Source organism: Coregonus lavaretus (assembly GCF_964263955.1).
Source record: "Coregonus lavaretus genome assembly, chromosome: 13".
Taxonomy (NCBI): Eukaryota; Metazoa; Chordata; class Actinopteri; order Salmoniformes; family Salmonidae; genus Coregonus; species Coregonus lavaretus.
This window is the reverse complement of record NC_140000.1, coordinates 6,122,402-6,266,580: the sequence shown is the minus strand read 5'-3', so window position 1 is coordinate 6,266,580 and position 144,179 is coordinate 6,122,402. Positions and strand designations below refer to the sequence as shown.

Below are 144,179 nucleotides of genomic sequence, written 5' to 3'. Positions count from 1 at the left end.
CTTCCTCAACAATGTTGTCAATACTACTGCATGATGGTGATGGTCATGACAATAGTGACAAGCTGTCAAGCCAAACTGTCAAGCCTTGTTCACTGCCTGAAAGAACAGTGGAGGGAAAAAGTATTTAGTCAGCCACCAATTGTGCAAGTTCTCCCACTTAAAAAGATGAGAGAGGCCTGTAATTTTCATCATAGGTACACGTCAACTATGACAGACAAATTGAGAATAAAAAAATCCAGAAAATCACTTTGTAATATTTCTTATGAATTTATTTGCAAATTATGGTGGAAAATAAGTATTTGGTCACCTACAAACAAGCAAGATTTCTGGCTCTCACAGACCTGTAACTTCTTCTTTAAGAGGCTCCTCTGTCCTCCACTCGTTACCTGTATTAATGGCACCTGTTTGAACTTGTTATCAGTATAAAAGACACCTGTCCACAACCTCAAACAGTCACACTCCAAACTCCACTATGGCCAAGACCAAAGAGCTGTCAAAGGACACCAGAAACTAAATTGTAGACCTGCACCAGGCTGGGAAGACTGAATCTGCAATAGGTAAGCAGCTTGGTTTGAAGAAATCAACTGTGGGAGCAATTATTAGGAAATGGAAGACATACAAGACCACTGATAATCTCCCTCGATCTGGGGCTCCACGCAAGATCTCACCCCGTGGGGTCAAAATGATCACATGAACGGTGAGCAAAAATCCCAGAACCACATGGGGGGACCTAGTGAATGACCTGCAGAGAGCTGGGACCAAAGTAACAAAGCCTACCATCAGTAACACACTACGCCGCCAGGGACTCAAATCCTGCAGTGCCAGACGTGTCCCCCTGCTTAAGCCAGTACATGTCCAGGCCCGTCTGAAGTTTGCTAGAGTGCATTTGGATGATCCAGAAGAGGATTGGGAGAATGTCATATGGTCAGATGAAACCAAAATATAACTTTTTGGTAAAAACTCAACTCGTCGTGTTTGGAGGACAAAGAATGCTGAATTGCATCCAAAGAACACCATACCTACTGTGAAGCATGGGGGTGGAAACATCATGCTTTGGGGCTGTTTTTCTGCAAAGGGACCAGGACGACTGATCCGTGTAAAGGAAAGAATGAATGGGGCCATGTATCGTGAGATTTTGAGTGAAAACCTCCTTCCATCAGCAAGGGCATTGAAGATGAAACGTGGCTGGGTCTTTCAGCATGACAATGATCCCAAACACACCGCCCGGGCAACGAAGGAGTGGCTTCGTAAGAAGCATTTCAAGGTCCTGGAGTGGCCTAGCCAGTCTCCAGATCTCAACCCCATAGAAAATCTTTGGAGGGAGTTGAAAGTCCGTGTTGCCCAGCGACAGCCCCAAAACATCACTGCTCTAGAGGAGATCTGCATGGAGGAATGGGCCAAAATACCAGCAACAGTGTGTGAAAACCTTGTGAAGACTTACAGAAAATGTTTGACCTGTGTCATTGCCAACAAAGGGTATACAACAAAGTATTGAGAAACTTTTGTTATTGACAAAATACTTATTTTCCACCATAATTTGCAAATAAATTCATTAAAAATCCTACAATGTGATTTTCTGGATTTTTTTCCTCATTTTGTCTGTCATAGTTGACGTGTACCTATGATGAAAATTACAGGCCTCTCTCATCTTTTTAAGTGGGAGAACTTGCACAATTGGTGGCTGACTAAATACTTTTTTTCCCCACTGTCTGTGAAAGAATGATAGGTGAATGGTGAATGAATAAAAGAAAGCCTGAATATCAGCTCATGCCATCTGAAGCTTCAGTGGAAATGTTCTGCGGTCCTGCAGAGCTTTTTCATAACGATTATTATGATTCCACCATGATATGGGGCACATCTAGTCAGCTTTCACATTTGTTGAGAAACGGGACACTGTAAATAGAAGAGACACTTAATTAGAATGGAGCTGACTTAGCATAGCTGACTTAGCATAGTTGACTTAGCATAGTTGACTTAGCATAGCTGACTTAGCATAGTTGACTTAGCATAGCTGACTTAGCATAGCTGACTTAGCGAAAGGGGAAACATAGTAAGTTGTACAACTGAATGCGTTCAACTGAAATGTGTCTTCCGCATTTAACCCAACCCCTCTGAATCAAAGACAAGCGGGCGGCTGACTTAATCGACATCGGCGAGCAGTTGTTGTTAGGGGTTAACTGCCTTGCTCAAGGGTAGAAAAGCAGATTTTTACCTTGTTCGGCTGGTTGATTATCTGTCATTCCTCAAGACAATTTGAGCTACATGCATACCCAAGAGGTTTCCAACACATCTTTATTATTCAGAATCCTATTTGGCATACAGGAAGGAGCCTGCCCAGTGGGCACACGTCATTTCAATGTGGAGAATTGGGTAATATTTGGTAGATATGTTGATCAATGAGATTCCAACCTACAGTATTTTCACCCACTCAAAAAGACAGCCAAAAGTTTGTTGAATTCTCAATGTGTTATCACTGCGCTTTCAACCATTTAAAACCACACCAAAGTTAAATTGGAATATAATGTCAGATATTGTGTTTATTTATACAACAGTTTGATTTGATTTAATTCTTTAACTTTTATTTTTGGTTGAGGTGGAGACGTGAATCCAACATATTTACTATGAACTAGTAGATTTAATTTGAAATCCACCGAAGCTTGAAACCCTAGGCCTATATGTATTGTCTATTTTTAGTTGAATCCTGGGCTGAATTTAAACATAGCTATTGATGACTTCCCAAATGCTATATAGGGCTAAATAGCATCATTTCTTACCATAATGACATAATCCTGTGGTAAAAGGTCACCCTCAAAACAACAGTTTACATTGATTACTTTTTAATAAAATGTTGATTACAAAAAAATGTAAAAAGTTGCTGCTCTTCAAGTGTGTTTCCACATCCTTTCCACTTCACAATACGTTGACAAATTACGCAGACAAAACGTTGATTCAACCAGTTTCTACCCAGTGGGTTGGGGCTCTATTTAATCCGTATCGCGGAACTTTCCGTATTCCGGAAACTGCTTTAAAAGTAGATGCTGCATATGTCGTCTCAATCAAAAATGAACTTAATATTTCTATTACGCAATCTGTAACACTTCAACAAATAGAGCCCAAGTACTGCTTTATGATATCTAATGACTGCCATTTTGCTGTCAGTGCTCTGATTTCAGCAGGATTTGTTCTCCTCGAGAGGAAATCCCTCCGGCATTGATTAGCATATCTTGTGAAGAACATGAAGGTAGTAAACCTCGTGGGTAAACGTCCAGGCAAAATATTTGTTTTAAAGGAAAACGACGCACACTGCTGTTCATGCTCCCAAGGGATTTCATTGTTATGTTTCAACCCATGTACCAGGAAGAAATGCAGGAATTCAGCCAATTATCTCGTAGTCTCTGAGGAGAAGGATAAGCAGGGTTTTGACTATATGGTAAGAGCTTTTGTCAGATTTGACTTTTTGAAGCAGGTTAGTAGAATTTACAGAGTAGAATTTACAGAGCAGGTTAGGATAATTAATGTAGCAGGTTAGGAGAATTAGGTTAAAATTAGGAAAAGGTTTAGGCTTAGGGTTAGCTAAAATGCAAAACATTTGACAAAAACGGTATCCTTTCTGACCGATAAGCAGTGGACGGACATTGTGTGCATTTGGCCATGTTTATACAGCGGGAAATCTTGGTAATTTTAATGAGACATGAGTCTTCAAGTTTATAGGCTCCATTAGTGGATGAGATTAGGGGCAAAACTGTGACAGGAAGAGAGATGGCGTTTAAACCTAGAGTACTGTACAAAGCCATTATTTGGGATTTTCCAAATGCAATCGTGCCAAAGACAGATCTTGGAAAGCAACTGTATGTGAGCGATGTAGCATTTAGTGACTTAAAAACATCCGTATCAGTTGATACCAAGGAGCAGTTGTGATATTCCTTCAGGCTCCTATACCCACTATGTGATGTGAGGTCACATTAAATCAATACCAGGAACTTGGTTCCCTAGTAGAAGAAAACAGAAGTCCTCCTTCACTTCCAGAGTGTTCATGTGAATGTTGTACCTATTGACCTAGTCTATGTCCAAGGTGCAGAAAACCTGGCAACAAGGGTGCTGACTTATCAAGAATTATACCTGGGTTATTGATCCCTGTCCCAATCAATAGTTGATTTGAATCACATAATTTAATCCACCTCCCCTTGTCCCTTCGGTCTTTAGCTGGGCTTGGGGCGAGTTGCTCTGTGGCAGGGATTATTAATAGCACTCGGTGGACTCACTAAATACTGATTCCTGGACGCTTGGTCTTTTCCCACCAGGGTAGCTGTTTAAACCGTGTTGTCTGTATCGATCGTGTCGGGCTAAAGGGGTTGTTATTATTGACCCTGTGAGTGGCGGTCTCTGTATATATGTCTCTTTGTGTGTGTGTTTGTGTGGTGGCTGAACAGGGGGTCTTCATAGCCCCCTAAGGGACGACGTGATGGGAGCTGAGTGTTTGCTTGGTCCAGCTGTGTGGTGGCAAATGATTGTTTCTGACGTCTCGGTTGTGACATCGTGAGAGGTGAGCTGAAAGGCATAGTGGCGAGGTGTATGTGTGTGTGTGTGTGTGTGTGTGTGTGTGTGTGTGTGTGTGTGTGTGTGTCTGAGCAACTTCCCGAACAACACATAAAATGAGATGTATGAGGTGTTTGTGCTTCTTTGGGGGCATCAAGGACTAACAGCCTCACTGCGCATGGTCTGATCTTGTTATTGTGAACCGGTCCCAAGACGTCTTGGTGTATTAAAATGTAATCTCCATTTTAGTATTGACCAGACAGACACAGCTGTCACTGTCTAAGAGGCCATAAAGATTAACAGGTTCTCTGCAGCTCATTGTCAGCCCGGCTATGGGAGGAAAAAGGTTTAGGACAGGTGCTCTGCCCTGATAAAAACATTGACAGAGACTTCCCTGGCGGTAAGGATTTCTCCAAAGAGATAAAGCCTCTCTGACAGGTAAGATTAATGTTGTTGAGCACAGAGGATTGGGGTATTTTATTATTTTGTCTACGAGTTCTACTAATGGATATGATGTGTTATGAGACAGCCCTACATGGCATCAGTATTAATGAAAGCCCACAGTACTGCTAGGGTTGTATCATTGCTAGTAGGTTGATGTAGCTTTTGAATTAATGCAGCATCACAGACACACAATTGTAAGTTGGCAAATGAGGAATCAATCATGAATACTGACTTTATGTCATTTTACTGCATTCACCCTGCTTATCGACACATATCAGGCTGCATAGTAGGGAAAGGACCATGAATTTATCTAAGTACGTATACTCTAATCTAAATGTGTGCATTGGTTAAAGACTCTATGCAATGGCTTTGGGAGTATTGAACAACCATCACCCCAATGCACCGAACACAGTTCTACCTGGAACCAAAAATGGTTATCCTATGGCGATAGGGTTCTTCGACTTTGAGAACCCTTTTTTCTAAGAGTACATTACCACTACCATCCCATACATTGATAGTGATTTAATGTCAACTACTGGCTGTGCTGTAGAATGACAGTAAGGTAGTCTAATCATTACACCGTCCTGCTGCCATGGTTAGAGCTCAGGTGTGGGTAAGCCTGGATGTTTTCCATGAGAGGACAATAATGATCTGTCAGCACGCCATCTCTCCCTTCCCCTCCTCATCTCCAAGGTTAAATTATGGAGCCAGGCCACGGCCATTACACCTGTCACCTCTCATTTAGAGCAGAGCCAGAGGTTGGAGGATAGGGATTTGTGTGGCTCTAGTCTCAGGGGGACATCAACACTTCCACCCCTAGGGGACAGCTGGAAGTCACACAGGATGGTCGTCTTCTAACGGGAAGACCAATTAGGTATTGAGTAAAGCAAATAAATTGGAGTTAGCATTGTAAAGTCTGTAAATTGGAGTTAGCATTGTTTTTAGCTGTTAGCATTGTGTTGGGGTCAGCAGCGCTGATGCTAATCAGCCTTTAGTTTAGTGTTATCAGCAGATGTTAGCGTTGGGCCGGTGTCCATGCTGATTAGCTTCAGCGATACAGATTGAATAGATCTCTAAGACCCCAATTCAATCGATTAAAGGAAACTGCACCGCGGGTTCACTACAGAATGTTGATCAAAGCCACTGTTGTGAATTCCTGATGTAGATAAATAGTCCGGAAATGTGTGCATTTGTTCACCCAAGCCATCCACTATGGCACAAGAACCAACCAATTATTGGCTTGAACAGTACCTGCTTCCCTGTACCTGCTGATTTCTACCCTGCTCTGGTCCATGAAGACAAATGGATCAGCATATCCCTCACAGTCAGGGCCAAAGGTATCCTTGGAATTAGGCCATCAATAACTGTAGAGCAGGGAAGATCTATGATGGACGGAGGCAGTTTAGTGGTGGAAGCTGTCGACGTATTGAGAATGAGGTCCCCAATGTAACAATAGACAGCAGAACTAGCACCATTACTCACTGTGAGACTGAGTCATTAGACTGAGTCGTTAGACTGAGTCATTAGGAAAGGGGGATACCTAGTCAGTTGTACAACTGAATGCATTCAACTGAAATGTGTCTTCCGCATTTACCCAACCCCTCTGAATCAGAGAGGTGCGGAGGGCTGCCTTAATCGACATCCACGTCATCAGCGCTCGGGGAACAGTGGGTTAACTGCCATGCTCAGGGGTAGAATGACAGATTTTTACGTTGTCAGCTCGGCGATTCAATCCAGCAACCTTTCGATTCCTACCTGCCAGGCTACCTGCCGCCCCTAAGTCATTAGACTGAATCATTAGATTGAGTCATTAGACTGAGTCATTAGACTGAGACATTAGACTGAGTCATTAGACTGAGATATTAGACTGAGTCATTAGACTGAGACATTAGACTGAGACATTGGACTGAGTCATTAGACTGGGTCATTAGACTGGGTCATTAGACTGAGACATTAGACTGAGACATTAGACTGAGACATTAGACTGAGTCATTAGACTGAGACATTAGACTGAGACATTAGACTGAGTCATTAGACTGAGACATTAGACTGAGTCATTAGACTGAGTCATTAGACTGAGTCATTGCCACACTCTGTGGTTCTTCACTTCCCTAGCTACCTGTCTCTGGTTCCTCACTTCCCTAGCTACCTGTCTCTGGTTCCTCACTTCCCTAGCTAACTGTCTCTGGTTCTTCACTTCCCTGGCTACCTGTCTCTGGTTCCTCACTTCCCTAGCTACCTGTCTCTGGTTCCTCACTTCCCTAGCTAACTGTCTCTGGTTCTTCACTTCGCTAGCTACCTGTCTCTGGTTCCTCACTTCCCTAGCTACCTGTCTGGTTCCTCACTTCCCTAGCTACCTGTCTCTGGTTCTTCACTTCCCTAGCTACCTGTCTCTGGTTCTTCACTTCCCTAGCTACCTGTCTGGTTCCTCACTTCCCTAGCTAACTGTCTCTGGTTCTTCACTTCCCTAGCTACCTGTCTCTGGTTCCTCACTTCCCTAGCTACCTGTCTCTGGTTCCTCACTTCCCTAGCTAACTGTCTCTGGTTCTTCACTTCGCTAGCTACCTGTCTCTGGTTCCTCACTTCCCTAGCTACCTGTCTGGTTCCTCACTTCCCTAGCTACCTGTCTCTGGTTCTTCACTTCCCTAGCTACCCGTCTCTGGTTCCTCACTTCCCTAGCTACCTGTCTCTGGTTCTTCACTTCCCTAGCTACCTGTCTCTGGTTCCTCACCTCCCTAGCTACCTGTCTCTGGTTCCTCACTTCCCTAGCTACCCGTCTCTGGTTCCTCACTTCCCTAGCTACCTGTCTCTGGTGTGCAATTCCTCTTACCACAACTATGTCTGAAGAGTAAGGACTTACTCTTTTGTTTAAAATGATTGACATTTTCATTGATGGCTAATGGACATCATCAGCCATCACCACTTCCTCCATCCGTACAGGTACTAAATGTAATGTTTATTATCTAGGGTTATTTATGTTGTAGCAACACCAAATAGCACCCAACTGTTTTAAAGCATCGTTACAGCAAATGCACAGCAGAGATGACGCCTCCTCCTGTACAGTGTCTTCCGACCAAAACACTGACCATGGTTCTGAAGAGAAATTAGCTGTCCAAGGTGCTGAAAAGAGCTTTCCCCTAGAGAGCTCCTCTGCCCTCTAAAGCCTGTTGAGTCCTGCTTTGTGTAGGTACACTGAAGAACATCACATGGAGAGGACACTTTAGAGGCTTGTGTTGATCCTGGTTCAGGGCTGAGGTCACTCACTTCTCATGGTCACACAAAGGAGAGACATTTTAGTAGACACTCTTATCCAGAGCGACTTACAAGAGCAATTCGAGTTAAGTGCCTTGCTCAAGGGCACAGACAGATTTTTCACCTAGTAACCTTTTGGTTACTGGCCCAAACCTCTTAACCGCTAGGCTACCTGGCACCCAGAGACACCCTATCGGTTGATGACCCTCCAAATCACCCAGCCTTTTGCTCCCTTGTGGGAAGGTCTAAACTACTAACAATCCTTCCTCTTGTAACATCAAAGGCATCTTGGTGAATGGAGAACCTCTGGACAATCAGTGTGCCATTCAAGGAATTCCTCACTTCAAGGTTCTAAAAGGTTAGCGATAATGATACACGTTTGCTGCACAAAACGTATTAAGTAGAACTAGAGTAGAGCTATTTTTCTCAGCCAAGAAAAGACAATGCTGACTCCTGCTTCTGCCTCCCTTGTCACATTACTTACAGGTCAGTTTCCTTGTCTGCTTCTCTGTGTGATTGTTTGCATCGCTTACAGTGAGTCACTAGATTCCTTTTCAACGCAACCAGCTGGTGTATTGTTTTTTCCTGTCTTCTTGGTTCTGCAGCCGTCAGCTCTGGGCCCTGGCCCCACAGGATAAAACCCTCATTAGATAGGGTACAGAGTGCATGATGGATTTCCATAAGCTCGGCTCCAGGATGTTAATGCCCAAAGGTTGGTGAGACAAAAACTCACCGCTACAGCAAAACACCTCTGCCGTAACTGTGGGATTACAGAACTATGACTGATGGTGCGTTCCCATCTAGACATACCTCCAAATCAGGGTGTTGCCAGGGTTTTATGTTCATGTGATCTCTAGTGTTATGGTGTTTCTATCAGGAGTCTGACACTAAAGACAGAACTATGACTGATGGTGCGTTCCCATCTAGACGTACCTCCACATCAGGGTGTTGCCAAGGTTTCATGTTCATGTGATCTCTAGTGTTATGGTGTTTCTATCAGGAGTGTGACACTAAAGACTCGTGGTGAGCAGAATCAACAACCTCTGCATCATTCAAGGCTGTTGCTTTTTGAGAAGGTGTTCAAGTTCACTGTCAGCCATTGTTATGTAAATGACAGCTGAAAAGTACCCAGGGCCTTGCCTTGGCTCCAAGTTTTAGCAGGTCCGCCGTAGCCATGGCCCAGTGAGACACGGCTGCCGGTCCGCGTAGACGTTAACAGAGAAGGTTGAGCCTTTTGGGTAAAACACCAGGTTAAATCGTCAATGGAAATGCGCCAAGAGTGAGCGATTTATGAGCTGATACCACCCAGCAATATACAGCTCTGGAGGCTTTGATTAAATGATACTGCTTCATAATGACTTTCAGAGATCAATAACAGGAGGAGGAGGAGATTAGGAATGTGTATTGTTTTCTTCTGTTGATCTGATATTATTCTGGAGGATCAGCAGAATCTATTTATCTCAGTGGTCTGGTACTGTGTGTCTTTCACTAATCTATACTAACATACCTCGACTCGTATCAGGCATCTGGCAGGGATTTCATCATAATTTAATTAATACCATAAGACTTCATTTTATCTGTTGCAAGCATGACGCCAGTTGGTGGTGGTATGTGAGCGCATGTTTTTATGAGACACACACTGCTCAAAAAAATAAAGGGAACACTTAAACAACACAATGTAACTCCAAGTCAATCACACTTCTGTGAAATCAAACTGTCCACTTACGAAGGAACACTGATTGACAATAAATTCCACATGCTGTTGTGCAAATGGAATAGACAACAGGTGGAAATTATAGGCAATTAGTAAGACACCCCCAATAAAGGAGTGGTTCTGCAGGTGGTGACCACAGACCACTTCTCATTTCCTATGCTTCCTGGCTGATGTTTTGGTCACTTTTGAATGCTGGCGGTGCTTTCACTCTAGTGGTAGCATGAGACGGAGTCTACAACCCACACAAGTGGCTCAGGTAGTGCAGCTCATCCAGGATGGCACATCAATGCGAGCTGTGGCAAGAAGGTTTGCTGTGTCTGTCAGCGTAGTGTCCAGAGCATGGAGGCGCTACCAGGAGACAGGCCAGTACATCAGGAGACGTGGAGGAGGCCGTAGGAGGGCAACAACCCAGCAGCAGGACCGCTACCTCCGCCTTTGTGCAAGGAGGAGCAGGAGGAGCACTGCCAGAGCCCTGCAAAATGACCTCCAGCAGGCCACAAATGTGCATGTGTCTGCTCAAACGGTCAGAAACAGACTCCATGAGGGTGGTATGTTGGCCCGACGTCCACAGGTGGGGGTTGTGCTTACAGCCCAACACCGTGCAGGACGTTTGGCATTTGCCAGAGAACACCAAGATTGGCAAATTCGCCACTGGCGCCCTGTACTCTTCACAGATGAAAGCAGGTTCACACTGAGCACATGTGACAGACGTGACAGAGTCTGGAGACGCCGTGGAGAACGTTCTGCTGCCTGCAACATCCTCCAGCATGACCGGTTTGGCGGTGGGTCAGTCATGGTGTGGGGTGGCATTTCTTTGGGGGGCCGCACAGCCCTCCATGTGCTCGCCAGAGGTAGCCTGACTGCCATTAGGTACCGAGATGAGATCCTCAGACCCCTTGTGAGACCATATGCTGGTGCGGTTGGCCCTGGGTTCCTCCTAATGCAAGACAATGCTAGACCTCATGTGGCTGGAGTGTGTCAGCAGTTCCTGCAAGAGGAAGGCATTGATGCTATGGACTGGCCCAACCGTTCCCCAGACCTGAATCCAATTGAGCACATCTGGGACATCATGTCTCGCTCCATCCACCAACGCCACGTTGCACCACAGACTGTCCAGGAGTTGGCGGATGCTTTAGTCCAGGTCTGGGAGGAGATCCCTCAGGAGACCATCCGCCACCTCATCAGGAGCATGCCCAGGCGTTGTAGGGAGGTCATACAGGTACGTGGAGGCCACACACACTACTGAGCCTCATTTTGACTTGTTTTAAGGACATTACATCAAAGTTGGATCAGCCTGTAGTGTGGTTTTCCACTTTAATTTTGAGGGTGACTCCAAATCCAGACCACCTTTTTGGGTGATTTTGTTGTCAGCACATTCAACTATGTAAAGAAAAAAGTATTTAATAAGATTATTTCATTCATTCAGATCTAGGATATGTTATTTTAGTGTTCCCTTTATTTTTTTGAGCAGTGTATGTTCAAAATAGTCTCTGCAGCAGTGAAAAAAGGTACCCAGTTGTCATACTTGAGTAAAAGTAAAGATATCATAGTAGAAAATTACTCAAATAAAAGTGAAAGTCACCCAACAAAATACTACTTGAGTAAAAGTCTGCAAGTATTTGATTTTAAATATACTTAAGTATCAAAAGTAAAAGTAAATGCTATAAATAATTTCAAATTCCTTATATAAAGCAAACCAGACAGCATGATTGTCTTGTTTATTATTTTATTTACGGGGCACACTCCAGCCAGGGGTGTCATGTAAAAATCTTCCCAGCGTGAAATAGTTCCCAATCGTTCTGATCGTGTTCTGATTGTGACGTCATGCTGTAAAATTTCTCCCAGCGTGAAAATGTTCCCACTTCAATAATTTCACTCGCATCTCTTTATGTGGATGGCGGAGCTCGTGCAGCTGTTTCTGACGTCACAACACAATCAAAACGATTGGGAACAATTTCACGCTGGGAAGATTTTTACATGACAAGGAGCTCAACTCCAACACTCAGACATAATTTACAAATGCAGTATTTGTGTTTAGTTAGTCCGCCAAATCAGCGGCAGTAGTGATGACCGTGCTTTCTCTTGATAAGTGCGTTAACATTTTCCTGTCCTGCTAAGCATACGAAATGTAACAAGTACTTTTGGGTGTCAGGGAAAATGTATCTGAGCAAAAAGTACATTATTTTCTTTAGGAATGTAGTGGAGTAAAAGTAAAAGTTATCATAAATATAAATATGATGTAAAGTACAGATACCCCCAAAAAACTACTTAAGTAGTACTTCAAAGTATTTTTACTTAGTTACTTTACACTACTGAATCTATGTAGAACCACAACATATTACTGTTGACTCGCACACAGCATTTTCCAGTTTAATATCTGTTTCCAGTATAACTGTTTAATATCAACGCAGCACATTAACTGCAAATCATTCTAATTAACCAGAGGCCAAGGTCTCTGGAGACACAGTCTGTGTGAGGTGAATTTACTTTAATCAATGCACGTGTCACATGAGTTTCAGGACACCATGTCTCAACATCTGAGCTAACCTTCTTCGTAGATAAGGTTAAGTGCATTAGAATAGATTAATATGATAAATAAGTGTCTTCTTCCTCTGGGGACAAATCACTTCCTGTTTCGTTCCGGGCTGAGACTCCTGCTGAGCCGCTGAGCAGAGCCCTATCGTCTATTGGCCTCCGTGATCCTCCTGACACCAGCTGAAGGAAACAGGATTTGGCTGGTGGTGGTTCATCTGTGCATTTCTACTCCGACATCCAGTGTGGTCTGACCAGTTTCTCACAGCAGGAAAATAATCCTGCAGCAAAAGGAAATGTGAATTATTTCATAATTAGGGCTTGGTAAATTTTTTGTTAGGGCAAATAAAGTCTGAAATGTTACAGTGGAAATTACCAACTTTAAAATCCTTTTTAAACTTCAAATACACTACAAGTTCGCATTTCCTGCTGTGTAGGAACACTCCTAGAACAACAGGGAGATCAAATTAAGATCCCACATCTGTAAATACAGTGGGGGAAAAAAGTATTTAGTCAGCCACCAATTGTGCAAGTTCTCCCACTTAAAAAGATGAGAGAGGCCTGTAATTTTCATTATAGGTACATGTCAACTATGACAGACAAATTGAGGAAAAAAAATCCAGAAAATCACATTGTAGGATTTTTAATGAATTTATTTGCAAATTATGGTGGAAAATAAGTATTTGGTCACCTACAAACAAGCAAGATTTCTGGCTCTCACAGACCTGTAACTTCTTCTTTAAGAGGCTCCTCTGTCCTCCACTCGTTACCTGTATTAATGGCACCTGTTTGAACTTCTTATCAGTATAAAAGACACCTGTCCACAACCTCAAACAGTCATACTCCAAACTCCACTATGGCCAAGACCAAAGAGCTGTCAAAGGACACCAGAAACAAAATTGTAGACCTGCACCAGGCTGGGAAGACTGAATCTGCAATAGGTAAGCAGCTTGGTTTGAAGAAATCAACTGTGGGAGCAATTATTAGGAAATGGATGACATACAAGACCACTGATAATCTCCCTCGATCTGGGGCTCCACGCAAGATCTCACCCCGTGGGGTCAAAATGATCACAAGAACGGTGAGCAAAAATCCCAGAACCACACGGGGGGACCTAGTGAATGACCTGCAGAGAGCTGGGACCAAAGTAACAAAGCCTACCATCAGTAACACACTACGCCGCCAGGGACTCAAATCCTGCAGTGCCAGACGTGTCCCCCTGCTTAAGCCAGTACACGTCCTGGATTTTTTTTTCTCATTTTGTCTGTCATAGTTGACGTGTACCTATGATGAAAATTACAGGCCTCTCTCATCTTTTTAAGTGGGAGAACATGCACAATTGGTGGCTGACTAAATACTTTTTTCCCCCACTGTATATGAATCCTATGGGTATGACATTACTGACGTTACTGTATAAATATGGATGCAGATTTAAATGTTTCAAAAGTGACTGCACAAAAATGAAAACCCCTGTTGATTCAGTAATGAGTCGCTACAGTACCGACTACAGAAATAGCTGTCATTAGGCTAAAGTGAGCTACTGCAAGGTCGTTATGCCAAGACAATAAACACAGCTGACCTTTCCAGTGTTTAACTGACTGGATGTTTTCCTGACGCTGGAATAAGTTCATATTACTCTCTCTCTCTCTTTCTCTCTCTCTCTCTGTCTCTCTCTCCCCCTTCTCACTCTCTCCCTCCTCTCTCTTTCTCTCTCACCCCCCCCCCCTTCTCTCTCTCTCTGTGTTTCTCTCTCTCTCATCATGTGCCTATACTGTATTTCTCCCTGACTCTCTGGATTCAACATGACATGTATTCCTCTAAGCTCTAAGCCCACACAATTGACTGATCAGTTCTATATCTTTCATATGCTGTTTGAGTAGTAGTTGTTATAACAATTAATAATGACCCATAAATGAAATACAAATGCATGAGTATTGAGCGTAAGTATTCGCCTAGGCCAAATATTGTCCACCGTTTTTCATAACCAAATTCCTTCACGGTGAAAATCATTGGAAATGAAAAACAAATGATAATTGTGTCACCCAATGCAGAGCCACACATTTGGACGCACACGCACACACACACACACACACACACACACACACACACACACACACACACACACAGTCTTGTGCAGCTAACCTTGTGGGGACATACAATTCAGTCCAATTCAAAATCCTATTTTCCCTAACCCCTAACCCTAACCCGTACCCTAACCCTAACCTGAACCCTAACCCTAACCTTTGTTCCTACATGCCTTTGATAAACACGTCCACACACACACACACACACACAAACACACACACACAAAATCCAGGGCAATTTGTCACTTACATTGACAAAACTCTAATAATTGAGGATATCCTCTGTATGGCAGGAAAGCTGGTTCCTCTAGGGAGGTGTCCTGATATCTCCAGTGCTATATTTAGGGCCTGGGGCAAATGTTATTTGGGGAGGATGACAACCTCTTCAGTCCTCTCGCCCTCCCTCCTCTCTTCTCCTTCTCTCTTTCCCTCTCTATCTCCACAGAGTCCTCACCTTTCTAATAACCCTAATTTATCAGATTTAAGGATAGAACAATTTAAATCATGGTGGCAAAATTGCACTAATAGTATATTTAGACCCAAATACACACAAACAAACACTAATGAAAGATATGGTAGTTGATCAAGTTTAATGTTACATACAGTGGGGGAAAAAAGTATTTAGTCAGCCACCAATTGTGCATGTTCTCCCACTTAAAAAGATGAGAGAGGCCTGTAATTTTCATCATAGGTACACGTCAACTATGACAGACAAAATGAGAAAAATTTTTCCAGAAAATCACATTGTAGGATTTTTAATGAATTTATTTGCAAATTATGGTGGAAAATAAGTATTTAGTCAATAACAAAAGTTTCTCAATACTTTGTTATATACCCTTTGTTGGCAATGACACAGGTCAAACGTTTTCTGTAAGTCTTCACAAGGTTTTCACACACTGTTGCTGGTATTTTGGCCCATTCCTCCATGCAGATCTCCTCTAGAGCAGTGATGTTTTGGGGCTGTCGCTGGGCAACACGGACTTTCAACTCCCTCCAAAGATTTTCTATGGGGTTGAGATCTGGAGACTGGCTAGGCCACTCCAGGACCTTGAAATGCTTCTTACGAAGCCACTCCTTCGTTGCCCGGGCGGTGTGTTTGGGATCATTGTCATGCTGAAAGACCCAGCCACGTTTCATCTTCAATGCCCTTGCTGATGGAAGGAGGTTTTCACTCATAATCTCACGATACATGGCCCCATTCATTCTTTCCTTTACACGGATCAGTCGTCCTGGTCCCTTTGCAGAAAAACAGCCCCAAAGCATGATATTTCCACCCCCATGCTTCACAGTAGGTATGGTGTTCTTTGGATGCAACTCAGCATTCTTTGTCCTCCAAACACGACGAGTTTAGTTTTTACCAAAAAGTTATATTTTGGTTTCATCTGACCATATGACATTCTCCCAATCCTCTTCTGGATCATCCAAATGCACTCTAGCAAACTTCAGACGGGCCTGGACATGTACTGGCTTAAGCAGGGGGACACGTCTGGCACTGCAGGATTTGAGTCCCTGGCGGCGTAGTGTGTTACTGATGGTAGGCTTTGTTACTTTGGTCCCAGCTCTCTGCAGGTCATTCACTAGGTCCCCCCGTGTGGTTCTGGGATTTTTGCTCACCGTTCTTGTGATCATTTTGACCCCACGGGGTGAGATCTTGCGTGGAGCCCCAGATCGAGGGAGATTATCGGTGGTCTTGTATGTCTTCCATTTCCTAATAATTGCTCCCACAGTTGATTTCTTCAAACCAAGCTGCTTACCTATTGCAGATTCAGTCTTCCCAGCCTGGTGCAGGTCTACAATTTTGTTTCTGGTGTCCTTTGACAGCTCTTTGGTCTTGGCCATAGTGGAATTTGGAGTGTGACTGTTTGAGGTTGTGGACAGGTGTCTTTTATACTGATAACAAGTTCAAACAGGTGCCATTAATACAGGTAACGAGTGGAGGACAGAGGAGCCTCTTAAAGAAGAAGTTACAGGTCTGTGAGAGCCAGAAATCTTGCTTGTTTGTAGGTGACCAAATACTTATTTTCCACCATAATTTCCTCAATTTGTCTGTCATAGTTGACGTGTACCTATGATGAAAATTACAGGCCTCTCTCATCTTTTTAAGTGGGAGAACTTGCATAATTGGTGGCTGACTAAATACTTTTTTCCCCCACTGTAATAAGACATAAATGAGGGTACTCTTCGGTCTTAATATTGAAATTTCTCAACCCCAAGCTGTAGGCCTGTTTTCAGGAACTATTACTGAAATGTTAAATTACTTTTTTTGGTATTGCACACAAAACTTCTCCTGCAAAAGAGAGTCTCTTGACAAATAGAAGAACAGTGGGATATTGTATGAATAATCTACTACCATGAGTAACACAAAAACCTCTTTACGAGGTTACCTTGTGGTAAAAAGACACAATTATGCCTCACAAAACTTTAAAATAGCCCCCATCCATCAATAAATGAGGTTTTTGTGTTAAGGGCGATGGGTAAGTATGAGACAAATTTGCATCCATAAATTGGGGCATTTACTTTTATTAATTGGATATTTTCTTGTGCATCTTATGTAACAACCTGACATTCATTGCAGTAAATTTCATTCAACAATAAGTTTGGTTTTGAGGCTAATGATATAAAATACAACTTTTTTTTATTATATTTTGGTGCTAATGTTTTAAATGCCAGTGATTGCACATTCACAGCCAAAGGCTGGCAGGATGCAGAGTAACATGTTGTTGTCACGGATTCTGCCGAGGCTGCCCCTCCTCCTTGCTCGGGCAGGCTTTGGCGTTCGTCGTCACCGGAATACTAGCTGCTGCCGATCTATGATCTATGTTTCTATGTTGCACCTGTTGTCTATTGTCACACACCTGTTGCCCATTATAGTAATCACGCCTTCCCTATTTAACCCAGTGGCTCCCAATGTGTTTTGAGCGTGGTTGTTTTCATTTCGTGTGTCGTTTGTGAGCGGGTTAGTTCCTCCCTGTGTGGAGAGATTTCTGTATTGTATTCTTTACTCATTTCTCAGTAAAGTACGTTTCTTCGAGTTCTTCGTGTCCTGCGCCTGACTTCGACCCACCGCATTACACTGACACTCATGACAATTGTAGAACCGCCCCCCCCCCACACCCAGGTGTGCTGTGTGGGTTCAGGTAAAGAGAGGGGACCCTCAGCTCCTCATTGGCTGATGATGAAATTCAGACACATTAATACCAGTCGCTTTACTTTGGTGTCCAACGCCTCCAGCCAGCTGGTGCCCTCTCCCCTGGGTTAGAGTTGACCCCTTTCTGCTGAAAATACCCAATTCACTGGAGCAATTTCCCCGATCTTTCAGAAATCTCCCTCCTATGGTTCACTCCTATGGGTACCAAGTTATTTGAAATCCATGATTTATTGAATATAGACAATACTCTTATAAAAGAGAACACTATTGTTTCATTTTGTTTTGATAAATGATTGAGTTGATTTTACTGACTAAAGGGGTCCTAATCAATCAAAACCACTAACCAGGGTTTCAAGGAAAATACAAAACAACAGCTTCATCCCACTACAGAATACATTTTGGATTCATGTTCGTAACAAAACAATGTTTACAGTTTAAAGGAAAAAACTAATAAATGTCTAAGCATGCTTGATGCCATGACAAGCTTTGTTTTGCATTATTCCAGAAACTCCTGGTTAGTACTTTGATTGAATTGGGCCTCAAGTGACATAGACTTGGATCTCTTGAGCTCTTCCTGATTTGCAGCCTCAGTTTGACGGTGAGCACTCAGCTTCAAAAGTGGGTCAACGTGTATAAGTGTGTCCGTTGGAGTGGAACTGTCGCTACCTCTCTCCACCGCCCAAATATCAATTAATTTATCTCCCTACAGCCATGCACACAGCAGCTCACACAGCAGAGAATACTAATGCCATCCAGAGAGAGAGAGAGAGAGAGAGAGAGAGAGAGAGAGAGAGAGAGAGAGAGAGAGAGAGAGAGAGAGAGAGAGAGAGAGAGAGAGAGAGAGAGAGAGGAGAGAGAGAGAGAGAGAGAGAGAGAGAGAGAGAGAGAGAGAGAGAGAGAGAGAGAGAGAGAGAGACGAGAGAGAGAGAGAGAGAGAGAGAGAGAGAAGAAAGGGGGAGAGAGCGAAAGTGAGAGGAACAAGAGATGGGGGATAAGGTGAGACATTAAGTGAAATAATGTGTTTGCGTGTGTGGGTCGAGAGGGGAGGGATTTCACAAATAGAAATATAATGTTTATTATTTGCAGTTTGACGTTGATGGAGCTGTTATTGCCTCAACAATAGGAAGCCAGAGGCTGGTCATTGTTCATTAAACTCATAGGCTTCTTTACACCCCATTTCATCTCAATGCATTCAGGAATACCTTCTGCTGAATGGAAAGTGGACAGAATGAAGAATGAAACTCATCCTAACTTTAAAGGCTGGAAGTGGAGAGGACAATGTTAGAGGATGAACAAGTAAGAGAGACCCACACAGATGGTGTGAGAGAGAGGAAGGCATACACACACACACACACACACACACACACACACACAGAGAATAACACACACAGAATAACACACACATACAGTAACACACAATAAAACACACAAACACACACACAATAAAACACACAAACACACACACTCAGCTCCCAGACTTCTGTGTGAAGAGGTACAATCTCACACACGTCTCCCAGACGACTGCATGGGGAGGCCTAATCAGGCTTTATTCTTCAGAGAGCTGTGGGTGTCTACCCCCCTGAACCTCGCCATTCCTCCCATCATCCACCCGGCTGTCTGGGATCCTCACACAACCCCACTGTTCCTCTCCTCCCCTACCTGTCATCCCGTCAATTCCAGTCAGTTGAATTGGACATGGAGGTTCTCCATTACTGTTTGAAATGAATTTTATATTAAAGTCACCAAAGGCCGTGCAGCTAGCATACAGTTTTGAACAGTTCAAAAGTAATGGGATTGAAGATATGTTTGGAAAAGAAAAAGAAAAACAATGGAGGGAACCTTTCTGGATGAATACCATCTGTAAGTACTGCAAAGCGTTGATTAAAGTTTCATAGAGACGTATCCGCTATCCACTCACAGTCTGTATTATTATAACTGTCATTGTCATTGAGGAAATGAATGATGAATAGCTAGGTCATATGTGTTTTAATTCAATCTCGCTCTCTCTCTCCCCTGTAGTGGTAATATGGGTCCTTCAAGGGGCTGCCATCTTTACCTCTCATATTAAAGCCATTCATATCACCTCCACGGCCTCACTCCTAATAAAAGGCTTGATTTAATCACAGCACCGGCTCATCACTGTCACACACATTACAAATTGGCATGGGAGGAGATAGGTTTTTGCAATTTTATAACAAAATCCCCCAAGATACCGCCAATCAGCGTTACATCTTGCTCTTCCCCCAATCACGATCCAAATCCCCCGAGATACCTCCAATCAGTATTACATCTCGCTCTTCCCCCAATCACAATCCAAATCCCCCGAGATACCTCCAATCAGCATTACATCTTGCTCTTCCCCCAATCGCCATCCCAAATCCCCCAAGATACCTCCAATCAGCGTTACATCTTGCCCTTCCCCCAATCACCATCCCAAATCCCCCAAGATACCTCCAATCAGCGTTACATCTCGCTCTTCCCCCAATCGCCATCCCAAATCCCCCAAGATACCTCCAATCAGCGTTACATCCTGCCCTTCCCCCAATCACCATCCCAAATCCCCCAAGATACCTCCAATCAGCGTTACATCTCGCTCTTCCCCCAATCACCATCCCAAATCCCCCAAGATACCTCCAATCAGCGTTACATCTCGCTCTTCCCCCAATCACCATCCCAAATCCCCCAAGATACCTCCAATCAGCATTACAGCCTGCTCTTCGTCCAATCACCATCCCAAATCCCCCAAGATACCTCAAATCAGCATTACATCCTGATCTTCCTCCAATCACCATCCCAAATCCCCCAAGATACCTCCAATTAGCATTACATCCTGCACTTCCTCTATGTGGGTTGATTACTTTTCCCTGTTGATGTTCCACCTCGGATAACGCATTTTCTGTCAAAATGAAACAGGCTGTAAGAACCAATCACATGATATATTGCCTTTTCTTAATTATGAGTCTGAAATATTGTTAAATCACTGTAAGATGTGAGGATCTGATTGAGGTGTTGGTGAGATGTTTGTTGGTCGTTCATCATCGCACGTCAGTTAATCTGTTCAGCCTACAACAAACACATTTCATGTCATGTTTTCTAGTTTGTCGTGAAGATTGAAGCTGAGAGGCATATCTGGAGTTTGATCTCCCACCTCCCCCCCGTGATGCCGTGCCTTCCTCAGATTCGAGCCAGGAGTTTACTGTACAACAGAGATAAAAGAGAATCCACACTGGCAGGCAGGAAGAAGCTTCTTCTTTCTTTTCACTGGATCTCTGTTTTTCCTGCAGCGTCTGCAGTGCTAGTAGCTAGGCTGTGGCTTGAGGACGTCTTGTATATTTCATGTCTTCAAAAGTTAAAATCAAAGGCTGGTGCTCAAACTCCAGATTTTCATAAATGCTTTATTGTCAAGCAAAAGGCTTTATGTAGTACAGCGAAATCTAAAAGAATGTTAGAGGGCCAGGCAATGACTGTCTTCAGACGTCATTTACTTTTAATGGGCAATATTCATAAATTATGTGCAGCTCCTTGGAGAGCTAAGAGATTATGCTAACAGTATTAATATTGATGTTGGAGAGGGGAGGCCCGTACAGAAATCAGGCCAGTCTTCAGCCCAGGGGCAAGAGTAGCTATGCACATCCAGCTTAATCAATACCACCTGTTATTGAAGCCCTTATTCTATAGGTGTCTGAAATGGGAATTAAATAAGTTGAGGAAGAACAATAACTCTCTCCCTAGTTGTCATCAAACAGTCAATAGTCTCTAATGAGTTTGCAGAGTTACAGTAATCACATTTCTGAAAAAAAATTCTACAATTACAGAGTTACGAAGCATAATTAATGGTTATAATGCCATGTTTATGACGTGTAATGTATGTTTTATGAACATACAGACAGGTAACATAAATAATTTCCCTATTTATACATTTGTTAAGATATTTTTTGGTATCCATGTCTTGGAGCAGATTTTTACTAAACCACACAATGAAAACATCAGCTTGATAATCAAGAGTAATATGGTATGTTACTCTGGGATCTCCTGAGAGTTTCCTGGTTCACATGAAAGAGCAAACCCAAGCAGTGTGGAGATGAAAGTTTGGAATGTACACACACACACACACACACACACACACACACACACACACACACACACACACACACACACACACACACACACACACACACACACACACACACACACACACACACGTTTGGAATGTACACACACACACAAAAATCTATACACTAATATTCAATATTGATTTAATTTAAAGTGCTGGGAGAGCTAACAATGTAATTAGTTACCCAGCTTCCCATAATCCACTCTTCAGTTAAAGGAAAGATAATTGCTTGTTCTTCTAGATGGAAATGACAGGAAGAACAAAAAGAAGAAGTAAATGTCTGTCATCTCTGTTGACCTACTAGGTCACCGACCCTGGTCTATTATGAAGTAAATGTCTGTCATCTCTGTTGACCTACTAGGTCACCAACCCTGGTCTATCATGAAGTAAATGTCTGTCATCTCTGTTGACCTACTAGGTCACCAACCCTGGTCTATCATGAAGTAAATGTCTGTCATCTCTGTTGACCTACTAGGTCACCAACCCTGGTCTATCATGAAGTAAATGTCTGTCATCTCTGTTGACCTACTAGGTCACCGACCCTGGTCTATTATGAAGTAAATGTCTGTCATCTCTGTTGATCTACTAGGTCACCAACCCTGGTCTATCATGAAGTAAATGTCTGTCATCTCTGTTGACCTACTAGGTCACCAACCCTGGTCTATCATGAAGTAAATGTCTGTCATCTCTGTTGACCTACTAGGTCACCAACCCTGGTTTATCATGAAGTAAATGTCTGTCATCTCTGTTGACCTACTAGGTCACCGACCCTGGTCTATCATGAAGTAAATGTCTGTCATCTCTGTTGACCTACTAGGTCACCAACCCTGGTCTATTATGAAGTAAATGTCTGTCATCTCTGTTGACCTACTACGTCACCAACCCTGGTCTATCATGAAGTAAATGTCTGTCATCTCTGTTGACCTACTAGGTCACCAACCCTGGTCTATCATGAAGTAAATGTCTGTCATCTCTGTTGACATACTAGGTCACCAACCCTGGTCTATTATGAAGTAAATGTCTGTCATCTCTGTTGACCTACTAGGTCACCAACCTTGGTCTATTAATCAAATCAAATCAAATTTTATTGGCCACATGCGCCGAATACAACAGGTGCAGACATTACAGTGAAATGCTTACTTACAGCCCTTAACCAACAGTGCATTTATTTTTAACAAAAAAGTAAGTGTTGAGAAAGAAAGAGCAAAAGTAAAATAAAATAACAGTAGGGAGGGTATATATACAGGGGGGTACCGGTGCAGAGTCAATGTGCGGGGGCACCGGCTAGTTGAGGTAGTTGAAGTAATATGTACATGTGGGTAGAGTTAAAGTGACTATGCATAAATAATTAACAGAGTAGCAGCAGCGTAAAAGGATGGGGTGGGGGGGCAGTGCAAATAGTCCGGGTAGCCATGATTAGCTGTTCAGGAGTCTTATGGCTTGGGGGTAGAAGCTGTTGAGAAGTCTTTTGGACCTAGACTTGGCACTCCGGTACCGCTTGCCGTGCGGTAGCAGAGAGAACAGTCTATGACTAGGGTGGCTGGAGTCTTTGACAATTTTGAGGGCCTTCCTCTGACACCGCCTGGTATAGAGGTCCTGGATGGCAGGAAGCTTGGCCCCAGTGATGTACTGGGCCGTACGCACTACCCTCTGTAGTGCCTTGCGGTCGGAGGCCAAGCAGTTGCCATACCAGGCGACCAGGGTTGGTGACCTAGTAGGTCAACAGAGATGACAGACATGAAGTAAATGTCTGTCATCTCTGTTGACCTACTAGGTCACCAACCCTGGTCTATCATGAAGTAAATGTCTGTCATCTCTGTTAACCTACTAGGTCACCAACCCTGGTCTATTATGAAGTAAATGTCTGTCATCTCTGTTGACCTACTAGGTCACCAACCCTGGTCTATTATGAAGTAAATGTCTGTCATCTCTGTTGACCTACTAGGTCACCGACCCTGGTCTATTATGAAGTAAATGTCTGTCATCTCTGTTGATCTACTAGGTCACCAACCCTGGTCTATCATGAAGTAAATGTCTATCATCTCTGTTGACCTACTAGGTCACCAACCCTGGTCTATCATGAAGTAAATGTCTGTCATCTCTGTTGACCTACTAGGTCACCAACCCTGGTCTATCATGAAGTAAATGTCTATCATCTCTGTTGACCTACTAGGTCACCAACCCTGGTTTATCACGAAGTAAATGTCTGTCATCTCTGTTGACCTACTAGGTCACCGACCCTGGTCTATTATGAAGTAAATGTCTGTCATCTCTGTTGACCTACTAGGTCACCAACCCTGGTCTATCATGAAGTAAATGTCTGTCATCTCTGTTGACCTACTAGGTCACCAACCCTGGTCTATCATGAAGTAAATGTCTGTCATCTCTGTTGACCTACTAGGTCACCAACCCTGGTCTATCATGAAGTAAATGTCTGTCATCTCTGTTGACCTACTAGGTCACCGACCCTGGTCTATTATGAAGTAAATGTCTGTCATCTCTGTTGATCTACTAGGTCACCAACCCTGGTCTATCATGAAGTAAATGTCTGTCATCTCTGTTGACCTACTAGGTCACCAACCCTGGTCTATCATGAAGTAAATGTCTGTCATCTCTGTTGACCTACTAGGTCACCAACCCTGGTTTATCATGAAGTAAATGTCTGTCATCTCTGTTGACCTACTAGGTCACCAACCTTGGTCTATTAATCAAATCAAATCAAATTTTATTGGCCACATGCGCCGAATACAACAGGTGCAGACATTACAGTGAAATGCTTACTTACAGCCCTTAACCAACAGTGCATTTATTTTTAACAAAAAAGTAAGTGTTGAGAAAGAAAGAGCAAAAGTAAAATAAAATAACAGTAGGGAGGGTATATATACAGGGGGGTACCGGTGCAGAGTCAATGTGCGGGGGCACCGGCTAGTTGAGGTAGTTGAAGTAATATGTACATGTGGGTAGAGTTAAAGTGACTATGCATAAATAATTAACAGAGTAGCAGCAGCGTAAAAGGATGGGGTGGGGGGGCAGTGCAAATAGTCCGGGTAGCCATGATTAGCTGTTCAGGAGTCTTATGGCTTGGGGGTAGAAGCTGTTGAGAAGTCTTTTGGACCTAGACTTGGCACTCCGGTACCGCTTGCCGTGCGGTAGCAGAGAGAACAGTCTATGACTAGGGTGGCTGGAGTCTTTGACAATTTTGAGGGCCTTCCTCTGACACCGCCTGGTATAGAGGTCCTGGATGGCAGGAAGCTTGGCCCCAGTGATGTACTGGGCCGTACGCACTACCCTCTGTAGTGCCTTGCGGTCGGAGGCCAAGCAGTTGCCATACCAGGCGACCAGGGTTGGTGACCTAGTAGGTCAACAGAGATGACAGACATGAAGTAAATGTCTGTCATCTCTGTTGACCTACTAGGTCACCAACCCTGGTCTATCATGAAGTAAATGTCTGTCATCTCTGTTAACCTACTAGGTCACCAACCCTGGTCTATTATGAAGTAAATGTCTGTCATCTCTGTTGACCTACTAGGTCACCAACCCTGGTCTATTATGAAGTAAATGTCTGTCATCTCTGTTGACCTACTAGGTCACCGACCCTGGTCTATTATGAAGTAAATGTCTGTCATCTCTGTTGATCTACTAGGTCACCAACCCTGGTCTATCATGAAGTAAATGTCTATCATCTCTGTTGACCTACTAGGTCACCAACCCTGGTCTATCATGAAGTAAATGTCTGTCATCTCTGTTGACCTACTAGGTCACCAACCCTGGTCTATCATGAAGTAAATGTCTATCATCTCTGTTGACCTACTAGGTCACCAACCCTGGTTTATCACGAAGTAAATGTCTGTCATCTCTGTTGACCTACTAGGTCACTGACCCTGGTCTATCATGAAGTAAATGTCTGTCATCTCTGTTGACCTACTAGGTCACCAACCCTGGTCTATTATGAAGTAAATGTCTGTCATCTCTGTTGACCTACTAGGTCACCAACCCTGGTCTATCATGAAGTAAATGTCTGTCATCTCTGTTGACCTACTAGGTCACCAACCCTGGTCCAGGAGACCAACAAGATGTGCTCTTTCTGAAAGGCTTGGATAGGCAACATGATCGCAGGTTGGTGAGTGTCAGACATATCTTTCACCCAGCTCCCTCTCTGGCTCCCTGGAGCTGCTCCTCGTAGTACAGTAGTTGGTCCACTTCAAAGCCATCGCTGGGCCTCTCCACCAGGCTGTTGAGGGCCTGTCTGATGCTCCCCTCACCCTCCTGCCTCTCCCTGGCTCCCTTCAGGTAGTCATACACCCTCTGGAAGACGGTCAGACCCAGCCGACGGGACACTGACCTGTGACAGACACAGGGAGAGAGACTGGGTGTCAACTCTGTCAACCAATCACACTCATCAGCCTGACATTTTGACAGTTTAAATGTTGTCCTGGCTCCCATAACGTGCTCTCTGTGTAGAGTGATTTGATGTGATTGACAGGAGGCAGGAAATTACATTGAACTTTTGTGATATATCATGCTCAACATTTGCATGGTGTGCACTGCAGGCAACCTCAAGCAAATCTTAAATAGAACCAGGATGATTGTTGCTAAAGCAGGTGAACAGAGGTATCCAGCCAGAATAACAGCACTTAGCATTTACATTTGAGTCATTTAGCAGACACTCTTATCCAGAACGGCTTAAAGTAGTGAGTGCATACATTTTTCGTACTGGTCTCCCGTGGGATTTATCCACAACCCTGGCATTGCAAGCTCCATGCTCTATCAACTGAGCCATACGAGACCCCAAATAGACCACTCTTGTACCCCTTAGCAACAAGAGTGGTCTATTTGTTCCTGTATGCTCTCACATAATGCATCATGGATGATGTGAGAGATAGAGTATTACTATACCTGTCTGTCAAATAGAATGTAAAAAAACATATTTCATGACATGTAGACATACAGTGTCACTAGCCAGTGCTAAGCTACCTAAACTCCCAGAGTGTGTGTGTTCTGTCTTCAGTGGATGCTCCGTTGCCATGGAGCTGGCAGCAGGAAACGAGCAGGTGCATTGGGGTGGGCCTCGTGAATTTGACGGAGGCCTGTGGGCCCAAGAAACTCCACGTATCATACACCAAAGTCCACATCTTCCACTAGGAGACAACACAACTCCAGCAGTCCAATCAATCAGGCACATAATCAACAGTTTCTAATGCCCAGAGCACATGGTACTCCATTGTCACGGGACAAATGTCAAGTCTCTATTGAGAGATCTGTTGAGATTCACTGCATTGTTTTCTGGAGATGTCACAGCCAGAGAAAACGGACATTTAGAAAATACTTATTTATCCGATCCTTCCTGTCTTCCCTGGACGCCTTTTACCAGATACTATTTCTGGAGTTATTATTGTGACATAAAAGATTAATGTCTACTTTTGGTTTGTCCAGTCATCTGATAATGGTCCTATCAGGTCTATAAAGCTGGTGAAAGCTCTCTCCCAGAGAAATTAACCATTAGGATCTCAGATTGGACTTTATGGATGTTCTGGGGCTGTCTGGGAGAGAGGAAGGCCCTGCAGTGTAATTCATTTTCAGCTAAAAGTACCATGACATTTGGGGCTATATGGTCTTTTTGTCTATAGTGATCTTGGAGATGACCCTGGGACCTCAGACAAAGCTTCAGACCAACAAAAACGTGTTTGGTTGGCCATAGTTGTATGTTCAGCGTTTTCTGTCCATAGTTCAGTTGTGTGTTCATAGTTGTGTGTTCATTATTTATTATTTTAACAGGGAGTCCCATTGAGACCAAGGTCTCTTTCACAAGGGAGCCTGCATCTTACAATTATACACAATTTATACAACAGAAAATACACCAGAAAAATATACCAAAAAATACAAAATAAACTGCTTTACAAAGTCCAAGAGAATTAAAAAAATACAAAACACACTAAAGACAAACAATCACATTCCTCAGCAGAGAGGTCCTTAATCAGCACTCTGACCTGCCGGAATGACACCAGTACATCCCATTGTAAGGAACTCTGAAGATTGTTCTTAATACATGGGGTGCGAAGAAACTAAAAGCTGCTTTTCTTAAGTCTGTAGCAACAGATGAATTTCCAGAGTTAGCCATCCCTCATAACATTATAAGTGTCCTCAGAAGCCTGAAGTTAAGTTTAGCAATACATGTGTAATTAGGCTTTGTCTTTTTCTTAGAGTAGAATATTCTGGCATAGTAAATGCTGTCTCATTATTCTAATTCCATCCTAATTCATCTCTGGCTTGAGACTTCCTATGGAAAGGATAGCGTGAGAAGAAGATAGAAACAGCTAGGATTGTGAGAGGGTTGATAGTCCTCTCTGAAGTATTGTTGCAGCGGCACAAGGGTCCCTAGTGTTAGAGACACTTTGTTAGAGAGTGTTAGAGTCTCACTCTCTCCCTCTCTCTCCCTCTCTCTCCCTCTATCCCTCTCTCTCTCTCTCTCTCCCTCTCTCCCTCTCTCCCTCTCTCTCCCTCTATCCCTCTCTCCCTCCCTCCCTCTCTCTCCCTCTATCCCTCTCTCCCTCCCTCCCTCTCTCTCCCTCTATCCCTCTCTCCCTCCCTCCCTCTCTCAACATAAGTGGCTTGTATAGACTGAACTGGGCCTCTCTTTATATGATTTTTGGGGCAGGCATTCTGAGACTCGGCAGTGAGCAGGTGGACTAATTCCAAATCCGCCTCCAGTCAAGACGAAGTGAGTGTCACCCTCTGGACGGTAGCTATCCCTATGAGGCAGAACTTTCCCACTGTTAGACTGACGATAGGAGATGGGCCATGCGTATTGCGTACACACTAACCCCCTGCATGAGTTGTCATACCAACAATGTATCTGATTGTTTACGATTGATGGAACTGTATAATTCTGTGTTCATTAACTGTGTTAATACTAATTGTAATTATTTTGCACTATGGCCTATTTATTGCCTTACCTCCATAACTTGCTACATTTGAACACACTGTATATATATTTTCTGTTGTATTTTTGACTTTATGTTTTGTTTTACCCCATATGTAACTCTGTGTTGTTGTTTTTATCGCACTGCTTTGCTTTATCCTGGCCAGGGGTCAGAAGGTGTGCTGTGAAGGTGTGGTGCAGGAATCTTAGTCCAATCGACTTTAGTGAACCAAAACTCAAAACGAGTCAAAAGAGCTTGGATACGAGCGATTACGCACACAGGCGTAAAATCAAACAAAATAACAATAACGCACAAACACGTGCGAGAACCTCTCCAACACAGAGGAGAGAACGAAGCACAGACAAACACGACAGCAAGTACAATCACACACAACACATGACAAACACAACGAGAACTTATAGGACAAATAATGAACGCTAAACGATAACAGGTGTACAACATCAAGACAAAACCAAACGAACATCGAAACATACAACGGTGGCAGCTAGTACTCCGGAGACGACGACCGCCGAAGCCTGCCCGAGCAAGGAAGAGAGGCAGCCTCGGCCGAAACCGTGACAGTACCCCCCCCTTGACCCCGGCCTCGGGGACGACCAGGAGGACGCGGAGCAGGGCGCGTCGGGTGACTACGGTGGAATTCTGTCCGGAGAGACGGGTCCAAAATGTCTCTCCTCGGCACCCAGCACCGTTCCTCCGGGCCGTACCCCTCCCACTCCACGAGATATTGGAGACCCCCCATCCGACGTCTCGAATCCAAGATGGACTGCACGGTGTACGCCGGTGCCCCCTCAATGTCCAATGGGGGCGGAGGAGTCTCTCTGATCTCATCTTTCTGGAGTGGACCAGCTACCACCGGCCTGAGAAGAGACACATGGAACGAGGGGTTAATACGATAGTCACTAGGCAGTTGTAATCTGTAACACACCTCGTTCAATCTTCTCAGGACTATAAACGGCCCCACAAACCGCCGACCCAGCTTCCGGCAGGGCAGGCGGAGGGGTAGGTTTCTGGTAGAGAGCCAGACTCGATCACCAGGTGTGTACACCGGCCCCTCACTGCGGTGGAGATCGGCGCTCGCCTTCTGACGACGGATGGCCCGCTGCAGGTGGACGTGTGCAGCGTTCCACGTCTCCTCCGAGCGCCGCACCCACTCATCCACCGCAGGAGCCTCGATCTGGCTCTGCTGCCATGGTGCCAGAACCGGCTGGTAACCTAACACACATTGGAAAGGGGTTAGGTTAGTTGAGGAGTGGCGTAGGGAATTCTGGGCCATTTCTGCCCAGGGAACATACCGTGCCCACTCCTCCGGCCGGCCCTGGCAGTATGATCTAAGAAACCTACCCACATCCTGGTTCACACGTTCCACCTGCCCATTACTCTCAGGATGGTAACCCGAGGTAAGGCTCACCGAGACCCCCAAACGCTCCATAAATGCTCTCCAGACTCTGGAGGTGAACTGGGGACCTCGATCAGACACAATATCCTCGGGTACCCCGTAGTGCCGGAAAACGTGGGTGAATAGAGCTTCGGCGGTCTGTAGGGCAGTAGGAAGGCCCGGCATAGGGAGCAAACGACAGGCCTTAGAGAACCGGTCCACAACGACCAGTATAGTAGTATTCCCCTGCGAGGGGGGAAGGTCAGTGACGAAGTCCACCGAGAGGTGAGACCATGGTCGTTGTGGAACGGGCAGGGGTTGTAACTTACCCCTAGGCAGATGTCTAGGCGCCTTACACTGGGCACACACCGAGCAGGAGGAGACATAAACCCTCACATCCCTGGCTAACGTGGGCCACCAGTACTTAGCACTAAGGCAGTGCACTGTCCGGCCAATACCAGGATGTCCAGAGGAGGGTGACGTGTGAGCCCAATATATCAATCGATCCCGAACCTCGAGCGGGACGTACGTCCGACCCTCCGGGCATTGAGGAGGACTAGGGTCGGTGCGCAACGCCCGCTCGATTTCAGCATCGACCTCCCACACTACCGGTGCCACCAGACAAGACTCCGGCAGTATGGGAGTGGGCTCCACGGACCTCTCCTCCGTGTCATACCGCCGAGACAGTGCGTCTGCCTTACCGTTCTGCGACCCAGGGATGTACGTGATCTTAAATACGAACCGGGCCAAAAACATGTTCCACCGCGCCTGGCGAGGGTTCAGTCTCCTAGCTGCCCGGATGTACTCCAGGTTACGGTGGTCAGTCAAAATGAGAAAAGGGTGTTGAGCCCCCTCAAGCCAATGCCTCCACACCTTTAGGGCCTGTACCACGGCTAACAGCTCCCTGTCCCCTACGTCATAATTTCGCTCCGCCGGACTGAGCTTTTTGGAATAAAAGGCACAGGGGCGGAGTTTAGGTGGCGTGCCGGACCGTTGCGAAAGCACGGCCCCTATACCGGCCTCTGACGCATCCACCTCTACCTGAAATGGTAAAGCGGGATCCGGATGCGCCAGCACCGGAGCCGAAGTAAACAGGTCCTTCAGTCTCCCAAAAGCCCTGTCCGCCTCGGCTGACCACTGCAAACGCACCGGACCCCCCTTCAAAAGAGACGTTATGGGAGCTGCCACCTGTCCAAAACCCCGGATAAACCTCCGGTAGTAATTTGCAAACCCCAAAAACTGCTGCACCTCTTTAACAGTGGTTGGAGTCTGCCAATTACGCATGGCTGACACCCGGTCAACTTCCATCTTCACCCCTGACGCAGACAACTGATAACCCAAAAAGGAGATCGACTCCTGGAAAAACAGACATTTCTCTGCCTTGACATACAGGTCGTGCTCCAACAGCCTCCTCAACACTCGGCGCACCAGGGCCACATGCTCGACTCGGGTAGACGAGTACACAAGAATGTCATCTATGTACACGACCACCCCCTGCCCCTGCATGTCCCTGAAGATCTCATCCACGAATGATTGGAAAACTGAAGGAGCGTTCATCAACCCGTATGGCATGACAAGATACTCGTAATGACCCGAGGTGGTACTAAACGCTGTCTTCCATTCATCGCCCTCTCTAATGCGTACCAAGTTGTAAGCGCTCCTGAGATTTAATTTTGTGAAAAAACGCGCCCCGTGCAATGACTCCGTCATGGTCGCAATCAGAGGAAGTGGATAACTGTACTTCACCGTGATCTGATTGAGACTACGGTAATCAATGCACGGGCGTAACCCTCCATCCTTCTTCTTCACAAAAAAGAAACTTGAGGACGCAGGGGAAGTGGATGGCCGTATGTATCCTTGTCTCAGAGATTCGTCTATGTAAGTCTCCATAGCTCTCTTCTCCTCTTGAGACAGAGGATACACATGGCTCCGTGGGAGCGCAGCTCCTGCCTGGAGGTCTATCGCACAATCTCCCTGCCTATGAGGAGGTAACTGCGTCGCCCTCGACTTACTGAACACAATAGCCAAATCCTCATACTCGGGGGGAATGTGCAAAAATCGGGCACCTGGTTTGGACTCTCCACCAAGGTAGCCCCCACGGAAACACCTAAACATCGCCCCACACACTGGGCAGACCACTCCATCAGAGCCCTCTCCTGCCACGAAATAGATGGATTATGGATACTCAACCAGGGCATTCCCAGCACCACCGGATACGCAGGAGAGTCGATCAGATATAGCTGGATAATCTCCTCATGACCCCCCTGCGTACACATCCTAAGTGGTGCTGTGACTTCCCTGATCAAGCCCGATCCCAACGGACGGCTATCTAGGGCATGAACGGGGAATGGGACGTCAACAGGAAGAAGGGGAATCCCTAATTCTAAACAAAATTTACTATCAACAAAATTCCCAGCCGCGCCTGAATCTACTAGCGCCTTATGCTGGGAATGAGGTGCAACCTGTGGAAATCGCACAGGTATACAGAAGTGCGCAACAGAGAGCTCTGGGTAAGTGGGGCGCCTACTCACCTGGAAGGACTCCCCAGTGCGGAGCCTGTCGTCTTCTCCCCTAGGAGACCCTCCCCAGCACCTAGTCGCGGTGTGTCCTCCACGGCCACAGTTGGTGCAGGGGACGGCCCCCCTCGTGCTCCGACCCCTCCTCTCTCTAGCGCCAGCACCCCCGAGCTCCATAGGGCTCGGCTCGGAGGTGCTGGAGGATGGAATGGACGGACCCCCCTCGGAACGTCCGCGGGTAGCCAGCAGGGTGTCCAGCCTGATGGACATGTCCACTAACTGATCGAAAGTGAGGCTGGTATCCCTGCAGGCCAGCTCCCGACGGACGTCCTCTCGTAGACTACAGCGGTGGTGATCGATGAGGGCCCGCTCATTCCACCCTGCATCTGCCGCTAGAGTTCGGAATTCTAAAGCGAACTCCTGGGCGCTCCTCCTCCCCTGCCGGAGGTAGAATAGACGCTCCCCCGCCGCTTTCCCCTCAGGTGGATGGTCAAACACAGCCCTGAAGCGGCGGGAGAACTCTGAGTAGGTGATAGTGGAGGCGTCTATTCTCCTCCACTCGGCATTGGCCCATTCCAACGCCTTGCCGGTGAGACAGGAGATGAGGGCGGACACGCTCTCGTGTCCCGAGGGCACCGGGTGTACGGTGGCCAGGTATAGCTCCACCTGTAGAAGGAAGCCCTGACACCCGGCAGCGGTCCCATCATATGCCCACGGGAGCGAGAGCCGAATTCCCCTGGGTTCCGGAGCTTGTATGGGCTGACTGGCCGATGGTGATGGCACGGAAGGTGGAGGTGTGGGTGTCCCTCTGGTCTCCCAGCGTTGAAGCGTGTTGATCACGTCCTGAAGGGCGGTCCCGATACGAAGGATCTGGTCGTTCTGCTCGCGGACCCGCTCCTCCAGAGACTCAGGTGCTGCTGCGGCTCCTGCTGATTCCATCTTCGGTGTGTGATTCTGTCAGAAGGTGTGCTGTGAAGGTGTGGTGCAGGAATCAAGCGCAGGACGCAGGAACTTAGTCCAATCGACTTTAGTGAACCAAAACTCAAAACGAGTCAAAAGAGCTTGGATACGAGCGATTACGCACACAGGCGTAAAATCAAACAAAATAACAATAACGCACAAACACGTGCGAGAACCTCTCCAACACAGAGGAGAGAACGAAGCACAGGCAAACACGACAGCAAGTACAATCACACACAACACATGACAAACACAACGAGAACTTATAGGACAAATAATGAACGCTAAACGATAACAGGTGTACAACATCAAGACAAAACCAAACGAACATCGAAACATACAACGGTGGCAGCTAGTACTCCGGAGACGACGACCGCCGAAGCCTGCCCGAGCAAGGAAGAGAGGCAGCCTCGGCCGAAACCGTGACACCAGGTCGCAGTTGTAAATGAGAACTTGGCTTACCTGGTTAAATAAAGGTTAAATAAAAAAAATATATATATAATGAAATTCATCTGATTGTTTACGATTGATGGAACTGTATAATGGAATTCAATTTTTGAGGCTCTGTGATAGCAGACATCTTTACTACGGAGTAGATTCTTTCACTCCCTCTCCCTCTCCACCATCTCCTTCTACCTCTCTCTCCTCCATCTCCTCCTCTTCAGTTGACCTTTACAGATGGAAGTCCCTACATTGAGTCACGACTTTGGCTCCTGCATTTGTACACCAGCGGGAACCCATTTCCTCTCTACAGAGATAATGGTTTTTCCATTCACAAAATGAAATATGCAAAATATTGACTATGATGAATAACAAAATCCGGAGGCCAAATACTGAATGGGACAAAAATCGTTCATCAAAATGATGATAAATAGCCTAGTGAGGAGCGCGCGGGGGAGGGGGTCTATGGATGAGCATGTTCACAGTACGTGTTTAACAAATTAGGTGTATATCTGAAAATGAACAGCCCTGAAAAATTTGACTAATGACTTGTGTGCATGTGCGTGTGCCAATGACTCTCTCTCTCTCTCTCTCTCTCTCTCTCTCTCTCTCTCTCTCTCTCTCTCTCTCTCTCTCTCTCTCTCTCTCTCTCTCTCTCTCTCTCTCTCTCTCTCTCTCTCTCTCTCTCTCTCTCTCTCTCCTCTCTCTCTCTCTCTCTCTCTCTCTCTCTCTCTCTCTCTCTCTCTCTCTCTCTCTCTCTCTCTCTCTCTCTCTCTCTCTCTCTCTCTCTCTCTCTCTCTCTCTCTCTTCTGCAGCACGGACCTCTGACACGGTGAGCCTGACGGGCTGATGGACGCCCTTCACTGTAGTAAAGGCCTCTTGCTGAATATCGATCACAACATAATGCTGTCATGGCAGCTCATGACACCCCAGCTATCTGTTGTTAGAAATTGGATAAGTTTTTATTTGCTTACTGTCCTAGTGCATTGACTCAATACAAATAAACATTTCCTATAACACCATAATAGGATTGTTCCTATGTTGAACAGAACATTAGCTTGAGGAGGGTTTGCTTTGAGCAGGTTCCCGAAGGTTCTCATGTACACAGAGGCACACACAGTGGGCTTAAGCCTGGAGTTTCGATAAGAGGTACAATTAAACATCCTGGAGCCAAGAGAGCCATGGTGAGAGATGCTGCTGCCGTAAATTGCTACCTGTTCTCCTGTCCTCCCTCCTTCCCCTCCCTTCATCCTCGCTCCCTCCATCCCCCCTCCTATTCCTGGGCCTTTATGAAGCGGCAGCTGTGAGGGATCTGACAGGGTCTAATTCTCTCTCCCACAGGATATGGGCTTCTGTTATTAATACACCAGGACCAGTCTCAGCATGGGAGCATGGAGCAGAAACTCACACTGTGTGTGTATAACAGAAGACTATTGTCGCTGTGTGAAAAGGAAAGTGTGTATTGCTTGAAGAGAGAAGAGAGGGGCTGTGTTGTCCAGGTAACAGTCCCTTACAGCTTCACTTAGCACAAACTCCAAACCCCATCACCTCAATCACACCCAACCTGGTCACAGTGACAGCGACTTTTGTCTCTGCCCTGTAGTCCAGAGAGCTGTCTGTACAGGAGAGTAGTGGCGCGGAATAGAGGTGAGGTTTGGGCCCCTGGGCCAGCAGCACAGTCAGGCTCTGCCATTCCCCTTCTCACCCTATCACATATCCACCTCACTGGGCAGACAGCAGAGTGACGGGCCCCTCTCCCACAGCTACACCAGGCTGATGTGATGTCCATATTGGTGTACACCACAGATCGATGGACAGGACAACAAGAGGGTGGATGGATAGAGCGACCACAGGCAGACAGGGAAACAGACTCTGCCTGGAGGTGAGATACATCTTACTTTAATTTAAAACTTAAATGCTGAGTGTATTGAAAATGTTTAAGTTGGCTGTTGCCAACATGTGCAGGGATGGAAATTATGTTAGCCGCTGTTTAGCTGCAATGAATATACGGTGTTGTTGTTTCTGTTTCACAAGTTAGGCTTTTCCAAAACATTATTGAACTGCACGGTTACATACATCATGAGATAATTAACATAATTTTTCTAATTTACATGATTTCATAATTTTGTGAGCAATCTTTTAAACTGGATAATATGCTCAAATGTAGTATAAAATCAAAGCAAATTCTAATAAATGAGCTCCTTGGTCTGTGACAATCACTTCCTGCATGACAACACATAGACAGAAAACAACAATGATCTCTGTTAGTTCAACAGTATCCATCACAACCTTGCATCACACACACACACACACCACATATTTTCTCAACCACTGTGGGATTGTGATATTATCTCTGTCCTTGGCTATCTAATCACAGTAAATAATGCTGTGTGTCACCTTGTCTCCACTCAGATGAAATACTGCCAGAGTGCTTGGGAGAGTTGTAGGCACCATTTAGCTTGGGCTGTTTTGAGTTATTAAAAAGCAGATTTATGTAAAGAGAGCAGAGAAAGTGCATCCCAATCCTTTATTTGGTGTCATCAATCACACACACAAAGAGAGAGAGAGAGAGAGAGAGAGACAGAGACAGAGACAGAGACAGAGACAGAGACAGAGAGAGAGAGAGAGAGAGAGAGAGAGAGAGAGAGAGAGAGAGAGAGAGAGAGAGAGAGAGAGAGAGAGAGAGAGAGAGACTGTGTGCTGTAGATGTCCCAGACAGTGTCTAACCTAAAACAGAGTGCTAGGTGAGAGAAGAAGACATCAACACAACATGGTCACTTTTAAAGATATACACAACTGCTTTACAAGTAGTAACTTGATTTCTTTTGAATTTTGTTTTGTTATTTGTACTAGAGAAACAGGAAAAAGTATTGGCACACTTCCAGTCAGATGCAAATGTATTTTAATAGTAGCTGAGCTTTCATTCAGTCGACCTTCATCTGAGCATGCCTCCAACACCTTCACTAATCGCTTTTGGGTGTGTGGTTATTCTCTTTCGTTATTTAAATGAAAGTTTAAACTCATTGTCACCAAGGCAGTACTTACTGCAGCACTTTCACAGTGGGTTGGAAGAAAGTTTCTCATTGTATGTTTCCAGACTTATCTAGGCCAATATTAAATAAAAGCAGCTGCTGAGAGTAGAGCTTCGCCACAGGTGAGCAGGCAGAGAGGCTGTGTCTAGGAGCTGCCAGTATCTGACATGAGGTTCCACGGTTCACTGGGCCAGCTAAGAGAGTGTGTGTGTGTGTGTGTGTGTGTGTGTGTGAGAATCGGAGTCGGTCATTATTTGTAAGAAGAGATATATAATGAGAGGGAGAGAATACATGGATAAACATGCATTCATTTCCATTCTCTGTGGCTTAAACAGGCATATATTTACATTCTACAGCCTCTATGGCAATGTGTGCATGGAGACTAGTCTTTTCTCTATTCCACCAGACCACTGTTGCTCTCCACTCCCTTCCCTGTTTAACTAAACACCATGGAGGGATACATAGAGCGTAGAGCCCAAAATATGCAAATGACACATGAACCTAAGAGGACAGCTACAGTATTCAATACACCATTAGAATATCAACTGAGTACAGCTGAATATACTGGAATTGTAGTTTGTTTTTGTGCATTTCTTTTTAGCTAGTTTTCCTAGCGCTTGAACACACAGGAGTAACTAGTTTGTCTGCTGTAGGTGACAGAACAGAGTAATCTAGCGCTTGAACACACAGGAGTAACTAGTTTGTCTGCTGTAGGTGACAGAACAGACAGTAATCTAGCGCTTGAACACACAGGAGTAACTAGTCTGTCTGCTGTAGGTGACAGAACAGACAGTAATCTAGCGCTGAACACACAGGAGTAACTAGTTTGTCTGCTGTAGGTGACAGAACAGACAGTAATCTAGCGCTTGAACACACAGGAGTAACTAGTCTGTCTGCTGTAGGTGACAGAACAGACAGTAATCTAGCGCTGAACACACAGGAGTAACTAGTCTGTCTGCTGTAGGTGACAGAACAGACAGTAATCTAGCGCTGAACACACAGGAGTAACTAGTCTGTCTGCTGTAGGTGACAGAACAGACAGTAATCTAGCGCTGAACACACAGGAGTAACTAGTCTGTCTGCTGTAGGTGACAGAACAGACAGTAATCTAGCGCTTGAACACACAGGAGTAACTAGTTTGTCTGCTGTAAGTGACAGAACAGACAGTAATCTAGTGCTTGAACACACAGGAGTAACTAGAGTAACTTCTTCACAGATCAAATGGAGAACTTGAAAAATAGAGGCAAAATATGTGCTTATTTGACTTGTTTAGAAAGAAGGGAACTTGACAGGAAATCCATTCAACGGTGTTGTGGTGAGCATGCTGGACGGTGAGAGAGGAGGACTTACACCTACCTACAGTACACACAACATCAACGTGTTCAACACATCAGGAGGAAGAACCCTAATAAGGTATAGAGAGGATGTAATGCACGGAAAACTACTGAGATTCAGAAAAACATCCAAGCCCTATCCAGACATCGATATGAAGGTAAGTACAGTGGGGAGAACAAGTATTTGATACACTGCCGATTTTGCAGGTTTTCCTACTTACAAAGCATGTAGAGGTCTGTAATTTTGATCATAGGTACACTTCAACTGTGAGAGACGGAATCTAAAACAAAAATCCAGAAAATCACATTGCATGATTTTTAAGTAATTAATTTGCATTTTATTGCATGACATAAGTATTTGATACATCAGAAAAGCAGAACTTAATATTTGGTACAGAAACCTTTTTTTGCAATTACAGAGATCATACGTTTCCTGTAGGTCTTGACCAGGTTTGCACACACTGCAGCAGGGATTTTGGCCCACTCCTCTATACAGACCTTCTCCAGATCCTTCAGGTTTCAGGGCTGTCGCTGGGCAATACGGACTTTCAGCTCCCTCCAAAGATTTTCTATTGGGTTAAGGTCTGGAGACTGGCTAGGCCACTCCAGGACCTTGAGATGCTTCTTACACTCCTTAGTTGCCCTGGCTGTGTGTTTCGGGTCGTTGTCATGCGGGAAGACCCAGCCACGACCCATCTTCAATGCTCTTACTGAGGGAAGGAGGTTGTTGGCCAAGATCTCGCGATACATGGCCCCATCCATCCTCCCCTCAATATGGTGCAGTCGTCCTGTCCCCTTTGCAGAAAAGCATCCCCAAAGAATGATGTTTCCACCTCCATGCTTCACGGTTGGGATGGTTTTCTTGGGGTTGTACTCATCCTTCTTCTTCCTCCAAACACCCGCGAGTGGAGTTTAGACCAAAAAGCTCTATTTTTGTCTCATCAGACCACATGACCTTCTCCCATTCCTCCTCTGGATCATCCAGATGGTCATTGGCAAACTTCAAACGGGCCTGGACATGCGCTGGCTTGAGCAGGGGGACCTTGCGTGCGCTGCAGGATTTTAATCCATGACGGCGTAGTGTGTTACTAATGGTTTTCTTTGAGACTGTGGTCCCAGCTCTCTTCAGGTCATTGACCAGGTCCTGCCGTGTAGTTCTGGGCTGATCCCTCACCTTCCTCATGATCATTGATGCCCCACGAGGTGAGATCTTGCATGGAGCCCCAGACCGAGGGTGATTGACCGTCATCTTGAACTTCTTCAATTTTCTAATAATTGCGCCAACAGTTGTTGCCTTCTCACCAAGCTGCTTGCCTATTGTTCTGTAGCCCATCCCAGCCTTGTGCAGGTCTACAATTTTATCCCTGATGTCCTTACACAGCTCTCTGGTCTTGGCCATTGTGGAGAGGTTGGAGTCTGTTTGATTGAGTGTGTGGACAGGTGTCTTTTATACAGGTAACAAGTTCAAACAGGTGCAGTTAATACAGGTAATGAGTGGAGAACAGGAGTGCTTCTTAAAGAAAAATTAACAGGTCTGTGAGAGCCGGAATTCTTACTGGTTGGTAGGTGATCAAATACTTATGTCATGCAATAAAATGTAAATGAATTACTTAAAAATCATACAATGTGATTTTCTGGATTTTTGTTTTAGATTCCATCTCTCACAGTTGAAGTGTACCTATGATAAAAATTACAGACCTCTACATGCTTTGTAAGTAGGAAAACCTACAAAATCGGCAGTGTATCAAATACTTGTTCTCCCCACTGTAGCTACTCTAGTACCGGTAAATAGCAGCACAGTGAAAGACCTGATCAATGCTCCAACCAGATATGCTCTCAGCCCACCACAGGCCTTCCAGTACAGTTAATGTAAGAGTGTTCACGGTGTGGAAACACATCAATATTCTCAACATCGGTAGACTACAGCTACATCAATTACCACTGCAGAGCACTTGTAACCTGGTTTCTCACTACTCTACTACCATTAGGACAAGTCCATCGACCTCCTGCATGGTAGTGTGTGTGCGTGCCTGTGTGTCTTCTAACTCACCGCTGAGCTCTCCTTCCAGAACCTGCTCCATGTGTCTCATCATGGCCTCCAGGTCGCTGTCCTGAGGAGGAACAGAGGTCAGAGTTCACACTCAGTTATTCATCATTCATCATATTTACAGCTGTTTAACTTGGCATTTAGATGTAAATGGTCATAGTGCTACAGTATATGTGCTGGAGTATCCTGAGTATGTTTTACCGGTACAAAACAAACCTAGAGCATCATTTGAGCAGGTGTCCAAACAGTCCAACTACACACAGAGAGGTAGTGGATCTCAGGAGATGGAGGTCAGTGAACAACAACAACAACCACACAGCAGCGCTCTCAGGGATTCCTCCGACCCTGTCAGATATGTCAGGTAGGGGTTCCGATCCCCTCCCCCTAGAGACAGCAACAGCCAATCACATTGTCTGTATAGACCCCACATCCCAGCATCCCCCTCTCCGTGGCCCCCAGGGCACCACACCACCACCGCACCGCTGCTGCTGAGAAATGAAAACATCAGTCGAGGCATCTTTCAGCTGTCAGATTGTCAGAAGGAGCTCCTCTCTGTGGCGTCACATGACAATTTCTCCATTGAGGAGGCACCTAGGAGCCAGGACACAGCAGCTGCTACATGGCCTCAGTGTGTGTCAGACCCTGGCTGGACTCTCCTGGGTACAGAAGTGTGATGTGTGCCACATCCATGTGACAATGGAGGGGAAAGAGGGAGTCACCCCTATTACCCTGTGCTACTGTCATCCAACAGGACGCCGTGGAGAGCCAAATGTCGCAGCGCAAGCAACAAGGAGCTAGAGAAGATGAGTGAGTGGTCCTCTGTAGCTCAGCTGGTAGAGCACGGCGCTTGTAACGCCAAGGTAGTGGGTTCAATCCCCGGGACCACCCATACACAAAAATGTATGCACGCATGACTGTAAGTCGCTTTGGATAAAAGCGTCTGCTGAATGGCATATTATATTATTATTATATTATATTTAGATCAAGCCACACTGGCACCATCTGAGGTGAGGTGAAGCGTGCAGTGCCCTACTATAGAACTAATGAATCTGTGGGAAATGTGTCTTCATCCAGGAGGACAAACCTGTACAAGCAGGGAGTGCATCATTAAGAGAACTACTCTAAACCCTCTCTCCTCCACTAGATTCACTCTGACACTACCACAGTTGAAAGGCTACATCCAACTAACTGCCATGCTCATCCCTGGCAACACTCCCAAAGCTGAATTCTTAATTTCTACCTTTCTCCTTTCTTCTGTCCTTTCTCCCAACAGTGACAAATAGTTTTAATCTAGCTTGGCCTTCTTACTCCCATGGTGCAGAGGGAAGAGATTGGGTTGTAGCCTTGAGATATCCCCTCGTGTGTGTGTGTCAGGGGAAAGAGAGAAGGGGGGGGGGGGATTAGAATGCTGAATGCGAATCATTGAATAAATAAATTAGCAAATTTAAGAATGAACTAGCTTCTCTTGGTTTGATGCAGTCAAGACAGGTACTATGTAATGAGATGGGAGGATAAATAACTAGCAAGAAGTTAGTCTACTAGTGGGAGTTAACAGTGCCTTATCTCTCTCTCTCTCTACCTCTCTTTCTGTGCCAGCTGCCGTGTCACTCACTTTGCACACACACACCGCACGGCCTCTCCCCTGCTTCCTAGCACCATGCTCTGTTTCTCTCCCTTCCTCCGCTCCGGTTGATAAAGCACCAAAAAAAATAGCCTTTTCTGCTACTTCCCTCACTCGGATCGGACTGGACATGGTGTGGACCCGGGTCTATGTTTTAAAAATGTATTGTGGCCAGCTGGGAAAGCCCCGCGTCCATTTCAAAACGGTACCCCTTAACTCCCATCAGCATTTATTCTCATCATTCAATCGATTTAATTTGCATTGATGTCAGAGTGATTAGAGGGACAATAGAGCGCTGAGTAACAGGCCATTCATTAGCAACCTGATGGTCGTTAGTGAGTTGGGTACTACCAACGCATCAGCACCATTCATGTAGGCTTACAGAGCGCAGAATAGGAGCAGATTACCGTGACTCAGCAGCAGTAGTGGTGCATGGGTAAAATCACTATGGAAGCCAAGCCCCCCCCCCCCAAAGAAAAAGCCATATTACAACCTATGTGTTGTGATAATTGCGTTGTTTGCTCTATAACCTGCTAGTTCCTATGCCTTGACACCGTGATATATAGGCCTAAAGGCCGAGACAATAAGAAGACAGTGGCCGAATAAATTCAATCACACCTTTGTTTTATCACAAAACCGGATAGCAACCTCTGTCCAGTGAAGTCCACAAAGCATATTGCATGTACAGCAACAGACAGTTACAGTGCATTCGGAAAGTATTCAGACCCCTTGACTTTTTCCACATTTTATAACGTTGCAGCCTTATACTAAAATGGATTAAATAGTTTTTTCTCCTCATCATTCTACACACAATACCCCATAATGACAAAGCAAAAACAGGTTTTTAGATTTTTTAAACAAATTTATTAAAAATAAAAAACGTAAATATTACATTTACATAAGTATTCAGACCCTTTACTCAGCACTTTGTTGAAGCACCTTTTGGCAGCAATTACAGGCTTGAGTCTTCTTGGGTATGACGCTACAAGCTTGGCACACCTGTATTTGGGGAGTTTCTCCCATTCTTCTATGCAGATCCTCTCAAACTCTGTCAGGTTGGATGGGGAACATCGCTGCACAGCTATTTTCAGGTCTCTCCAGAGATGTTAGATCGGTTTCAAGTCCAGGCTCTGGCTGGGCCACTCAAGGACATTCAGTGATGTGTCCCGAAGCCACTCCTGTGTTGTCTTGGCTGTGTGCTTAGGGTTGTTGTCCTGTTGGAAGGTGAACCTTCGCCCCAGTCTGAGGTCCTGAGCACTCTGGAGTAGGTTTTCATCAAGGATCTCTCTGTACTTTGCTCCGTTCATCTTTCACTCGATCCTGACTAGTCTCCCAGTCCCTGCCGCTGAAAAATATCCCCATAGCATGATGCTGCCACCACCATGCTTCACCGTAGGGATGGTGCCAGGTTTCCTCCAGACGTGACGCTTGGCATTCAGGCCAAAGTGTTCAATCTTGGTTTCATCAGACCAGATAATCTTGTTTCTCATGGTCTGAGAGTCCTTTAGGTGCCTTTTGGCAAACTTCAAACGGGCTGTCATGTGCCTTTTCCTGAGGAGTGGCTTCTGTCTGGCCACTCTACCATAAAGGCCTAATTGGTGGAGTGCTGCATAGATGGTTGTCCTTCTGGAAGGTTCTCCCATCTCCACAGAGGAACTCTGGAGCTCTGTCAGAGTGACCATTGGGTTCTTGGTCACCTCCCTGACCAAGGCCATTCTCCCCCGATTGCTCTGTTTGGCCAGGCGGCCAGCTCTAGGAAGAGTCTTGGTAGTTCCAAACTTCTTCCATTTAAGAATGATGTAGGCCACTGAGTTCTTGGGGACCTTCAATGCTGCAGACATGTGCCTCGACACAATCCTGTCTTGGAGCTCTATGGACAATTCCTTCAACCTCATGGCTTGATTTTTGCTCTAACATGCACTGTCAACTGTGGGACCTTATATAGACAGGTGTGTTTCTTTCCAAATCATGTTCAATCAATTGAATTTACCACAGGTGGACTTCAATCAAGTTGTAGAAACATCTCAAGGATGATAAATGGAAACAGGATGCACCTGAGCTCAATTTCGAGTCTCATAGCAAAGGGTCTGAATACTTATGTCAATAAGTTATTTCAGTTTTGTATTTTTTATACATTTGCAAACATTTCTAAAAACCTGTTTTCGCTTTCTCATTATGGGGTATTGTGTGTAGATTGATGAGGATTTTATTTATTTCATCCATTTTAGAATAAGGCTGTAACGTAACAAAATGTGGAAAAAGTCAAGGGGTCTGAATACTTTCCGAATGCACTGTACATGACCTACAGCATGGTCAAGCAAGTAAATTTTCCAGAAATTGTCTGACCACTAAACAACTATTGCTTTAGAACTAAAGAGAGTTACCGCAAGTCGCAAAGAAAACAGGGGCTGCCTCCACTATTCCAGCACCATTTCAACATCATCAAGTCACCTCTGCTTAATCTAATACAGTGACAACTAAAAGATTCCAAAAACAATTTAGTCCAATCAACATAAGCTAAATATGATGTGGCTGTCCATGGTTCTGATTTGTGCGTGTGTGTGTGCATTCGTGCAAGTAGAAAAACATGTTGACTCACCCTACTTGTAGAGAAACGGCAATGCCATCGTCCTCTCTTTCATGTTGACAAAACGGTCTATCACTCTCTCATACAGTACACACTTTTATTTTATGTTGTCGTAGGCTACCTGGCTAAAATGCTCGCTCGTTAGCCTAACTTCTATTCTATTGTTTTAGCTAGTTAACAATAGCCTTCTACATCTAGCTACATATGGAACTTCCATCATCTCAGGGCGGGGGCACAACAATGTATTAAAGTTTAAGATGAGGGAGGACTTTTTTTTCATGAGCATGGCCTAATCTCTATTACAACTTATTGGATGACACATTCATAATCCATTCACCCAGTTCAATGTAACAGCAATAGATTTAGGCTACTACATGATACTCAAATGTTCCTTATACCCATCATGAGGTTACTACAACCTAGCCTATGAATTAAAGTTTACAACGTAGGTGCACACAGGTCGAGAGACAAATTTGAGGTGACAGACAGTGACATTCAATACCACCTTGCACACTCTTGCCTGCATCTTGCTGATATAGGGTGTAATCATGAGTCCAACAGTTGCAAACGAGAGTTTCTATTGGACAAATTCAGGTATGTTTATCCATGTTTTGTTCCATTTGCTTCCATTTAAGAAACATTTTTTAACAGAATCGGTGGAATGAATACACCCCTGATCACGCGTAAACACAGTTCACTTTCATAGCAGCCACTTTGTATTCCTTGTCGCATCTATGCACTCTCCTCCACTCACCTCTTCCCTTCGCTTTTGGACTTCAGTGCACAACACATCAGCTGTATGTGACCAGGCGAAAAAACCTTTCCAAGCCAAACCGCTGCACACAGCCTACATCATTGTCACCATATTAGCTAAAGTAACGTCATAGTCAGCATAGCTTTTAGAACTAACACATTAGTAAACCCGCTACAATCATGCAGTAACGTTACAGTGTAGTCAGTAAGCAGTTACACCGGCAGCCCCGGTGGCAATATATTAGTCATACCAAAAGCTTACCTTGACTTGGAAGAGTTCCAGTGTTGTGTTGGAAAGTCATAGCCAGCTAGCTAACATAGCATCCCTCTGTTTGAGCAGGGTGTTTTAGTAGGCTAAACTAGCTAGCTGCATTTGCTAGCTAAGTAAGTGAAACTGTTTTTTTTTGTTGATTTTTTCAAAATTGTTCAACTATTGTCTTTCTCTTTGAGTCAACTACTCACCACATTTTATACACTGCAGTGCTAGCTAGCTGTAGCTTATGCTTTCAGTACTATATTCATTCTCTGATCTTTTGATTGGGTGGACAACATGTCAGTTCATGCTGGAAGAGCTCTGAAGTTGTCATAATTACTGTGTAAGTCTATGGAAGGGGGTGAGAACCATGAGCCTCCTAGGTTTTGAATTGAAGTCAATGTACCCGGAGGAGGACGGAAGCTACCTGTCCTCCGGCTACAACATGGTGCTACCCTACAGAGTGCTCTTGAGGCTACTGTAGACCTTCTTTGCAAAATAGTGTGTTTTAATCAATTATTTGGTGACGTGATTATATTTAGTATAGTTTTATCTAAAAAAAACAATTTGAATTTTTATGAAATTCACTGAGGAGGATGGTTCTCCCCTTCCTCCTCTGAGGAGCCTCCACTGGTCTGATGCTAACCTTGTAGATGTAGATCTTAATTTGATCACTCTTTTGTTGCTGAGAATTTTCCTGCATAGCAGGGAATGCAAACTTGTAGTGTATTTGAGGTTTAAAAAGGCTTCTAGCCTCCCGAGTGGCGCAGCGGTCTAAGGCACTGCGTCGCAGTGCTAGAGGCATCACTACAGACCCAGAGTTGTCCGGGTTAGGGGAGGTTTGGCCGGCCGGGATGTCCGGGGAGGGTTTGGCCGGTCGACTTCGGTCACCAGTTGTACGGTGTTTCCTCCGACACATTGGTGCGGCTGGCTTCCAGGTTAAGCGGCCAGTGTGTCAAGAAGCAGTGCGGCTTGGCAGGGCCGTCTTTCGGTGGACGCATGGCTCTCGACCTTCGCCTCTCCCGAGTCCGTAGGGGAGTGGCAGCGATGGGACAAGACTGTAACTACCAACTGGATATCACGAAATTGGGGAGAAAAAGGGGTAAAAAGTACAACAAGAAAAAAGTTTGTAGTTTCCACTTAAAAATGTCTGACTTGATTTGCCCTAACGAAAAATGTATCAACCCCTACAAACAATGTCCATTAATTATAATCCACATAATAATTTACATTTCCTGTTGTTGCAGGATTATTTTCCTGCTGTAGCAAACTGGCTCAAATTAAGATCCTACATCTGTAAGTGAATTTAATATCAACTTATAAAGACCAAATGTGTAAACCGCTTCTGTTGTATTTATGACCAGGACAAGCAGTGGGAATAACCACCATGCTAATGTGTGTTATGATGATATGTATCATGCTAATCCAATGATGATGAGAATGACTCCCGAGTGGCGCAGTGGTCTAAGGCACTGCATCGCAGTGCTAGCTGTGCCACTAGAGATCCTGGTTCGAGTCCAGGCTCTGTCGCAGCCGGCCGCGACCGGGAGACCCATGGGTGGCGCACAATTGGTCCAGCGTCATCCAAGGTAGGGGAGGGTTTGGCCGGCAGGGATGTGAGTTCGTTTCCCACAGGGGGCCAGTATGAAAAAAATGCATCCACTAACTGTAAGTTGCTCTGGATAAGAGCGTCTGCTAAATGACTAAAATGTAAATGTGTGTTGTGTGTTGTGTGTTGTGAGAGAGAGAGAGATGAAAGTCATCCTACACCATGTCTACAGAGCTGAGAATCCCTGGGTAAAACCATAGAGTCTCTTCCTGCCAAGGCACCCCTCTGGCATACGGCCACAGAGGAAAATTACTCTCTGAATTCACATTGTTCTCGTTTGTGTTTGTGCAACTCTGGACAGGCCAAACCCGAGAGCCAGCGGAGCCAAACGGATTAAAACATGATCTCACTGATAAAGGGGCAAACACTAAAGTGTGCCAGTGAACAATGCTCCAAAATGTCCTGAGCCAGCCGTCACAATGGACACATTTATCCACAGTCTCTAGCACAGTATTATTCAACAGTAATCCCTCCTGAATCAGCACCCAAATGCACCACCACTACAGAATACAAACCAGAGCATTAGAACAGGCAGAAGTAAAGAATACAAAGGTTTAAAGCTGTGTTCCATGCTGCGTGGCCCACCACTCATAGTCTGTCTATCATTTTGAATGTATTAAAGTAATTGGTGCAGATAGTCAATCAAGTCCTCTCTCCTGTGTGAAGACAGGCAGACAGTCAATCAAGTCTTCTCTCCTGTGTGAAGACAGACAGTCAATGGAGGCTAGCTAGCCACATCAGGACTAAGTTACGGGGAGAGGGTGCTAGCCACATCAGGACTAAGTTACGGGGAGAGGGTGCTTGAGCACCGTAGCCTACAGCTAGGTTGAAATGATTATTGATATTCTACAGAAAATGACTTGTAAAATTCCATTATTGTCACCATAAATTACTACATAAAATGAATACATTACTTTATGAAAAAATGCATGACATCATAAAGACACAGATGTTACAATGACGACATTATGACCCAACTCTAAATAATGGATTCATAATCACGGCATGCTTATTCTATGGCTGCCACCAGAGATACCATAAAAAAGCTATTCAACTTGAGAAAAAGGCTGAGAGACACTGATACATCTCCACAGCCTTCCTTGGAACTCTCCCCCTTTCACTTTCACACAAGAGAGAGTACTTGATTGACTGTGTCTTCACACAAGAGAGAGTAATTGATTGACTGTCTTCACACAAGAGAGAGTACTTGATTGACTGTGTCTTCACACAAGAGAGAGTACTTGATTGACTGTGTCTTCACACAAGAGAGAGTAATTGATTGACTGTCTTTACACAAGAGAGAGTACTTGATTGACTGTGTCTTCACACAAGAGAGAGTACTTGATTGACTGTGTCTTCACACAAGAGAGAGTACTTGATTGACTGTGTCTTCACACAAGAGAGAGTACTTGATTGACTGTGTCTTCACACAGGAGAGAGGACTTGATTGACTGTCTGTCTGTCTGTCTTCACACAGGAGGGAGGACTTGATTTACTATCTGTCTTCACACAGGAGAGAGGACTTGATTGACTGTCTGCCTGTCTTCACACAGGAGAGAGGACTTGATTGACTGTCTTCACACAGAAGAGAGGACTTGATTGACTGTCTGCCTGTCTTCACACAGGAGAGAGGACTTGATTGACTATCTGTCTTCACACAGGAGAGAGGACTTGATTGACTATCTGTCTTCACACAGGAGAGAGGACTTGATTGACTGTCTATCTTCACACAGGAGAGAGGACTTGATTGACTGTCTGTCTTCACACAGGAGAGAGGACTTGATTGACTGTCTTCACACAGGAGAGAGGACTTGATTGACTGTCTGTCTTCACACAGGAGAGAGGACTTGATTGACTGTCTGTCTGTCTGTCTCTTCAAGTAGCAGGGAGAAGTAATTCAAGGAGCAGAAAGAAGGGAAAGGAGGAGAAAGAGAAAGAGAGAGGAAAAGAAGAGTCACAGCTGTATGGGTTGTATGAGTTACTATTGCAGCAGCTTACTGTCTGCCTGAAGCTTACTGTCTGCCTGAAGCTTACTGTCTGCCTGAAGCTTACTGTCTGCCTGAATGAGAGGGAAATGGGGGGAAAGAGAGCCAGAGAAGAGAGATAGAGACAGAAAAAGAGGAAGACAGAGAGCACTGAGGAGCGAGACAGAGAAAGAACATTCCACAAGAGAGTGGAAATCACTTTAATTACATTTTCAATAATTGTTTCTTTCCAATCTACCACAGAAGCCTGCAATATACAGCGTTGACTGGTATTAGAAACAAAAGTTCAATTTAAAAACCGGGACAATCTCCAATATAAATCTGTACACATTACAAAGACTTATCCTTAATCCTTAAAGACAAAACCATATCTTCTGAGAAATATGGCCAATAAAAATGGGGAAAGCAGATAAAGAGACAGAGGGAATGAAATAGAGATAAAGAGACAGAGGGAATGAAATGAAGACAAAGAGACAGAGGGCATGAAATGGAGATAAAGAGACAGAGGGAATGAAATGGAGATAAAGAGACAGAGGGAATTAAATGGAGATAAAGAGACAGGGGGAATGAAATGGAGATAAAGAGACAGAGAATGAAATGAAGACAAAGAGACAGAGGGAATGAAATGGAGATAAAGAGACAGGGAATGAAATGGAGATAAAGAGAGAGAATGAAATGGAGATAAAGAGACAGAGAATGAAATGGAGATAAAGAGACAGAGGGAATGAAATGGAGATAAAGAGACAGAGGGAATGAAATGGAGATAAAGAGACAGAGGGAATGAAATGGAGATAAAGAGACAGAGGGGATGAAATGGAGATAAAGAGACAGATAATGAAATGGAGATAAAGAGACAGAGGGAATGAAATGGAGATAAAGAGACAGAGGGAATGAAATGGAGATAAAGAGACAGAGGGAATGAAATGGAGATAAAGAGACAGGGGGAATGAAATGGAGATAAAGAGACAGAGGGAATTAAATGGAGATAAAGAGACAGGGAATGAAATGGAGATAAAGAGACAGGGGGAATGAAATGGAGATAAAGAGACAGAGAATGAAATGGAGATAAAGAGACAGAGGGAATGAAATGGAGATAAAGAGACAGGGAATGAAATGGAGATAAAGAGACAGAGGGAATGAAATGGAGATAAAGAGACAGGGGGAATGAAATGAAGATAAAGAGACAGAGGGAATGAAATTGAGATAAAGAGACAGGGGGAATGAAATGAAGATAAAGAGACAGGGAATGAAATGAAGATAAAGAGACAGAGGGAATGAAATAGAGATAAAGAGACAGAGGGAATTAAATGGAGATAAATAGACAGAGGGAATGAAATGGAGATAAAGAGACAGAGGGAATTAAATGGAGATAAAGAGACAGAGAATGAAATGGAGATAAAGAGACAGAGGGAATGAAATGGAGATAAAGAGACAGAGGGAATGAAATGGAGATAAAGAGACAGAGAATGAAATGGAGATAAAGAGACAGAGGGAATGAAATGGAGATAAAGAGACAGAGGGAATGAAATGGAGATAAAGAGACAGAGAATGAAATGGAGATAAAGAGACAGGGAATGAAATGGAGATAAAGAGACAGGGGGAATGAAATGAAGATAAAGAGACAGAGGGAATGAAATGGAGATAAAGAGACAGGGGGAATGAAATGAAGATAAAGAGACAGAGGGAATGAAATGAAGATAAAGAGACAGAGGGAATGAAATGGAGATAAAGAGACAGAGGGAATGAAATGGAGATAAAGAGACAGGGAATGAAATGAAGATAAAGAGACAGAGGGAATGAAATAGAGATAAAGAGACAGAGGGAATGAAATGGAGATAAAGAGACAGAGGGAATGAAATGGAGATAAGAGACAGAGGGAATTAAATGGAGATAAAGAGACAGGGAATGAAATGGAGATAAAGAGACAGGGAATGAAATGGAGATAAAGAGACAGAGGGAATGAAATGGAGATAAAGAGACAGGGAAAGAAATGGAGATAAAGAGACAGAGGGAATGAAATGGAGATAAAGAGACAGAGAATGAAATGGAGATAAAGAGACAGGGAATGAAATGGAGATAAAGAGACAGAGGGAATGAAATGGAGATAAACAGACAGAGGGAATGAAATGGAGATAAAGAGACAGGGAATGAAATGGAGATAAAGAGATAGGGAATGAAATGGAGATAAAGAGACAGGGAGTGAAATGGAGAGAAAAAAAACAAGCAGCCTCTGAAAATTGATCAAAGTATCATAAAGGAACCAGATAAATAATGATGTCTCAGTCAAGTCAATTACAGTATACAGTACTAGTACAACACAATACACTGATTACATCACACAAACTATAAGCCTCCTAAAAGCCTTCCCTTTCGTGTCTAGTCCAGCAGAGCCTAAAGCAGATCAGATCAGTGACCTATGACCCGGCATCCCACAGTCCAACCAGCAGGCAGACTCTCAACGGCAGAGAATGACACTCACACACTCACCCACACACACACAGTCTGTCTGATGCTTATAACCTGATGGTGGTTTCTGTCAGCGGTTTCTGTCCCTCCTCACCTGATTCAGTGCTTCATTGGTTTTAATTAGCAATGTTACTACCAGACCAGAATAATCACTTATGCAAACGAGCTCTAACTGTTTCTGTAATCCAGAATGTTTAATTCATGCGCCCTCTGCCACCCCCGGTATCATGAATCTTGGCCTCCCGCACCACGGCCAAGGTTACAGAGGGCCAGATACTTCCATCAGTCAATCTGTCCTCCCTCCCTGTCCCGGCCCTGCAACTCTCTGAGACCGCCTGCAAAGAGTTCTGAGAATCTGAAAAAGTGCTTCACTGGGCAAATTGGGACTGTCAGAGAAATAGAGAGAGACCTCTGTCGTCTGACCTCAAACTCAGGTAATATAATCTTCATTGACCCCTATATCCTACCACACTGTGTTGAAAACTGTGACCATGTTGCATCTGTGACTGCGTGTGGCTCTCAGTGATACTGTATGTTTATTTATACTAAGGATGGAGGTCATCGTCATGCATAATTCAATGTTTATTTTAGTCTAATGCTTGACTTTATTCCCCAGTGAGGCTGCTTGAGGTATGTTTAATGTCAGACCATGTCAGACCATGTCTACAGTTGAAAGGGGAAAGGGGGTAATGGGCCATTGAGATTTGGTTTAATGTGGTTCAGTAAAAATAAGAAAGCACTTTTTTAGTTTTTCATGTGTGCTCCTTAAGGGTGTGTGTGTGTGTGAATGTGTATGTGTATGTGTGTGTGTGTGTGTATGTGTGTGACTGTGTGTGTATGTGTGTGTGTGTGTGTGTGTGTGACTGTGTGTGTGTCTGTGTGTGCACCTTGAGGGAGTGTGTGGGTGTGTGGGTGTGTAGTACTGTAGCAGTGGTGGCTTGTAGCACTTTAAATGGGGAGGACGGGCTTATAGTAATGTCTGGAACGGAATATATGGAATGGTATCGAACTCATCAAACACCTGGTTTTCCATGTGTTAGATACCATTCCATTCACTCCATGCCATCCATTACTATGAGCCGTCCTCTATGTTCCACTCTCTCCTGCACACTGTGTGATGCATGTTCACACTGCTCCTCAGCCTTTGATTATACTGCCTGGCCTTCTGTACTTTACGGCTGGTCTGTCAGAGTAGGAGAGGCTTCATGCCACCAGGGGCTCTCAGTGACTCTGATCCCTGCCGAGGTGAGGGAATCTGGGCATAGGAGATCTGAGGGACCCCCTGGATCTCCCACCATGGGGGTACCACAGCGAAGTGGAAGTGGGGCGAGTGTTAAGCAGGGGGTTGGGCTAAGGGCTTGGACATTCGACTGCTTTTTCACCAAGGAATATTGGTGACTCATTTTAGGAAACTAGGCGTATGTCGCGCGTCACTACTTCACAGGAGAGCCATTTGAACTTTAAAAAAATCTAAATGCATTTTCTGGCAGAAATGCCTTCTGGAACATGTGAACTTTCATGTGCCTCAATAACAAACTTGTATGCCATCTGTAAATACGAATAAAATTGTTAAATTACGAGCCTAGTTGGTTTAGCACAGAAAAAGACAGCAACCTTCCCGCTAGCCATGATTGGCTGAGATAATGAGTGAGCTGGACATGCCGAGAGATGAGTTCAGTTTGGTCTGCCATGTAGCACGCTTCTGTCTATAATATGAGCTGGTCAGTATGTGTAGGTAATCCTTTCTAACGCAGCTTGTTTGAAAGATATCACGTAGTAGACCTGCATAAGTGTTGCTCTCCACTTTCTGGAGGACCGTGTTCTGAAATCAGTGGAATTAGAGTATGATAGCTAAGGAGATGGAGAAAATGCTGGCGTTTGATTGCAAATATGCAGACGTAGTCAAAAAGAGAACACACAGAAGCCTGTGGTATCAAACACCTGTCTCTGGATTGCATCTTCAAACTAAGGACAACAATGGCATCCGTGACAGAGAGGGAGAAGCATCCATCCATGTATACGGGTAAGAGAGTCTAGCTAGCTACATTTTCAGATATTACATGTTTCAAATGTTGTCAGAAAGTAATTTTCATTTCAAGTTAAAGTGTACTGTTAGCTAGCTAGTTAACGTTAGCTGGCTGGCTAGCTAGCTAACGTTACATGTATGATCTGTGTAGTAATATTAGTAGTATCTCAGAGTCATTTGCATTGCTAGTTACAGACTAATGTTAGCTAGCTAACATTGAACCTGGTTGGTTAGCTACCTGCAGATTCATGCAGGGAAATAACGTTATGAGTTGGGATTATTATACCTATTTAAGGAATACCTGGAATAGTATAACAGTAATCCTTCTACCCCCCCATAAAAAATAAAAAAAAAGGGGGTGGTTGTCCCACTGGCTATCCTAAGTTGAATGCACCAATTTGTAAGTCGCTCTGGATAAGAGCGTCTGCTAAATGACTTAAATGTAAATGTAAATGATGGTTCATTGTTTAGCTAGCTAGCTACATGTCTAAACAAAAGTCTCCGCTATGCAAGTAACTATTCAATAGAATGTTTATGATGTCACTGCTACAACTGTCGATAGATGTAGCTGATACATTTGCTCTGGCTATCTACTCCGATTTCAGAGCACTCTTGTCTGAGTGTGCCAGAGCGCAGAATAACTGACGAATTTACGAACACTCAACACCCGTTGAATATGGCCGGTGTCAGTAAACGTTGGGGAAAAAGCGTAATTAAAATTGTTGCCAGCAGCAGAGTTGCAGTCACCAACGCTCTGGATAACATAAAAACAGCCTAACCAGCTCTGCTAAGGCGAGTAAAATGGTCAGAGTGAACTGTTCTAGCCAACTTTAGCCAGTTAGCTTGGGTGCTTAACTGCTGTTGTTAGGGCAGAACGCTCGGATCAACCCTACTTTTCGGCCAGAGTGTCCAGTGTGCGCTTTGAACGCTCCGAGAGCGAAACGCTCAGAATTTACAAACGGCCAGTCTGACAACGCTCTGAGTTTATGAACACCCAGAGCACACTCTGGCACTCCAGATTAAATTTACAAATACACCCGTAGTATAAGCCAGCCTTTAGTCTTGAAATCTTTGGTTGTTTAGTACATGGCCTCACATGTGAATCCTTAAAGAGATGGGTGGGCTAAAGCTTAAAATGGTCTGAACGATGCTGAATGGGTGTAGACAAAAAAGAGCTCTCCAGTAGGTACCAAAACATTCAAGGACCATTTTCACAAAAGTGAGGTTACAAGTTTATCAACTTTCAAAGCAGAATAACTTTCCCATTGTTCCTCAACTGTAGTGTATGATATACCATTTTCTAGCTCTGAGTCTTTACTTTTCTCCCATGTAACAAACACAATTTCAAATGTTGCTACAAAAGACCGAATCGAGCCAGTCGGTCATTTAAATGATAGTCATTTAAATGAATAGCGGATTACAAAGTGAATTGCAAACCTTATTTTGAATTGAAATCAATTGTCCACTTCTACACTTGAGTTTGAACTGACCCTAGCCTCGTCGCCTTCCCTAAAATGGGAGGCGTGACAATGTGGTGAGTTTGGAGGTATGGCAACAAGAGAGTAAACTGACCCAACCCTGATGGGCACTACAGCTGCTACAGTACAACAGACTGACCCCAACCCTGATGGGCACTACAGCTGCTACAGTACAACAGACTGACCCCAACCCTGATGGGCACTACAGCTGCTACAGTACAACAGACTGACCCCAACCCTGATGGGCACTACAGCTGCTACAGTACAACAGACTGACCCCAACCCTGATGGGCACTACAGCTGCTACAGTACAACAGACTGACCCCAACCCTGATGGGCACTACAGCTGCTACAGTACAACAGACTGACCCCAACCCTGATGGGCACTACAGCTGCTACAGTACAACAGACTGACCCCAACCCTGATGGGCACTACAGCTGCTACAGTACAACAGTTGTTGAAGTCTCCTATTTTCTTATTCTTAAATCCTGGTCTTCACTGATCTGAGAGGGTCGGGTGAAGGGCTGGCCCTGATTGGGCGTGTGATTGGGCGAAGTGCCGGCCCTGATTGGGCGTGTGATTGGGCGGAGGGCCAGCCCTGATTGGGCGTGTGATTGGGCGAAGGGCCGGGCCCTGATTGGGTGTGTGAAAATTACATGACAGTCCCAGAGCACAGCAGACAATAATCTCCTAACCTCCCTAGATCCCACAGTTTATATACAAGGTGTTTACCTGTTTATTATGGCATGTTTGTATTGACAGTGTGGACAGATACAGAGATGTGTGTGTGCGTGTGCGTGTGTGTATTCCTCCAAGTTCCTGAGCGTTGTTAAATAGAGGATAAACATTTGGTGAAGATTCAAGCACACAACACATTTTAAGGTGTACTGGGGAAAAACTAAACAGGTTTTTATTTGCCAAAGCAACATTTTCATCAGGGTTTACATAAGGTTTAATTTCAACAAACTTTTCTGCAGTTGCTACATACAGTACATTTTATAAATTAATGGTATCCATTGATTCTTGAAGAATATAACTTATAAATGCCTCATGAGCTTAGTTCAACTGTTGTACCCCATCAGAACCCAAAATAAAATATTGTTTTACTCTGATGTTTGTAAACAAAGTAAATGTAAACAAACACTGTATAGCTTCAAAACATGGTTACAACTATCATTTTGATATCATGGATGGTCAGTCCTTGCATCCATAGCTCTGCCTATGAATTTGAGAGTGGTTACATTTCTCCAGCCCCATCCCTCAGCCTTTTACCAAAACAGTGGCGGGGAGTACGCTTTCTTATTGTTTCAACTGCTGATTGCCGTTTTAATGTTCAGGGATATAGTCACAATGCAACCATACTTTTTCTGTTTATGCCCTCAAAATATGCAGCAGCGCTCAGCTTGAGACAACTTTGATTAGACAAACTGATTAGATAAAAACTAATTTCACCCCGTCTGAAAAGATGCAGCCATTCACATCGAAGTGAACTCTCCCCTCTTTTTTTACACTTTGAGAGGAGAGGGACAGAGGGTATGGTTCTCCACAGACATTGACATTGGGACTGGGTCAGGTTCAGGTGAGACAGAGATGTCAGGATACAACAGGAGAATGTCATATTCTGTCTGAAACCACCAGAGACACACAGGCTAACCAAGATGTACTGCAGGCCAACCAAGACGCACTGCAGGCCAACCAAGACGCACTGTAGGCCAACCAAGATGTACTGCAGGCCAACCAAGATGCACTGCAGGCCAACCAATATGTACTGCAGGCCAACCAAGATGTACTGCAGGCCAACCAAGATGTACTGCATAACAACATGATGCTATAGCAGGTTATCATTAACAGAAATAAAAGGTAGGAGAAGAAAGTATACTCACCACGCCCCATTGGCTCAGACATGCGCATCCTGTCCTGCTGCTGCCTTCCCATTGGTTGTGAGCACCCCAGCGACCGGTAGTCCTCGGCTGTGATTGGTGCAGTCTGGTGGACAGCATCTCCTGCACTCTCCTATTGGGTGGAAGTGATGGAGTTTTCAATTCAATTACTCATAAGTATCTATTTTATTTTTTAAACAAGACAAAATGTTTTTTTTTCTTTTTGGGGGGGGGAGTATCAATTATGAAGTGAGTGATTGGTTAATGAGACCATAAGGGAATACCAAACGATGTTCACGGAGAATCAAAGCCCTTAGAGTTTAACTCAGGCCAAAGAACCGGCTACTAATTGCACTTAAATGATTAGTGAATTCAAGTAATTAAAGTCGTAGAGAAAAAAAAAAGTTATAATTTTCATCCAATGATGTGCATTATTTCCTAAGAGAGCTTTTAATTTAACTTTTAGAATTGTGTCTCTCTTACATTCAATACGTCCAAACTGACATTCTCAAAATGGCGGCTCCTCAGCTCCTGCATTCGGATGTGGTTTTCCTGGTATTTCTCCTCAGCAAGTCTCCTGTAGTGTTACATTATAATATACAGGTAACTGCCAAAATAATGGAAACACTTGAGTTAATGAGGGATACAAAATATATTGAAAGTAGGTGCTTCCACACAGGTGTGGTTCCTGAGTTAATTAAGCACTTAACATTCCATCATTCTTAGGGTATAAAAATGCTGGGCAAGCCATTATTTTGTGTTACAGGAGGGGTTCGCAGTTCCGGAGCGACCCACTAGGTGTCATCCTCCCACAACCTTAGGCACCTCCTCACTCACAGTCTGGACTAATCATGATCATATTGGTGTCACCTGTGTCTACCTGTTCAACTGTGTATTTATGCCCTCACTTCCCTTGCTCAGTTTTCTCTGCTAGTTTCACTATGCCTAGCAGTACTAATCAGTGTCTGATCGCGGGACGTATGGACAGGTACGTGAGAAGTGTTCTCCCGGTTTATTTATTATTTCAGTCACAGTTAGTATTTCGTATTTTGGCTGTCAGCCTGTTTTTTGGAGTCTTATTTGCGCCGCCTTTCTTTTTCTTGTAAAGTCTGTTATTTTGTATCCTGGCTTCAGGACCATCAGTAAAGATCCTTGTTTCACCATCTCTGCCTACTGTCAAACCTGCACCGCACCTGGGTCACACCTCACACCAACCCTTACAGAAAACTGAGCCAATATGGACACAGCGGAGGCAGCACAGTATCATAGTACATTGGAACACAGGGTGCCATGCTGAACCAGCATGATCGCAGCCTGCAGCAGATCACTGAGAATCTCCGCCAGCTGACGATCGCCGTGCAGAGCCGGGTGGACACCCGACCAGCCCCGCAGCCGGCAGAGCGGAAGCCGTGTCTCCTGTCTCGCCTGCGACATCGCGGGAACCCCGCCTACCACCTCCGGAGAGGTACGACGGACGTCCAGAGGGCTGCAGGGAATTCCTCACCCAGTGTTCCCGGATATTCAGCCTACAACCCTCCTCCTTCCCGACGGAGCAGGGCCGGGTGGCCTACATTATCACTCTGTTGATGGGTCGGGCCCTTTCCTGGGCTACCGCGGAGTGGGAGAGCCAAACTCCGGCATGCTCCGATTCCTACTTATTCACCCGGGAGCTACGCAAGGTGTTCGACACCTCTCGGGTGGTGTCGGGACACGAGTCCGGGAGGCGGCTCACGGCCTGTCGGCAGGGTGACCGCTCGGTGGCGGACTACTCCATGGAGTTCCGGACCCGGGCTCGAGAGGCAGGATGGGAGGAGGCCGCCCTGGTCATCCTTTACGCTCAGGGGCTATCGGAGGGGATGGAGGACGAACTCTCCTTCAGGGAGCTGCCTGAGCGACTGGACGGCCTCATCAACCTCTCGGTGCGGGTAGACAATAGGCGTCGTTAGAGGGTGCACGAGAGAGGCATGACGCAAGGCACGCCTCCACGTCCCACCATTCAGCCTGGAGAAGCCGGGTAAACCCGAACCAAAACCCCAACTCCAGAGACTCCCGACTTTTCTCCCCGTCAGGGTTCAGTGGGACCGCGCTGCGTGTCGGGCGCATGCACTCGTGGATTCTGGGGCCGCGGGAAACCTGAAGGACGCGGGGCTGGCCCAAGGGTGGAGCGTTCCGTTACTCTCCCTTTCTGAGCCGGTTCCGGTCATGGGCCTGGACGGCCGGCCGTTGGTGTCGGGCTTCATCACCCAGCGCACTGTCCCTGTGCATGTCCGGGTGGCGGGAGGGCTATGGGAGGATATCCAGTTTTTCATTGTGGACTTTCCGGAGTGTCCCCTCATCCTCGGGCACCCCTGGCTGGTCACCCACAAACCCTGGATAGACTGGTCCACGGGGCGGCTCATCCTGAAGGGAGGCTCCGCCCCCGTGTCCCATTCCGGTCTCCACCGACCACATATCAGCCCAGACCACCTACCAGTCCTCACCTCTTCCCCAGGTCCCGCACTCCGAATGGCCTATTGCCATACAGACTCCGTCACCGGCCCAGACCTGGCAGGCGTTCCCCGGGTGTATTGGGATCTGGGGGAGGTGTTTAGTAAGAGGCGTGCCAAGGGCCTACCTCCTCACAGGCCATATGACTGCGCGAACGATCTCCTGCCGGGCGCCATGCCCACATGAGGGCAATTATTTTCCTTGTCCCGGCTGGAGACGCTGGCCATGAGGGAGTACATTAATGAGGCACTCGTCGAGGGTCACATCCGTCCCTCTACCTCACCCGCGGGCTTCTTATTCGTGGGGAAAAAGGAAGGTGGGCAGCGGCCGTGCATTGATTACCGGAAGCTCAATGACATCACGGTTAAGAACCGCTACCCCCTCCCCCTGATGACGACGGCATTCGAGTCATTGCAGGGAGCCCGGGTCTTCACCAAGCTGGACTTATGTAATGCCTACAACCTGGTGAGGATTCGGGAGGGGGACGAGTGGAAGACTGCATTTAATACACCCAGTGGGCATTACGAATACCAAGTCATGCCGTTTGGTCTAGCAACGCGCCTGCTGTGTTCCAGGCATTGGTCAATGATGTGCTCCGGGACCTCCTCGACTACAGCTTCTTCATGTATTTGGATGACATCCTCATATTTTCAAAGGACATGAGTGAACACCAGCAGCACGTTCGGCAGGTCCTCCAATGCCTTTCTCCGTCACCAGCTCTACGTCAAGGCGGAGAAGTGTGTGTTCCACACTGAGACAGTCTCCTTCCTGGGGTTCATCGTCACCCAGGGGGACCTACGGATGGACCCAGCCACGTATCCGATCTCACCTGCCATCCGGGGGGCTGAGGTACTACGCCTCCAGCAACCCAGCTACGTGGAGTCAGCGACTGGCGTGGGCAGAGTACACCCACAAAACCCTTCTCTGCTCGTCCATCGGCCTGTCCCCCTTCCAGTGCCAATACGGGTACCAACCCCCCCCCCCCTATTCCCCGAGCAAGAGTAGGAGGCGGCGGTCCAGTCGGTTCAGGCCCACATCAGTTGCTGGAGGCAGGTACGGGCGGCGCTTAAGCGGGCCTCGGTCAGGTCGGAACATCAGGCCGAATGCAGGCGTCGCCCGGCCCTGGTCTTTTGCCCGGGACAGAGGGTGTGGCTCTCCATGCGGGATCTTCCCCTCCACGTGGAGTCCAGGAAGCTGTCCCCCCCGGTTCGTCAGGCCATTCAGAGTGGTCCGGCGAGTCAACCCAGTGGCCTACCGCCTGCAACTTCCCCCCACCATGCGGGTGCATCCCACTTTCCATGTGTCCCTCCTCAAGCCCGTAGCCACCTGTCCCCTGGCTCCCCCTCCTCGTCCTGTTCCCCCGCTGCACCTCGTCGGAGGGCAGCCGGCTTTTACTGTGGACCGGATCCTGGACTGCCTGCGGGTGGGGAGGAGTCTCCAATTTCTGGTGGACTGGGAGGGTTGTGGGCCGGAGGAGCGGTCGGAGGGACATTCTGGACCCAGGGCTGATAACAACATTCCGTCGCCTCCACCCGGAGGCGCTGAGGTGAACAGCTGGGGCCATTCGTCGGGGGGGGGCACTGTTACAGGAGGGGGTCGCAGTTCCGGAACGACCCACTAGGTGTCATCCTCCAACAACCTTAGGCACCTCCTCACTCACAGTCTGGACTAATCATGATCCTATTGGTGTCACCTGTGTCTACCTGTTCACCTGTGTATTTATGCCCTCACTTCCTTGTGTTCCCTTGCTCAGTTTTCTCTGCTAGTTTCACTATGCCTAGCAGTACTAATCAGTGTCTGATCGCGGGACGTATGAACAGGTACGTGAGAAGTGTTCTCCCTGTTTATTTATTATTTCAGTCACAGTTAGTATTTCGTATTTTGGCTGTCAGCCTGTTTTTTGGAGTCTTATTTGCGCCGCCTTTCTTTTTCTTGTAAAGTCTGTTATTTTGTATCCTGGCTTCAGGACCATCAGTAGAGATCCTTGTTTCACCATCTCTGCCTAATGCCTACTGTCTATCCTGCACCGCACCTGGGTCACACCTCACACCAACCCTTACAATTTTGGCCATTATTTTGGCTACCATGGCTATGCCCCGATAGGATGACAATGCCCCCATCCACAGGGCACAAGTGGTCACTGAATGATTTGATGAGCATGAAAACAATGTAAACCACATGCCATGGCCGTCTCAGTCACCAGATCTCAACCCAATTGAACACTTATGGGAGATTCTGGAGCAGCACCTGAGACAGCGTTTTCCACTACCATCAACAAAACACCAAATGATGGAATTTCTCATGGAAGAATGGTGTCGCATCCCTCCAATAGCGTCCCAGACACTTGTAGAATCTATGCCAAGGCGCATTGAAGCTGTTCTGGCTCGTGGTTGCCCAACACCCTATTAAGACACTGGCGCAGTGGTCTAAGGCACTGCATCGCAGTGCTAGCTGTGCCACTAGAGATCCTGGTTCGAATCCAGGCTCTGTCGTAGCCGGCTGCGACCGGGAGACCCATGGGGCGGCGCATAATTGGCTCTGCATCGTCCAGGGTAGGGGAGGGAATGGCCGGCAGGGATGCTCAGTTGGTAGAGCATGGCGTTTGCAACGTCAGGGTTGTGGGATAATTTCCCACGTGGGGCCAGTATGAAAAATAAAAGTATGTATGCACTCACTAACTGTAAGTCGCTCTGGATAAGAGCTTCTGCTAAATGACTAAAATGTAAATGTAATGTTGATGTTTCCTTTATTTTGGCAGTTACCTGTAGATGAATGATGCAACACAATATAAAAGTGAGGTAGTAGTGGGTTATGTTGGTCATTAAGACTAGGAAGTCATACCACTCTAGTTATCAACCAGAAACAACAGGGTGTGGGAAAGAGGGAGAGAGGAGGAAAGAGAGAAAGAGAGGAGAGAGAGAGAGAGTTAAATAAAGAGATATAAAGTGAGAGGCAGAAGAAGAGGGAGAGAGAGAGGGCAGGGAGAGGAGGAGAGAGAGAAGGTCATGGTCTGTATAATATCAGCGTCCTGCTAAAAGATAGAACTCCATAGAGCGCTTTACTAGCCCTGTTGCCTGGCCTGTTGTCCTTCCCATCTATCCCATTCTGTCGCTCTCAGTACCGTTCCCTGTAGACAGGTCTCCAACACAGTTCAGCCCAAGGAAATTAGGGCAGGGGAGAATGCATTTACACAAATCTCTCCTCATCTTTAAAGGGAACCCAGCCATGCATCAGCCCCAGGAGAATCCCAACGGGACCTCACAGGCTCTATACTGGTCATGGACCGAATGAATGAATGGTGTGTGTGTGTGTGTGTGTGTGTGTGTTTGTGTGTGTGGTTGTCCTACCTAAGCCTCTTGGCCTTGTCGTCGGCAGCCTGCAGCTTCCTCAGCCTCATTCTCTCCCTGGGGGTCATTCTGTCTAGCTCTGACTTCTCCCTCAGTGTCTGCAGGTGCACCTTCCTCTGCCTGTTCAAAGGGCAAAGGGCAACTGTCAGAGGTTGGGAGGGCTGGAGCATTGGCGAGTAAGATAGGTCAGAGGTCAGATACTCCTACACACAATTACCTCTGCTCTGTTCATTAAAAAATGTATATTTGCTGTCTTAATGGGATTTTGAATTTACCATGGCAAAAAGAGATACTGTGCACTGTAAACACCTCAGTGTGGTGGGTTTGATTTAATTATAGTGTTTACCTTTTGGAGGTCACTTCCTATGTAAATGTAAATACGTCTTTCAACATGTAATGTATGTAACAAGGTCATTTAGAGTGAGATGGGCAGTAATCAGACAAACAATTTACATGTGAAAGAGATTATCTAATCCAGAGGGATATTAATTGGAGATTCAAATCTGTCTCCCACGATCCTCTAACCAGAATTTATGCCCTAACCCTAACCCTAACCGAAAGCCTAACCCTAACCCTAAACCTAACCCTCAACCTAGCTTCATGTCCACATCCCAGTTCAACCCTAGCCTCATATTACCTTGATTTATCTTGACTAACCTGTACCCCGCACGTTGACTGGTACCGGTACCGCACATTGACTGGGTACCAGTACCGCACATTGACTGGGTACCAGTACCGCACATTGACTGGGTCCCTGTACCGCACATTGACTGGGTCCCGGTACCGCACATTGGGTACCGGTACCGCACATTGACTGGGTCCCTGTACCGCACATTGACTGGGTCCCTGTACCGCACATTGACTGGGTCCCGGTACCGCACATTGGGTCCCGGTACTGCACATTGGGTACCGGTACCTCATATTGACTGGGTCCCTGTACCGCACATTGACTGGGTACCGGTACCGCACATTGGGTCCCTGTACCGCACATTGACTGGGTCCCGGTACCGCACATTGACTGGGTACCGGTACCACACATTGACTGGGTCCCGGTACCGCACATTGACTGGGTCCCGGTACCGCACATTGGGTACCTGTACCGCACATTGACTGGGTACCGGTACCACACATTGACTGGGTCCCGGTACCACACATTGACTGGGTCCCGGTACCACACATTGACTGGGTCCCTGTACTGCCTGTATATAGCCTTGTAATTGTTATTTTACTGTGCTACTTTTTTTTATTCTTCTTTAGTTTATTTATTTTATTTTTAGCAAATATTTTCTTACTTACTTTTAAAAAAGTCTGCATTGTTGGTTAAGGGCTTGTAAGTAAGCATTTCACGGAAAGGTCTACACCTTTTGTATTCGGCGCATGTGACAAATTTGATTTGAACCCTAACCCTAGCTTCATGTCCACATCCCAACCCTAACCCCAACCACATCCCTTACCCAAGCTTCATGCCCACATCCCAGTTCAACCCTAACCCTAGCTTCATGCCCACATCCCAGTTCAACTCTAACCCTAGCTTCATGTCCACATCCCAGTTCAACCCTAACCCTAGCTTCATGTCCACCTCCCAGTTCAACCCTAACCCTAGCTTCATGTCCACATCCCAGTTCAACCCTAGCTTCATGTCCACATCCCAGTTCAAACCTAACCCTAGCTTCATGTCCACATCCCAGTTCAACCCTAACCCTAGCTTCATGTCCACATCCCAGTTCAACCCTAACCCTAGCTTCATGTCCACATCCCAGTTCAACTCTAACCCTAGCTTCATGTCCACATCCCAGTTCAATCCTAGCTTCATGTCCACCTCCCAGTTCAACCCTAACCCTAGCTTCATGTCCACATCCCAGTTCAACCCTAACCCTAGCTTCATGTCCACATCCCAGTTCAACCCTAACCCTAGCTTCATGTCCACATCCCAGTTCAACCCTAACCCTAGCTTCATGTACACCTCCCAGTTCAACCCTAACCCTAGCTTCATGTCCACCTCCCAGTTCAACCCTAACCCTAGCTTCATGTCCACCTCCCAGTTCAACCCTAACCCTAGCTTCGTGTCCACCTCCCAGTTCAACCACAATTCTAACTCTAACTCTAAGGTGTGTAGAATTCCATTAAACAAGTCATCAGGGGAAGTATGTAAAAAGTGGAATAACACAATCATGTCACTGACCAGTTAATAAGCGTAACATCATATCAGAGAATCATATCATGCATAATCTCAAGTTAATCACAATTTCTCACAACCATATCGCATTGTCCATATGCTACCAAGGCACCTTGGCAAGTCATTACAGATGCGGTCTGTCAGGCACCAAATGACATGATCGTGGCAATCCTAAAGAGATGGGTGTGGTTAATGCTAAAACCTAGACCTAATCTGGGCTTTCTCTGTAGCATGTTACACCTGGCTGCTCTGACATCTAGGAGTGTGTGGCCAGCTAAGCTAATGATGACAGGCACCTTCCCTGATTGGTGCCAGTTTGAATCAGTGACGGTCTGGTTTGTTTAAGAGACAGCTGCTACTAACTGTGCTTCCATGTCTGAGTGAGTGAGAAAATGTGAGTGTGAGGAAGTGAGAGAGAGAGAGGGAGATTGAGAGAGAGAGAGAGAGAGAGAGAAAGATAGAGAGGGGGTTATGTAGAGGGACAGAGTATGGCAGTATTTGTGTGTGTTTGGGTAAATGCTTGAAAATCCCTCTGTACTGATGCAGCCACATAGCTCTAAACTGAGGAGCCAGTGTTCATTCTTCATGTCTGAGGATGATAGTGGTTTTAGTTATTCTCTTAATAACCCAAACCAAAGACAAACCATACAGAATATAGAGCATGTCCTTACATCGCTTTCAATATCTGTGCTGCGTCTCTTTCTACTGCCGATGACTTGTCTCTCAGTGTCAGACTGCAGAACTTGTGTTTTAAGATCTGGAGAGAGAGAGAGAGAAAGACAGAGAAAGAGAAAGGGAGGGGGAAAGAGAGAGAATAAAAGAGAAAGAGAGAGATAAAGGTTGACATGATCAATATTATTGCTTTATTACTAACAGTCTAGTGTCTCTCTCTCTCTCAGCATTATAGAGGGTGGTACTATCTCTGTGTCCCGCATTCTCTCACTGAAATCTTTTAACAAGAGAAAAGAGGGACATGGAGGGTAAACCACAGGGGAGAGAGTGAGAGAGAGGAAGAGAGAAAAAGAGCGATAGAGAAAGAGAGCGATAGAGCGCGAGAGAGGGAGGGAATATTCACAGGACAATAGAAGAAACTTGTCATGGACACCAGTCACGCCCCACACTGGATACAAATAGAGGGAGAGATGGAGGAGGAAGAGAGATGGAGGAGGAGAGATGGAGGAGGAGAGTTGGAGGAGGAGAGATGGAGAAGGAGGAGGAGAGATGGAGGAGGAGGAGGAGGCGTGGAGATATGGAGGAGGAGAGACGGCGGAGGGAGAGATGGAGGAGAGATGGAGGAGGAGAGAGAGGAGGAGAGATGGAGGAGGAGAGATGGAGGAGGAGGAGATATGGAGGAGGAGAGATGGAGGAGGCGGAGGGAGAGATGGAAGAGGAGAGATAGAGGAGGCGGAGGGAGAGATGGAGGAGGAGAGATAGAGATGGAGGAGGAGAGGGAGAGATGGAGGGATAGAGATGGAGGAGAGACGGAGGAGGAGAGATAGAGATGGAGGAGGAGAGGGAGAGATGGAGGGATAGAGATGGAGGAGAGACGGAGGAGGAGAGATAGAAAAGAGACATCAAATAACCATTGTGTTGTATGTCATCACAGAACAGCCAGGCAACACTAATGACCATGTTTACCGAGAAGGAGACACAACAGTGTCAGGCTAGCATACAGACAAACAAGGGGATAGCCACATCATACACTTTACTTGCACATTCAGCCATAGGTGCTAGAGAGAAATGCAATGCATAAAATGCAGTGATGAAAGACAGAAAGATGAACAGAATACATCATGTACAGTCAGGTTACCAAACTGCACAAGGCAGAAACTAAACACAGACCACCAGACGTGTCCATGTAATGTGGACATTTACATACATGCTTGTCAGATACAGTACATTATTTGACATCTCACATGAGCTTAGCTGGCTTTACGTTTCAGTGAGCTTCATATTCCTGTGTGTGTGTGTGTGTAAGACACATTATGCGTATATGAATGTGTGCATGCGTTCATAATTGTCAAAAAGAATGTGGACGACAGATGAAATACTGATTTTCTAACCTGTCATGGTAGAAAAGGTCATGAACACAGAAAATGTGTTGTGGAAAAAAGGGAACTATGACAGGAAGTCAATTTAGCATTGAGTATTTCCAACCAGCCAATAGGCTTGATTAGTCTGTGATTCTGGTACCGTAGCTCCGCCCATTTGACCTTTGGAGCCACCCCAATCAATCAACCAACCAATCAGTCAGCCTTAAGAAGTATTTATATTGTTGTGATGTGTGTTATGTTTCCAGGATAGGTCTAACCTGCATACTGTCCTCAATGAATTTTGTCTTCAGAGCTTCTGCAGCAGAGAGCCTGGACAACGGGGTTTTCTCCAGCATCCTGGGACCAAAAAGAGAGACAGTCTATGGTTATGGCTAAGTTAAGGGTTTGAAGTAGGGTAAGAGTTTTTTTATCCTGTATCTTTTTGTACACTTTGAAGCACTACGTGAGAGAATTGGACTCTGACCTATGTGTTATTGAGTGTACATTCTCCAGCGAATACCTTCTCACCTTTGCATGAGTGCGTTGAGCTCCAGAGAGTAGCTGGCTGTCAGTCTGGGGGTTTCCCCCTCCACTATCTTCATCACAACTGACAATAAGTTGTGTCCTTCAAAGGCATGTGACAGTCCATCTGTCACACCTCCACCTTCCTCCACAGCCCACCATCTCTCTCACACCTCCACCTACCTCCACAGTCCACCATCTCTCACACCTCCACCTACCTAAGTCCACCATCTCTGTCATACCTCCACCTACCTCCACAGTCCACCATCTCTCTCACACCTCCACAGTCCACCATCTCTCTCACACCTCCACCTACCTCCAAAGTCCACCATCTCTCACACCTCCACCTACCTCCACAGTCCACCATCTCTCTCACCTCCACCCACCTCCACAGTCCACCATCTCATACATCCACCTAGCTACACAGTCCAACATCTTTCTCACACCTCCATCTACCTACACAGTCCACCATCTCTCACACCTCCACGTACCTCCACAGTCCACTGTCTCTCACACCTCCACAGTCTACCATCTCTCTCACACCTCCATCCACCTACACAGTCCACCATCTCTCACAACTCCACCTACCCCCACAGTCCACCATCTCTCACACCTCCACCTACCTACACAGTCCACCATCTCCCTCACACCTCCACAGTCCACCATCTCTCTCACACCTCCACCTACCTACACAGTCCACCATCTCTCACACCTCCACCTACCTACACAGTCCACCACCTCTCTCACACCTCCGCCTACCTACACAGTCCACCACCTCTCTCACACCTCCACCTACCTCCACCATCTCTCACACCTCCACCTACCTACACAGTCCACCATCTCCCTCACACCTCCACAGTCCACCATCTCTCTCACACCTCCACCTACCTACACAGTCCACCATCTCTCACACCTCCACCTACCTACACAGTCCACCACCATCTCTCACACCTCAACCTTCCGACACAGTCAACCATCTCTCTCACACCTCCACCTACCTCGACAGTCCACCATCTCTCTCACACCACCCACTGACACAGTCCACCATCTCTCACACCTCCACCTACCTCGACAGTCCACCATCTCTCACACCTCCACAGCACACCATCTCTCTCACACCTCCACCTACCTCGACAGTCCACCATCTCTCACACCTCCACAGCCCACCATCTCTCTCACACCTCCACCTACCTCCACAGTCCACCATCTCTCACACCTCCACCTACCTAAGTCCACCATCTCTGTCATACCTCCACCTACCTCCACAGTCCACCATCTCTCACACCTCCACAGCCCACCATCTCTCTCACACCTCCATCTACCTCCACAGTCCACCATCTCTCACACCTCCACCCACCTACACAGTCCACCATCTCTCACACATCCACCTAGCTACACAGTCCACCATCTTTCTCACACCTCCACCTACCTACACAGTCATCATCTCTCAAACCTCAACCTTCCTACACAGTCAACCATCTCTCTCACACCTCCACCTACCTCGACAGTCCACCATCTCTCTCACACCACCCACCTACACAGTCCACCATTTCTCTCACAGCTCCACCCACCTACACAGTCCACCAGCTCTCACACACCTCCACCCACCTCCACAGTCCACCATCTCTCTCACACCTCCACCTACCTACACGTCCACCATCTCTCACACCTCCACCTACCTCGACAGTCTACCATCTCTCTCACACCACCCACCTACACAGTCCACCAATTCTCTCACAAATCCACCTACCTCCACAGTCCACCAGCTCTCTCACACCTCCACCTACCTCGACAGTCAACCATCTCTCACACCTCCACAGCCCACCAGCTCTCTCAAACCTCCACCTACCTCCACAGTCCACCATCTCTCACACCTCCACCTACCTAAGTCCACCATCTCTGTCATACTTCCACCTACCTCCACAGTCCACCATCTCTCTCACACCTCCACCTACCTCCACAGTCCACCATCTCTCTCACACCTCCACCCACCTACACAGTCCACCATCTCACACCTCCACCTACCTACACAGTCCACCATCTCCCTCACACCTCCACAGTCCACCATCTCTCTCACACCTCCACCTACCTACACAGTCCACCATCTCTCACACCTCCACCTACCTACACAGTCCACCACCATCTCTCACACCTCAACCTTCCGACACAGTCCACCATCTCTCACACCTCCACAGTCCACCATCTCCCTCACACCTCCACAGTCCACCATCTCTCTCACACCTCCACCTACCTACACGTCCACCATCTCTCACACCTCCACCTACCTCGACAGTCCACCATCTCTCTCACACCACCCACCTACACAGTCCACCATCTCTCACACCTCCACCTACCTACACAGTCCACCACCATCTCTCACACCTCAACCTTCCGACACAGTCAACCATCTCTCTCACACCTCCACCTACCTCGACAGTCCACCATCTCTCTCACACCACCCACCGACACAGTCCACCATCTCTCACACCTCCACCTACCTCGACAGTCCACCATCTCTCACACCTCCACAGCCCACCATCTCTCTCACACCTCCACCTACCTCCACAGTCCACCATCTCTCACACCTCCACCTACCTAAGTCCACCATCTCTGTCATACCTCCACCTACCTCCACAGTCCACCATCTCTCTCACACCTCCACCCACCTACACAGTCCACCATCTCTCACACATCCACCTAGCTACACAGTCCACCATCTTTCTCACACCTCCACCTACCTACACAGTCATCATCTCTCAAACCTCAACCTTCCTACACAGTCAACCATCTCTCTCACACCTCCACCTACCTCGACAGTCCACCATCTCTCTCACACCACCCACCTACACAGTCCACCATTTCTCTCACAGCTCCACCCACCTACACAGTCCACCAGCTCTCACACACCTCCACCCACCTCCACAGTCCACCATCTCTCTCACACCTCCACCTACCTACACGTCCACCATCTCTCACACCTCCACCTACCTCGACAGTCCACCATCTCTCTCACACCACCCACCTACACAGTCCACCAATTCTCTCACAAATCCACCTACCCCCACAGTCCACCAGCTCTCTCACACCTCCACCTACCTCGACAGTCCACCATCTCTCACACCTCCACAGCCCACCAGCTCTCTCAAACCTCCACCTACCACCACAGTCCACCATCTCTCACACCTCCACCTACCTAAGTCCACCATCTCTGTCATACTTCCACCTACCTCCACAGTCCACCATCTCTCTCACACCTCCACCTACCTCCACAGTCCACCATCTCTCTCACACCTCCACCCACCTACACAGTCCACCATCTCTCACACCTCCACCTACCTACACAGTCCACCATCTCTCACACCTCCACCTACCTCGACAGTCCACCATCTCTCACACCTCCACCTACCTACACAGTCCACCTTTTCTCACACCTCCACAGTCCACCACCTCTCACAACTCCACCTACCTACACAGTCCACCTTTTCTCACAACTCCACCTACCTACACAGTCCACCATCACTCTCACACCTACACCCACCTACACAGTCCACCATCTCTCACACCTCCACCTACCTACACAGTCCACCATCTCTCACACCTCCACCTACCTCCACAGTCCACCATCTCTCTCACACCTCCACCTACCTCGACAGTCCACCATCTCTCACACCTCCACAGCCCACAATCTCTCTCACACCTCCACATACCTCCAGAGTCCACCATCTCTCACACCTCCACCTACCTAAGTCCACCATCTCTGTCATACCTCCACCTACCTCCACAGTCCACCATCTCTCACACCTCAACCTTCCGACAGTCAACCATCTCTCTCACACCTCCACCTACCTACAGAGTCCACCATCTCTCACACCTCCACCTACCTACACAGTCCACCATCTCTCACAACTCCACCTACCCCCACAGTCCACCATCTCTCACACCTCCACCTACCTACACAGTCCACCATCTCCCTCACACCTCCACAGTCCACCATCTCTCTCACACCTCCACCTACCTACACAGTCCACCATCTCTCACACCTCCACCTACCTACACAGTCCACCACCTCTCTCACACCTCCACCTACCTACACAGTCCACCATCTCTCACACCTCAACCTTCCGACACAGTCAACCATCTCTCTCACACCTCCACCTACCTCGACAGTCCACCATCTCTCTCACACCACCCACCGACACAGTCCACCATCTCTCACACCTCCACAGCCCACCATCTCTCTCACACCTCCAGCTACATCCACAGTCCACCATCTCTCACACCTCCACCTACCTAAGTCCACCATCTCTGTCATACCTCCACCTACCTCCACAGTCCACCATCTCTCTCACACCTCCACCCACCTACACAGTCCACCATCTCTCACACATCCACCTAGCTACACAGTCCACCATCTTTCTCACACCTCCACCTACCTACACAGTCAACCATCTCTCACACCTCCACCTACTTCGACAGTCCACCATCTCTCACACCTCCACAGCCCACCATCTCTCTCACACCTACACATACCTCCACAGTCCACCAGCTCTCTCACATCTCCACCTACCTCGACAGTCCACCATCTCTCACACCTCCACAGCCCACCAGCTCTCTCAAACCTCCACCTACCTCCACAGTCCACCATCTCTCACACCTCCACCTACCTAAGTCCACCATCTCTGTCATACTTCCACCTACCTCCACAGTCCACCATCTCTCTCACACCTCCACCTACCTCCACAGTCCACCATCTCTCTCACACCTCCACCCACCTACACAGTCCACCATCTCTCACACCTCCACCTACCTACACAGTCCACCATCTCCCTCACACCTCCACAGTCCACCATCTCTCTCACACCTCCACCTACCTACACAGTCCACCATCTCTCACACCTCCACCTACCTACACAGTCCACCACCATCTCTCACACCTCAACCTTCCGACACAGTCCACCATCTCTCACACCTCCACCTACCTACACAGTCCACCATCTCCCTCACACCTCCACAGTCCACCATCTCTCTCACACCTCCACCTACCTACACGTCCACCATCTCTCACACCTCCACCTACCTCGACAGTCCACCATCTCTCTCACACCACCCACCTACACAGTCCACCATCTCTCACACCTCCACCTACCTACACAGTCCACCACCATCTCTCACACCTCAACCTTCCGACACAGTCAACCATCTCTCTCACACCTCCACCTACCTCGACAGTCCACCATCTCTCTCACACCACCCACCGACACAGTCCACCATCTCTCACACCTCCACCTACCTCGACAGTCCACCATCTCTCACACCTCCACAGCCCACCATCTCTCTCACACCTCCACCTACCTCCACAGTCCACCATCTCTCACACCTCCACCTACCTAAGTCCACCATCTCTGTCATACCTCCACCTACCTCCACAGTCCACCATCTCTCTCACACCTCCACCCACCTACACAGTCCACCATCTCTCACACATCCACCTAGCTACACAGTCCACCATCTTTCTCACACCTCCACCTACCTACACAGTCATCATCTCTCAAACCTCAACCTTCCTACACAGTCAACCATCTCTCTCACACCTCCACCTACCTCGACAGTCCACCATCTCTCTCACACCACCCACCTACACAGTCCACCATTTCTCTCACAGCTCCACCCACCTACACAGTCCACCAGCTCTCACACACCTCCACCCACCTCCACAGTCCACCATCTCTCTCACACCTCCACCTACCTACACGTCCACCATCTCTCACACCTCCACCTACCTCGACAGTCCACCATCTCTCTCACACCACCCACCTACACAGTCCACCAATTCTCTCACAAATCCACCTACCCCCACAGTCCACCAGCTCTCTCACACCTCCACCTACCTCGACAGTCCACCATCTCTCACACCTCACAGCCCACCAGCTCTCTCAAACCTCCACCTACCACCACAGTCCACCATCTCTCACACCTCCACCTACCTAAGTCCACCATCTCTGTCATACTTCCACCTACCTCCACAGTCCACCATCTCTCTCACACCTCCACCTACCTCCACAGTCCACCATCTCTCTCACACCTCCACCCACCTACACAGTCCACCATCTCTCACACCTCCACCTACCTACACAGTCCACCATCTCTCACACCTCCACCTACCTCGACAGTCCACCATCTCTCACACCTCCACCTACCTACACAGTCCACCTTTTCTCACACCTCCACAGTCCACCACCTCTCACAACTCCACCTACCTACACAGTCCACCTTTTCTCACAACTCCACCTACCTACACAGTCCACCATCACTCTCACACCTACACCCACCTACACAGTCCACCATCTCTCACACCTCCACCTACCTACACAGTCCACCATCTCTCACACCTCCACCTACCTCCACAGTCCACCATCTCTCTCACACCTCCACCTACCTCGACAGTCCACCATCTCTCACACCTCCACAGCCCACAATCTCTCTCACACCTCCACATACCTCCAGAGTCCACCATCTCTCACACCTCCACCTACCTAAGTCCACCATCTCTGTCATACCTCCACCTACCTCCACAGTCCACCATCTCTCACACCTCAACCTTCCGACACAGTCAACCATCTCTCTCACACCTCCACCTACCTACAGAGTACACCATCTCTCACACCTCCACCTACCTACACAGTCCACCATCTCTCACAACTCCACCTACCCCCACAGTCCACCATCTCTCACACCTCCACCTACCTACACAGTCCACCATCTCCCTCACACCTCCACAGTCCACCATCTCTCTCACACCTCCACCTACATACACAGTCCACCATCTCTCACACCTCCACCTACCTACACAGTCCACCACCTCTCTCACACCTCCACCTACCTACACAGTCCACCATCTCTCACACCTCAACCTTCCGACACAGTCAACCATCTCTCTCACACCTCCACCTACCTCGACAGTCCACCATCTCTCTCACACCACCCACCGACACAGTCCACCATCTCTCACACCTCCACAGCCCACCATCTCTCTCACACCTCCAGCTACCTCCACAGTCCACCATCTCTCACACCTCCACCTACCTAAGTCCACCATCTCTGTCATACCTCCACCTACCTCCACAGTCCACCATCTCTCTCACACCTCCACCCACCTACACAGTCCACCATCTCTCACACATCCACCTAGCTACACAGTCCACCATCTTTCTCACACCTCCACCTACCTACACAGTCAACCATCTCTCACACCTCCACCTACTTCGACAGTCCACCATCTCTCACACCTCCACAGCCCACCATCTCTCTCACACCTACACCTACCTCCACAGTCCACCATCTCACACCTCCACCTACCTAAGTCCACAATCTCTGTCATACCTCCACCTACCTCCACAGTCCACCATCTCTCTCACACCTCCACCCACCTACACAGTCCACCATCTCTCACACATCCACCTAGCTACACAGTCCACCATCTTTCTCACACCTCCACCTACCTACACAGTCATCATCTCTCAAACCTCAACCTTCCTACACAGTCCACCATCTCTCTCACACCTCCACCTACCTCGACAGTCCACCATCTCTCTCACACCACCCACCTACACAGTCCACCATTTATCTCACAGCTCCACCCACCTACACAGTCCACCAGCTCTCACACACCTCCACCCACCTACACAGTCCACCATCTCTCTCACACCTCCACCTACCTACAGGTCCACCATCTCTCACACCTCCACCTACCTCGACAGTCCACCATCTCTCTCACACCACCCACCTACACATTCCACCATTTCTCTCACAAATCCACCTACCTCCACAGTCCACCAACTCTCTCACACCTCCACCTACCTCGACAGTCCACCATCTCTCACACCTCCACAGCCCACCAGCTCTCTCACACCTCCACCTACCTCCACAGTCCACCATCTCTCACACCTCCACCTACCTAAGTCCACCATCTCTGTCATACTTCCACCTACCTCCACAGTCCACCATATCTCTCACACCTCCACCTACCTCCACAGTCCACCATCTCTCACACCTCCACCCACCTACACAGTCCACCATCTCTCACACCTCCACCTACCTACACAGTCCACCATCTCTCACACCTCCACCTACCTCGACAGTCCACCATCTCTCACACCTCCACCTACCTACACAGTCCACCTTTTCTCACACCTCCACAGTCCACCACCTCTCACAACTCCACCTACCTACATAGTCCACCTTTTCTCACAACTCCACCTACCTACACAGTCCACCATCACTCTCACACCTACACCCACCTACACAGTCCACCATCTCTCACACCTCCACCTACCTACACAGTCCACCATCTCTCACACCTCCACCTACCTACACAGTCCACCATCTCTCACATCTCCACCTACCTCCACAGTCCACCATCTCTCTCACACCTCCACCTTCCTCGACAGTCCACCATCTCTCAAACCTCCACAGCCCACAATCTCTCTCACACCTCCACATACCTCCAGAGTCCACCATCTCTCACACCTCCACCTACCTAAGTCCACCATCTCTGTCATACCTCCACCTACCTCCACAGTCCACCATCTCTCTCACAACTCCACCTACCTACACAGTCCACCTTTTCTCACAACTCCACCTACCTACACAGTCCACCATCACTCTCACACCTACACCCACCTACACAGTCCACCATCTCTCACACCTCCACCTACCTACACAGTCCACCATCTCTCACACCTCCACCTACCTACACAGTCCACCATCTCTCACACCTCCACCTACCTCCACAGTCCACCATCTCTCTCACACCTCCACCTACCTCGACAGTCCACCATCTCTCACACCTCCACAGCCCACAATCTCTCTCACACCTCCAGAGTCCACCATCTCTCACACCTCCACCTACCTAAGTCCACCATCTCTGTCATACCTCCACCTACCTCCACAGTCCACCATCTCTCACACCTCAACCTTCCGACACAGTCAACCATCTCTCTCACACCTCCACCTACCTACAGAGTCCACCATCTCTCACACCTCCACCTACCTACACAGTCCACCATCTCTCACAACTCCACCTACCCCCACAGTCCACCATCTCTCACACCTCCACCTACCTACACAGTCCACCATCTCCCTCACACCTCCACAGTCCACCATCTCTCTCACACCTCCACCTACATACACAGTCCACCATCTCTCACACCTCCACCTACCTACACAGTCCACCACCTCTCTCACACCTCCACCTACCTCGACAGTCCACCATCTCTCACACCTCCACAGCCCACAATCTCTCTCACACCTCCACATACCTCCAGAGTCCACCATCTCTCACACCTCCACCTACCTAAGTCCACCATCTCTGTCATACCTCCACCTACCTCCACAGTCCACCATCTCTCACACCTCAACCTTCCGACACAGTCAACCATCTCTCTCACACCTCCACCTACCTACAGAGTCCACCATCTCTCACACCTCCACCTACCTACACAGTCCACCATCTCTCACAACTCCACCTACCCCCACAGTCCACCATCTCTCACACCTCCACCTACCTACACAGTCCACCATCTCCCTCACACCTCCACAGTCCACCATCTCTCTCACACCTCCACCTACATACACAGTCCACCATCTCTCACACCTCCACCTACCTACACAGTCCACCACCTCTCTCACACCTCCACCTACCTACACAGTCCACCATCTCTCACACCTCAACCTTCCGACACAGTCAACCATCTCTCTCACACCTCCACCTACCTACACAGTCCACCATCTCTCACACCTCCACCTACCTACACAGTCCACCACCTCTCTCACACCTCCACCTACCTACACAGTCCACCATCTCTCACACCTCAACCTTCCGACACAGTCAACCATCTCTCTCACACCTCCACCTACCTCGACAGTCCACCATCTCTCTCACACCACCCACCGACACAGTCCACCATCTCTCACACCTCCACAGCCCACCATCTCTCTCACACCTCCAGCTACATCCACAGTCCACCATCTCTCACACCTCCACCTACCTAAGTCCACCATCTCTGTCATACCTCCACCTACCTCCACAGTCCACCATCTCTCTCACACCTCCACCCACCTACACAGTCCACCATCTCTCACACATCCACCTAGCTACACAGTCCACCATCTTTCTCACACCTCCACCTACCTACACAGTCAACCATCTCTCACACCTCCACCTACTTCGACAGTCCACCATCTCTCACACCTCCACAGCCCACCATCTCTCTCACACCTACACATACCTCCACAGTCCACCAGCTCTCTCACACCTCCACCTACCTCGACAGTCCACCATCTCTCACACCTCCACAGCCCACCAGCTCTCTCAAACCTCCACCTACCTCCACAGTCCACCATCTCTCACACCTCCACCTACCTAAGTCCACCATCTCTGTCATACTTCCACCTACCTCCACAGTCCACCATCTCTCTCACACCTCCACCTACCTCCACAGTCCACCATCTCTCTCACACCTCCACCCACCTACACAGTCCACCATCTCTCACACCTCCACCTACCTACACAGTCCACCATCTCCCTCACACCTCCACAGTCCACCATCTCTCTCACACCTCCACCTACCTACACAGTCCACCATCTCTCACACCTCCACCTACCTACACAGTCCACCACCATCTCTCACACCTCAACCTTCCGACACAGTCCACCATCTCTCACACCTCCACCTACCTACACAGTCCACCATCTCCCTCACACCTCCACAGTCCACCATCTCTCTCACACCTCCACCTACCTACACGTCCACCATCTCTCACACCTCCACCTACCTCGACAGTCCACCATCTCTCTCACACCACCCACCTACACAGTCCACCATCTCTCACACCTCCACCTACCTACACAGTCCACCACCATCTCTCACACCTCAACCTTCCGACACAGTCAACCATCTCTCTCACACCTCCACCTACCTCGACAGTCCACCATCTCTCTCACACCACCCACCGACACAGTCCACCATCTCTCACACCTCCACCTACCTCGACAGTCCACCATCTCTCACACCTCCACAGCCCACCATCTCTCTCACACCTCCACCTACCTCCACAGTCCACCATCTCTCACACCTCCACCTACCTAAGTCCACCATCTCTGTCATACCTCCACCTACCTCCACAGTCCACCATCTCTCTCACACCTCCACCCACCTACACAGTCCACCATCTCTCACACATCCACCTAGCTACACAGTCCACCATCTTTCTCACACCTCCACCTACCTACACAGTCATCATCTCTCAAACCTCAACCTTCCTACACAGTCAACCATCTCTCTCACACCTCCACCTACCTCGACAGTCCACCATCTCTCTCACACCACCCACCTACACAGTCCACCATTTCTCTCACAGCTCCACCCACCTACACAGTCCACCAGCTCTCACACACCTCCACCCACCTCCACAGTCCACCATCTCTCTCACACCTCCACCTACCTACACGTCCACCATCTCTCACACCTCCACCTACCTCGACAGTCCACCATCTCTCTCACACCACCCACCTACACAGTCCACCAATTCTCTCACAAATCCACCTACCCCCACAGTCCACCAGCTCTCTCACACCTCCACCTACCTCGACAGTCCACCATCTCTCACACCTCACAGCCCACCAGCTCTCTCAAACCTCCACCTACCACCACAGTCCACCATCTCTCACACCTCCACCTACCTAAGTCCACCATCTCTGTCATACTTCCACCTACCTCCACAGTCCACCATCTCTCTCACACCTCCACCTACCTCCACAGTCCACCATCTCTCTCACACCTCCACCCACCTACACAGTCCACCATCTCTCACACCTCCACCTACCTACACAGTCCACCATCTCTCACACCTCCACCTACCTCGACAGTCCACCATCTCTCACACCTCCACCTACCTACACAGTCCACCTTTTCTCACACCTCCACAGTCCACCACCTCTCACAACTCCACCTACCTACACAGTCCACCTTTTCTCACAACTCCACCTACCTACACAGTCCACCATCACTCTCACACCTACACCCACCTACACAGTCCACCATCTCTCACACCTCCACCTACCTACACAGTCCACCATCTCTCACACCTCCACCTACCTCCACAGTCCACCATCTCTCTCACACCTCCACCTACCTCGACAGTCCACCATCTCTCACACCTCCACAGCCCACAATCTCTCTCACACCTCCACATACCTCCAGAGTCCACCATCTCTCACACCTCCACCTACCTAAGTCCACCATCTCTGTCATACCTCCACCTACCTCCACAGTCCACCATCTCTCACACCTCAACCTTCCGACACAGTCAACCATCTCTCTCACACCTCCACCTACCTACAGAGTACACCATCTCTCACACCTCCACCTACCTACACAGTCCACCATCTCTCACAACTCCACCTACCCCCACAGTCCACCATCTCTCACACCTCCACCTACCTACACAGTCCACCATCTCCCTCACACCTCCACAGTCCACCATCTCTCTCACACCTCCACCTACATACACAGTCCACCATCTCTCACACCTCCACCTACCTACACAGTCCACCACCTCTCTCACACCTCCACCTACCTACACAGTCCACCATCTCTCACACCTCAACCTTCCGACACAGTCAACCATCTCTCTCACACCTCCACCTACCTCGACAGTCCACCATCTCTCTCACACCACCCACCGACACAGTCCACCATCTCTCACACCTCCACAGCCCACCATCTCTCTCACACCTCCAGCTACCTCCACAGTCCACCATCTCTCACACCTCCACCTACCTAAGTCCACCATCTCTGTCATACCTCCACCTACCTCCACAGTCCACCATCTCTCTCACACCTCCACCCACCTACACAGTCCACCATCTCTCACACATCCACCTAGCTACACAGTCCACCATCTTTCTCACACCTCCACCTACCTACACAGTCAACCATCTCTCACACCTCCACCTACTTCGACAGTCCACCATCTCTCACACCTCCACAGCCCACCATCTCTCTCACACCTACACCTACCTCCACAGTCCACCATCTCACACCTCCACCTACCTAAGTCCACAATCTCTGTCATACCTCCACCTACCTCCACAGTCCACCATCTCTCTCACACCTCCACCCACCTACACAGTCCACCATCTCTCACACATCCACCTAGCTACACAGTCCACCATCTTTCTCACACCTCCACCTACCTACACAGTCATCATCTCTCAAACCTCAACCTTCCTACACAGTCCACCATCTCTCTCACACCTCCACCTACCTCGACAGTCCACCATCTCTCTCACACCACCCACCTACACAGTCCACCATTTATCTCACAGCTCCACCCACCTACACAGTCCACCAGCTCTCACACACCTCCACCCACCTACACAGTCCACCATCTCTCTCACACCTCCACCTACCTACAGGTCCACCATCTCTCACACCTCCACCTACCTCGACAGTCCACCATCTCTCTCACACCACCCACCTACACATTCCACCATTTCTCTCACAAATCCACCTACCTCCACAGTCCACCAACTCTCTCACACCTCCACCTACCTCGACAGTCCACCATCTCTCACACCTCCACAGCCCACCAGCTCTCTCACACCTCCACCTACCTCCACAGTCCACCATCTCTCACACCTCCACCTACCTAAGTCCACCATCTCTGTCATACTTCCACCTACCTCCACAGTCCACCATATCTCTCACACCTCCACCTACCTCCACAGTCCACCATCTCTCACACCTCCACCCACCTACACAGTCCACCATCTCTCACACCTCCACCTACCTACACAGTCCACCATCTCTCACACCTCCACCTACCTCGACAGTCCACCATCTCTCACACCTCCACCTACCTACACAGTCCACCTTTTCTCACACCTCCACAGTCCACCACCTCTCACAACTCCACCTACCTACATAGTCCACCTTTTCTCACAACTCCACCTACCTACACAGTCCACCATCACTCTCACACCTACACCCACCTACACAGTCCACCATCTCTCACACCTCCACCTACCTACACAGTCCACCATCTCTCACACCTCCACCTACCTACACAGTCCACCATCTCTCACATCTCCACCTACCTCCACAGTCCACCATCTCTCTCACACCTCCACCTTCCTCGACAGTCCACCATCTCTCAAACCTCCACAGCCCACAATCTCTCTCACACCTCCACATACCTCCAGAGTCCACCATCTCTCACACCTCCACCTACCTAAGTCCACCATCTCTGTCATACCTCCACCTACCTCCACAGTCCACCATCTCTCTCACAACTCCACCTACCTACACAGTCCACCTTTTCTCACAACTCCACCTACCTACACAGTCCACCATCACTCTCACACCTACACCCACCTACACAGTCCACCATCTCTCACACCTCCACCTACCTACACAGTCCACCATCTCTCACACCTCCACCTACCTCCACAGTCCACCATCTCTCTCACACCTCCACCTACCTCGACAGTCCACCATCTCTCACACCTCCACATCCCACAATCTCTCTCACACCTCCAGAGTCCACCATCTCTCACACCTCCACCTACCTAAGTCCACCATCTCTGTCATACCTCCACCTACCTCCACAGTCCACCATCTCTCACACCTCAACCTTCCGACACAGTCAACCATCTCTCTCACACCTCCACCTACCTACAGAGTCCACCATCTCTCACACCTCCACCTACCTACACAGTCCACCATCTCTCACAACTCCACCTACCCCCACAGTCCACCATCTCTCACACCTCCACCTACCTACACAGTCCACCATCTCCCTCACACCTCCACAGTCCACCATCTCTCTCACACCTCCACCTACATACACAGTCCACCATCTCTCACACCTCCACCTACCTACACAGTCCACCACCTCTCTCACACCTCCACCTACCTCGACAGTCCACCATCTCTCACACCTCCACAGCCCACAATCTCTCTCACACCTCCACATACCTCCAGAGTCCACCATCTCTCACACCTCCACCTACCTAAGTCCACCATCTCTGTCATACCTCCACCTACCTCCACAGTCCACCATCTCTCACACCTCAACCTTCCGACACAGTCAACCATCTCTCTCACACCTCCACCTACCTACAGAGTCCACCATCTCTCACACCTCCACCTACCTACACAGTCCACCATCTCTCACAACTCCACCTACCCCCACAGTCCACCATCTCTCACACCTCCACCTACCTACACAGTCCACCATCTCCCTCACACCTCCACAGTCCACCATCTCTCTCACACCTCCACCTACATACACAGTCCACCATCTCTCACACCTCCACCTACCTACACAGTCCACCACCTCTCTCACACCTCCACCTACCTACACAGTCCACCATCTCTCACACCTCAACCTTCCGACACAGTCAACCATCTCTCTCACACCTCCACCTACCTCGACAGTCCACCATCTCTCTCACACCACCCACCGACACAGTCCACCATCTCTCACACCTCCACAGCCCACCATCTCTCTCACACCTCCAGCTACCTCCACAGTCCACCATCTCTCACACCTCCACAAGTCCACCATCTCTGTCATACCTCCACCTACCTCCACAGTCCACCATCTCTCTCACACCTCCACCCACCTACACAGTCCACCATCTCTCACACATCCACCTAGATACACAGTCCACCATCTTTCTCACACCTCCACCTACCTACACAGTCATCATCTCTCAAACCTCAACCTTCCTACACAGTCAACCATCTCTCTCACACCTCCACCTACCTCGACAGTCCACCATCTCTCTCACACCACCCACCTACACAGTTCACCATTTATCTCACAGCTCCACCCACCTACACAGTCCACCAGCTCTCACACACCTCCACCCACCTACACAGTCCACCATCTCTCTCACACCTCCACCTACCTACAGGTCCACCATCTCTCACACCTCCACCTACCTCGACAGTCCACCATCTCTCTCACACCACCCACCTACACATTCCACCATTTCTCTCACAAATCCACCTACCTCCACAGTCCACCAACTCTCTCACACCTCCACCTACCTCGACAGTCCACCATCTCTCACACCTCCACAGCCCACCAGCTCTCTCACACCTCCACCTACCTCCACAGTCCACCATCTCTCACACCTCCACCTACCTAAGTCCACCATCTCTGTCATACTTCCACCTACCTCCACAGTCCACCATCTCTCTCACACCTCCACCTACCTCCACAGTCCACCATCTCTCACACCTCCACCCACCTACACAGTCCACCATCTCTCACACCTCCACCTACCTACACAGTCCACCATCTCTCACACCTCCACCTACCTCGACAGTCCACCATCTCTCACACCTCCACCTACCTACAGAGTCCACCTTTTCTCACACCTCCACAGTCCACCACCTCTCACAACTCCACCTACCTACATAGTCCACCTTTTCTCACACCTCCACCCACCTACACAGTCCACCATCTCTCACACCTCCACCTACCTACACAGTCCACCATCTCTCACACCTCCACCTACCTCGACAGTCCACCATCTCTCACACCTCCACCTACCTACAGAGTCCACCTTTTCTCACACCTCCACAGTCCACCACCTCTCACAACTCCACCTACCTACATAGTCCACCTTTTCTCACAACTCCACCTACCTACACAGTCCACCATCACTCTCACACCTACACCCACCTACACAGTCCACCATCTCTCACACCTCCACCTACCTACACAGTCCACCATCTCTCACATCTCCACCTACCTACACAGTCCACCATCTCTCACATCTCCACCTACCTCCACAGTCAACCATCTCTCTCACACCTCCACCTTCCTCGACAGTCCACCATCTCTCAAACCTCCACAGCCCACAATCTCTCTCACACCTCCACATACCTCCAGAGTCCACCATCTCTCACACCTCCACCTACCTAAGTCCACCATCTCTGTCATACCTCCACCTACCTCCACAGTCCACCATCTCTCTCACACCTCCACCTACCTACACAGTCCACCTTTTCTCACACCTCCACCTACCTACACAGTCCACCATCTCTCTCACACCTACACCCACCTACACCGTCCACCATCTCTCACACCTACACCCACCTACACAGTCCACCATCTCTCACACATCCACCTACCTACACAGTCCACCATCTCTCACACCTCCACCTACCTAAACAGTTCACCACCTCTCTTACACCTCCACCTAGCTACACAGTCCACCATCTCTCACACCTCCACCTACCTCCACAGTCCACCATCTCTCACACCTCCACCTACCTCGAAAGTCCACCATCTCTCACACCTCCACAGCCCACCATCTCTCTCAAACCTCCACCCACCTACACAGTCCACCATCTCTCTTTCACCTCCACCTAACTACTCAGTCCACCATCTCTCACACCTCCACCCATCTACTCAGTCCACCATCTCGCTCACACCTCCACCTACCTACACAGTCCACCATCTCTCACACCTCCACCTACCTACACAGTCCACCATCTCTCACACCTCCACCCACCTACTCAGTCCACCATCCCTCTCATACCTCCACCCACCTACACAGTCCACCACTTCTCTCACACCTCAACCTACCTACACAGTCCACCATCTCTCACACCACCACAGTCCACTATCTCTCACACCTCCACCTACCTCCACAGTCCACCATCTCTCTCACACCTCCCCCCACCTGCACAGTCCACCATCTCTCACACCCCCACATACCTACACAGTCCACCACTTCTCTCACACCTCAACCTACCTACACAGTCCACCATCTCTCACACCTCCACCTACCTCCACAGTCCACCATCTCTCACACCTCCACCTACCTCGACAGTCCACCATCTCTCACACCTCCACAGTCCACCATCTCTCACACATCCCCCTACATCCACCATCTCTCTCACACCTCCACCCACCTCCACAGTCCACCATCTCTCACACCTCCACCAATCTCCACAGCCCACCATCTCTCACACATCCACCTACCTCCACAGTCCACCATCTCACACCTCCACCTACCTACATAGTCCACCACCTCTCTCACACCTCCACCTACCTACACAGTCCACCATCTCTCACACGTCCACCTACCTCCACAGTCAACCATCTCTCACACCTCCACCTACCTCGACAGTCCACCATCTCTCTCACACCTCCACAGTCCACCATCTCTCACACGTCCACCTACCTCCACAGTCAACCATCTCTCACACCTCCACCTACCTCGACAGTCCACCATCTCTCACACCTCCACAGTCCACCATCTCTCACACCTCCACCCACCTCCACAGTCCATCATCTCTCACACCTCCACCTACCTCAACAGCCCACCATCTCTCACACCTCTACCCACCTACACAGTCCACCCTCTCTCTCACACCTCCACCTACCTACACAGTCCACCACCTCTCTCACAACTCCACCTACCTACACAGTCCAACTTTTCTCACACCTCCACCTACCTACACAGTCCACCACCTCTCACACCTTCACGTACCTCCACAGTTCACCATCTCACACCTACACAGTCTACCATCTCTCACACCTCCATCCACCTACACAGGCCACCATCTATCACAACACCACCTACCTCCACAGTCCACCATCTCTCACACCTCCACCTATCTACACAGTCCACGATCTCCCTCACACCTCCACAGTCCACATTCTCTCACACCTCCACATACCTACACAGTCCACCATTTCTCACACCTCCACCTACCTACACAGTCCACCACCTCTCTCACACCTCCACCTACCTACCAAGTCCACCATCTCTCACACCTTCCTACATATTCAACCATCTCTCACACCTCCACCTACCTACACAGTCCACCATCTCACACCTCCACCTACCTCGACAGTCCACCATCTCTCTCACACCACCCACCTACACAGTCCACCATCTCTCTCTCACCTCCACCCATCTACTCAGTCCACCATCTCTCACACCTCCACGTACCTAAACAGTCCACCACCTCTCTCACACCTCCACCTACCTACAAGGTCCACCATCTCTCACACCTCCACAGCCCACCATCTCTCTCAAACCTCCACCATCTCTCACACCTCCACCTACATCCACAGTCCACATCTCTCTCACACCTCCACCTACCTACACAGTCCCCCATCTCTCACACCTCCACCTACATACAGTCCACCATCTCTCACACCTCCACCTACCTCGACAGTCCACCATCTCTCACACCACCCACCTACACAGTCCACCATCTCTCTCACATCACCCACCTACACAGTCCACCATCTCTCTCTCACCTCCACCCAACTACTCAGTCCACCATCTCTCACACCTCCACCCATCTACTCAGTCCACCATCTCTCACACCTCCACGTACCTAAACATTCCACCACCTCTCTCACACCTCCACCTACCTACACAGTCCACCATCTCTCACACCTCCACAGACCACCATCTCTCACACCTCCACCTACCTCGACAGTCCACCATCTCTCACACCTCCACAGCCCACCATCTCTCTCAAACCTCCACCTACCTCCACAGCCCACCATCTCTCTCACACCTCCACCTACATCCACAGTCAATATCTCTCTCACACCTCCACCTACCTACACAGTACACCATCTCTCACACCTCCACCTACATACAGTCCACCATCTCTCACACCCCCACCTACCTACACAGTCCACCAACTCTCTCACACCTCCACCTACCTACACAGTCCACCATCTCACACCTCCACCTACCTCCACAGTGCACCATCTCTCACACCTCCACCTACCTCCACAGCCCACCATCTCTCACACCTCCACCTACCTCCACAGTCCACCATCTCTCACACCTCCACCTACCTACAAAGTCCACCACCTCTCACACCTCCACCTACCTACACAGTCCACCATCTCTCACACATCCACCTACCTCCACAGTCCACCATCTCTCACACCTCCACCTACCTTGACAGTCCACCATCTCTCACACCTCCACAGTCCACCATCTCTCACACATCCACCTACATCCACAGTCCACCATCTCTCACACCTCCACCCACCTCCACAGTCCTCAATCTCTCTCACCTCCACCCACCTACTCAGTCCACCATCTCTCTCAGACCTCCACCCACCTACTCAGTCCACCATCTCTCTCAAACCTCCACCTACCTCCAAAATCCACCATCTCGCACACCTCCACAGTCCACCATCTCTCTCACACCTCCACCTACCTCCACAGTCCACCATCTCTCTCACACCTCCACCCACCTACACAGTCCACCATCTCTCACACCTCCACCTACCTACACAGTCCACCATCTCTCACACCTCCACCTACCTCGACAGTCCACCATCTCTCACACCTCCACCTACCTACACAGTCCACCTTTTCTCACACCTCCACAGTCCACCACCTCTCACAACTCCACCTACCTACACAGTCCACCTTTTCTCACAACTCCACCTACCTACACAGTCCACCATCACTCTCACACCTACACCCACCTACACAGTCCACCATCTCTCACACCTCCACCTACCTACACAGTCCACCATCTCTCACACCTCCACCTACCTCCACAGTCCACCATCTCTCTCACACCTCCACCTACCTCGACAGTCCACCATCTCTCACACCTCCACAGCCCACAATCTCTCTCACACCTCCACATACCTCCAGAGTCCACCATCTCTCACACCTCCACCTACCTAAGTCCACCATCTCTGTCATACCTCCACCTACCTCCACAGTCCACCATCTCTCACACCTCAACCTTCCGACACAGTCAACCATCTCTCTCACACCTCCACCTACCTACAGAGTACACCATCTCTCACACCTCCACCTACCTACACAGTCCACCATCTCTCACAACTCCACCTACCCCCACAGTCCACCATCTCTCACACCTCCACCTACCTACACAGTCCACCATCTCCCTCACACCTCCACAGTCCACCATCTCTCTCACACCTCCACCTACATACACAGTCCACCATCTCTCACACCTCCACCTACCTACACAGTCCACCACCTCTCTCACACCTCCACCTACCTACACAGTCCACCATCTCTCACACCTCAACCTTCCGACACAGTCAACCATCTCTCTCACACCTCCACCTACCTCGACAGTCCACCATCTCTCTCACACCACCCACCGACACAGTCCACCATCTCTCACACCTCCACAGCCCACCATCTCTCTCACACCTCCAGCTACCTCCACAGTCCACCATCTCTCACACCTCCACCTACCTAAGTCCACCATCTCTGTCATACCTCCACCTACCTCCACAGTCCACCATCTCTCTCACACCTCCACCCACCTACACAGTCCACCATCTCTCACACATCCACCTAGCTACACAGTCCACCATCTTTCTCACACCTCCACCTACCTACACAGTCAACCATCTCTCACACCTCCACCTACTTCGACAGTCCACCATCTCTCACACCTCCACAGCCCACCATCTCTCTCACACCTACACCTACCTCCACAGTCCACCATCTCACACCTCCACCTACCTAAGTCCACAATCTCTGTCATACCTCCACCTACCTCCACAGTCCACCATCTCTCTCACACCTCCACCCACCTACACAGTCCACCATCTCTCACACATCCACCTAGCTACACAGTCCACCATCTTTCTCACACCTCCACCTACCTACACAGTCATCATCTCTCAAACCTCAACCTTCCTACACAGTCCACCATCTCTCTCACACCTCCACCTACCTCGACAGTCCACCATCTCTCTCACACCACCCACCTACACAGTCCACCATTTATCTCACAGCTCCACCCACCTACACAGTCCACCAGCTCTCACACACCTCCACCCACCTACACAGTCCACCATCTCTCTCACACCTCCACCTACCTACAGGTCCACCATCTCTCACACCTCCACCTACCTCGACAGTCCACCATCTCTCTCACACCACCCACCTACACATTCCACCATTTCTCTCACAAATCCACCTACCTCCACAGTCCACCAACTCTCTCACACCTCCACCTACCTCGACAGTCCACCATCTCTCACACCTCCACAGCCCACCAGCTCTCTCACACCTCCACCTACCTCCACAGTCCACCATCTCTCACACCTCCACCTACCTAAGTCCACCATCTCTGTCATACTTCCACCTACCTCCACAGTCCACCATATCTCTCACACCTCCACCTACCTCCACAGTCCACCATCTCTCACACCTCCACCCACCTACACAGTCCACCATCTCTCACACCTCCACCTACCTACACAGTCCACCATCTCTCACACCTCCACCTACCTCGACAGTCCACCATCTCTCACACCTCCACCTACCTACACAGTCCACCTTTTCTCACACCTCCACAGTCCACCACCTCTCACAACTCCACCTACCTACATAGTCCACCTTTTCTCACAACTCCACCTACCTACACAGTCCACCATCACTCTCACACCTACACCCACCTACACAGTCCACCATCTCTCACACCTCCACCTACCTACACAGTCCACCATCTCTCACACCTCCACCTACCTACACAGTCCACCATCTCTCACATCTCCACCTACCTCCACAGTCCACCATCTCTCTCACACCTCCACCTTCCTCGACAGTCCACCATCTCTCAAACCTCCACAGCCCACAATCTCTCTCACACCTCCACATACCTCCAGAGTCCACCATCTCTCACACCTCCACCTACCTAAGTCCACCATCTCTGTCATACCTCCACCTACCTCCACAGTCCACCATCTCTCTCACAACTCCACCTACCTACACAGTCCACCTTTTCTCACAACTCCACCTACCTACACAGTCCACCATCACTCTCACACCTACACCCACCTACACAGTCCACCATCTCTCACACCTCCACCTACCTACACAGTCCACCATCTCTCACACCTCCACCTACCTCCACAGTCCACCATCTCTCTCACACCTCCACCTACCTCGACAGTCCACCATCTCTCACACCTCCACAGCCCACAATCTCTCTCACACCTCCAGAGTCCACCATCTCTCACACCTCCACCTACCTAAGTCCACCATCTCTGTCATACCTCCACCTACCTCCACAGTCCACCATCTCTCACACCTCAACCTTCCGACACAGTCAACCATCTCTCTCACACCTCCACCTACCTACAGAGTCCACCATCTCTCACACCTCCACCTACCTACACAGTCCACCATCTCTCACAACTCCACCTACCCCCACAGTCCACCATCTCTCACACCTCCACCTACCTACACAGTCCACCATCTCCCTCACACCTCCACAGTCCACCATCTCTCTCACACCTCCACCTACATACACAGTCCACCATCTCTCACACCTCCACCTACCTACACAGTCCACCACCTCTCTCACACCTCCACCTACCTCGACAGTCCACCATCTCTCACACCTCCACAGCCCACAATCTCTCTCACACCTCCACATACCTCCAGAGTCCACCATCTCTCACACCTCCACCTACCTAAGTCCACCATCTCTGTCATACCTCCACCTACCTCCACAGTCCACCATCTCTCACACCTCAACCTTCCGACACAGTCAACCATCTCTCTCACACCTCCACCTACCTACACAGTCCACCATCTCTCACAACTCCACCTACCCCCACAGTCCATCTCTCACACCTCCACCTACCTACACAGTCCACCATCTCCCTCACACCTCCACAGTCCACCATCTCTCTCACACCTCCACCTACATACACAGTCCACCATCTCTCACACCTCCACCTACCTACACAGTCCACCACCTCTCTCACACCTCCACCTACCTACACAGTCCACCATCTCTCACACCTCAACCTTCCGACACAGTCAACCATCTCTCTCACACCTCCACCTACCTCGACAGTCCACCATCTCTCTCACACCACCCACCGACACAGTCCACCATCTCTCACACCTCCACAGCCCACCATCTCTCTCACACCTCCAGCTACCTCCACAGTCCACCATCTCTCACACCTCCACAAGTCCACCATCTCTGTCATACCTCCACCTACCTCCACAGTCCACCATCTCTCTCACACCTCCACCCACCTACACAGTCCACCATCTCTCACACATCCACCTAGATACACAGTCCACCATCTTTCTCACACCTCCACCTACCTACACAGTCATCATCTCCCAAACCTCAACCTTCCTACACAGTCAACCATCTCTCTCACACCTCCACCTACCTCGACAGTCCACCATCTCTCTCACACCACCCACCTACACAGTTCACCATTTATCTCACAGCTCCACCCACCTACACAGTCCACCAGCTCTCACACACCTCCACCCACCTACACAGTCCACCATCTCTCTCACACCTCCACCTACCTACAGGTCCACCATCTCTCACACCTCCACCTACCTCGACAGTCCACCATCTCTCTCACACCACCCACCTACACATTCCACCATTTCTCTCACAAATCCACCTACCTCCACAGTCCACCAACTCTCTCACACCTCCACCTACCTCGACAGTCCACCATCTCTCACACCTCCACAGCCCACCAGCTCTCTCACACCTCCACCTACCTCCACAGTCCACCATCTCTCACACCTCCACCTACCTAAGTCCACCATCTCTGTCATACTTCCACCTACCTCCACAGTCCACCATCTCTCTCACACCTCCACCTACCTCCACAGTCCACCATCTCTCACACCTCCACCCACCTACACAGTCCACCATCTCTCACACCTCCACCTACCTACACAGTCCACCATCTCTCACACCTCCACCTACCTCGACAGTCCACCATCTCTCACACCTCCACCTACCTACAGAGTCCACCTTTTCTCACACCTCCACAGTCCACCACCTCTCACAACTCCACCTACCTACATAGTCCACCTTTTCTCACACCTCCACCCACCTACACAGTCCACCATCTCTCACACCTCCACCTACCTACACAGTCCACCATCTCTCACACCTCCACCTACCTCGACAGTCCACCATCTCTCACACCTCCACCTACCTACAGAGTCCACCTTTTCTCACACCTCCACAGTCCACCACCTCTCACAACTCCACCTACCTACATAGTCCACCTTTTCTCACAACTCCACCTACCTACACAGTCCACCATCACTCTCACACCTACACCCACCTACACAGTCCACCATCTCTCACACCTCCACCTACCTACACAGTCCACCATCTCTCACATCTCCACCTACCTACACAGTCCACCATCTCTCACATCTCCACCTACCTCCACAGTCAACCATCTCTCTCACACCTCCACCTTCCTCGACAGTCCACCATCTCTCAAACCTCCACAGCCAACAATCTCTCTCACACCTCCACATACCTCCAGAGTCCACCATCTCTCACACCTCCACCTACCTAAGTCCACCATCTCTGTCATACCTCCACCTACCTCCACAGTCCACCATCTCTCTCACACCTCCACCTACCTACACAGTCCACCTTTTCTCACACCTCCACCTACCTACACAGTCCACCATCTCTCTCACACCTACACCCACCTACACCGTCCACCATCTCTCACACCTACACCCACCTACACAGTCCACCATCTCTCACACATCCACCTACCTACACAGTCCACCATCTCTCACACCTCCACCTACCTAAACAGTCCACCACCTCTCTTACACCTCCACCTAGCTACACAGTCCACCATCTCTCACACCTCCACCTACCTCCACAGTCCACCATCTCTCACACCTCCACCTACCTCGAAAGTCCACCATCTCTCACACCTCCACAGCCCACCATCTCTCTCAAACCTCCACCCACCTACACAGTCCACCATCTCTCTTTCACCTCCACCTAACTACTCAGTCCACCATCTCTCACACCTCCACCCATCTACTCAGTCCACCATCTCGCTCACACCTCCACCTACCTACACAGTCCACCATCTCTCACACCTCCACCTACCTACACAGTCCACCATCTCTCACACCTCCACCCACCTACTCAGTCCACCATCCCTCTCATACCTCCACCCACCTACACAGTCCACCACTTCTCTCACACCTCAACCTACCTACACAGTCCACCATCTCTCACACCACCACAGTCCACTATCTCTCACACCTCCACCTACCTCCACAGTCCACCATCTCTCTCACACCTCCCCCCACCTGCACAGTCCACCATCTCTCACACCCCCACATACCTACACAGTCCACCACTTCTCTCACACCTCAACCTACCTACACAGTCCACCATCTCTCACACCTCCACCTACCTCCACAGTCCACCATCTCTCACACCTCCACCTACCTCGACAGTCCACCATCTCTCACACCTCCACAGTCCACCATCTCTCACACATCCCCCTACATCCACCATCTCTCTCACACCTCCACCCACCTCCACAGTCCACCATCTCTCACACCTCCACCAATCTCCACAGCCCACCATCTCTCACACATCCACCTACCTCCACAGTCCACCATCTCACACCTCCACCTACCTACATAGTCCACCACCTCTCTCACACCTCCACCTACCTACACAGTCCACCATCTCTCACACGTCCACCTACCTCCACAGTCAACCATCTCTCACACCTCCACCTACCTCGACAGTCCACCATCTCTCTCACACCTCCACAGTCCACCATCTCTCACACGTCCACCTACCTCCACAGTCAACCATCTCTCACACCTCCACCTACCTCGACAGTCCACCATCTCTCACACCTCCACAGTCCACCATCTCTCACACCTCCACCCACCTCCACAGTCCATCATCTCTCACACCTCCACCTACCTCAACAGCCCACCATCTCTCACACCTCTACCCACCTACACAGTCCACCCTCTCTCTCACACCTCCACCTACCTACACAGTCCACCACCTCTCTCACAACTCCACCTACCTACACAGTCCAACTTTTCTCACACCTCCACCTACCTACACAGTCCACCACCTCTCACACCTTCACGTACCTCCACAGTTCACCATCTCACACCTACACAGTCTACCATCTCTCACACCTCCATCCACCTACACAGGCCACCATCTATCACAACACCACCTACCTCCACAGTCCACCATCTCTCACACCTCCACCTATCTACACAGTCCACGATCTCCCTCACACCTCCACAGTCCACATTCTCTCACACCTCCACATACCTACACAGTCCACCATTTCTCACACCTCCACCTACCTACACAGTCCACCACCTCTCTCACACCTCCACCTACCTACCAAGTCCACCATCTCTCACACCTTCCTACATATTCAACCATCTCTCACACCTCCACCTACCTACACAGTCCACCATCTCACACCTCCACCTACCTCGACAGTCCACCATCTCTCTCACACCACCCACCTACACAGTCCACCATCTCTCTCTCACCTCCACCCATCTACTCAGTCCACCATCTCTCACACCTCCACGTACCTAAACAGTCCACCACCTCTCTCACACCTCCACCTACCTACAAGGTCCACCATCTCTCACACCTCCACAGCCCACCATCTCTCTCAAACCTCCACCATCTCTCACACCTCCACCTACATCCACAGTCCACATCTCTCTCACACCTCCACCTACCTACACAGTCCCCCATCTCTCACACCTCCACCTACATACAGTCCACCATCTCTCACACCTCCACCTACCTCGACAGTCCACCATCTCTCACACCACCCACCTACACAGTCCACCATCTCTCTCACATCACCCACCTACACAGTCCACCATCTCTCTCTCACCTCCACCCAACTACTCAGTCCACCATCTCTCACACCTCCACCCATCTACTCAGTCCACCATCTCTCACACCTCCACGTACCTAAACATTCCACCACCTCTCTCACACCTCCACCTACCTACACAGTCCACCATCTCTCACACCTCCACAGTCCACCATCTCTCTCACACCTCCACCTACCTCGACAGTCCACCATCTCTCACACCTCCACAGCCCACCATCTCTCTCAAACCTCCACCTACCTCCACAGCCCACCATCTCTCTCACACCTCCACCTACATCCACAGTCAATATCTCTCTCACACCTCCACCTACCTACACAGTACACCATCTCTCACACCTCCACCTACATACAGTCCACCATCTCTCACACCCCCACCTACCTACACAGTCCACCAACTCTCTCACACCTCCACCTACCTACACAGTCCACCATCTCACACCTCCACCTACCTCCACAGTGCACCATCTCTCACACCTCCACCTACCTCCACAGCCCACCATCTCTCACACCTCCACCTACCTCCACAGTCCACCATCTCTCACACCTCCACCTACCTACAAAGTCCACCACCTCTCACACCTCCACCTACCTACACAGTCCACCATCTCTCACACATCCACCTACCTCCACAGTCCACCATCTCTCACACCTCCACCTACCTTGACAGTCCACCATCTCTCACACCTCCACAGTCCACCATCTCTCACACATCCACCTACATCCACAGTCCACCATCTCTCACACCTCCACCCACCTCCACAGTCCTCAATCTCTCTCACCTCCACCCACCTACTCAGTCCACCATCTCTCTCAGACCTCCACCCACCTACTCAGTCCACCATCTCTCTCAAACCTCCACCTACCTCCAAAATCCACCATCTCGCACACCTCCACAGTCCACCATCTCTCTCACACCTCCACCCACCTACACAGTCCACCACCTCTCACACATCCACCTACACACAGTCCACCTTTTCTCACACCACCTACCTACACAATCCACCATCTCTCACACCTCCACAGTCTACCATCTCTCTCACACCTCCATCCATCTAAACAGTCCACCATCTCTCACAACTCCACCTACCTCCACAGTCCACATTCTCTCTCACACCTCCACCTACCTCCACAGTCCACCATCTCTCACACCTCCACCTACCTACACAGTCCACCAACTCCCTCACACCCTCACAGTCCACCATCTCTCACACCTCCACCTACCTACACAGTCCACCATCTCACACCTCTACCTACCTACACAGTACACCACCTCTCTCACACCTCCACAGTCCACCATCTCTCACACCTCCAACTACCTACACAGTCCACCATCTCTCACACCTCCACCTACCTCGACAGTCCATCTCTATCACACCACCCACCTACACAGTCCACCATTTCTCTCACACCTCCACCCACATACACAGTCCACCAGCTCTCACACCTCCACCTACCTAAACAGTCCATCATTTCTCACACCTCCACCTACATACAGTCTGCCATCTCTCACACCTCCACCTACCTCAACAGTCCACCATCTCTCACACAACCCACATACACAGTCCACCATCTCTCTCTCACCTCCACCCCACTACTCAGTCCACCACCTCTCGAACCTCCACCTACTACATAGTCACCACCTCTCTCACACCTCCACCTACCTACAGTCTACCATCTCTCACACCTCCACCTACCTACACAGTCCACCATCTCTCTCACACCTCCACCTACCTCCACAGTCCACCATCTCTCACACCTCCTCCCAACTACTCAGTCCACCATCTTTCTCACACCTCCACCCACCTACTCAGTCCACCATCTCTCACACCTCCACCCACCTCCACAGTCCACCATCTCTCACACCTCCACCTACCTACTCAGTCCACCATCTCTCAAACCTCCCCCCACCTACTCAGTCCACTATCTCTCACACCTCCACCCACCTACAAAGTCCACCACCTCTCTCACACCTCCACCTACACAGTCCACCATCTCTCTCACACCTCCACCTACCTCCACAGTCCACCATCTCTCACACCTCCACCTACCTCCACAGTTCACCATCTCTCACACCTCCAGCTACCTTCACAGTACACCATCTCTCACACCTCCACCTACCTACACAGTCCACCATCTCTCTCACAATTCCACCTACCTCCACAGTCCACCATCTCTCTCACACCTCCACCTACCTCGACAGTCCACCATCTCTCACACCACCCACCTACACAGTCCACCATTTCTCACACCTCCACCCACCTACACAGTCCACCATCTCTCACACCTCCACATACCTACTCAGTCCACCATCTCTCACACCTCCACCCACCTCCACTGTCCACCACCTCTCTCACACACCTCCACCTACTACATAGTCACCACCTCTCTCACACCTCCACCTACCTCCACAGTCCACCATCTCTCACACCTCCACCTACCTCCACAGTCCACCATCTCTCACACCTCCTTTTACCTCGACAGTCCACCATCTCTCTCACCTCCACCCACCTACTCAGTCCACCATCTCTCTCACCTCCACCTACCTACACAGTCCACCATCTCTCACAACTCCACCTACCTACACAGTCCACCATCTCTCTCACCTCCACCCACCTACTCAGTCCACCATCTCTCTCCCACCTCCACCCACCTACTCAGTCCACCATCTCTCTCACGCCTCCACCCACCTACACAGTCCACCATCTCTCACACCTCCACAGTCCACCATCTCACACCTCCACCTACCTACACAGTCCACCATCTCTCACACCTCCACCTACCTACTCAGTCCACCACCTCTCACACCTCCACCCACCTACTCAGTCCACCATCTCTCACACCTCCACCCACCTACTCAGTCCACCATCTCACACCTCCACCCACCTACACAGTCCACCACCTCTCACACCTCCACCCACCTACTCAGTCCACCACCTCTCTCACACCTCCACCTACTACATAGTCACCACCTCTCTCACAACTCCACCTACCTACACAGTCTACCATCTCTCACACCTCCACCTACCTACACAGTCCACCATCTCACACCTCCACCTACCTACACAGTCCACCTTTTCTCACACCTCCACCTATCTACAAAGTCCATCTCTCACAACTCCACCTACCTACACAGTCCACCATCTCTCTCACCTCCACCCACCTACTCAGTCCACCATCTCTCTCACACCTCCACCCACCTACTCAGTCCACCATCTCTCTCACACCTCCACCCACCTACACAGTCCACCATCTCTCACACCTCCACAGTCCACCACCTCTCACACCTCCACCTACCTCCACAGTCCCCCAGCTCTCTCACCTCCACCCACCTACGCAGTCCACCATCTCTCTCACCTCCACCCACCTACTCAGTCCACCATCTCTCTCACACCTCCACCCACCTACTCAGTCCACCATCTCTCACACCTCCACCCACCTACTCTGTCCACCATCTCTCACACCTCCACCCACTTACTCAGTCCACCACCTCTCACACCTCCACCCACCTACTCAGTCCACCATCTCTCTCTCACCTCCACCCACCTACGCAGTCCACCATCTCTCTCACCTCCACCCACCTACTCAGTCCACCATCTCTCTCACACCTCCACCTACTACATAGTCACCACCTCTCTCACACCTCCACCAACCTACACAGTCTACCATCTCTCACACCTCCACCTACCTACACAGTCCACCACCTCTCACACCTCCACCTACCTACTCGGTCCACCACCTCTCTCACACCTCCACCTACTACATAGTCACCACCTCTCTCACACCTCCACCAACCTACACAGTCTACCATCTCTCACACCTCCACCTACCTACACAGTCCACAGTCTCTCACACCTCCACCTACCTCCACAGTCCACCATCTCTCACACCTCCACCCAACTACTCAGTCCACCATCTCTCACACCTCCACCCATCTACTCAGTCCACTATCTCTCACACCTCCACCTACCTACACAGTCCACCACCTCTCTCACACCTCCACCTACCTACACAGTCCACCATCTCTCACACCTCCACCCACCTACTCAGTCCACCATCTCTCACACCTCCACCCACCTACTCAGTCCACCATCTCTCACACCTCCACAGTCCACCATCTCACACCTCCACCTACCTCCACAGTCCACCATCTCTCACACCTACACCTACCTACACAGTCCACCATCTCTCTCACCTCCACCCACCTACTCAGTCCACCATCTCTTTCACACCTCCACCCACCTACTCAGTCCACCATCTCTCACACCTCCACAGTCCACCATCTCACACCTCCACCTACCTCCACAGTCCACCATCTCTCACACCTACACCTACCTACACAGTCCACCATCTCTCTCACCTCCACCCACCTACTCAGTCCACCATCTCTTTCACACCTCCACCCATCTACTCAGTCCAAATCTCTCACACCTCCACCTACCTACACAGTCCACCACCTCTCTCACACCTCCACCTACCTACACAGTCCACCATCTCTCACACCTCCACCTACCTCCACAGTCCAACATCTCTCACACCTCCACCTACCTCGACAGTCCACATCTCTCTCACCTCCACCCACCTACTCAGTCCACCATCTCTCTCAAACCTCCACCCACCTACTCATTCCACCATCTCTCACACCTCCACAGTCCATCACCTCTCTCACACCTCCACCCACCTCCAAAATCCACCATCTCTCACACCTCCACAGTCCACCACCTCTCACACCTCCACCCACCTACTCAGTCCACCATCTCTCACACCTCCACCCACCTACTCAGTCCACCATCTCTCACACCTCCACAGTCCACCATCTCACACCTCCACCTACCTCCACAGTCCACCATCTCTCACACCTACACCTACCTACACAGTCCACCATCTCTCTCACCTCCACCCACCTACTCAGTCCACCATCTCTTTCACACCTCCACCCACCTACTCAGTCCACCATCTCACACCTCCACCCACCTACACAGTCCACCACCTCTCACACCTCCACCTACTACATAGTCACCACCTCTCTCAAACCTCCACCTACCTACACAGTCTACCATCTCTCACACCTCCACCTACCTACACAGTCCACCATCTCTCTCACACCTCCACCTACCTCCACAGTCCACCATCTCTCACACCTCCACCCAACTACTCAGTCCACCATCTCTCACACCTCCACCCATCTACTCAGTCCACCATCTCTCACACCTCCACCTACCTAAACAGTCCACCACCTCTCTCACACCTCCACCTACCTACACAGTCCACCTTTTCTCACACCTCCACCCACCTACACAGTCCACCATCTCTCACACCTCCACCTACCTACACAGTCCACCACCTCTCACACCTCCACAGTCCACCATCTCTCACACCTCCACCTACCTACACAGTCCACCTTTTCTCACACCTCCACCCACCTACTCAGTCCACCATCTCTCACACCTCCACCCACCTACTCAGTCCACCATCTCTCTCACCTCCACCCACCTACTCAGTCCACCATCTTTCTCACACCTCCACCCACCTACTCAGTCCACCATCTCTCACACCTCCACCCACCTCCACAGTCCACCATCTCTCACACCTCCACCTACCTACTCAGTCCACCATCTCTCACACCTCCACCCACCTACACAGTCCACCACCTCTCTCACACCTCCACCTACTACATAGTCACCACCTCTCTCACACCTCCACAGTCCACCATCTCTCACACCTCCACCTACCTCCACAGTCCACCATCTCTCACACCTCCACCTACCTCCACAGTCCACCATCTCTCACACCTCCACCTACATACAGTCCACCATCTCTCACACCTCCACAGTCCACCATCTCTCACACCTCCACCTACCTACACAGTCCACCATCTCTCACACCTCCACCAACCTACACAGTCCACCATCTCTCACACCTCCACCTACCTCGACAGTCCACCATCTCTCTCACACCACCCACCTACACAGTCCACCATTTCTCACACCTCCACCCACCCACACAGTCCACCATCTCTCACACCTCCACAGTCCACCATCTCTCACACCTCCACCCACCTACACAGTCCACCATCTCTCACACCTCCACCTACCTCCACAGTCCATCTCTCACACCTCCACCTACATACAGTCCACCATCTCTCACACCTCCACCCACCTACACAGTCCACCATCTCTCTCACACCTCCACCTACCTACACAGTCCACCATCTCTCACACCTCCACCTACCTACTCAGTCTACCATCTCTCACACCTCCACCCACCTACACAGTCCACCACCTCTCTCACACACCTCCACCTACTACATAGTCACCACCTCTCTCACACCTCCACCTACCTACACAGTCCACCATTCTCACACCTCCACCTACCTCCACAGTCCACCATCTCTCACACCTCCACCTACATACAGTCCACCATCTCTCACACCTCCACCCACCTACACAGTCCACCATCTCTCTCACACCTCCACCTACCTACACAGTCCACCATCTCACACCTCCACCCACCTACACAGTCCACCATTTCTCACACCTCCACCTACATATAGTCCACCATCTCTCTCACACCTCCACCTACATATAGTCCACCATCTCTCTCACACCTCCACCAACATCCACAGTTTACCATCTCTCACACCTCCACCTACCTTCACAGTCCACCATCTCTCACATCTCCACCTAGCTCCTAGACTCCCTCAATCTGCCTTAATGCTCTTGTTGCTCTCTGTCCCCTTCAATTTATTTCCTCTCTTCCTCGTCCTCTTTCTAACCCTTTAACTCCATCTCCCACTTCCTGTCTTTACGGATTACCTACAGTGAGCCCTCTCGTCCTTGTGAGTTCAGATCAAGGGGCCGTGTGTGGTACAGTAGAGCGGTCGAGGCGTGAGGTGACCACTTACTCTCTCATTAGTGTGGTCTATGGAAGAGACGTTGAGCCTTGCGGAGTGAGGAGGAGTGGAAGGAAACAGACTACCCAGAGGGCTGTGTATTGGTGTCTGAGATCACCACCATCTCCTCAATTGGCTTCTTGCTCTCTTCCTCTCTGTCCGTCTCTCTTCCTCTCTGTCGGATAAAATAAGCCAATTTTCCACTCCCACTCTGGGATTAGTGGTAATATCCTCTTGAAAACAGATGACTAGGGAAGGAAGGAAGGACAGGGGTGGAACGAAGCCACTGGCAGCTGGGAGGGATAGTGCAGAGTTGCCAGTGCTTTTGTCTCCATTCAGTACTATGTTCTACCGGCGGTACTTTTTTCTTCAAGAAATCAGATTCTTCTTTATGACTAACTTCTCAAAAATATTATTATTTGAAACCATGGAATATCACTATACGGTGCTAAAGAAAGTCATGCACAGTTACCACTGTTCCATTCTTTTCAAAGAACTTTGCGAGTTCAGTAGATGCTTGCACTGCAGACTGCAGTGAAAAATGAGGGATCTATCATCGCTCTTGGTATTAAAGGTGTTCTTTATGCTCATCTGCTGATCAGACCAATGGCCGTATCGACTCCATTCATCATTATACATGAATCAATTTCTACCACTCTTCTACACCTTATTACTGATCACATATTCCAGTCCATATCCAAAGTGCCTCTTAGCCATGCTCCTTTTGGACTGCTTTGAAGTGAGTAGCAAGTTCTCATGAAATGCCAGCCAAATCTCACAGTGAGAGTCTGCTTGATACGTGACAGCATTACACAGCAATCTGAACTCAGCACTGTAGCCTCAGCAGGAAGCAGAGAGACGGAGGAGGAAACTGGATGTCAACAACTCTCGAGGTTCGGAGGGGTATGATAATCAAAGAAGAACTCATCTTCAAAACGCAGAGCTTTAAACAGGTGTTTGTCTCAAGTTTTAAACATGAAAAACATTCACACAATAAAACTTGTAGTGGCTGCCACAACACAAAACAAGTGTTACAAATGTTAAGAAAGTTACTAGACACATAACAAACAGTGCATCATCAAGACAAATGTCAATGTCAACTCACCGCTCAACCTATCTAACCTTACTGTCTTTGAGCCTAGCCGTAGTGTGCTGCTCCCCTACCTACCAGACATCAGACTTGGAGTCGTAACCCTGGTGGTTCAGTACTTCAGGGCTCATGTAGTAAGGCGTGCCTGTGAAGGTGGTGGCCAGGTCACATGACCCCATCAGCAGACCGGACACCCCAAAATCACCTGAACAGAGGAAGAGCAACACAATAATATATTTTACAATATTACAATAATAATAATATTTAATTTGTAGATTCGCATAACGTAGGAAACAAAACAAAGAACAATAAACAGCAACAATACATCAAAACATTACCTACTAATGCAAAATATAGACTAATCAGATTAATTGATCAAGCATTATGGGGTGATTAATTTCAAACTGGAACCTTGTCTTATTTTCTGTGCCCCTATTGATTCCATCTGAAAGGACCAGGGGGATGGGTGTGAGCACTATGGAGAAGGCCAATCAAAAGGCTGAAAGAAGTGTCCGCCATATTGCTTTCACCTATCCAGTCCTTTCTCGAGTGACGAGGATGAGTCATCACAGGAAGAGGAAAGAAAGACCGTTTTCTGTTTGGAATTGAACCATTAGCACATTTTCTGTTTGGAAATGAACCATCAGCACATTTTCTGTCTGGAATTGAACCATTAGCATATTTTCTGTTTGGAAATTAACCATTAGCTCATTTTCTGTTTGGAATTGAACCATTAGCACATTTTCTGTTTGAAATTGAACTATTAGCACATTAAAGTAGGAAGTTTTCTGTTTGGAATTGAACCATTAGCACATTTTCTGGTGGAATTGAACCATCAGCACATTTTCTTTTTTTGAATTGAACCATTAGCACATTTTCTGTTTGGAAATTAACCATTACCACATTTACTGTTTGAAATTGAACCATTAGCACATTAAAGTAGATGGTTTTCTGTTTGGAAATTAACCATTAGCACATTTTCTGTTTGGAATTGAACCATTAAAGTGCAAGCCCTTATTATGTTCTATTGTCTTAATTTGTTAAAGTGAATTACATATTTGATCTAAACCTTGTAAAACAAACAACTTGTAGTGATTTACACAGTGGGCTACAGATTGTGTGTTGTGTATCAACTTTCATCTACAGGGGATAGTGTGTGTACTTTCAACGGTTTTGTATTCATCCACTCCCTTTGTAGATAAGTGTATGCCGCAGACACACCGAGAGAGCCTGTGAATTTAACAGGAGTGACACAGCCTCCCTGCACTTTTAAGGACTCTATGATTACAAACAAACTTCAAAAAAACTCCCATGGGCCCCTGCTGCAATGGAACTCACTGATTTTAACTATGTTCCTTTTCAGGAAGATGTTTTTGGCCTTCAGATCTCTGTGGAGGACCCGCCTGGGATGGAGGAGGAGGCAGGACAAGCAGACATCAGCAGACAGGCAGACAGGGAGGAGTACAATGAAGAAATAATACTTGCACAATGCAATCACGATACTTTGAAGTCCAAAATATATCCTTGTTTAGATCCCTGTAGTTCTAAGACCTCCCTTATGTACTCTTAATTTTAGACAAATGGAGTCTTGGACTTTAAAAGTATAAATACAGTATGAACCTGTTATGCATGTAGTGGAGTCCAAGCAGCAACTGGATCAGCCAATCAGTGACCTGGGTCTCAGGCAAGCATTGCCCTGCTTCTCTCACTTCCTCAAGCTGACAGTCCAAGTCCCTGTCCTGGAGCATAGAGTATTATAGCAACAGTCCAAGTCCCTGTCCTAGAGCATAGAGTATTATAGCAACAGTCCAAGTCCCTGTCCTAGAGCATAGAGTATTATAGCAACAGTCCAAGTCCCTGTCCTAGAGCATAGAGTATTATAGCAACAGTCCAAGTCCCTGTCCTAGAGCATAGAGTATTATAGCAACAATCCAAGTCCCTGTCCTAGAGCATAGAGTATTATAGCAACAGTCCAAGTCCCTGTCCTAGAGCATAGAGTATTATAGCAACAATCCAAGTCCCTGTCCTAGAGCATAGAGTATTATAGCAACAGATTCAGAGATTCATACAGATACCCACATCATAATAAATACATGCAAGCGTACACAGGCACATGCACACACACACCCACCAACACACCATTGTGGAAAACCTTTCACAAAATAACTCTGAATCATCGTCTCTATATTAAACTCCAGACAGAAAGGTCCTCTGTCAGCTGCCATTGTGACCATTTAACGGTTTGTGAGGTTAAGCTGGAGTGAGGTCTGAGCTCGCTTCATTCTCTCTAATGGGACTTCCAGAGAGAACAGAACAGCGTTAAGGAACTTCTTAATGGAACTGTGGGGGTGTGGGACGGGTAATGGCCTCACTGGTTCATTCTGAGAGGCACTGAGTAGGTTTATGATGCTCTGACTGTGTGTGTGTGTGTGTGTGTGTGCGTGTGTGTGCACGTGTCTACGAGCATGCATCTGAGTTTCTGTGTAGTGGGGAAAAGTATATTTTGTGTGTATATGGGGGGTGATGGAACAACAAAAGCTGGATGTGTCTGAATACTTATGTAAACGTGATTTTTCAGATTCTTTTTTAAATGAACCTGTTATGCATGTAGCGGAGTCCAAGCAGCAGCTGGATCAGCCAATCAGTGACCTGGGTCTCACGCAAGCTCTGCCCTGCTTCTCTCACTTCCTCCAGCTGACAGTCCAAGTCCCTGTTTTTGCTTTGTCATTATGGGGTATTGTGTGTAGATTGATGAGGGGGTAAAAGACAATTTAATCAATTTTAGAATAAGGCTGTAACATAACAAAATGTGGAAAAAGTCAAGGGGTCTGAATACTTTCTGAATGCACTGTATATGGATGATTTATAAATCCAGGCATATTTAAAAGTTAGGCCATTGATTATAGACCTAATTAAGTTAGGGTTTCCTCTCTCCTCACTTTTCTTAGACAATTAAGGCAAGGGCTGTTTTCTCATCTCCTAACTCCGATGCTGCCTCCGCTGCTGCCTCCGTCAATATGCTAGTTAACTTAGCTATTATGCACATAGCAACATGGTCTAGGAAAAGGCGCCAATTCAACAGCACACTGATGTGTTTCAGGACAGTAACCACTATCCAACGTGGGAGAAAGCGCATTTGTTATAAAATAATATTATTTGTATTTGTGTTGCACCATTGTCTTACATAATATAACCATATACAATTTCAGTAGCACATGTCTTAGACTGAAGGTCCGTGCCATCCCCATGGCCTCCACAATGGATCAGTCCACTCTGACAGGAGCCAATCAGACAGGTGTCTTGTACACCATGATTGTTTATTAATGTTTTTGCTACTGCTTGACTAAATAAATCTTGGTCGACCAACAGCCTATCGATCAAACAATCGACCAGTCGACTTAAGTTCAAAATACTTTCAAATTCATTAGTAGGAGAGAACAGGACCCCCACCTGCTGTAATCTACTGTAGTAGGAGAAAGACTGGAGGACAGGACCCCTACCTGCTGTAATCTACTGTAGTAGGAGAAAGACTGGAGGACAGGACCCTTACCTGCTGTAATCTACTGTAGTAGGAGAAAGACTGGAGGACAGGACCCCTACCTGCTGTAATCTACTGTAGTAGGATAAAGACTGGAGGACAGGACCCCTACCTGTTGTAATCTACTGTAGTAGGATAAAGACTGGAGGACAGGACCCCTACCTGCTGTAATCTACTGTAGTAGGAGAAAGACTGGAGGACAGGACCCCTACCTGCTGTAATCTAGTAGGATAAAGACTGGAGGACATGACCCCTACCTGCTGTAATCTAGTAGGAGAAAGACTGGGGGACAGGACCCCTACCTGCTGTAATCTACTGTAGTAGGATAAAGACTGGAGGACAGGACCCCTACCTGCTGTAATCTACTGTAGTAGGAGAAAGACTGGAGGACAGGACCCCTACCTGCTGTAATCTAGTAGGATAAAGACTGGAGGACAGGACCCCTACCTGCTGTAATCTAGTAGGAGAAAGACTGGGGGACAGGACCCCTACCTGCTGTAATCTAGTAGGAGAAAGACTGGAGGACAGGACCCCTTCCTGCTGTAATCTAGTAGGAGAAAGACTGGAGGACAGGACCCCTACCTGCTGTTATCTAGGAGGAGAAAGACTGGAGGACAGGACCCCTACCTGCTGTAATCTAGTAGGATAAATACTGGAGGACAGGACCCCTACCTGCTGTAATCTAGTAGGAGAAAGACTGGAGGACAGGACCCCTACCTGCTGTAATCTAGTAGGAGAAAGACTGGAGGACAGGACCCCTACCTGCTGTAATCTAGTAGGAGAAAGACTGGAGGACAGGACCCCTACCTGCTGTTATCTAGTAGGAGAAAGACTGGAGGACAGGACCCCTACCTGCTGTAATCTAGTAGGAGAAAGACTGGAGGACAGGACCCCTACCTGCTGTTATCTAGTAGGAGAAAGACTGGAGGACAGGACCCCTACCTGCTGTTATCTAGTAGGAGAAATACTGGAGGACAGGACCCCTACCTGCTGTAATCTAGTAGGAGAAAGACTGGAGGACAGGACCCCTACCTGCTGTAATCTAGTAGGAGAAAGACTGGAGGACAGGACCCCTACCTGCTGTAATCTACACAGCAAACACTTTGACAAGATGAAAAGAAAGACGGAGAGTAAGAGAGAGAGCGAGAGACGGGGGCGGAGAAGGAGGGGGCACAGATCAATCACTCGTTCCATGCTCTTTCACTTCAGACACCCCCCTGTCTCCTCTCTCTAGCTTGGAACACCTAGAGGGCTACAGTTTGAAGAGAGATGTGTTCTGCTCTGCTGCAGGGAACCACAGTGACCATGTAATCACGTTAACGCTGTATGGAGTGATTCCAGGCCATGGTGTTATATAAGAAAATCACAAAGCCATGACTTTATAACATGCAGTGCATGACAGGATCAAAACAACCATATACACATGTAGGATCTTAATTTGAGCCAGTTTGCTACAGCAACAGGAAATGTGAATTATGTGGATTATAATTCATGGACATTTTTGTAGGGGTTGATACATTTTAAAGGAAAATCAAGTATGACATTTCAACGTGGAAATTAAAAACTTCAGAAGCCTTTTTAACCTCAGATACACTATAATATAATAATATAATATGCCATTTAGCAGACGCTTTTATCCAAAGCGACTTACAGTCATGCATGAATACATGTTTGTGTATGGGTGGTCCCGGGGATCGAACACACTACCTTGGCGTTACAAGCGCTGTGCTCTACCAGCTGAGCTACAGAGGACCACTACACATTTTAAATTTCTCCTGCAACATGGTGATCAAATGAAGATCCTACATCTGTAGCCTTCTATAGGTGTGTGTGGACGATGCTGTACATTTGTTGTAACTTGAAGAACAATGACTCGCTATGTTGAAATATACACTGAGTATACCAAACATTAGGAACACCTTCCTAATATTGAGTTGCCACCCTACTAATATTGAGTTACTGCCCAGGCACCTACTACCATACCCCGTTTAAAGACACTTAAACCTTAAACCATTTCTCAATTGTTCCAAGACTTCTTTAATCTGTCTCCTCCCCTTCATCTACACTGATTGAAGTGGATTTAACAAGTGACATCAATAAGGGATCATAGTTTTCACCTGGATTCACCTGGTCAGTCTGTCATGGAAAGAGCAGTGTTCTTAATGTTTTGTATAGTCAGTGTGTTGTCTTTTTTTCATGAATAACTTTTCAGTGAAACCAAGTTTCTACTTCTAACTTTTCCAATTTTTAAACCATTAACAGCTGGGGGTAATAGGCTACCCCTGGTAGACAGCTAGCGACAGACCATAGAAAGATGAAGTCTCTGTATTGGACTCTGGAGAGAGTGGGGAAATATAATGATGGTGGTAAAACAGCTGTTGGCCATTACTGTATAACACCAGGCTCTGAATAAATGAGAAACAACCTGGGGTGATGTAAAGGTTAAGAGACCAAGCTTTAAACTTTCAACCACCACAGTCAGAACCATAACCACCTCACAGGTTTCTGACAGAAAATAACAACTGAGAATGCAGTGGCGATCCCTGCCCAAGGTCAAACGAGGAAACTGAAAACGGACCGATGGCGGATAATATTTCCTCACTGCATGGTTGAAGCCCTGACCTGAAGCCAGTCCAGCTGGCAGAGGGAACTCGAGAGTGAATGCGTTGTTCAAGGTTGTGGACGAGATTGCAACAGCACGCAAGATTCCAAGAGACCTGGAGACATGCCAGGTTTACAAAACATGAAATAAACCACAGACATTAGAGCATTCACAGAGATTTAAAAAATAAAAAAATAACACTGAGGTAATTTATGTTCTTTTGGGGCCAGTTCAAGATTTGAAATGCCCTCGTAAAAAAATAAACAGCACTTTATCAACACGTATTTGACTTAGGCCATGATTCAATCTGATCGCCCCTTTTCAGCTATGCACCTTTTAAAGGCAATGTCACCCCGTTCACGGATCTAGTCCTTAAGTGAAAAGGAATGGATATTTGTTGCCAGTCCTACCTCACAGTACTCAGTGATGATGCAGAAGGAGTCTCTATGCAGAAAGCTGCTGTAGAAAGTGATGATGGCTGGGTGGTGGAGCTGGGACAGGAGCTGAGCCTCCTGGGATGCCTGGACCATCTCGTTGGGACACAGGTCCCCCAGAGGGATCTCCTTCAGCACCTTACTAGGGATCAAAGGTCAGAGGGCAGAGGAGAGAGAAAGGTCGTAGTGAGGGGGTTTTCCAAAATGGACAACACATGTATGTAACAGGAAGTTATGCAGATAGAGTATTAGGGAGTGCAAATATGAAAAGCTGGCAATAGACACAAGTTGACCACCGTACCCCAATTATCATCCTGGGCAGGGACAAGGAAAGTCATTCAGATAGATCGTTTAAAATTGACGTTTTCTCCAGTCCCCTGTCTGGTCCTGGCTACACACACACACACGTACGCGTGCACGCAAGCACGCAAGCACGCACACACACACACAGAGGCTGTCATTAGCCTGCTACTAATTGTGTTGGCCCTGAGATGTACAGTTGAAGTCAGAAGTTTACATACACCTTAGCCAAATACATTTAAGCTCAGTTTTTCACAATTCCTGACATTTAATCAGAGTAAAAATTCCATGTCTTAGGTCAGTTAGGATCACCACTTTATTTTAAGAATGTGAAATGTCAGAATAATAATAGAGAGAATGATTTATTTCAGCATTTATTTATTTCATCACATTCCCAGTGGGTCAGAAGTTTACATACACTCAATTAGTATTTGGTAGCATTGCCTTTAAATTGTTTAACTTGGGTCAAACGTTTCGGATAGCCTTCCACAAGCTTGGGTGAATTTTGGCCCATTTCTCCTGACAGAGCTGGTGTAACTGAGTCAGGTTTGTAGGCCTCCTTGCTCGCACACGCCTTTTCAGTTCTGCCCACAAATGTTCTATAGGATTGAGGTCAGGGCTTTGTGATGGCCACTCCAATACCTTGACTTTGTTGTCCTTACGCCATTTTGCCACAACTTTGGAAGTATGTTTGGGGTCATTGTCCATTTGGAAGACCCATTTGCGACCAAGCTTCAACTTCCTGACTGATGTCTTGAGATGTTGCTTCAATATATCCACATAATTTTCCTTACTCATGATGCCATCTATTTTGTGAAGTGTACCAGTCCCTCCTGCAGCAAAGCACCCCCACAGCATGATGGTGCCACCCCTGCTTCACGGTTGGGAAGGTGTTCTTCGGCTTGCAAGCATCCCCCTTTTTCCTCCAAACATAACGATGGTCATTATGGCCAAACAGTTCTATTTTTGTTTCATCAGACAAGAGGACATTTCTCCAAAAAGTATGATTTTTGTCCCCATGTGCAGTTGCAAACCGTAGTCTGGCTTTTTTATGGTGGTTTTGGAGCAGTGGCTTCTTCCTTGCTGAGCTGCCTTTCAGGTTATGTCGATATAGGACTGTGGATATAGATACTTTTGTACCTCTTTCCTCCAGCATCTTCACAAGGTCCTTTGCTGTTGTTCTGGGATTGATTTGCACTTTTCGCACCAACGTACATTCATCTCTAGGAGACAGAACGCATTTCCTTCCTGAGCGGTATGACGGCTGTGTGGTCCCATGGTGTTTATACTTGCGTACTAGTGTTTGTACAGATGAACGTGGTACCGTCAGACGTTTGGACATTGCTCCCAAGGATGAACCAGACTTGTGGAGGTCAAAAATAAATAAATCTGAGGTCTTGGCTGATTTCTTTTGATTTTATAATATAATATGCCATTTAGCAGACGCTTTTATCCAAAGCGACTTACAGTCATGCGTGCATACATTTTTGTGTATGGGTGGTCCCGGGGATCGAACCCACTACCTTGGCGTTACAAGCGCTGTGCTCTACTAGCTGAGCTACAGAGGACCACATTTTCCCATGATGTCAAGCAAAGAGGCACTGAGTTTGAAGGTAGGCCTTGAAATACATCCACAGGTACACCTCCAATTGACTCAAATGATGTCAATTAGCCTATCAGAAGCTTCTAAAGCCATGACATCCTTTTCTGGAATTTTCCAAGCTGTTTAAAGGCACAGTCAACTTAGTGTATGTAAACTTCTGACCCACTGGAATTGTGATACAGTGAATTATAAGTGAAATAATCTCTGCAACAATTGTTGGAAAAATTACTTGTGTCATGCACAAACTAGATGTCCTAACCGACTTGCCAAAACTATAGTTTGTTAACAAGAAATTTGTGGAGTGGTTGAAAAACAAGTTTTAATGACTCCAACCTAATGTATGTAAACTTCCGACTTCAAATATAATTACCAACAGGATAGGATGTCTGGGTCTTTGGTCATTACAGAGGGACAGGACAGAACAGGACGTCTGGGTCTTTGGTCATTACAGAGGGACAGGACAGAACAGGACGTCTGGGTCTTTGGTCATTACAGAGGGACAGGACAGAACAGGATGTCTGGGTCTTTGGTCATTACAGAGGGACAGGACAAGATGTCTGGGTCTTTGGTCCTTACAGAGGGACAGGACAGGATGTCTGGGTCTTTGGTCCTTACAGAGGGACAGGACAGAACAGGATGTCTGAGTCTTTGGTCATTACAGAGGGACAGGACAGAACAGGATGTCTGAGTCGTTGGTCATTACAGAGGGACAGGACAGAACAGGATGTCTGGGTCTTTGGTCATTACAGAGGGACAGGACAGAACAGGAAGCTGGAGTTGAGTTGTGTTATGTTTGAAGGACAGGAGGAAGGACTCACAGCACAATGAAAGGATGCCATTGTTGTTATTCTCGTAACTAGCCTGTGTCCAAGATTGTCCTTCAAGTCGAAAAACATCCACCTCACAGTGGTGGGTCCATGTAATCCTGCTGCAGGCTTTAACAAATGTAACACTTGTACTTCTCATCAAACCCAAAAAAACGAACAAAAATATATATTTTCTCAAACACTGAAAGTGTGGTCAGACCATAAATAGCATTTTTTCAATCAAAAATGCCATCATCCCAGCATAGAGAAATTTGCATCGAATGTCTTTGGACATTTCAAAAACTACTCTTATTAACTTAACCTTGTCTTGGCGGTCATATGACCTAAAAACAAAATACAGTTTTGTAGCAGAGGAACAATATTACTTTCCCCATTGCGGGTTTGCTTGAATCCCAGCATAGGTCTGTACTCAAATCCAAGGGGATACATGGTAATGAGCCTGAGACTCGGAGAGCAGCCATTTTTCAAGTGTCCTTCCCCTCTACCTCTCCTCCCCTCTACCTCTCCTCCTCTCTACCTCTCCTCCTCTCCACCTCTCCTCCCCTCTACTCTACCTCTCCTCCCCTCTACCTCTCCTCCTCTCCTCCCCTCTACCTCTCCTCCCCTCTACCTTTCCTCCCCTCTACTCTACCTCTCCTCCCCTCTACCTCTCTTCCCCTCTACCTCTCCTCTCCTCCCCTCTCTTCCCCTCTACCTCTCCTCCTCTCTACCTCTCCTCTCCTCCCCTCTACCTCTCCTCCCCTCTACCTCTCCCTCTCTTCCTCTCTACCTCTCCTCCTCTCTACCTCTCCTCTCCTCCACCTCTCCTCTCCTCCCCTCTACCTCTCCTCCCCTCTAACTCTCCTCCCCTCTACCTCTCCTCTACCTCTCCTCTCCTCCCCTCTACCTCTCCTCTCCTCCCCTCTACCTCTACCTCTCCTCCCCTCTACCTCTCTACCTCTCCTCCCCTCTACCTCTCTACCTCTCCTCCCCTCTCTCTCTACCTCTCCTCCCCTCTACCTCTCTACCTCTTCTCCCCTCTACCTCTCCTCCCCTCTACCTCTCTTCCTCTCCTCCCCTCTACCTCTCCTCCCCTCTACCTCTCCACTTCTCTACCTCACCTCTCCCTCTCCTCCCCTATACCTCTCCTCCTCTCTACCTCTCCTCCCCTCTACCTCTCTTTCTCTCCTCCCCTCTACCTCTCCTCCTCTCTACCTCTCCTCCCCTCTACCTCTCCTCCCCTCTACCTCTCCTCTACCTCTCCTCCTCTCTACCTCTTCTCCTCTCTACCTCACCTCTCCTCAACCTCTCCTCCTCTCTACCTCTCCTCCCCTCTACCTCTCTACTTCTCCTCCCCTCTACCTCTCCTCCTCTCTACCTCTCCTCCCCTCTACCTCTCCACCTCTCTACCCTCCTCCTTTCCTCCAGCTCTCCTTCCATACCTTTAGGGAGCTCATCAGGACCCACTCAGAGAAAGGACTGATCTGTCGCAGCACAAAGAGCCTCTGGCTAAATTGGTCCTCAGGTCATTGATGTGAAGTCTACGTTCTCATTCAGTCGCTCTCTATTCAGCTTCCTACTTCACTTTTTCCATTTTATGCAAAGGTTAGGCAGCGGAAATGCAATGTCCTGAATTACATCCTGCTATGCTGCTCTGAGACTGAGAGCTCCATAGGCTTCTGACATGATTAACCAAAGCACACAGCCCATCTGTACACAGCCCATCTGAAATTAGCCCGCCCAACTACCTCATCCCTATATTGTTATTTATTTTGCTCATTTGTACCCCAGTATCTCTATTTGCACATCATCTCTTGCACATCTATCATTCCAGTGTTAATACTAATTGTAATTATTTTGCACTATAGCCTATTTTATTGCCTTACCTCCATAACTTGCTAAATTTGCACACACTGTATATATATGTATTTCTGTTGTATTTTTTTGACTTTGTTTTGTTTTACCCCATATGTAACTCTGTGTTGTTGTTTTTATCGCACTGCTTTGCTTTATCTTGGCCAGGTCGCAGTTGTAAATGAGAACTTGTTCTCAACTGGTTTACCTGGTTAAATAAAGGTGAAAAAAAAAAAAAGAAAAAAAAAAGCACATGACCCTAACTATGACACATGTTGCGGTTGGGTTGGCATCATGGTGAGATGTGTTACATCTGATGGTGCATCTTCTCAGCTCTCTTCACAGGTTCCCGGTGGCAGCTGGCAAGACATTCAAGACCTAACTTCCACTTTCTTCCTTCCTGCCGGAAAACATATTTTACACACTCTTCTGTTGGCTCTCTGCAGTGAGTCATGGTCAAGCTTGGCTGTGTCTGATAGTCGGTCAGATTATTTGTCTTCCTGGAATGAAATGATTGTCTGCAGATTGAGAGAGGGCGTTCCTTGACCTCTTGTTAATGTCAGCGTAGGTGTCGGCTTACTGTTGTTCTGACCTAGCCAGTGATCCCAGGATGAAGTAACTTCCGGGTCACTACCACATCAGTGGGCAGGGCTGAGAGGTCATCCAGGAGACAGTGGACGGGATGGGATCATTCATGACCAAGCTGTGGTTTGATGTACTACATGGACAACACTGTCTAAGACTGCTGTTTGTGGAGATTTCCAACACTGTCTAAGACTGCTGTTTGTGGAGATTTCCAACACTGTCTAAGACTGCTGTTTGTGGAGATTTCCAACACTGTCTAAGACTGCTGTTTGTGGAGAATTCCATTACTGTCTAACTAAGACTGCTGTTTGTGGAGAATTCCAACACAGTCTAAGACTGCTGCTTGTGGAGACTTTTTCCAACACTGTCTAAGACTGCTGCTTGTGGAGATTTCCAACACTGTCTAAGACTGCTGTTTGTGGAGAATTCCAACACTGTCTAAGACTGCTGTTTGTGGAGAATTCCAACACAGTCTAAGACTGCTGCTTGTGGAGATTTCCAACACTGTTGAAGTCAGCTGGTTGCGGAGATGTTGGTAGAACACTGATAAATGTGTCGTTCAACGTCACCCTCCATATACTGTGTTTCATTAGATATCATGCCATCACCTTTCCCATGTTCTACATTATGATACGATAAATGGTTTGCAGTTTAGTGACCTTGTCCTTGGGGGTAGAGATTGATGTAGAGCAGGGTTTCTTAAACTATGGGTCTGGACCCAAAGTGGGCCCTGGGCATGTGGGTCGCGAGTTATCAGAATGCGTCTATAATCACACACTATTTCTTCTTAATTTGGGTCGTTGGAGGACGATTTAGGTCACGGGAGAACGGTCAATTTCTTAACTAAAAGTTGAAGAACCCCTGACGTAGAGGAGCAGAGAATGGCACAGAAGGGCTCACATCTGTTAGTGTGACATGGAGCCTCTAGAATAGATGACTCCTTCTAGCCCGAGGCAGGCTGGCAGGGGCACCGTTCACGGGCACATTGGTTACGTAACAAACAAACCGCCGGCTTCACCATGCCTTTGCACTTCTACACATTTAGCATATTATATCACAGAAGGTAATGAGCAGAACGATAAATACGATGGCGAATTAAAAATAACTGAGAGTATGGATTTAGTATATAAAAATGTGACTATGTGACTCAGCGCTTTAGTTTTTTGCTTTTTGTTTTATGCAACTGTTCTGTCTCCCTCATAATATCACATTGCAGCGGAGGGCATTCAGAATTCAGAGAAAGTCCTCCATTCAATCTCACAGGACAGGGGTTATCACCATGAGGCATGAACATGACAGCAATCATCGAGCCGTTCCTGCAGGGAATAACTTAGCATGTAGCGTGTCCAGATTCTCTTATGGTCTCTGTTAGTTGGATCACATTGGTATGATCCTGGAATAGTGGGGAGGGAAGCCCCATTACGGTACACACACATGCACACGCACACACCATGCAGAGAGAGAGAGGGGGAGGGAGGGAGGGATGGAGGGAGGGGGGGGGGGAAATAAAAGCAAAAGGGATACAGTATGGAACTAAATGGGGAGAGAAACTAGGCAGAGGAACATAACAGTGAAATGAAGAGAGGGGCGAGGGGAGAGGGGCGAAGGGAGAGGGGAGAGAATATAAAATACAGAGAAAGAAAGACAGGGGAGAACAAAGCACCAATGGAATGGAGGGAGGGAGGAAAATAGAGTGAAAAGAGAGTGAGTTAGAGGATTGATGATGGATGGATGGATGGATGGATGGATGAATAGGGAGGGAGGGAGGGAGGGAGGGAGGGTAATAGGGGACATGCAGTCAGATGAGATAACCAATCTGGCTTCAAAGAGGTTGGGAGGTTTCCTATATCTGACAGAGGTATGGGGCTGGAGACTGAGAGGAGTGGAGAAGGTGTGTGTGTGTGTGTGTGTGTATATATACAGTATATATAATGATGTGTGTGTAATGATGTGATTGTGTGTGTGTAATGATCTGTATGTGTATACAGATATAAAATCAATAATATGGTAATAAATACTAACTTGCAAGCTGGTAACCATACGTTAAACCCCTCCAGCAGGCCTTGCATAGCAATAGGCCAGGCAAGACCTGCTCCACGTAAAGAACACCGGCATCACCCCACTCTATCCATGTACAGTAAAGACCTGAGAATCTCTGATCCAGTGGCCACACCACCACGGATCCACCTGGAAGCAGTCAGTCAGTCCCCAATATGCAACCAGGGCTTCTTTTTACTGATTTGATTTCTAATTCAATTTAATTTGTTGAGCCTTTAAAACTTTCTATACGCATCAGTACCGTCCGTTTATTGCTCTTCTCCAAGTGAAAGACCTTGTATTGCAGGCAAATGTGTCGCAGGGACATTGCTAAATCGATGTGTGGTGGCAGGCGAGGTTGGAGAGAGTTTGAGAGGTGAGAGGCATGGGTGCTGCCAACCCCATCTATCCACAGCCCAGAAGGAAATATTACCAAGCTGTTTGTCCTCACCTCTGTAATTCTTCCCAAAAGGTAGAGAAGCAATTATTGGGCTAGGGGGTAGACACAACTCACGTATGCAAGGGCAGCAATGTCAGCTGGTCATCATTTAATTAGTGTGCTTGCTTCAGCAATGTCAGCTGGTCGTCATTTAATTAGTGTGCTTGCTTCAGCAATGTCAGCTGGTCGTCAATTAATTAGTGTACTTGCTTCAGCAATGTCAGCTGGTTGTCATTTAATTAGTGTGCTTGCTTCAGCAAGAACTCTCCTGTTATTGGCTGCTACTTATTTACACATGAAAGAAGGACTCAAAAAGCCTGCTGGTAGGTGCTGGTAATGAATTAGATATGTGTGCATGATACAATAATTGCTCGGTACTGATTGCACATGTCAATCCATAGTTGTTGAGTAATCAGCTGCGACTTTCTAATTAGCATAGAAAGAACACAATAAAACATCTAAAAAAGACCAGCATTGTTAGTAATTACTGTGTTTACGAACACTGAATACACAAGTTTTGGATGGGGATAATTTACAGTGACTGTCGACAGCAAAGCTAACCGAAGGAGCAATCATTCCTTTTCCAGAATGCTGCACACACTAAGTGAAGGGGTGGGGAGAACTAAATAAATAAATAAAAGGGGGAAACTAGTTCTGCCTATCTTGGCTGCCTGTCACTTTTGTTTATGAAACAGGCAGAAGAACACGTTGCTCGTCATTCTGAGTTAATCATTTTAACATTGGAATTAAACGATAAGGAGGGGATTCTTAATAAAGAGGAAGAAGACGAGGCCATTTGTCTTGGGCTGACATGAAACAGCTGTCTCCCTGAGGCAGCTCTCTCTGTTGTAGCCTTGAAGTCTGCTCTTTTTAAAGTCCAGTTTCTTCTTGTTCAGAGCAATCTACTGTATGTGTTTAAACAGTGGAGTAGAGGTCAGATTGACGGACTTGTTGACCAGAATATGTCAATAAGGTCACGTAGCACACTGTATGAATGTGCATGACTCATGTACACTCTTTGAAAAAAAGGCGCTATCTACAACCGAAAAGGGTTCTTCGGCTGTTTCCATAGGAGAACCCTTTGAAGAACCCCTTTTGGTTCCAGTTAGAATCCTTTCCACAGAGGGTTCTACATGGAACCCAAAAGAGTTCTACCTGGAAGCAAGAAGGTTTCTACCTGGAACCAAAAAGGGTTAAAGTACCTACTCTACTGTGCTCAACAAAACATGTGATACAAAAAAGAACATCAATTTAAAAATACTTTCTTGCTATGTGCATAGCTATCGGCTTGAGTGCCAAGAAGGGTAGCAAAAACCAGAGGTCATGAGTGACTGGCTTCAGCAAGTGCAGGAGGAATTCTGTCTGGACATAATACATTCATTCAGAACCCCACACGCACAAGTCATCATTGCATGTGATAGACAGTAGCCTGATTGACACTGGCCTTATGTGAAGAGGAAAGGAAAGCTATCAATCATCTCTCAGTGTGGATGTGGCTGTCTGATGGACAGTCCAGGTAACAGAATCAATCCCCCAGGGCACACATGTCGAACTCATTCCACGGAGGGCCGAGTGTAAGGAACTCCCCTCACCTGGTTGTCTAGGTCTTAATTGAAAGGAAAAAACTAAAAAACTAAAACCCGCAGCCCTCCATGGAATGAGTTTGACACCCCTGCCCCAGGGAAACAGACATCAGACATTCAGAAACTCCTCTTACTCAAAGCAGGTGTGATCCATGAGCAGAGTGATAACATTGATCATCATGGCAGATGACGATTTGATATGTATTTTTAGTGCAGAGGGGCTGGTGACGCCTGACGTCTTCAGTAAGGGAAAGGACATGGCTTCAACACCAACCCACAATCTGCAGTCATATGATCTGAGAAAAATGTCCTGTCATAGTGCAGTCTGTCACTCCAAAGTGGGAGTGTGCTTGTGAGGGTGTGAGAAAGATAGGGAATTAATGTACAGTGGGGAAAAAAAGTATTTAGTCAGCCACCAATTGTGCAAGTTCTCCCACTTAAAAAGATGAGAGAGGCCTGTAATTTTCATCATAGGTACACGTCAACTATGACAGACAAATTGAGGAAAAACAAATCCAGAAAATCACATTGTAGGATTTTTAATGAATTTATTTGCAAATTATGGTGGAAAATAAGTATTTGGTCACCTACAAACAAGCAAGATTTCTGGCTCTCACAGACCTGTAACTTCTTCTTCAAGAGGCTCCTCTGTCCTCCACTCGTTACCTGTATTAATGGCACCTGTTTGAACCTCAAACAGTCACACTCCAAACTCCACTATGGCCAAGACCAAAGAGCTGTCAAAGGACACCAGAAACAAAATTGTAGACCTGCACCAGGCTGGGAAGACTGAATCTGCAATAGGTAAGCAGCTTGGTTTGAAGAAATCAACTGTGGGAGCAATTATTAGGAAATGGAAGACATACAAGACCACTGATAGTCTCCCTCGATCTGGGGCTCCACGCAAGATCTCACCCCGTGGGGTCAAAATGATCACAAAATCCCAGAACCACACGGGGGGACCTAGTGAATGACCTGCAGAGAGCTGGGACCAAAGTAACAAAGCCTACCATCAGTAACACACTACGCCGCCAGGGACTCAAAGCCTGCAGTGGCAGACGTGTCCCCCTGCTTAAGCCAGTACATGTCCAGGCCCGTCTGAAGTTTGCTAGAGTGCATTTGGATGATCTAGAAGAGGATTGGGAGAATGTCATATGGTCAGATGAAACCAAAATATAACTTTTAGGTAAAAACTCAACTTGTCGTGTTTGGAGGACAAAGAATGCTGAGTTGCATCCAAAGAACACCATACCTACTGTGAAGCATGGGGGTGGAAACATCATGCTTTGGGGCTGTTTTTCTGCAAAGGGACCAGGATGACTGATCTGTGTAAAGGAAAGAATGAATGGGGCCATGTATCGTGAGATTTTGAGTGAAAACCTCCTTCCATCAGCAAGGGCATTGAAGATGAAACGTGGCTGGGTCTTTCAGCATGACAATGATCCCAAACACACCGCCCGGGCAACGAAGGAGTGGCTTCGTAAGAAGCATTTCAAGGTCCTGGAGTGGCCTAGCCAGTCTCCAGATCTCAACCCCATAGAAAATCTTTGGAGGGAGTTGAAAGTCTGTGTTGCCCAGCGACAGCCCCAAAACATCACTGCTCTAGAGGAGATCTGCATGGAGGAATGGGCCAAAATACCAGCAACAGTGTGTGAAAACCTTGTGAAGACTTACAGAAAACGTTTGACCTGTGTCATTGCCAACATAGGGTATATAACAAAGTATTGAGAAACTTTTGTTATTGACCAAATACTTATTTTCCACCATAATTTGCAAATAAATTCATTAAAAATCCTACATTGTGATTTTCTGGATTTTTTTCCCTCATCTTGTCTGTCATAGTTGACGTGTACCTATGATGAAAATTACAGGCCTCTCTCATCTTTTTAAGTGGGAGAACATGCACAATTGGTGGCTGACTAAAAACTTTTTTTCCCCACTGTATGACAGTCCATCATTACTTTAAGACATGAAGGTCAGTCACTATGGAAAATGTCAAGAACTTTTAAAGTTTCTTCAAATGCAGTCGCAAAAGTATCAATTGCTATGATGAAACTGGCTCTCATGAGGACCACCACAGGAATGGAAGACCCAGAGTTACCTCTGCTGCAGAGGATAAGTTCTTTAAAGTTAACAGCCTCAGAAATTGCAGCCCAAATAAATGCTTCACAGAGTTCATGTCACAGACACATCTCAACATCAACTGTTCATAGGAGACTGTGTGAATCAGGCCTTCGTGGTCAAATTGCTGCAAAGAAACCAATACTAAAAGACACCAATAAGAAGAAGAGTCCTGCTTGGGCCAAGAAACACGAGCAATGGACATTAGACCGGTGGAAATGTGTCCTTTGGTCTGGAGTCCAAATTTGAGATTTTTGGTTCCAACCGCTGTGTCTTTGTGAGACGCGGTGTGGGTGAACGGATGATCTCAGCATGTGTAGTTCCCACCATAAAGCATGGAGAAGGTGTTATGGTGTGGGGGTGCTTTTCTGGTGACACTGTCTGTGATTTATTTAGAATTCAAGGCACACTTAACCAGCATGTCTACCACAGCATTCTGCAGCGATACGCCATCCCATCTGGTTTGGGCTTAGTGGGACTATCATTTGTTTTTCAACAGGACAATGACCCAACACACCTCCAGGCTGTGTAAGGGATATTTTACCAAGTAGGAGAGTGATGGAGTGCTGCATCAGATGACCTGGCCTCCACAATCCCCCGAACCTCAACCCATTTGAGATGGTTTGGGATGAGTTGGACCGCAGAGTGAAGGAAAAGCAGCCAACTAGTGCTAAGCATATGTGGGAACTGCTTCAAGACTGTTGGAAAAGCATTCCTGGTGAAGCTGGTTGAGAGAAAGCCAAGAGTGTGCAAAGCTGTCATCAAGCCAAAGGTTGGCTATTTGAAGAATCTCAAATATAAAATATATTTTGATTTGTTTAACACGTTGGAGGGCACATTGGACTGCTGTATAGTGGATTCTGTAATGAGTGTGGAATTCTGGGTGAACAGAATAGAAATACTACAGCACCTGGTAAGCTGGAGCCATATGCTACAATAGGCAGAACAAAGACAATTCAGGCAGTGACTCAGATGATCAATCTGCATAAGAATACCTGCTGCACGCACAAACACACACACACACACACACACACACACACACACACACACACACACACACACACACACACACACACACACACACACACACACACACACACACACACACACACACACACACACACACACACACACACACACACACACACACACACACACACACACACACACACACACACACACACACACACACACACACACACACACACAGGAAGGAACTGTAACAAGCAGATGCTCTATGAGTGGTCTATTAACTATACAGATTTCCTATTTAAAATACAGCCCCTTGGCTTGCACTCTACATACATTTGGCTATAAAATAGTTATCCTATTGTAATGATTCTCCCAAAAATATTCAGGGATTTCATTTCAGATGTTTAGTGGATTTCATCTGGACTACAAAAAACATTTAGAGAACTCTCCCTCCCTCCCTGTTAGTAGCTAACTTGCTCATGTGTGCTGTGAGTGAGGTGAGCTGTCCTGCTCTGTGCATGGCGGTGGTTTTGAGTGCCAGTGCTGTGCCAGTGTGTGGTGGGTCAGGGGGTCAGTGGGCACCGCTGGGCTGTGGTAACAAGTTGAAAGCCTTGCCCTGTGAGTGGATATAATGACCCGTGGCATGACGTCTCTTGCCTCTGGGTGCCATGTCTAATTGGTGCAGCATTCTCTGAAAAGGGCATGTCTCCCTCTCTCCCTTTCTTAATTCGCTCTCTCCCTCCATTTATTTATTTCTTTACTCCCTCTCTCTCACTCCCTCCCTCTCTTTACTCTCTAGGTGGATGGATGGTAGTCCCTCTCTCACCATTTCTTTGAAACCTAAAATATGTGATGCTGTGTTGCGTGGGAAGGAGGGCGTGTGTGTGTGTGTGTGGGAGAGAGACAGAGAAAGAAAGTAAGGACTTTTTCCAATTCAAATCTGCTATCTGCAACGATTGGATTCCGGCCCATGATTAAAGATGGCCTACTGTCATGCTCTCCTTAATGACTGAGACACTATGGAGGCAGCACACTGCATGATATGCCAAAGGAGCCTCAGAGTCTACTGTCTGGCACAGGGCTGTGGCTTGATACTTGCCCAGGAGCCAAGTGAACCTGCTGTGGCATCTGTGTGCTCAAAGAGACATGGGACTCTGGGCCCGGCTCGCTGGACTGTGCCAGCAGGCATCATGCGTCAACGTTGGCTAGGCAAGACCCGGTTTCATCGTGTAAGCCCTTTGTAGTGAGACCATTGTGTGCTTGCAATGCCCGTTTAGGTTTAGGCTTAGGTTTATCAGTATATGTGCATTTGTAGATATAGTAGATTAACTCCTGGTGCTGTTTTGATTTGGGTGGCCAGTATTTGAGCAGTGAGCCATGAGTTTGTTATGTCAAGGTCAGGAGGTAAGCATGACTGGCACACACACACCGACACACACACACACACACACACACACACACACACACACACACACACACACACACACACACACACACACACACACACACACACACACACACACACACACACTCTCCTCCCTCCTCTATCTCTCCTGTGAAATCTATTCTCACTGCTACATGTATGTATAGACTTGTGTGGGAAAAGCAGTCCATAAAAGCCTATTGAATTCACTAGACTTACACTGATGTTGTAACTCTACAGTATATGTTTCAGACAGGTGATTAATATACTCATTATACTGGATTCAATTAAACTCAGTCCAGAGTACCAACTCTCTTCATGTTGAGTCTCCAGTCCCTCCAGATAATGCATTGGGTTCTGCAATGTAGTTCGATGTAATGCAGTTACATTTTATAAGTCTGTCATGCCTACGTCAATGTTTTTAAATGTATGTAAATTGTAAAGTATTTTTGTCTGTAATGTCTTTTTCCGTTATGTGTCAGACCCCAGGAAGACTAGCTGTCGCCATTGGCGTCAGCTAATGGGGATCCTAATAAAATCAAAAATGTGTTTGATTAGCACAGAGCCAGCTGCTCAGAGCAAACATTCTATCCCCCATACATGGGGATATGATGAGGGAGAGAGTGAGGAGAAGAGAGAGGGGAAGAGAAGAGAGGTGCTCTCAGGCATCTGTATACCCAGGCTAATGCTGCCACCAAGAGGATGAACACAGAATTGCTGTTTTGATTGAGCACCAAAGGAAGAGTAACCAGCCCCTACACTCCTAGTCATTGGTCTCGACCTCCAACACACTTATCTAAAAGGATTGGAGAGGTGTAAGCAATGTGGAAGATTTTGCCCATTTCTAATAGAGGGCAAGGTGGGCAGTTCATATGTGAAGAGCAGCACAGGACAATAGCAGGAGGCATACTCACAGTTTCTCCCCATCCCTTGCTCTGGTGTCGTGTACGAGGTAAACAGTACCAAAACGCCCTCTGCCCAATCTCTGTAGGATGCTGTATCTCTTGGCAATCAGGTTGCTGGGGTCAGGAGTTATCGGAGTGGAGGGGGAGTGGACATGGCAGGATGAATAGGCCCCCAGCTCCTCAAACTTGGGCATCTTGTTGCAGGATTACAGGAGCATTGACTGCAAAATTCAGCAAAACACAAGCATGTTGTTTTTACTTATTTTACATTTTTTTATGCATGTTTGCCCAATACAGATAAAACATAAATAAATATTTTACAGGGGAAACAGAGTCAGATAGCATCGTGTCGCGCTTGTTGTTACAGTGCAGGATAATTGAAAGCAGAGTCCTGACTAGCTTATGCTATTTCACTATTGCCACTTTGTCTAACAAACTCACCTGTTTGCAGTTAGGTGTTGGCTATTTCCACCAGTTTAAAACATCCATAGCCTACTGTATTAACTTCCGTGTTTACGCTGGTTCCTATGGTAAAAGGAAACCTCGTCTCCCTTTTATTATACCGCTTTATTCCACCAGGTGTCAGTGAAGAATCGTCTGTTGTGAAGGCCTGTTTGGGATTGGGTGTTTTATTCTCAATTCTCATGACAATGCATTTGCCCAGAAGACTACATGTATCCTCTATCCTCTTCCAACGTGGAACAGTTGTATGAGATATTTGTAGGCTGGCTACCTAACCATATTCTAAAGTAATATTCTTCAAGAATATAGTCAATGACTTTTTTCACATTTGTTATGTTACAGCCTTATTCTAAAATGGATTAAATTGTTTTTTCCCCCCTCAAATCTACACACAATACCCCATAATGACAAAGCAAAAACGGGTTTAGAATTGTAGCAATTACTATTATTATTATTATTATTTATTTTAAACTTAAATATTACATTTACATAAGTATTCAGACCCTTTAACTCAGTACTTTGTCGAAGCACCTTTGGCAGCGATTACAGCCTTGAGTCTTCTTGGGTATGATGCTACAAGCTTGGCACACCTGTATTTGGGGAGTTTCTCCCATTCTTCTCTGCAGAGCCTCTCAAGCTCTGTCAGGTTGGATGGGGAGCGTCAAGGCACAGCTATTTTCAGGTCTCTCCAGAGATGTTAGATCGGGTTCAAGTCCGGGCTCTGGCTGGGCCACTCAAGGACATTGAGATTTGTCCCGAAGCCACTCCTGCGTTTTCTTGGCTGTGTGCTTAGGATTGTTGTCCTGTTGGAAGGTGAACCTTTGCCCCAGTCTGAGGTCCTGAGCGCTCTGGAGCAGGTTTTCATCAAGGATCTCTCTGTACTTTGCTCCGTTCATCTTTCCCTCGATCCTGACTAGTCTCTCAGTCCCTGACGCTGAAAAACATCCCCACAGCATGATGCTGCCACCACCATGCTTCACCGTAGGGATGGTGCCAGGTTTCCTCCAGACGTGACACTTGGCATTCAGGCCAAAGAGTTCAATCTTGGTTTCATCAGACCAGAGAATCTTGTTTATCATGGTCTGAGAGTCCTTTAGGTGCCTTTTGGAAAACTCCAAACGGGCTGTCATGTGTCTTTTGCTGAGGAGTGGCTTCTGTCTGGACTCTGCCATAAAGGCCTGATTGGTGGAGTGCTGCAGATATGGTTGTCCTTCTGGAAGGTTCTCCTATCTCCACAGAGGAACTCTGTCAGAGTGACCATCGGGTTCTTGGTCACCTCCCTGACAAAGGCCCTTCTCCCCTGATTACTCAGTCTTGGTCGTTCCAAACTTCTTTCATTTAAGAATGATGGAGGCCACTGTGTTCTTGGGGACCTTCAATGCTGAAGAAATGTTTTGGTACCCTTCCACAGATCTGTGCCTCGACACAATCCTGTCTCGAAGCTCTACGGACAATTCCTTCGACCTCATGGCTTGTTTTTGCTCTGACATGCACTGTCAACTGTGGGACCTTTATATAGACCGGTGTGTGCCTTTCCAAATCATGTCCAATCAATTGAATTTACCACAGGTGGGCTCCAATCAAGTTGTAGAAACATCTCAAGGATGATCAATGGAAACAGGATGCACCTGAGCTCAATTTCAAGTCTCATAGCAAAGGGTCTGAATACTTAAGTAAATAAGGTATATATATTTTTTATATACATTTGCAAAACATTCTAAAAAACTGTTTTTTTCGCTTTGTCATTGTGGGGTATTGTGTGTAGATTGATGAGGGGGAAAATTAATTGAATCCATTTTAGAATAAGGCTGTAACATAACAAAATGTGGAAAAAGTCAAGGGGTCTGAATACTTTCCAAATGCACTGTAGATAGACCTACTATTATTGTAATGATCCTTGCATAGCAGCCTGGTCTCATAGACTAGACGTAACATAGTAAAAGTAAAATCGGGATGCTCCGATTAGTATGATATGTTACGTTTGGTATGGTTACATAAGACATGGTTATTTAAAATATGGTGGTTGGTCGGGCTGGATGGATGGGTGTGTGTATAACGTGAACGTCTAGCAACCCAAAGGTTGCGAGTTTGAATCTCATCACGGACAACTTTAGCATTTTAGGTAATTAGCTAATTGTAAACTACTAGCAACTACACTATATATACAAAGGTATGTGGACACCCCTTCAAATTAGTGGATTCGGCTATTTCAGCCACACCCGTTGCTGACAGGTGTATAAAATCGAGCACACAGCAATATAATCTCCATAGACAAACATTTGGTACTGTCAAAGGATGCTACCTTTCCAACAAGTCAGTTCGTCAAATTTCTGCCACGCTAGAGCTGCCCCGGTCAACTGTAAGTGCTGTTATTGTGAAGCGGAAACGTCTAGGAGCAACAACGGCTCAACCACAAAGTGGTAGGCCACACAAACTCACAGAACAGGACTGCAGAGTGCTGAAGCGCGTAGAGCTTAAAAATCGTCTGTCCTTGGTTGCAACACTCACTACTGAGTTCCAAACTGCCTCTGGAAGCAACGTCAGCACTAGAACTGTTCGTCAGGTGCTTCATGAAATGGGTTTCCATGGCTGAGCAGCCGCACACAAGCCTAAGATCACCATGCGCAATGCCAAGCGTTGGCTGGGTGGTGTAAAGCTCAGTGCCATAGGACTCTGGAGCAGTGGAAACGTGTTCTCTGGAGTGATGAATCATGCTTCACCATCTGGTAGTCCGATGGACAAATCTGGGTTTGGCTGATGCCAGGAGAACGCTACCTCCCCAATGCATAGTGACAACTGTAAAGTTTGGTGGAGTAGGAATAATGGTCTGGGGCTGTTTTTCATGGTTCGGGCATGACCCCTTAGTTCCAGTGAAGGGAAATCTTAACGCTACATTATACAATGGCATTCTAGATGATTCTGTGCTTCCAACTTTGTGGCAACAGTTTGGGGAAGGCCCTTTCCTGTTTGAGCATGACAATGCCCCCATGTACAAAGGGAGGTCCATACAGAAATTGTTTGTCGAGATCGGTGTGGAAGAACTTGACCATCGAACACCTTTGGGATGAATTGGAACGCCGATTGCGAGCCAGGCCTAATTGCCCAACATCAGTGCCCGACCTCACTAAGTCCCCGCAGCAATGTGGTCCTCTGTAGCTCAGCTGGTAGAGCACGGCGCTTGTAACGCCAAGGTAGTGGGTTCGATCCCCGGGACCACCCATACACAAAAAAATGTATGCACGCATGACTGTAAGTCGCTTTGGATAAAAGCGTCTGCTAAATGGCATATTATTATTATTATTATCTAGCGGAAAGCCTTCCCTGAAGAGTGGAGGCTGTTATAGCAGCAAAGGGGGGACCGACTCCATATTAATGTCCATGATTTTGGAATGAGATGTTCGACAACATAATTTTGGTCATGTAGTGTACTTAGCATGTTAGCTAACCCTTCTCCTAACCCTAACCTTAACCTTTTTATCTAACTCTTCTCCTAACCCTAACCTTAACCCGTTACATAACTCCTAAACTTAACCCTAACCCCTAACTCCTAGCCTAGCTAACGTTAGCCAGCTAGATACCTAGCTAGAATTTATAACATATCATGCGTCTTGCTAATTCGTAACATTTAGTTCGTTTTGCAAATTTGTAAGATATAATATGAATTGTAATTCGTAACATATCATACGGAATGGGTGATGGACATCCACCAATTAATACATACCATACGAAACATAACATATCATGCTAAATGGAGTGTCTCTGATTTATTTACAGAATAATACGAAATGCTCTGAATGCTCTGAGACCAGGTTGCAGCATAGCAGAAAATATCCCAGATTGTGCAATGCAATGCCTGTTGATTTTCTTCCACTTGTGGCGCTATAGTTCTGCCACCGTAGAAGCCTGAGAAGGAGGAGTATTGCCTACTGCAGAACATAGAATACGTTTTACTTTACCACATCTCGACTCGTGAGCTGACCGTTTAACAGATATCATGTTCGTTTGAAGGAGAAAACGGATTCCACACTGCTTTTACGGTAAATACAAATTGGTTGAAATTGGTTGTTAAATTGTGGTACGCTCTAGTTGTTAGTGTATTCCTATGCTATTTTCCGAGTGACTGGATTCAGTGAACGGTTTTTGGGTTGGGAACTCGCGACAGTGTTTGTCATTAGTAAAATGTTAAATGCAGATGTTACTTACATTGTTGCCTTACAGATGTTTCTGCCGAGATGGTGGCGTACATGCAGACAAAGATAATGCCTCAATAGAAAATATTGCGAATGTTCATTTGAGAATTAGGCTACATTTAATGTCCCTACTCTTTAAAAATCACACTAATCAAAATTGGATATTGGACACATTAATACACATTCAATGACCACCTCTTTTCAGGAAATTCAATTGGATAGTCACTCAATTTTATTTAACATGCCTGTTGCCCTGTTGTATAGAGGCTACAACAGAACACTGTAAATCAATGGCCGGTGTTGTTCTCAGGCCAGGCATCTTTACGTAGACCTACAATTAAAAAGCTGGAGGTACACATATGCTACACATATTCACCCCTCACTCACACACACACACACACACACATACACACAACACACATACACATACACATACACACACACACACTCTTTACCTTGACCTCCTGGTTCAAAGTCGAGTTCAGTTTGTATAGTGATACAGTATACCCAGTCCTCTTTCTTTGACCTCTACATTTTTTTTGGTTTCACAAAGATCCAAGGGGGTAGGTACTCGTTTGGGAAAGAATGTGCTTGTCTGGTTATTTACCAGCATTTTATAAGACTGTGAACTAATATGACTACAGGTATATCAAAGCATAGTTGAGATCTTACTAAACCTAGTTCAATTCAGTGCTAAAACTGATGACTTTAATCAAAACAAAAGTTTAATTATTAATCAATCTCCTATTGAAACCACTTGATTTGACAGAGTATTAGGCCTATGTTGTACAGGGCTCTTAGGTCTTGTATGTCACAGTCCTAAATGTCTATCTTTCAATCCTGAATCAAATCCATTTGTAAGACCGACTGGTCAATGAAGCTTGCATCACATAATGATTTGGTACCAGTTGAATAGAGTTTACTGTGATGGATGGAGAAGAGAAGCCCTGTAGTATATCTGCAGCCCTTTTCTGAGGGACAGTTGACCCGGGTCCTGATCTTTCAGTGGGTGTTTCCATTATGACAGGAAGTCCCTTGTCTTGCATGAGTGTCACAGACAGGAAGAGTGATAAGCACATGTGTGGTGGACCCACGTTGACTGACAGCAAATAGGCCTGTGGAGATGTAGGCCTATTAGGCATGGGGATGCTGAAATGTAGAAATGAACATGCCCACAGTACCGTATCTGGATTGATTGATGTGCTATTCCAGCAGGTGGAGATTGTTTCACTTCCTGTACCTTGTCAGCCTTCAACTAATGGAATCTGGTTTTGACCCGACAGGCCCTACAGTACCTGAGGCAGTGGAAATCTGGGGAGACGAGCATCCACAGGAGATGAAGAGGTGACATTCTAAACGTTCAGAGAAAGGAATAGAACCGGACTTGGCACTGAGCCTTGGGGGACCCCCATCCTTTTTTTTGGTACTGGACTAGTTGCTGCAACACCCTCACCATTGCCCCCCAAGCGGCGTTCTTGTTCTTCACTACATTCTCCGCTGCCTGCAGGGCATCCAGAGAGAACCAGGGCCTCCGGACCCGCTCCGAGCTCAGCAGCAGCACAGCAGGGATGAGCGAGTTCTGGCACAAGATTGGCTGCTGCGTGGTGGCCAAACCTCCACCGGTGAGTTTGTCCCCTCTGAGAAATCATTGGAACACAAAGTAACTTTTTAGCTGCCCTGCTTTTACAGCTCCAAGGTCAGTGGGTGGAGATTAAGGGCTTGCCTGATTTAAGATGTTTACCTGGATATTAGATTGACCCCACCACCATATCTACACATTTACATTTACATTTTAGTCATTTAGCAGACGCTCTTATCCAGAGCGACTTACAGTTAGTGAACACATTTTTTTTTTTTTTATACTGGCCCCCCGTGGGAAACGAACCCACAACCCTGGCGTTGCAAACGCCATGCTCTATCAACTGAGCTACATCCCTGCCGGCCATTCCCTCCCCTACCCTGGACGACGCTGGGCCAATTGTGCGCCGCCCCATGGGTCTCCCGGTCGCGGCCGGCTGCGACAGAGCCTGGATTCGAACCAGGATCTCTAGTGGCACAGTTTGCACTGCGATGCAGTGCCTTAGACCACTGCGCCACTCAGGAGTTACACCTTCACTAGTTGAAGTTAGTTCAGCCATGCCAGCTGTGGATCCTCAAGATGCATGGCATGGGATGACATGGGTTTCATTAGCTCACTCTTAAGCCAGTCAACAATACTAGTGAGAAGAGAGCCCTATGCTAGCGTCAGTGGTGTGAGAAATAGGTCAGATAGATGGTGAGGGAGTGGAAGGAGGAATGACTGGCCTTTTCTGTTGTTTTGAAGTGGGTGACCCACATAGTCCCAAGGGTCTGCCTGTCTGGAGGGCTAGACCTCAGCCCAGACACGAGACATGCACAGACAAAGACTGCTCTGTCATTAGACATGACCTCTTATTAAAGAGATGGTGAATCAGGATTAAGAAGATGTAGATCAGGCTGGGTTAGTATGGGTTCAACCTTAGTCTAGCTCATAGAAATATGGAACTTCATATAAAAAGAAAAGCGAAACAAGAAACACTCAGCTATTACCAGATTAGAAAATATCAAGGCTAATGGCCCAAGCACCCATACACTTTCACCTTGTGTTTAACCTTAAGGGTACTGTAAAATGTAGTAGAAGAAGAAGAAGAAGAATAAGAAGAATTATTATTGGTATCAAGTCAAATATGGAGATTGTCTCCCTCCACAGCATGTCTCTATGGTAACTCCAGAACCCTCCTCTAACAATTAATGGGGTCTCTGAGGGGAAGTGGGCTTCTGGCATGTGCTGCTATTGAGCTCATTCTTTTTCCTCCTTCCTCCTCCCGCTCCTTTATTTTTAGGTCCTTGTTTATTCTATTGTTGGTACGAGAGAAGGCCAGACTAGAATGGGTGTATAGTGTGTGGTGGCATACTTACAAGTGTTACTTCCCAGAAAGGCTTGCTTTGTAAATTGTGTTTATTTCTGATAACAGTGCAATGACTACATGTCGTTGGGCCTGTGCATAATGTAATTAACTTTCTTTAGTTTTTATAAAGCCCTAATTATTCAAATTAATACTAGCCTATTTAATAATTGCTATGTGGCAATTGCACTATACAGTCAGAATATTGATACAGTCAGTGTGGTCATGATCCATAATGTGAAATGGCTCATTAATTCCTGTCAGTTCTGGGTTGTCTCTGTCTGCACCCAGTGTAGCCTGTTGTAATAAGTGGGGCTTATTCACACCACTGCTGGCAAGTGATGACACGCCTTCACACTCACAGAACTGAACATGCTCTAATAAAGCAAGTATTAGAGAAGGTCAACAATCCCATTACATTTATATCATTTAGCAGACTCTCTTATCCAGAGCAACTTACAGAAGCAATTAGGGTTAAGTGCCTTGCTCAAGGGCACATCGGCAGATTTTTCACCTAGTCGGCTTGGGGGATTCGAACCAGCGAGCTTTCAGTTACTGGCCCAAATCTCTTAACCGCTAGGCTACCTGCTGCCATTGATTTTGAAATAACAAATAGATGATGGACAGAACAACTCTTATCAAAGATCATCCAATTCAGGTCACAAAATGCATACTGGACTCTCTCTCTCTCTCTCTCTCTCTCTCTCTCTCTATATATATATATATATGCTCTCTGCACACTGTAAAGTTTGTAAGGCTTTTCTTCCACCGGGATTGATTGCGTAATATTGCATAAGTCCCCCTTTTCTATTTCCAGAGAAAGAGGCGGAGGAAAATCGACCGCAGCATGATCGGCGAGCCCACAAACTTTGTCCACCTGACACACATTGGCTCTGGGGAGATGGCAGCTGGCCGGGCCCCGGTAAGAGAGACGATATATAGACTGACTGGGGTGGCGTGTCTTAAAATGTGTTGAGATATTGTCTAGATATATTGTGAAGTGAAGATGGTGTAGTGTGTGTGTTGCAAGTGCACCTTATGTTACTCCTCAGTACATGGGCTGGGCTTTGCAGCTTCCAACCTGCCGCTAGGAATGTTGGCCTGGTTTCCCACGGAATACTCACGTTGGACAGGGAATGAGAGGAGGAATTGTAGAAACGCTGGGACATTTTTCTAAATTCATTCACCTATTGGTAGGATATGGATGGTAACTGTAGTTTGAAACCTGTTACGCTATGACGGATAGAGCTGCATACTATCAGAATACTAGCCAATCACTAGTCTGGTCACTGTTTATGACGGATAGAGCTGCATACTATCAGAATACTAGCCAATCATTAGTCTGGTCACTGTTTATGACGGATAGAGCTGCATACTATCAGAATACTAGCCAATCATTAGTCTGGTCATGGTTTATGATGGATAGAGCTGCATACTATCAGAATACTAGCCAATCACTAGTCTGGTCACTGTTTATGATGGATAGAGCTGCATACTATCAGAATACTAGCCAATCACTAATCTGGTTACTGTTTATGATGGATAGAGCTGCATACTATCAGAATACTAGGAAATCACTAATCTGGTTACTGTTTATGATGGATAGAGCTGCATACTATCAGAATACTAGCCAATCACTAATCTGGTTACTGTTTATGATGGATAGAGCTGCATACTATCAGAATACTAGGAAATCACTAATCTGGTTACTGTTTATGATGGATAGAGCTGCATACTATCAGAATACTAGGAAATCACTAATCTGGTTACTGTTTATGATGGATAGAGCTGCATACTATCAGAATACTAGCCAATCACTAGTCTGGTCACTGTTTATATAGAATGGAAAGTGGTAGGTTGAATTGAGTGATGGTCCATTTCTCAATTTACTACATGATGTTGACGCTATCAGTACGCAAATGGGGTACTACTGTATGTCGCTCTGCTAAATGACTAAAATGTAAATGTCAAATGTCTTTCACTGGTAACCGACTGAATGTTCCGTTGCTGTTTATTATCTATGCATAGTCACTTTAACTCTACCCACATGTATATTACCTAAATGACCTTGACTAACCGGTGCCCCCGCACATTGACTCTGTACCAGTACCCCCTGTATATAGCCTCCCTACTGTTATTTTATTTTACTGCTGCTCTTTAATTATTTTTTATTTACATTTTTTACTGATCTATTTTTTACTGAACACTTATTTTTCTTAACTGCATTGTTGGTTAAGGGCTTGTAAGTAAGCATTTCACTGTAAGGTCTACACCTGTTGTATTCGGCGCATGTGGCAAATAAAATGTGATTTGATTTGATCATGACCTCCATTGCGAAAGTCAACTGATTTTAAATGACACATTTACACATTCTATCATGACGCGGGCTGAGAACAGTCAGGTGGAGGAGTAGGTTGTTGAAACATAATGTTACTGCCCTCCGTGTTACATCATTCCATTTCCTCAACTGTTGTTGCGTAACCCTCTAATGTCCATTCTGTTATGACCCATACCATAGCTGTCAGACCTTAGTTCTTCTAGTGTTCATCAAACACATTCCATTTCTGCAATGCTTGACGTCAGAATGATTGATCCACACCTGTGCGTTCATCCAACTCTGACATACAGAGAGACACACTCTTTGCTTGAACTGCGTCGTTAAAAAGTCAAGGAAAAAAACCACAGCCTAAAGCAAATCCCATTCCTCCTCACTCCATCCCCATCATATGGTCATAATCATGCTTATGTAAAGACATAGGTTATGAGTAATGCTGCTGGCCATATGGATCAAATGTAGATGGTAAATGTTGTCAGCAGTCCAAATGGGATCATGTTTCATATGAACCCCACAGAAACAGACTGTTAAATATGTTACATAAAATGATACAGTATAGAAACAACACATTAAATCATAGTCCTAATTCTGGCTTCGGATCCTGCCTCTCCATCCGTATCTTATCATGAAGAGGTTATGACCTGCCTTTTGATAGGAAAATGACTAAGTGTCTGTAGAAACTCTAACAGTCGTTATCTTCCTGTCCTGCAGTCAGGGCCGGTTCAGGAACAGATGAGGTCAAAGGGACCCAGTGCCAACGGCCGCAAGAGCATGTTATAGCTGCTGCCTACCAAGTAAGTACCCAGTCAATGAAGCTATCGCCATATCTGCAATGCAATAGCTTTTCTGGAACTAACCTTCTTTATTTCTCAGGAACTAAACTTCTTCACTTCTCCGGAACTAACCTTCTTCACTTCTCTGGAACTAACCACCTTTACTTCTCTGGACTTGTAGAACTAACCGTTTTCACTTCTCTCTGTAGGCATGGAGGACCATTTCCATCACCCTCAATGCGCGCCCCCTCTCATCCCATCCCAAATCAAAAGCAGCCACTGCAGCGCAACCTGTTTCCAATGGAGCATTTGGCAAACCTGAGACGGTTCCTAATAGAGAGCAGAGAGGCTCTTCCTGATGTCTGCAGGATCCATTTAGCCAAACAGGATGATGCCCTTTCTGTGGTTACCACAATAATCACCCTGCTCAGAGGAGGATAGACAGACATGTTTTTTATGGTTTTTTAAAGAAAAGTATTTGTCTTTCTGATAGACTTTGGACTTCCACTGTATTTCAGCCAACAACGTTTCTGTGTCCATGCCAGCAAGCGTGTGTGAGAGAGCCGGTGAGAGTGCTTTGCAAAATGTGTTGACTAACATGGCTGATTCATTTCAGGAAGTGAAGATTATGTTCTCAACGGATCACCTGAATGTTGCAAACCATTGACCTACTGCCAAACAATTAGTATACAAAATATTTTGCGTATCTGTCTAATGAATGAGGATGCACCTTTATTTTTCTACAGTGCATAGTTAAAGATGTGTGTGTGTGTGTGTGCAAAATGCTATGTGATTTTATTGCTGTTTAGATGCCAGTACTGAGTAGTGTTATTCTGATTGTGCCATTTGCCATAGAACCCCATTTGGACTGCTACCCAGTTGCAAGCATACAGGTAACTGCCAAAATAAAGGAAACCCCAACATAAAGTGTCTTAATAGGGCGTTGGGCCACCACGAGCCAGAACAGCTTCAATGCACCTTGGCATAGATTCTACAAGAGTCTGGAACTCAATTGGAGAGATGCGACACCATTCTTCCACAAGAAATTCCATCATTTGGTGTTTTGTTGATGGTGGGGGAAAACTCTGTCTCAGGCTCCGCTCCAGAATCTCCCATAAGTGTTCAATTGGGTTGAGATCTGGTGACTGAGACGGCCATGGCATGTGGTTTACATGGTTTTCATGCTCATCAAACATTGTGTATTGTCATCCTGGAAGAGACCACTCCCATCCGGATAGAAATGCTTCACCCTAGGTTGAAGGTGATCACTCAGAATGTCTGTGTACTTATTGCTGTTTACCTTGCCCTCTAAGGGGTTGAGTGGACCTAAACCATGCCAGGAAAATGCACCCCACACCATAACAGAGCCGCCAGAACCCTCATTTACTCAAGTGTTTCCTTTATTATAGCATTTACCTGTAGCTGGTCACTGTGATGCACCTACTCTGAAAAACCCAAACTATTAGTCAGCGGGGAGAGTCTGTTAGTAACAGGGGTTGTTGTTGAAATTGGAAACACCCTGACCGTTACGGGGCTTTTCAGTCATCTATCCTGGAATTACTCGGGAATGCCACTCATTAAATCAACTGCATCAAAGGAACATTCCATAAGGTTGTTTTTTCTCTTGTTTTGGGGGGGATGACATACATACGATAGTGACATACATTCTGAAACCAGGTGGGGGTTTTAAAAAATCTGACCTGTATTTCTGACCTCCTTAGTATACACAATCTATTGTGAATAACTCATCACTCTGTAGTTTGTTGCTAATATTGGATATTAAGTGTCCACAGGGGGAAAAACTGTCACTGTTTGAATTGTAATGTTTTTAATATTGTATCTTATGTGATTTTGCTATGCCATTATCCTATGCCAGAGCATATGGATAGTGCCGTACATGTACAGTATGTTGTCCTTTCACTAATACCTTATCTGTTTTATACACTGGGCCTAATGTTTACTTAATGCTGAAGGGGTGACTTTGCATATTGCTTTGTGACTTTCCTAGCTTTGTTAGAGCATGTCATTCTCAGCCCAACAGAATGACTGCTGCCTTGAAGTTTCTTGTACAATGTACATTGGTAACGTCAGTAATTTGAGTCTGTCTGTTGGCATTTTAAGTTTCTTTCCTATCTTTATCATGATTGTTATTAGACCAAAGCTTAAGTTCAAAAGAAATTATTTGTGCAACCTCTTGGTTTTTACTGAAAATACAGTTCACATTCTGAATATAATTCTGTGTGAGTAATCTCTTCTGTTGCTGACGGTGAATCTGAATGTTATCACCAAATAAATGTGTTACTCAATTTTCACTGCCTGGTACAGAAATAATATCATTAAAACCAACTGGTTTCAGTGGCCCCTATGGGCTCTGCTGTGAACATTTCTTGGGAGATGATTTTATCATTTTCATTTAAGTTAAATCTATAGTTGCTACATCCATTTTGGGATTTATAAATAAATGCTATATATATATATATATATATATATATATATATATATATATACAGTGAGCTCCATAATTCACTGGACAGTGACCATTCTTTTGTTATTTTGGTTCTGTACTCTAGCACTTTGAGTTTGAAAGGATACAATGACAATGAGGGTGAAGTGCAGACTGTCAGCTTTAATTTGAGGGTATTTTCATACATATCGGATGAACCGTTTACGAATTATAGAAGCTTTTGTACATGGTCCCCCCCATTTTCGGGCATCAAAAATCATTGGACAGTTTAACATAATGTAGAATAAAGTAATCATTGTTAATATTTGGTCGCATATCCTTTGCATGCAATGACTGCTTGAAGTCTGCGATGCATCGCCATCACCAGACGCTGGGTATCTTCCCTGGTGATGCTCTGCCAGGCCTGTACTGCAGCCATCTTCAGTTCCTGCTTGTTTCGGGGACTTATTGCCTTAAGTCTCCTCTTCAGCATGTAAAATGCATGTTCAATTGGATTCAGATCTGGTGATTGACTCGGCCAGTCAAGGTTTTTCCACTTTTTGGCCATCAAAAACCCCTTTGTTGCTCTAGCAGTATGTTTAGGGTCATTGTCTTGTTGCGTGATTAAGTGCCGTCCAATGAGTTTGGAGGCATTTGGTTTTATCTGAGCAGATAAAATATTTCTGTAGACTTCAGAATTCATTGTTCTACTTCTGTCTGCAGTCACATCATCGATGAAGACAAGTGAGCCTGTTCCACTGGCAGCCATACAGGCCCAAGCCATAACACCCCCTCCACCATGTTTCATGGATAAGGGTGGTATGCTTTGGATCATGGGCATTTCTTTTTTTTCTCCACACTTTTGTCTTTCCATCACTCTGGTACATGTTAATCTTTGTCTCATCTGTCCACAATATTTTTTTCCAGAACTCTTGGGGTTCTTTTAGGTGCTTTTTAGCAAACTGTAATCTTGCCTTTCTGTTCTTCAGGCTTATCAGTGGTTTGCATCTTGTAGTGTACCCTCTGTAGTCCTGCTGGTGTAGTCTTCTGCGTATGGTAGACTTTGACACATCTACACCTGCATCCAGGAGAGTGTTTTTGATCTGTTGGGCTGTTATCAGGGGGTTTTTCTTCACCATAGAGAGTATTCTCCGGTCATCCACTACAGTGGTCTTCCTCTGTCTACCGGGTCTTTTGACATAATTGAGTTCACTGGTTGTTTTTTTCTTGTTAATGATGAACAAAACTGTTGACTTGGGCATGGCCAGGGTTTTTGCAATGTTCCTGAATGATTGATTTTCATTTCTGAGCCTTATGACGGCCAACTTCATTTGCATCGACACTGCTGTCTTCCTCATGTTGTCACACCCCAATAACAACCTCCAAAGGCAATAGCAACGTCTAGAATCATTACTATTCATCAACGGCTCTCCTGCATTCACTAACGACACAAATGAATACACCTGCCTAACGACACACATCTGTGAAGCCAATTTAACAAATACTTGTAGTACCTTAAAATGGGGGGACCATGTACAAAAGGTGCTGTCATTTCTAAACGGTTCATCCGATATGTATGAAAATACCCTAAAAATTAAAGCTGACAGTCTGCACTTCACCCTCATTGTCATTGTATCCTTTCAAACTCAAAGTGCTAGAGTACAGAACCAAAATAACAAAACAATGGTCACTGTCCAATGAATTATGGAGCTCACTGTATATATATACCCATTTGATTCTTGAATATCTTATAAATGCCTCACAAGCTTAGTTCAACTATATTTTTTATATCATGGATGGTTAGCCCTTGCATCCATAGCTCTGTCTATGAATTTGAGAGTGGTTACATTTTTCCAGGCCCATTCCTCAACTTTTTACCAAAACAGAGGCATGGCGACCGCTTTGTTATTGTTTCAATTAAGGATTCAAGCTTTAATCTCAAACTACTTCAACAAACTCATACAGTGGGGAAAAAAAGTATTTAGTCAGCCACCAATTGTGCAAGTTCTCCCACTTAAAAAGATGAGAGAGGCCTGTAATTTTCATCATAGGTACACGTCAACTATGACAGACAAAGAGAAAAAAAAATCCAGAAAATCACATTGTAGGATTTTTAATTAATTAATTTGCAAATTATGGTGGAAAATAAGTATTTGGTCAATAACAAAAGTTTCTCAATAATTTGTTATATACCCTTTGTTGGCAATGACACAGGTCAAACGTTTTCTGTAAGTCTTCACAAGGTTTTCACACACTGTTGCTGGTATTTTGGCCCATTCCTCCATGCAGATCTCCTCTAGAGCAGTGATGTTTTGGGGCTGTCGCTGGGCAACACAGACTTTCAACTCCCTCCAAAGATTTTCTATGGGGTTGAGATCTGGAGACTGGCTAGGCCACTCCAGGACCTTGAAATGCTTCTTATGAAGCCACTCCTTCGTTGCCCGGGCGGTGTGTTTGGGATCATTGTCATGCTGAAAGACCCAGCCACGTTTCATCTTCAATGCCCTTGCTGATGGAAGGAGGTTTTCACTCAAAATATAAAAATCTCACGATACATGGCCCCATTCATTCTTTCCTTTACACGGATCAGTTGCCCTGGTCCCTTTGCAGAAAAACAGCCCCAAAGCATGATGTTTCCACCCCCATGCTTCACAGAACATTTGATTTTTTTCCGCGGGATTAATTTTAATCACTGGACTTTGATCACCGGATATTCGGCCAGTCAGCACTGCGCGTTATCGACCCAGAACATATCAGTTTTTCCGCCGGAATCACTGGACCTTTAACTCCGGATTCTTCGCTACCAGCTGGCTACAACAAAACGGACGTAGCACACGCTAGCCGTGGCCTCTTACTCACTAGCACTTCACCACCGGACCTTATGATAACCCAGCTATACAGCTGATATCTGCTGGACTGTTCCTTTTTACGGTACTAAATCCTGTTTATGTTTAGCCTCAGCCCAAACATGGTTAGTTTATTGTTGTTTCGGTTATTTCTAATTGTACTATATCACTGTAGACCCCCCAGCCTAGCTAAACCTGCCTTAGTTAGCTCCTTTGTCCCTCCACCCATACACTCAGAGACCGACTCAATTGATGCCTCTAGAGATACTATCTCTTTCAGTGTTACCCAACGCTTAGGTTTACCTCCACTTTACTCATATCCTTCCATATCCTTGTCTGTACATAATGCCCTGAATCTTTTCTATAACACCCGGAAATCTGCCCCCTTTATTCTATGTACCCAACGCACTAGAAGACCAGTTCTTAAAGCCTTTAGCCGTATCCTTATTCTAGTCCTCCTCTGTTCCTCTGGTGATGTAGAGGCTAACCCAGGCCCTGTAGCCCCCAGTATCACTCCTACTCCCCAGGAGCTATCATTTGTTGACTTCTGTAATCGCAAAAGTCTTGGTTTCTTGCACATAAATATCAGAAGTCTACTTCCTAAGTTTGAGTTATTCACTGCGTTAGCACACTCTGCCAACCCTGATGTTCTAGCAGTGTCTGAATCCTGGCTCAGGAAGGCCACCAAAAATTCTGAAATTTCCATCACCAACTATAACATTTTCCGTCTAGATAGAACTGCCAAAGGGGGTGGAGTTGCAATCTACTGTAGAGATAGCCTGCAGAGCTCTATCATACTATCCAGGTCTGTACCCAAACAGTTTGAGCTTCTACTTCTAAAAATCCACCTTTCCAGAAATAAGTCTCTCACTGTTGCCGCTTGCTACAGACCCCCCTCAGCCCCCAGCTGTGCCCTGGACACCATATGTGAATTGATTGCCCCCCATTTATCCTCTGAGTTTGTACTGCTTGGTGACCTAAATTGGGATATGCTTAATACCCCAGCCATCCTACAATCCAAGCTAGATGCCCTCAACCTCACGCAAATTATCAACGAACCTACCAGGTACAACCCTAAATCCTTAAACATGGGTACCCTCATAGATATCATCCTGACTAACATACCCTCTAAATACACCTCAGCTGTCTTCAACCAGGATCTCAGCGATCACTGCCTTATTGCCTGCGTCCGTAACGGGTCCGCGGTCAAACAACCACCCCTCATCACTGTCAAACGCTCCCTAAAACACTTTAGCGAGGAGGCCTTCCTAATTGACCTGGCCCAGGTATCCTGGATGGATATAGATCTCATTCCGTCAGTAGAGGATGCCTGGTTGTTCCTTAAAAGTAATTTCCTCTCAATCTTAAATAAACATGCCCCATTCAAAAAATACAGAACTAAGAACCGATATAGCCCCTGGTTCTCCTCAGACTTGACTGCCCTTGACCAGCACAAAAACATCCTGTGGCGTACAGCATTAGCATCAAATAGCCCCCGCGATATGCAACTTTTCAGGGAAGTTAGGAACCAATATACACAAGCAGTCAGGAAAGCAAAGGCTAACTTTTTCAAACAGAAATTTGCATCCTGTAGCACTAACTCCAAAACGTTTTGGGACACTGTAAAGTCCATGGAGAATAAGAGCACTTCCTCCCAGCTGCCCACTGCACTGAGGCTAGGAAACACTATCACCACCGATAAATCTACAATAATCGAGAATTTCAACAAGCATTTTGCTACAGCGGGCCATGCTTTCCATCTGGCTACCACTAACCCGGCCACCAACTCTGCACCCTCTGCTGCAACTTGCCCATGCCCCCCCCGCTTCTCCTTCACACAAATTCAGACAGCTGATGTTTTGAAAGCGCTGCAAAATCTGGACCCCTACAAATCAGCTGGGCTAGACAATCTGGACCCTTTCTTCCTAAAACTAGCCGCCGAAATTGTCGCAACCCCTATTACTAGTCTGTTCAACCTCTCTTTCATAACGTCTGAGATCCCCAGAGATTGGAAAGCTGCCGCGGTCATCCCCCTCTTCAAAGGGGGTGACACTCTAGATCCAAACTGCTACAGACCTATATCCATCCTGCCCTGCCTTTCGAAAGTATTCGAAAGCCAAGTTAATAAACAGATCATCGACCATTTCGAATACCACCGTACCTTCTCCGCTATGCAATCCGGTTTCCGAGCTGGTCACGGGTGCACTTCAGCCACGCTCAAGGTCCTAAACGATATTATAACCGCGATTGATAATAGACAGTACTGTGCAGCCGTCTTCATCGACCTGGCCAAGGCTTTCGACTCTGTCAACCACCGCATTCTTATTGGCAGACTAAATAGCCTTGGTTTCTCAAATGACTGCCTCGCCTGGTTCACCAACTACTTCTCAGATAGAGTTCAGTGTGTCAAATCGGAGGGCCTGTTGTCTGGACCTATGGCAGTCTCTATGGGGGTGCCACAGGGTTCAATTCTTGGGACGACACTTTTCTCCGTGTATATCAATGATGTCGCTCTTGCTGCTGGTGACTCTCAGATCCACCTCTACGCAGACGACACCATTTTGTATACATCTGGCCCTTCATTGGACACTGTGTTAACAAACCTCCAAACGAGCTTCAATGCCATACAACAATCCTTCAGTAGCCTTCAACTGCTCTTAAACACTAGTAAAACTAAATGCATGCTTTTCAATCGAACGCTGCTAGCACCCGCCCACCCGACTAGAATCACCACACTCGACGGGTCTGACCTAGAGTATGTGGACAACTACAAATATCTAGGTGTCTGGTTAGACTGTAAACTCAACTTCCAGACTCACATAAAGAATCTCCAATCCAAAGTTAAATCTAGAATCGGCTTCCTATTTCGCAACAAAGCCTCCTTCACTCATGCTGCCAAACATGCCCTCGTAAAACTGACTATCCTACCGACTTCGGCGATGTCATTTATAAAATAGCCTCCAACACTCTACTCAGCAAATTGGATGTAGTCTATCACAGTGCCATCCGTTTTGTCTCCAAAGCCCCATACACTACCCACCACTGTGACCTGTACGCTCTTGTTGGCTGGTCCTCACTACATGTTCGTCGTCAAACCCACTGGCTCCAGGCCATCTATAGATCACTGCTAGGCAAATCCCCGCCATATCTTAGCTCATTGGTCACCATAGCAGCACCCACCCGTAGTCTGCGCTCCAGCAGGTATATCTCACTGGTCATTCCCAAAGCCAACACCTCCTTTGGCCGCCATTCCTTCCAGTTCTCTGCTGCCAATGACTGGAACGAATTGCAAAAATCTCTGAAGCTGGAGACTCTTATCTCCCTCAATAACTTTAAGCATCAGTTGTCAGAGCACCTTACCGATCACTGCACCTGTACACAGCCCATCTGAAATTAGCCCACCCAACTACCTCATCCCTATATTGTTATTTAATTTGCTCTTTTGCACCCCAGTATCTCTATTTGCACATAATCTCTTGCACATCTAGCATTCCAGTGTTAATACTATTGTAATTATTCTGCACTATAGCCTATTTATT

The 144,179-nt window shown here is 47.1% G+C and overlaps 2 protein-coding genes across 2 annotated transcripts; one reads left to right on the top strand and one right to left on the bottom strand.

Annotated features, from left to right (window-relative positions):
• Positions 1–25,964: 25,964 nt before the first annotated feature.
• On the bottom strand, positions 25,965–124,861 carry LOC311139318 (serine/threonine-protein kinase Nek11-like; the record flags this gene model as incomplete). Its single annotated transcript, XM_084174197.1, has 14 exons — positions 25,965–26,166; positions 40,474–40,534; positions 57,133–57,262; positions 57,613–57,706; positions 62,964–63,083; positions 65,811–65,896; positions 67,451–67,529; positions 67,701–67,836; positions 103,155–103,207; positions 103,544–103,670; positions 104,804–104,868; positions 105,086–105,204; positions 110,016–110,181; positions 124,677–124,861. The coding sequence occupies 14 exons, from the start codon at positions 124,859–124,861 to the stop codon at positions 25,965–25,967; spliced, it is 1,623 nt and encodes a 540-aa protein (XP_084030323.1).
• A 4,193-nt stretch (positions 124,862–129,054) lies between these two features.
• LOC311140779 (CDC42 small effector protein 1-like) lies at positions 129,055–137,663 on the top strand. The gene is made up of 5 exons (XM_084176002.1): positions 129,055–129,166; positions 130,603–130,941; positions 133,061–133,165; positions 135,290–135,372; positions 135,561–137,663. Exons 2-4 carry the CDS (start codon positions 130,888–130,890, stop codon positions 135,356–135,358), a joined length of 228 nt encoding a protein of 75 aa, XP_084032128.1. The 5' UTR covers positions 129,055–129,166; positions 130,603–130,887; the 3' UTR covers positions 135,359–135,372; positions 135,561–137,663.
• The last annotated feature ends 6,516 nt before the right edge of the window (positions 137,664–144,179 follow it).

Coding starts and splice junctions, on each gene's coding strand:
- LOC311140779 (XM_084176002.1), top strand. CDS start 130,888: ATGAGCGAGTTCTGGCACAAGATTGGCTGCTGCGTGGTGGCCAAACCT. Junction 130,942..133,060: donor TGGTGGCCAAACCTCCACCG/GTGAGTTTGTCC, acceptor TTCTATTTCCAG/AGAAAGAGGCGGAGGAAAAT. Junction 133,166..135,289: donor TGGCAGCTGGCCGGGCCCCG/GTAAGAGAGACG, acceptor CCTGTCCTGCAG/TCAGGGCCGGTTCAGGAACA.